The sequence below is a fragment of the Rhipicephalus sanguineus genome, chromosome 1, assembly GCF_013339695.2.
Source record: "Rhipicephalus sanguineus isolate Rsan-2018 chromosome 1, BIME_Rsan_1.4, whole genome shotgun sequence".
Lineage (NCBI taxonomy): Eukaryota > Metazoa > Arthropoda > Arachnida > Ixodida > Ixodidae > Rhipicephalus > Rhipicephalus sanguineus.
Genome location: NC_051176.1, coordinates 288,141,254 through 288,284,433, shown reverse-complemented (window position 1 = coordinate 288,284,433; position 143,180 = coordinate 288,141,254). Strand labels below are relative to the sequence as shown.

At 46.7% G+C, this 143,180-nt stretch overlaps 2 protein-coding genes across 5 annotated transcripts; both read right to left on the bottom strand.

Moving 5' to 3' along the window:
• Positions 1-22,243: 22,243 nt before the first annotated feature.
• LOC119379215 (uncharacterized) lies at positions 22,244-104,972 on the bottom strand. The gene is made up of 3 exons (XM_037648446.2): positions 104,849-104,972; positions 31,584-31,724; positions 22,244-28,762 (listed from the first exon to the last, which is right to left on the bottom strand). The coding sequence occupies exons 1-3, from the start codon at positions 104,970-104,972 to the stop codon at positions 28,524-28,526; spliced, it is 504 nt and encodes a 167-aa protein (XP_037504374.2). The 3' UTR covers positions 22,244-28,523.
• A 10,318-nt stretch (positions 104,973-115,290) lies between these two features.
• Positions 115,291-125,368, bottom strand: LOC119379214 (uncharacterized). 4 transcript variants are annotated; one of them, XM_049411909.1, is made up of 7 exons: positions 125,232-125,368; positions 119,863-119,910; positions 119,717-119,745; positions 118,416-118,577; positions 116,976-118,020; positions 116,688-116,915; positions 115,291-116,285 (listed from the first exon to the last, which is right to left on the bottom strand). In XM_049411909.1, the coding sequence occupies exons 2-7, from the start codon at positions 119,894-119,896 to the stop codon at positions 116,032-116,034; spliced, it is 1,752 nt and encodes a 583-aa protein (XP_049267866.1). In that variant the 5' UTR covers positions 119,897-119,910; positions 125,232-125,368; the 3' UTR covers positions 115,291-116,031. The 4 variants fall into 4 exon arrangements, with proteins under 4 accessions (XP_049267866.1, XP_049267865.1, XP_037504371.1 ...); XM_049411908.1 differs by having other exon boundaries at positions 115,291-116,915; positions 116,976-117,155; positions 117,210-118,020; positions 125,232-125,364; XM_037648443.2 differs by having other exon boundaries at positions 115,291-116,915; positions 117,156-118,020.
• Positions 125,369-143,180: the final 17,812 nt, after the last annotated feature.

The following is a 143,180-nucleotide window of genomic DNA, read 5'->3' as shown; positions in this document are numbered from 1 at the left end:
AGCGGAACTACCGTTTGCCGCAACCGCTGCGCAGAAAACCGCGGTCGCTATCGTCGCGATCATCGATAGCGAATACGCTCAAGTATGCAGCTAACACACCGGAAGAAAGATTAAAGGCAATAAACGTCGTAAAACGGCGCGAAGCGTTTCGGCTTTCCTTTCGCTCGCTTACGACTGTCGTAGTGCGGAGCTTCGGCACTTCGTTTTCAGTTAGCCTCTAGCGAACTTTGGCACGCTCCTTCGTGGCGCTACGCGCTCGGCACGCTTCGGAGGTAGCCTGCGTATCGTATTTGCTCGTGTATAACGCTCGTGTACAACTCGCGTAGTGACACAAAGCCGCCTTCCTTGCATTACCGTGAAGCCAACTTGCACACTGAAATTCGCGTATAACCCGCACCCCGAGTTTAGCGCTAAACTTTCTGTATATTTCGTGCTTGTTATACGCGAGAAAATACATTCACTCGGTGTGCGGCCAAGTACGTCCGAGTTAGCGAGTTAAATGCAAAGGACAATGCATACGCTTGCCGGGGCCAAAGGACGAGTTATGATCATCAGATCTTCCTAACTTTTGTGGTCTATAGATGAAATTTCGCTGCAACGAAATTCCGCGACAACGAACTTTATCGCGCGTCCCGTCAATTTCGTTGTAGCGGGATTTGACTGTATTCGCACAGCTCTAGTAAAGATTTATCCTGTCATCGCTGCAATCAACAACTCAAGTCACACAAGCATACAGGGAGAAAATCTGTGCAGAGCAGCCCAAAATGCACCCGAAGAAGCACACATCGGTGAAACCTACCAGGAACCAAGCACACTGTGCCAAATCTATCAAGCACTGGATCACATATTAGGGAGACATTTTGATCGGCAAAAAGGTTGGAAAAAAAAAAAAAAAAAAAAGGTAGGGAATGGCTTCATGGAGCAATGGCTTACAGAGGCTGACTGCATTGTGTAATGCACCCTCCCTCCCATCATCATTGCTGCAACTGTTGGTTGTGGTCACTTGGTTGTGGTTGTGTTGGTTGTGGGACTGAAGTCGTAGTTAAGCCAAAAGCCCTGCCCTATAATGTCTGAAGGATGTGCGGTGTCATGAGTCTCGATAAGCGTGTGTTGACCAAGTTGATTATTGAGCGTGCTCGTGAGTGCGTGTTTCCTCCAGCTTGCTCTACCAGTGCATGGCTCTGTCCATATGAAAACAATGTGGCCGCACCTTGAAGGTAATTGGCAGAGGGTGCAAAATCCAAGGGTCAGTTCAGATGGCTGGTCGCTTCATGTGTGCTCTGTGTGCACTTGGCTTACATTGACCTGGTTGGTGAGACTGTCGGACTGGAATTCATGTTTCACATACGTGTTTTGAATAACCACAAGAAGGGCTGAGCAACTTGTCATTGCTACAGGAGTCGGTGCATCTGCAGATTTAATGCATTAATATTTAAAATGGCTGCAAGAAGCACTAGACTATGTGACCCTCGCAAATGCTCCACACTTACAAATTCTTGAACAAGTTAAATGACTGACATTCAGCAACCAAAAGGAACACAGCATGCTTTCTGGTTTCTAAAAAATATATATTAAGAGGAGGAGCAAATTAAAACTACGTTATGTTATCACTAGGCTTGTGCGAATAGTAAATTTTAGGTTCAAAGCTAATTCGAAATGTATAGCGATTTGGTTGAATAATTTGAATTTGAATAGTATATATCACATATTATAAAAGAAAAATGAGCATACTTGTCATGATTAGAGACCGGATCTTAGGCAAATGCCTATTTTGTTCCTTGCACTCCTATTGCGTCATTTTGATGTATAAGCATGAATTAGAGGTAAAGAAGGGCTTTTACAGTGTTTTTATAGTGCCTATAAATGCCTATTTTCAAAATTGGCACTTATATGAACACTATTTAGCCTCAAGTTTTGCTCCCGGGTGCTGTTAAAGACCGTTACTCATGTTACTGCGTAACATTGACTGTTGGGAACTATGGGGTTCAACCTAGTCCTCTAGTTCAACCAACTCCCGGAAACAACCGCTAGCAGTAGTGAAGTCGGACACGCCGGCGAGCATATGCCGCCGCGCTGACATAGCGTGAGCGGTTGGCTAATGCAAAACTGCGGAAAGCCATTAGCAGAAAGGAAAGTGAAGAGCAGAAAAGGAAAGAAAAATGTGGTGTGCACGCATTGTTTTGTTTGTAATTTACTTTTTAAGGTGTTCACTGCAGTAGCGTAGCCAGAAATTTTTTGAGGGAGGGGGGGGGGGGCTTTCGTGCATGTGTTTGTACGTGTGCGTGTATATACACACATGCAAAACTGAAAAGTTTCAAGGAGGGAGAAGGGTTGAACCTCTGCAGCCCTAAACGCAGGCCCTTTATTAGCAATGAGGACGTTGCAGAAAGCAAGCAAAAAGTGCGCATGAACATTTGCTGAGTGTCTGCATGCTTTTCATCCTTAGTTTCTATGTGTGTGCAGGTGGGCTGCTAAGCTGCAACGAGCGCGGGTCACACGCTGGGGCAGCATGATTTCAACGCCCGATGCAATGCTTCAAGCCATGGTCAAGCGTGCCCTGACTGAGAGTGGCTGCCCCCAGCACATCCTGCAGGTGCTTATTGAGAACGCTCATGAACGCCGCTGGCCCCCAGGGCTGAGCACACTTGAGACACGCCAAATGAATAGACGCCATTACGAGGCCTATGTCTGCAAGCGGATCCCAGGCAAACAGGCTGTTGTAGTAGTAGCATGTGAGAATCAGCATATGAATGATGATATGGTGCTTGAGCCGGGGCTAGTCATGATCTTTGCTCATGGCATTGAGTGAAAATGTCTGGTTGTGAGGGTGTTGTCTCGTGTGTGGTTGGGTATGGCTGTAATAAATTTAGCAGCTGAGGTACTGGCCAATTTAGTAAGTGAAGCACCGATGCTGTTGTTGGTAACATTACCACGAAGGGTGTTCAGCCTCACAGCTGGCCACTTTCAGCTGCTGCCTTATTTTTTGTGGGATTCAACAAACAAAAGCAACGTGAGCTTCAGTACCTAAATGTATGGCAAGTACATATTCATCTTATTGGAACAAACAGAATCTTAAGAAGTGCTGGGGTGAGGCATTCAGCTCATGTAGCGGTTGTCACTCCATGAGAGTCCAGTCTGGCAAGAGATGCAAAGCTTATTATTGTTGAGTCTGGAATAGGGTATTCATGGCTTTGCCATCCTGTTATTGGCTGTGTAATGTTTCACCAGTTTAGGGGGAATAAGTTGTAGCAGCTCTTCAATGGGCCCTGCAACTTTTTTTTTTTATGTACACATATATGGTAAATGAAGCGTACCTTGTGCATGACTGTGCTACCATGAATAGCTGAGCCAAATACTTTATTTACTTGATTATAATGATAAAGATAAATTTCCAGTCATGGAAAATATAAACATGCTGAAACCATGAACATAAACCACATGAATGAAAAAAAAAATGGTATATTTATTTACGGAATCACAATTCGTAAACAAGTTTATTCGTCATTTCAGGAGGAGCTTTCTTTGGTGGCTGTCTTCAGGCGATAACTAGAGGAGACAATTTATCTTTCATGAAATGTTACTTGACTTGGCTGCGAACACATTCGTGGAAAAGTGTTTCTGGCACTGTGCCATCCCTTCGCACAGTGCCACGAGTGCTGTCATCCATGCGCTTGACAGATTCAATGCCAAAGCAGGTTTGTCTCATGATCGTGAAACTGCGTGAAAGTAATTGCCCCAGAATCAAATAATCTTCCATTCATTAGAGCTTGGCTGCAATTGAGCTCTTAAAAACTGCACAACCATTTCATGGGCCACAAGATGTAGAGAGCTCTTCTGAGCAGCCTCACGTCTAAAGAGGGTGGGCCTCCCACTGGCCTAACTATCCACAAATTGTTGACTCGTTGACGATGAGCCACCAAGCTTCAACAGGGTTTTTCAGCTCCTTGTTTCAAAGCAGGCGTCATGCATACCGAATGCACTGTCACTGTAATGTTGGAAATGAACAAAGTCTGAGGGTAAAAGGCCACAGGGTACCGCCAGAGGATATCTCTGCGTATTGGCGCTCTGTAATGGCGAAAGTCACATAGATTTAGATAGGAAACAAGTTTTGACTTTTTATGGTTGGCCTCTGTATGGATTGGATCAGAATGTAAATCCACAAGTTGGCAATTTAAGACTCACACCTGTGGGATTTAGAATATTTGCATTAAAGTGATAAATTTCACCATTTTTCTAATGTAACACAAGAGTTGACTTAAGGCAATGAAAATTGTGAAAAAAAAAAAACTAGTCTTACAATCGGGTATGGTTTTACACGCTTGCACACAGCAAGAACTCAACATTCAGATTCTGAAGTTTATTTCGGCTTCTTCAAGTCTCCACTAGTTTTCAATGCATGCACATAGGAGTGCAGCGGAGTCACTTCAACAGTTGGACATCTTGCTTTTTTCACAAACAATTTTTTTTAAAAAGTAAGACAGTCTGAAATATACCACCACCTTCTTAAAGTTTACCTTCTTAAAAGAACAAAATGCATTTCCTTATGGAATGCATTTCTATAAGGGATTGATTCCAAATTCCTGGCCTTTGGAAGCCATTACTGTAAGGAATCTATGCCATGCCTCTTGAACATGATTGTGTACATAGAATCAGACTATTTTTTAAAATTACATGTCAGCCTTCTTTTTTTTTTCGAGTGGTGTAACTTTCTTTTTTGACGCATGTGTAATCTTTTTTTTTTTAGTTTAGTAATTTAATGTACTTTGCCAGCTATGTTTTACTATGACATGTGGAGTTTCTTTGCCACGAGTTTTTAGCATACCGTATATACTCGCATAATGGTCACACTTTTTTTTTTTTTTTCAAAAATATTGACGCCAACTTCGGGCTGCTATCATTACGCGTGGTAAATTTTCCGCGAAATAATATTTCGAGCACCGAAAACGCAAACAAGTCGCGTATCAGAATTCTTATGATAGCTATCATGAACATAACCAAAAATAAAAGTAGAGTAAGGCTTACCTTTGTAATAAACGCACACATTATGCAGGAACTACACGCATTGCATATTGCCCTTTAATTTTTTCATTCACTGACCCCCTAACTTTCATTCAGAGTCTGTAGCGTCACTGGCGTCAGTGTTGGAACCGGCAGTGTCATCGCAGTCCCACAGAAGGTTATCTTCCGTTCCATCGAGCGCGTTAGATATGCCTGTATTCTGATCTCGTTGACGCCTAAATGCCTGTCGGCAACACGGTTGCTGTGCTCGAGCACGTAATCAACCGCCTTCAGCGTAAACGTGGCAGTGAAACTCGCGTATCGCCCCATCGTGAACCGGCACTCAAACAAGCAACCACATAGCACGCCACCACGTTACAGAACGGTGATATTGGACAGAGTTAGTTGAGCGTCCGCAACAACATACGGACGCAGCCTGCCATAGGAAATGGCTGGCAGGCTGCGTCCGTAGCGATGCGGCTTTTTCAGGAATTATGGGAATTCGTCGGCAGCTTGTTGCTGCGGGATGACAACAAGTCAACCAACAAGCGGCTGCCGCTGTAACACTGCGGGATATCAAAACCACTTGATTAAAACAAACATGGCGGCTGACGGAGCTAAGCGAACACGTTTTTTCTCGTTAGTCATGGAGGTCGTGAGTGCGTCACGCACGTCAAAACAGTTTCTTCCGTCAAAATAATGAATTCTTTCGTTTAAATTGGTAAATTTGCAGCAACAGCATAGCCATGTCCGCTTTTAGAGGACAGAAACAGAGATGGGTGCGTTCAGCTGCCACAGACGTAGAAGCACGTGGCGGGCATGTGGTGAAAACTACGGCATTTGTCTTTACTGCTATCCTAATACGGCACGTTTCCGCCAAGGGTGGGCAAAAATTAGGAATCTGTTTGGTGCATGCAGTTCACTTGGTGAGTCTTGAAGAGTGTTTAACGTAATGTTCGACAGATGGTAAACGTGAGGATCATCAGCTTGACTTGGCACACGACATATCGCTGCGGCAAGTTCGGGGTGCGATCATTACGCGGGGGGGGGGGGGGATTGAATTTTGACGACAAAATTTAGGGGTGCGATCATTACGCGAGTGTGATCATTATGCGAGTAAATACGGTACTTTGCTTTTGCAAATTACCAATATTCCTTCTGTACCCTTTATATGCTAGTGTTTCTTTTTAAATGTCCCAGAATTATAAGTGTACACGTTAACTTTTTGGCATGTGTTTTCTACCTCTGTGTGGTGCAAGAGCTCACATGCTTCACTTGGCTAGCTGGCATTATAGTACATTTCCAGTATGACTTCCTCACTTTGAAATTTTGGTGCATAGCACTACAAATGGAAACAACTTTAAGTACACTTGTGCAGATGTCATTTGTAAAGCCAAACAAGTATGTGGCATCTTCAGTAGTTTAACAGATCTGTTGCAAAAAATGTGTGACATTCAGTGAAGGCAGGCTGTTGTGATCTGTGCCCCACAAGGCTAGAGCTACGAGCAGGTATGCTGTCATCTTTGGTGCTAAACAGAAACTAAAGATAAAAATTACATAAGATGTATAAATGAGTTGCCCTATTTCATTATCAAAAAGGTGTTGCTGTCAGGCTGGGTTGAGAAGGTACAAAAACAGAGAAAAACATAAAAAGGATAGCAACAGTGCCTTTGAAGTTCCTGCACCAGCTCACTGTGATGTCTTGGATTATGATGGCCACTGATCAATTTACTCTTTATCCACAAAGATACATGACTTAATATTCTGAAGAACCAAACTCTGAATTAGGTAAGCAAATTTCAATAACTTCTGCTGAGCCACACTGGCCTAAATGTGAAACAGTGCTTTAAAATTTTGTATACCACACAGACATATCAGCATTCTGGTACTTAACCTATTACCTTAAAAGATATAAAAATGCAGTTTTTGAATAATATTTTATCAGTTTAAACTGATTTAGTGTGGTTTTGGGACATTAAGCCCCCCAAAAAATTATTAAACTGATTTAGTGTTTCTCTTCAGTGTCCCTTTAACAGTGCCTTTCATTGTGTGTATGGTTTACAAAGCAGATTTGAATATTACACTTCATGTCTGATAATTTGGACTTCCCCACTACACAAGCACCTCCTTCATAAACTTATAACTGCGTTGAAATTTTAGAAGCTACTGTTGTTGTTGGCAAAGTGTCTTCTTGGCCTTCCACATGCTGTTCAGCCTCAGTGATCTTTGGCAACTCTTAACCAAACCAATACTGGTTAAGTCTAGTGGTCCAATGTGGGGTCCTGATGGAAATTTATCAGCTGTTATGGTGGCAAGTGAAAAAGTATTGGGCCACTGTATGTGTATCACTAATTATATGGCGGCTGTTGAGGAAATTTGGGTGTGCAGGTGGCTGGCTGGCAACTGGTGCAAACACCTAAGAAGTTTGTGTCCGAGTTCGCTGGAGGGGATGTTGGAAAGTTGGCATGTAGGCAGGAAGCACTAAACTGAAATTTCGCAGCATGAACATTGATTAAAAAATGCCAGTCTCATGGATCTAATGAAACAAAATTTCAAGTAGATATTTCACTGAAACAAAGCAAGGAACTTCTGTAGTCGGATGCTTTATTTGCTAGTTCTAGTCTTCTGGGAAATAGGTCACCGCTTCATTTCTTGGCAGCAGTAGCTAGCCTTGTGGAGGGCAAAGCATGCAAATTTGCCTCTGTTCTGCATTTGCATCTCTTGCCATTCGGATTTTTCTGGTTGACTGATTGTCTCCCATTGAATGGGGTGTGTGCGACAGTGTCAGTGCTTTCTGCTTTTAGATATTTATTGTAAAGCTGATTTTGTTCCAAGGGGAAGTGTTCATGGTGATATTGGGCTGTTTTTCACTGTCACTGGGCGTATGTTGTACTTCTCAGCTGCATTTTCATTCTCGGGTTCCAAGTGACTTCTGAGCTATCAACTGAAATGGTTCAAATTGCTCATCTGGGTGTGGCTTCTGAACTTGCACTTCATTCCCCATTCTATTCTTTAGGTTATGCCCTATATGTTTTGAGAAGCATTTCCTGTATTCAGTTGTAGAGGGACAGTTTCATATGGAATGTGTGATGACTGTATGTGAGACTGTGCCCTTATAGAGAGCGTAGCTAAGCAGCTGCTGGTTTACAGTCGGAATCTGTTTTGTGTGAAGAGCAAGCTAGCTCATTTGTGTGCAGTTTGCTCTGAAAAAGCTGTGATAGAAACCAGTAGAGTTGCATTTTTGAGGGTCAAGATATTACAATTGTATAGAGAATGGCTGAGCAACCAGCATAGTTGGGTGCTCTATTCTGGTCTCCTGGACTGCTGGTTCATATGTGCCCTCATTGCTCCTGCAGCTCCCAAGGTTGTTCTCAAGTGTTTTCAGAGGTCTGTATGAGATCATTGTAGTTTCTATGCAAATTTGTTGCCTGAGAGGCCCGCTATTTATTTTGCCCTGTTGGTCTGTGAGAGAGGAGTGTGATCATTATGAACTGTAGATATAGTACACTTCTGTCATCGTCTCTCTTTTTTTCTTCTTTAATGTGTTCTTTCATGTTTAAGCCGTAATGTACAGCCTCCACTGTTGGTGTTGCTACTTTTATGAGTGCAGTGATCCTCTTGTCTGTCTTCTATTGTTCTTATTATTGGGCAGCCTAAATCCTACCATGTTTCTTGCAGCCCGGCATTATCAGTTTGCACCAGGCTCAACATTCCATATGCCTTCTCTTGAAGATGAATCTCGGGCTGGAGTGCTGCATTTTCCTCCCTCGTGTGTGGGCGGTCTCCACTGAACATGGTGTTTGGACATACGGTCTAATCTCGTTACAACGGATCTGTTTACAACAGACATTCGGATACTACAGTCCAATTTGTGGCGTTATGCCAACCTTCCCAGCTGTTCTATTGATTGAGCTTCGTTTACAACGGATTCTGTTACAACGCACATTCGGATATAATTTACTAAAATGTGAGGCCAGCAAGGTTGTCAGGACCCATTTACAACGGACTTTTCTACCCCAGACATTCCAAATGCAATAACTTCCGACTCCAAACATCGCTTGACATACTTTCGGGACGAGAACAGCGCACCGAATATTGACGTACCGATTAAAAAACAAAGGCCGCCGATATCCGGTCTGTCAATGGTTAGTTATGCCTAGCCGCGGCGACAAAAAATCAGTGCGCATCGTGAAAAATCAGTGCGCATCGTGCTTGGTCTTGCGTTTTGAGGCGCCGACGCGCGAAATTGCTACCCGTGGTCGCTGCACGGTGAGCTTGGCCGGGGGGTACACTGCCGAAGTGTTGCCGAGGAGCCAGCGGTCGATGTAATTCGTTGCTTGCGACAGAACACATTGCGGCTTCTTCGCTTTCGCATGTCCCGTAGCGTGATGTTCTTGCCTGCAAAGTTCGGATTAGTCTCGTATGTGGGTGCCGTAAGCGTACTTAGGCCTAGCCACGACTTCGAGCAGAAAGCTTGGCTGCGATGTGCGTGGCCGCGGTCTCCGATGTTTCAAAGTACGCCATGCTCGATCGCGAGTACAAAGAGTTGTTCCCGGATGATCTTCGTCACGAGGTCCGAAGTGCTGATGAGCAGAACCCCTAACTACGGGTCCGACGAGTCAACGCTATTACAGTCGGTCCGAGACGCGCGTCTTGCAATGTTCGTGACGACTGCGGCGCGATATCGTAATCTGATTATTGAGCTTCCGCTTGAAGCTGCCAAAGTAAAGCGTAATTATATCCTAAATGATCGTCGACCCGTGAACACAGGTCCCCTATCAAGAAAAAGTCCGTTCTTTGACCGCGTTTGTGACTCGTAATTCTCTCCGGTTATAACAGACCCATTCAGCGTTTACATAAAAGTCTGTTGTAACAGTACTTGGATTTAACATACTCCCTTTACAGCAGACCAAAATCCTCTTCACTATAAAGGTCCGTTGTAATGAGGTTATACTTATTAGTGCACTTTCTCTCTGCCGATGCTCCTTGTCTGTTAATTCTGTTCAGATGCTCTCTCGGCTGCTGATGTCCGGTTATGTCAGACTATTTATTCTGGAAGTATATTTAGGCTATTTTGTTCATGTATTAAAATTTTTTTGTTGTCTTGTAATAAATGCTTTCAGAGAAGATGCTCTTGTTAGTGACATTATTTCCCACCTAGCCTGCACATTTTCAGCACTGTAGTATATAACTGTAGAAATGCTGTTTGAGGCGTGTCCAGAAATGAAGCTCTTCCTTATATCTGTCTTTTCTTCGAAAACAAAAAAAAGCATGAAACATATACTAAGAGACCAAGGCAAGCATGCTCATTTGCCTCAGTTGTTTTTTGCTGTGGACAAAGGCGTTCAACTGCCAACTCGCCATTCTGATCCACCTATTTCCTCCATGTATAGTATTACAATGCACATAACAAGAAACATGGTGCAGAGAGGTATAACTTAAACTTCCAGTTTGGAATGAACCAAAATCTGGGGAGAAGGTGTTCCATGTTGTTAGTGAGTATGGGACCAATGCCATTGCTATGAATCACTTTAGGATTCTTACTGCTAGTAGAAGCAACTAAATATATTGGTGCTTAGATGATGCATAGTGTTAAGTAATCTTTTTTTTTTTGTCTGATATGCATTTTATTGTGAAAGCATTTATGAGCTTCGAGATCTTTTAGTAGCACCCTCTCACATATAATGGTGCCTTTCAAATCACTGTGAAATAGCAATTTGAAAAAGTGAGAAGTTATATTGTTCTGTACAAGCTTGAGCACAAGAAATGCTCTACACCTGTTGGCATTGTCAGGCATGTGGAGCAGCTTTTCACATCGTGTGACAACTGGTTATTTTACGCTTCTACCACTCTAAATTGCATCTGTTAATGCGAGTCCTTGCCCGGCATGATGCCTGTATAGAGTCTTTTTGCGAAGGAGTTTCAAGCACTGGCATGGCTCTTTGGTAGAATACTTGACTGCCACGCTGAGGGCCTGCAAATGCCACTCGATCGATATTCTTTTAAATGCGTACCATTTTAGGGGCCCAGCTTGTTGTCCATCCACTGTCTCATGTCGTGTGGTCACGCAGTGTTCAGTACAGGCCTAAAACAAGGCTAGCAATGCTCAAAAGCAGTGCAAAATAAATTAACAAGGTCAAAAATAAAGTAAATTACAGAAATAATCAAGAATTAATTGCAACAATTTATCTGAAATCGTGAAAAACTCTTCTGGAACATCCGGCTAGTACCTGCGTCTCGCTAGAGAGAGAGAGAGAGGCAATGGCTCGGCAGGCGTGCGAATGCCAAGGAAATTGCTGGGTTGGCCGTGCTACGCATCTCAGGTTCCACGGTAGTGGAGTCGCATTAAGAGCAGGACTTAGGAATACACCCAGACCTACGCAAGAACGACATCGGCGCTACATCAACCGCAGAATTAGCGCTGGCTTAGTGCAGAATTGGCGCTACATTAAGCGCTGGATTTACATTTTTTTTTCTAATTTCGCTCGATACTGGTTACGGACACCGGCTGCGGCGGACAACTGGGCCACCAAAATTGGCTGTTGTGATCTCATAACAGCTGTCGCTATAAAAAGTGCAAAGAGAATTATAAAAAATCTGTTTAACCACTGCTAGGATGTTGTACTCAGTAATCGTTTGTTGAATTTCGATGGAGACGAAAATGTTTTGAGGCCCATGTACATAGATTTAGGTGCACGTTAAAGAACCCCAGGGAGTCGAAATTTCCGGGGCCCTCCACTACGGCGTCTCTCATAATCATATCGTGGTTTTGGGACGTTAAACCCCAGATATTATTAATCATTTGTTGAAGCAGTGGTCATCTCACTGTGTGTATTAATGAATTAAATTTGGTTAACGTTTTATTGCTGGTGTTAAGGTCGAGGTTCAAATGGGAGCATTGCAGCAGAGCACTCCAGTGAGCTAAAATAGTTACATTATTATAACCCTTTGTGGTGACAGTTTTAATTGTTCTGAAATGCAACAAAATCAATTCCTACGCAACACATTAGCAAGCTTTAAAGGGACCCTGAAACGGTTTTTTGAAGTTTTGTCATCGTTTCGGTAAGCGCATCGTCAAATCATTCGCACCACAAATTAAGCGACGCACCGTGTACCGAGGCCGCTACGGACAATTATGTTCATACCCTCCTTCACACCACTGCCTTGCCTCCTCAACTCGTGAGACACACTGTCGATCGCAGCGCTCTCTTGAGCGCACTCGACGGTTTGAGCTTCGCCCAGTCATGACCTCCGATATTGCGCGCTGACAAGTTGCGTGCAATATCGGAGGCCATGGTTCTGTGCTCCCGGCAGCACGCCGTCTGCCAACAGAAACGAAGCGCGCGGAGTGGTTGATATCCGCTCCGACAGGTGCCGCCACACTACTAGCCGATCTTATTTTACAACCTGCAAAGGCATGCGGACAAAAATAATTCCAGCACGATCACCGATAAGCGTAAACTCGGGCAATGTGGTTGTGTCTTCAGGGGTGAAGTTACAGCCGCAGACACGTGGATCGTGGCGTTGACCGGACATCGACGAACTGAAGCGATTCCGCTCGCCAGATGTCTCACAAGCATTACGCGATGTCGCAGCTCTAAAAGTCACAGATTGCTAGTACACTGCCAGAGCAATTCATTGTGTCCGAGAAAAGAAACCGCGAAATAAACACTGGTCGCTCAGCTCGCGTCAACACCGTCAACACGGAGCACGTTGTAAAACAGGCAGACGACGCTAGCTGCCCACAGGAGGTTCCGTGACGTGGACTGGACATATCCAATCAGATCAGCCACCTGCGTGGCGTCGCGCTTCCAAGACGACGTGTACTGGAAGTGGGCGGTTGAAAATGCGTTTGAATGAGCCGCTGTGATCGGTGGTGATTCGCAGCTTTAAAGCATTGTAATAAATTACACCGTTAACGCAGAGAGCTTAAATCGGCTTGCAAATGATCCGTTTTAGGACTTGCTCTACCGGCCAAATGTGTTCGTACAAAATCGTTGACGGTGTGTAATGAATTTAAAAAATCAAACAAAAATTAGGACATTATTCCTTGAAGACAGCTACTGACAGCCTCCAAGTCAGAGTTCGTAAAGGCTTTTCAATTTCTACATCGTTCTAAAAACGTGGCGGATTTTTCTGGTCGATCTGCCATGACAGAACAGAAGGACGGCTGGATAATCGTCGTCGCATCATCTGTTGTACATAGACAAAACCAAGCGTAAACTTCGGTTAATTGGACTTATGACTGGATAGCACAAGCAGTCTCGGATGATTCACATCCACAAATTATTCTGGCATGGCAAGGAGTGTGCATCGGTGGCGATTGGGCACGGTCATTTGAAGGGTTAATAGCAGAACTGTATTCATAGCGGCATTTTTATCTTTATTCATGTATTTGTATGTGTGCGTGTGTGTATACACATGCAAAATTTCAGTCTACTATTCCCCTGTCAATCCACTGTTTGAATCACCTGCCTTACGTAAGCTTCATAACATGGCCTCCTTTCAGTCTACTCTTTGAATTGCCCGCCTTACTTAAGCTTCATCACGGAACCCCCTTTCAGTCCACTGTTTAAATCGCCCGCCTTACGTAAGCTTCACCACGGGACGGCCTTTCAATCCACTGTTTGAACCGCCCGCCTTACGAGCTTACGTCACGGGACCCCCTTTCAGTCCACTCTTTCAACTGCCCGCCTTACGTAAGCTTCATCACGGCACCACCTTTCAATCCACTGTTTGAATCGCCCGCCTTGCGACCTTACGAAAGCTTCATCACGGGACCCCCTTTCAGTCCACTCTTTCAATCGCCCGCCGTACGTAAGCTTCATCAAGTGACCCACTTTCCCTCTCGTCTTCCCATCAGATCCCCTCCTCCCATAAAGTGACCAGAGGTCCCGATTTAGGCGGGACATGTCCCGGTATTGGAGCTCGGGCCCCCCTGTCCCGCCAACCTGCTTGCGGGACTGTGTTTTGTCCCGCTTTCGGCCGAAAGCCGTCTCACAGTCGCGGTCAGCTAGCCCGGCCACCACGCCCCCTGCTTTTTTTCTTCTTCTTTCTATCTCTTGCTTTCTCTCTGTCTGTTTTTCTTTCTATCTTTCATTCTTTCTTTCTCATTCTCTCGCCCATAGCAACGCAATCGTATGGTTCCCATGTATGCTTGTTCAGCCACCGCGATTGGATAGCTGAGTGGTTACAACACTCGCCTTCGGACCGTGGCGGGTTCGAATCCCGCCTCGAGATTTTATTGTTTTTATTTCATTCTCCTCCTCCTGCTCCTTTCCTTCATCCTGTCCACTTCGCCGAGCAGAGTTTTCGCTTCTCGCCTCCTTCCTCCTTCCCGGCTCCTTGACTCAGCGCTCCTCGTTTCACTGCGCTTTACTCTCTCCCGTACCCCAGTCTCCAACCTCCTTCCCCACCGCTATCCATCACTCTCCTTTGCTCTGCTCTCTCCCGCTAATGTCTTCGCTTTCCCTCGTACCCGCTGTACTCGGTAGTGGGGCCCGACCTTTTGCGTACACTACGCGGGAGTACTCCAAACCTAAAACGGCTCCGCTGTTAAAGGAAGAATTTTCTGTTTGAACCAAATGACATGTTCTTCCGTCATTCCGCAACCCCCTCCCCCGTCCCGTCCCGCTTTGGAGTCTGCAGAATATGGTCATTTTATCCTCCCCACCCTGGTCATCCGCATAAACAGCTTCGCTGTAAAATTACACCATCTCCCGCTAAATGGGACCATGGGGCGATGCGAAGCCGGAACATTATCGATGATTTTTGCGCAAACTTTACAAAAAGTGACTGGGAACAGAGTAAGAGCACACAAACGGTACATATCAGGGGCATAGCCAAGGGGGGGGGGGGGGTTGGGGGTTCAAACCCCCCCCCCGAATTTTTTTCACTTTTGCTTGCGTATATCTACGCGCGCACATACAAACGCACGCACGAACATACATAAAGTATGGTTGAACCCGCCCCCCCCTCGAAAAAAATTTCTGGCTACGCCCCTCGTACATATGTGTGCTCTTACTCTGTTCCCAGTCACTTTTTGTAAAGTTTGCGCAAAAATCATCGATAATGTTTAACCAACTAGCCCGCTGCCAAGTTTTTCTTAAGCCGGAACAATTGCACGATCGCGTTCCGTCGGCGTTCGTTGGTCATGCTACCGAGCTCGCGTCGTGGAACGCGAAGAGGAACACTACGCGCGTCGTGTCTTCCCTCTAGCCTGGCCGTTAATTCTCACAAGGCGATCGGGGAACGCGGTCGACAGGCGTGCGAGAGGGGGACAGCGTAGGAAAGGAGAGAGAGCGGGAGGGGATGCGCATGCGCTGGCGCTCAGAGGAGTGGAGAGGGGGAAAGTGTAGTGGAGAGGGGGTGTGTGGAGAGGGTTTGCGCATGCGCAGTAAGGGTGGTCACGCCGCACACCACCACCACCCGTTTGAACTCCGCTATAAGATGCTTCGCATCTAAAAAACGAGAGAGAGCAGGTAGGACGCTCGCATCCACTTGATTTTATCACGCGAAAGGTACAATAAACATAGGTTCACCGATCATTAGTTAACAGACGGTGGAACATGAAGCTGGCTGCGTGATTGCTGCTCATGCATAAAGCCGTCACGGACGCTTGGCAGAAAAGGGTAATCGCTTTCGTTCAGCGTCAATGCAATATACTTAATGCTAACACATTTATCGTTTTCATTGCGCGCGCGCATGTGTGTGTGTGAGAGAGATAGTGTGTGTGTGGGGGGGGGGCACTCCTAAAAAATCAAACGGTGTTTCTCGTCCTTGTACCTGCACAGAACACGGGCGCTATTCAACACGTGTGCATGTCCATTCATCGCTCGTTTTTGCACCCAGTTTTCAGACTACTGGTGAACTGTTGGCATATCAGAGGGCATGTCAAATCCACTCCACCTCAATGAGGATGTTCGGTAGTAAAGTGCGCAATGCTAAGTTGGAAGGCAAAGGTGATTGCTATAGAGAGCCCCAGGGCGAGTTGGTGGCTGGGAGGGGTGTGTCTTTGTCCGGTACATTTTTTAGGATCGCAGATGCCTCAGTTGCCTTACGCGGTCATATAGGAAGACATGCATCTGCGTATTCTCTCGTCCCAGTTGGATTATGGCTGACGTTTAGAAGTATAGCTTCGGATGCCTGTACTTGTGTCTGAAACAAAGTTGAAAGCTCCCTTGACGTTAGGATGGTCCTCTTGCTGTTTGCACTTGCCTGTTACTAGCTTCCTCCTTGATCTGCAGGAAAATACCTTGTTTTGACAGGTGCGACTAAAAGCCAGACATCGTAAATTGGATGTGCCCGTTGCCTTCCGCGAATGGAGAAAACCTATTGGGTACAATATGTATTGAGCAGAATCGACTGTCGGCGTAATATGGTATTTTACTGTCTATACTACGCCAACAGTCGATTCTACGAGCCTGTCTCCCCTGTTTTCGCCGTGATTTTTATTTATTTATTTTCTCCCTCCCTCACGGCATGTTTGCACTTGCTTCAAGCCACCTTCGCTCTGAGTTTTCCTGTTTATGATTTTCTTTCTCTCTCTTGTTTGTCCTGGACGCACGGCGCCTTGTGTTTCTCTTTCTGCCTTGCGGGGACGGGTCCTTTCCTTGCCAGCTAGCTGCTCGGGTTCCCGCGCACCGACGGAAACCGTCGAGCCTATCTCTGCGCTTCCCTTTTTCGCGTGCTGTCTCTCTCTTTGTCCATGCCCCGCTCAGGCGCAGTAGAGCTTCGCGTGTTTGTCACGATATTTACCCGTATTCCATTTCTGTCAGCTTGATAAAGTCCGGGTTCCGGTCCGCCGCAATAAAAGTTTGTTTTGGTTTTGCAGCGTAGCCCTACAATTATATATATAAGGGTGTCCCAGCTATCACGCAGCACGATTTAAAAAAAGAGAAACGGCGTTACACGAATCAAACCTACAGCATATTGTTCCTAGTACACTAGAGTAGCCACTGCTATTTTTTTCGTTAATGAGGTTTAATTAATTAGTCATAATTATATTTCTAACTCGACAAGTACTCGTCTAATAGTCAAAATGTCAATGAGGCGTATGTAGGCATGTTAAAGTGGCATCTAACTGCGCCACTTTCAACAACGTGCTAATTGCGCGCTCATTTTCTCCGCTTGATCAAGAAAGCCCGCGAAATATGAAAAGTGACTCGTGACTAGAGTGTTGCGCGCGTTGGGAACCAGCGCCCTCAAACAGGCTCCCTATGAGGCAGACAGTATTAAGGAAAAAAATGCAGAAAGAAAAAAAGAACGCATCGCCCTATCTGCCACTCCCCGGCCTAGAAACGCACCGCTTGGCTTTACAGAGTCAGGCCGTAATCAGAACACCTGCCGCGTTATCAATGAGAACAGTCGGCCGTGAGATATGGATGATTGCAGCGTACTATCGAACGGATTGAATCCCAGCGAAATTGCACGCATATTGCTGGCGCCCGACCTGTACCCTTGCCAAAATTCGGAACGCTGTCCTTCGCAACAGGCAACAGGCAAAGCGGTTGTTTGCAGTAAGCTTATTTGAGGGCGCTGGTGTCCTTGCGGGTGGGAGCGTAGTCACGTGTTATTTTTCATATTTAGAGGGCTTTCTTTATCAGCCGGGAAAAATGAGGAGCGCAATTAGCACGTTGTTGAAAGTAGCGCAGTTAGATGCCATTTGAACATGCCTACATACACCTCATTGACATTTTGACAATTAGGCGAGTACTTCTCGAGTTAGAAATATAATTATGACTAATTAATTAAACCTCAATAACGAAACAAATAGCAGTGGCTACTCTAGTGTACTAGGAACAATATGCTGTAGGTTTGCTTCGCGTAACGCCGTTCCTCTTTTTTTAAATCGTGCTGCGTGATAGCTGGGACACCATATATATATATATATATATATATATATATATATATATATATATATATATATATATATATATATATATATATATATATATATATATATATATATATATATATATATGTGTGTGTGTGTGTGTGTGTGTGTGTGTGTGTGTGTGTGTGTGTGTGTGTGTGTGTGTGTGTGTGTCATTCCATGCCAAGTGTCCCAGACGTGGCGCTCGCACATCGGAGATTTTGCTGATAAAATTTGTGCCTTTTTCCTGTGCCACATGGAGCATTGTGGCAGAAAATTTTTGCTCGAAAAAAATTTTGACGATCGTGACGACCCATCGAAGTTCGCTTGTATTTGTTAAACTGTGCCTAATAGAAAAATGTGTATAGAATCAATTTTTGTGTGTTGTGCTTTGAAACCGCGCTTGCGCTATTACGGAGGTTCTGTTTAGTTGTTCTATTTATTAATTCCGAAATTTGTGTGTTTCACTACCAGCTACGTATTTTCAAAGACTACAAAAATCTTCGAAGTTCGTGATTTTTTCTTGAGCTGTCTCGAACTCTCCCTAACCAATCTTAATAATAGTATAACTTTCAGGAAAGTGTATTTTAGTACAAAAATGTTTAGGGGTAAACTAGACTCCAAATTTTCCCGAAAAAAGTTGTGAAATTAGAGAAAATATGCAATTTGTCGCATGTATGACCGTATTTTTCATACTGACGCGGTCCAAATAAAAATCCTCGTCATGCGGCGTTTTATAGAAGACTTCGTCATTAAGTAATGAAGAAAGTCTAATCAAATCATTTTTTTTTTGTTTTAAGAAAGGAAATGATTTTTGAATTTGGCCCTCCTAACGCGCCCTGCATTTCTTTTTGTTGCCACTTCGCCGCAAAACACGTGGTCGCCCTTGCAGCTGACGCTCGTCACGGACGGCAGCAAGATGCGAGATGTATGTCAGTGGCTCGTGAGTGCTCCAAAGTCTTGTCGCGTTGATGTCAGGGCGACGAGTAATGAATTCGCGTTACAATGTGAGCTTGCTTGGCGGGGCCAATGGGAAGTGTGGACGCCTGAGAGCAGCTTATGGTATCGTTGACACATTGTGCTACAGGGCCGTCTGCATCACTAGCACATGCATACTGAAAGAAATATTGCACATTGTATACATTTTTTTTCTGGGTATACATGTCGTGCAGTCGGCCCTGTAGCAGAATGTGCCAACGCACATTCTCGCATATTGTAAGTCTGGCGTTGTCATGTACTGCCTGGAATATACCCACGAGAAGTCCTGTATACGCACACGATGCAGGCCACATTTGATAAGACAGTCCCTGGCTCGTTGTTTGAAGCCTTCGTATAGGGACTATGAAAGGTACTATAGCAGTGCCGTAAGGTTGATAGAGGTCACAAGAGCCGTAACGCTTGCATGGATCACGTTTACTCACACATACGATTAAAAAAAAAAAGTGGCAGCTTTCATGTAGTGCACCTATTGCTATATAAGACCTGCTTATAAGCTGGCTTAGCTCTGCTCTCGAACCACTTGGAGTAAAAAAAACTCGGAGGACGCTTTAGACTCTGAGCGCGAAACACTGGCCGTTTCAAAGTATCCTAGAATGCCTACTGCGAGTACAATTGCTAAGTGCCCACTACACCATAATTATTCATTTTGTGAATCAGCGAGGGGCCCACTATATATACACGTCCGTAAGACAACACGAGAACCTCCGCAGCTGTTCACTTTGTTGATGCGTTTGCTAACGGTGATGATTATATATGTATGAGCGCTTTGTAATGGGTACGTGGGCCTTTAAAACACCCACTCGTTGCGCAATTCACGTGTTTTGACGCCTGGCGCGATTCTACGCTTCTGCCATGCAATATTGCATGCATTACGGAGACCGCTTCCTCTACATGCCATTCATATAGCGTTTTTTTTTTATTTTTTTTTTCAGACCAGTTTCAACAAATAGCGTTGCTCTGGGGTAGAACGCCTGCTTGCCACGCTGACGGCCTTGGTTCGATTCTCACTTTTCCTCGATTTTCGGTCGCGGTCAAGATGATGATTTTTCGCTCACAACCAACGACGTCGTCACCGACGCCGACACCGACACCAAAATTCCTGCGGAACGGGCTCTTTAACGCTATCGCGTTAAAAGCGGCCAGCAAGGCTTCGGAGGGTGGAAGAGGTGGTTCGTAGCACGAGTACATGTGCCACCGGAAATACGTGGTGTATAAATGCTCTTTAGACTCTAGGTTCTACATCGAACATACCGGGCGCTGTAAAACTGAACAAGCCATGCAGGGCACGCGAACTAAATCACATAAAAAAACAGCGTGACGAGTTTTCTTGCTTATTATTCTTATTACTAGGGCTCCTTGTTTTCGGATAAATCCAAAATACTCCAATAAGCACTCACTCGTAATTGTTTGGCAATTCGGATTTATCCATATAAACTCCGATGTTAACGGCCAACGTGACCCTGTTCTGTACTTTATCAAAAGAGCATGTTCTAAGCTGTCATTGATACATCGGCCGGTTTGGCCGATAAACTTTTACCTCACTTAAACAGTATCTCATAGACCGCACCAATCGCACTTTTAACAAAGGGCTTGTCGCGCACGGAGTGAGAGGTGTCAGTGTACGTATACGGACCCCGGGAGCGCGAGACGACGTCTTGTGTCCCCTGGCGGCACTGGGGCGCGCCCAGACAACATCGAATATATGGATCTCGTAAAGTATGCTTGCGTAGGTGTTTGTATTCAAGTATTTGTGCTTGTGTGTATGTGTGTTTGTATGTTCAGTATTGAGAATAATGCAAAATTAAACTCCGAATTTCGGAGAAACGGAGATTTACGAAAATAAGCTCCCATAAACGCCGAATTACCATGCACACACAAAAAAAGCAAGCAAGCTCCGAAAACACCCTCCGAAATTCAAGAAAAATAAGCTCCGAAAACACGGAGCTCTACTTATTACGAAGCCACGTGCTTGTGTAAACCAGGTTTTGATAAGACAAAGATTCCCGCAGAAGTAAAAGTGACGCCGCGCGGGACCTAATAGAAAGGTGTTGCATATTATCAAAAAGAAATGAAAGAAATCACAGCCCTTCCAATATAATAATATCTGGGGTTTTACGTCTCACAACCATGATATGATTATGAGAGGACGCCGTAGTGGAGGGCTCCGGAAATTTCGACCATCTGGTGTTCTTTAACGTGCACCTAAATCTAAGTACACGGGCCTCTACCATTTCGCCTCCATCGAAATGCGACCGCCGCGGCCGGGATCGAACCCGCGACCTTCGGGTTAGCAGCCGAGCACCGTAACCGCTATACCACTGCGGCGGACATCACAGCCCTTCCACTACTGTGAAGATCGAAGTCAGCGGCCGCGGCTGGACGTTCTGCGGCAGCGGCTTCATGTCGTTTTCGTGTCCATTCGCACTTCTGTGTGTGTTGGCACTCCTTCAATTCTCGCTCTTCGTCGTCCGAGCGAACGACACGCGTCCGTCCCATCGCGAGTCCAAACGTCAACTGTTAACAGCGCTAGCGCGATCTCTACGTCACGAGACAAAGGGGCACAGCGATTGGTGGGGAGTGGCGGCGCCGAGTATCACGACACTTGTGAAAGAGGCATCGGCGGTGGCGAGTGGCGCCGGAAATTGTTCTGCGCGTGTTTTGTCTTCGGACGCGATCCGCCAGAACCTAGCCAAATGTAGCTTCGCTGCAAAAAAATCCTTGCTGTATAGGTGGCACTAACCTGAGACGAGATTGGTCGCTGGTTGCCTCGAGTGTTAGGTATACGATTAGCTTGCGCATGCGCGTGTTCGTGGGTTTGACACTGCAGCCCTATAAATGAATGAGCTGATAGTGCCGCCCGTGTTGTCGTCAACGGGCTTATCCTTTTGTGATTCATCTTTGCGATAAGTATGCCTCGTGTAGTTGCTCTTGAGGTGAGGGACCGAGTGCAAAACTTGCTTCTTGGACTATAGATTGCACCCACAAGGAGAATGGCTGTTTAGGAGATAGATGTTTCGGCTCCTTCTGCCGGAGTTAAAATGAGGAGCCGTGCTGGCGGTTAGCTATAGAATGAGGAGGGACTAATCGCGTACAGATTGTCTTCGCCATTGTTCTTTCCTGTATGTATTAGATGTATTAGGACAGAGCCTGGCACACTTGATAAACACTCCAAGAATCCTTCGCGTTCAGGAAAGGCGTAATATTCCCGTTACGAGTGAAGCACTGAAGCAGCCGTGACAAACATAGTCCTCAGCCTGCATTCATTCTGCTGCATCGCACCTATCGAGCACTAACTGTTCGGGCATCGACCCTTCTGCCTTCTCGCTCGCTAGTTTGTCCGTCCAATAAAGTACACACAATAGACACGAAAAGTTTGGGAAAAAAACTTTATTAAACACAGCAGGCCAGTATCAGTTGTAGCTACATGGTAGTACAAAGCTCGGAATAAATCGAGCCTTATATAGTTTAAGAACGCCGCGCTTTTCCTTTACTTCGCATGCGCAGCACATGGGCATGGGTGCAGACAGTGAACGATCAGACTCCTCTCATGGCGTTCACTTGCGATGGATGTCGCCGTGCTTTGTGTGCCAACGCGATGAGCTTATCTTTTAATACACAATGGCTGAAGAACGTATGGAACGTATAGAATAATGTACAAGCTTTTGTCTAGCATCACCAGGTTACATCGCGTTCTTGGTATAATTACCTACCTATAGCGAAATAGCGGTCTATATCCACATACACACAAATCATTTGCAGCTTCGAGCTTAGCGCGCGCACGCCACAGGTAATAGGGCGTGCGCGTAAAGTGCGTCTCAGCGCTCTTCGCATGTGATCGTAGCTTCCGTTGAGTACGCAAACCCTGAATGCACTACAATATTAGCCGCCTTGGTATTGGTTCTAACAACTCAAACTCTGTTCGGCGCCCGCAACGGCCATTACGTAATTTCACGTCAGTCAAATGATCTGAATTTTGAAAGCGCAGCCTAGTTCCACAAACATGACAGAAATCATGCACTTGTTCACGCTTGAATTTCAAGAAAACACGTTGAAGATTCTCAATACAGAGTCGTTTTGTTTCAAGAAGTGTACTGCTGCGTTCGCTTAACAGGCTCATTGAAAGAGAGCGCAGAACGAACTGTTCATTGGAGCAGCTTGCAAGAGAGAGATAATGTTCTGAGTTTTTACGGCGCTTGCGCAGCTGCAGTATGCGTTTTCGCTGTGAAACGTCGAGTGCGGAACAACAAACCTAAACAAACAAGGCCTTGAGGATCGCGTTACTGAAATAACGAGATCAGTATTTGTGTCAAAGGTCATCATGACATATTCCAAGTGCGCTCGGCTCGGCTTTTCCAGCGTGTCCACACTGACTTCACTAAACTAGCCCAGATCGCATGGCGCTAAGTGAAAACTGGCCCGATTGCGAGACCAGTGTTCGCAGAGCTTCAACATAACGACTGCACCCTAAACGAGAGGGCAAAGGCAAAGACGTTGCTTTAACACTTGTGAGGCAGCGTCAACCGATGTTCAAGAATGGAATAAGTAGAATTATGTGAAATATATGGCGTTAAGCATGAATCATATGTCGTCGTCGAATGCTCATACAGATAGATTTTGTTTCCGCCGCTGATGCACGGAAGGAATCGGACGCAAATTCGACTCCACAAAAAGCGAGTACTTGGACAGATCGGCAAGAGGGGACATGGAAACATTTTGAGGATCTGAGTGAAGCCCGTGTTTGTGCTCTCAGAAGGAATACTAGAAGGAAAGCACCTTGTATCACGGTTCATTAAACACCCAACTTTTTGCAATATCTAAAGAAAACAGTTCATTGAATCATTTATCTGACGACGGCTATTCGTCCGCGGTCTCGTCGTTTTACACAAGCTCACAAGTTTGCACGCCTGTATGAAAGAATTAGACCTTACAGCTGTCGGCATTCCTTTCATTCACCGATCTCACCCATGCGCTTGAGCTGTAGCATGCACTGTTAGAGTATGCGAAGATATGACGAAAGAGCTGAGAAAAGTGAAGGGCAATAGGAACGGGAACGCCCAAAAATTGGAGACCCGAGATCAGCTCTAAATATGAACATTAATGTTGTTGCGGGCGCGCTGCCTTCTCGTGTCGCGTTCAGCGCAGCGACGCCTGTTTCGCCCTTGTTCTTTCCAAGCCAGACGTTAGCCGACAGGCGTCTTTTACGTGAGAAAAGGATCTGACGGACGCCATATATCCCACACTGCCTTGCCAATGGGCGAAACAGGGCTCATAAACCGAGAGTGGCACATGTGGCCACTGGTATTCTGCGTAAGCCCAGAACTTTCATATAAGAAGAAAACGCTTTCAAACAAGCGCGCTCAAGCAGTTTTTCTTTCTTTCTTTTTCGCTTTCTTTAGAGCTGAACGGGCGCTATATTTTCAAGCGTCTGTGGGGAACAACAGACATTATATACGCACCACGAAATGCCGGGAGAACAACAGGCGTATAGTACACACGGAGGTCCGAACTCGAAGCCACACGTGCATATTCACATTTCTTTGTGCTTGCAGAGTAGTAGTTGGCCATGCCAAAAAGGAGAGAGAGATTGTGAAAGATACATACGCACGAACTGCACCGGAAGTTTACGAGACTGGACAGCTACGACGCGACATACAGGCGATTATTCGATAGCTGCACCAGCGCATACATACAGAGCTCCCACAGCGTACAGAAAAGAAATAACACAAGAACGAAGGGGCTATTTACAGCGAACATTGTACAGATGAGATCTCTCTTAGGTGTGAACTAACAGTGGACATTGTTCAGTCGACGCCATTACACAGCGTTGTGAACACGAGAAACACAATGAAGTCGTGTACAGAATTTTTTAGTGGTAATGAGAACGGTAGACGGCGGAAAGTAACTTGTGGCTGTTTAGTCTGAACTGAAGCCGTCTGCGGCTACCGGTCTCATACAGTGACTCGATTTACACCGTCTCAACATAGAAAAAGAAACATTAAAAACTAGATTGAACTTTAGCCTCTAGACTGCTCGTTCTTTGCCACAAACCCGTTTTACACGGACACCAAGCTGCACCTGAACAATCGGTAGACAATGCGCTGCAGTTTTGGCGCCCCTCTGCGCAGCTCAGCACATCAATATGCAGCGGCGCAGTAAAAGAGACAAACAAACAACTGGAACTCAATTAATGCAGAGAAGCAGTAACATGAAGCAGTTTGGTCTCTTGCCATCGAATAGAGTGAATTTCATTGATATACGTCCTATGTCAGTGGTGGAAAAAAAAAAGTTATTTTGCCAGTAGAACAAGAGAACAAACGCAATGAATTATAGAATAACACTTACGCTTGACCGCCAAGTGGTGAGTATCAATAATGAGCAAAGTTACTACTTCACTTTGTGATGCAAGCGCTTTAAAGCTTGATGTCTGTACACAGTTAATGTATACTTGGGAATTGATGACTGGTTGCACGAACAAGACCTGGACATTGCCATCGAATACGCATTTCTGCGTTAACACAAGTGTGAGCATGTAATGGATGTGGCTTGCGAGTCCGATGCAAAAGAATATCTCAAATTGCGAAGCTTTGCCATTTTGTTGCTTCGAAACCCGACTAGGAGAGCCCTTATTTAAAGAAAAAAAAAACAGCAGTTCATTGATTATTACAGTCATTATCAATTAGTTACCCGCCCCCATGTAGACGAGTATCAATTTGTCAATCGGTCAGCATTTTCTCCGAACGAAAACTTGCCTAGTTTTCTCCCATGTTTTCGAAATAGTGAACCAGCCTGTAGCTTTAGTGGGCTATGCTCAATGACGGGTATCCGTCACGCTTTACTGTTGTGGCTTCCCCAGTGGATGGCAACACTCGATGTGTGCTGTTCGTGCAAGCAGACGCTGAGGCAGGCACCCGCAGGAAAGTATGCCTCGCGCGCGCAGGACCTTGTGAGGGCTGAAGAGGGAACCCGGCAATGCGGCGCTCTCGACCCTTGGCTGGCCGGGATTCCAACCGTACCGGACGAGCGCCGCTGTGCACGTTCGCTGGATAGCGAGGCGGGAGTTCTAAGGGAAGCCGGCTTGGTAATGGGGAGTAGGCGGCATGCCAGACGGTGTTGCAGCACAACCGTTGAATGGTGAGAGGGGCCCATGCGCGCTCCTTCGCACAACACGTGATCGCCGGCGAGCACCGAAGGACTTAGCAGCGGCGGGGTAGAGACGCTCACTAGACAACACCGAAACGGCTGCGAAATCATCATAAAAAGCTCCTGCTATAAAGCGAGGCGCGCGGCCACGAATGCGTGTAGCGAAGCTCGTCGTCTGCTTCTCGTGTTTGAGTGATCACAGACGCAGAGGAACAGACGGCACGGATGTTACTGTTGGCCTATATATTATGCACGAGGAAAAGAGGATCCGTTATGCAGGGACTAGCAGAGTGGCGGCCACTCTTATGCCGTAAAGGCAATGCATCTTCTTTTGCCCAGTGGAAAGAGAACAAAGTTGCGCTATTGATGCGCTCGAAATTACTCGATGCCGGCTGCAACGTATAGCTAATGCTGACCCCAGGTGACCACCCCGGTAGACCTCGGTTAAGTATACACTACAGGCCGTGCATATTTTCGGAGGACGCCCGAAGCGCATTACGCCTGCGCTCGACGAGTAACGCGTTGTGTAAGATATTTGTATATATGTTCGCACATGTATAAATTCTATACGTCAGGCGGAATATGAACACCGTGCACATCGAACATGTTGACGTTTTCAAGCAAACGCGAAGACTCACGTTGCCATTCGCCGCAACGACGTGAGAAATAAATAGCTGGTTGCTGGGCGCAGGGGACAAGTCGCGCTTTTTCTGCTAGCACTGTGACAGCTGGCGAGTCACCAACATAGATGCTGGTTAAGTGCAAAAGCCACAACGACAGTTTGCAAGTAGCGTAACTGTTCTTTTTTCTTTTTTAGAGGTGACGAGCAAAAGAGGCGCGATGAGAAATGCGATAGTAGCCGTTAAAGGGGAAAGATTTGCTATCGATGCTATCTTATAGGAGGCTTCCGTGCGCGTGACACAAAGTTATATCCGTGCGCTTAGAAGAAAGTATCGGTTCCTCAAAAGAAAAAAGAAAGAGGGGGGGGGGGGGGCTCGTTGAAGAAAAAGCATGCTAATAGAACCTGCTAACTGTTCCACTTTGCGTAGCGTATTTCAAGTGTAGTACATACCTTTAGAGACAGCGCGGTTTGCGTCGTTGAAATTTTTTCACATGCGTCACGCGTGGTGTCCCTTCCGAACTGATGTCCTTCGATCTTTCTGTAGATGGGCGCGCATGCGACTTATTATCAGGTCCGTTTATTCCGTGAAGTGATTCTTGGCTTATAAGAGAGAATCCGAGAAGCCCAAATTTTACCGTCGTATTGGTTGTGTGGCTCGTACCGAAGTGAAATGTCCTGAAATATTGATTAGATCTCACAGAAGCCTTGTTCGGGTGACGAATGGAATTTTTCTGGCTCTTATTTTTTGTTAATTATCCTCGCAATGTTGTTTTGGTTCATTTATATGCTATTGACACGAAATGATATAATATGTAACCCCCATCTGCAATGCACTATTGGCGCTGAGGGTACTGTGATAAACAAACAAACAAATAAATAAATAAATAAATAAATAAATAAATAAATAAATAAATAAATAAATAAATAAATAAATAAATAAATAAATAAATAAATTTGGTGACTTGGAAATAATTGCGCGCCAGCATTCACGTTAGAGAGAAAAAAAAAAGATAAGCAGCAAGGATCCTTAAGGACCCATTTCACAATGTCAGCGACTCACGAAATCAGAGGTCCCCGTACAATTTTGAGGGGTCGGGCACATCTTTTCGGGTAAACCTATTGTTAAATCAACGTACAAGCGCGCTCGAATACTCGGCATTCTACTATTTCAGCTTTAGCTGGAATGGAGACCACGGAAACCACAGCCTCGGCCACAGTGTAGCGCGACGTGGAAAGGAGACACGTTGGCCGAAGAGACAACTCGAGAGGTTGTGCTTCCCCGAGTACTTTCGAAAGCCGAGAAAAGCTTGGTCGTCCTTTCATGTCGGGGTGCGACATACAGCATCGGCATCCAAGCGTAACCTACTAAGGACGCGTCTGAACCAGCAAGAACCATCTGAGCCGGAGAGCGAACTAATGAAATCAGCCTTTGTTTTCGTTCATCCTTTGCGGTCGCACTACGCTGCGCCACGTTTCATCGAGGCCACGTCGTGGGTATTTGACGTCAGCCAAGTAGGTAAAAGTCAAGCGCGGGGGGAAGTCTTTTGTTTGTGTCGGTGGTGCGCGTGTGTGTGCGCGTGTGTACGTGTAAAAGCCGTCGGGTGTGATCACGGCACGGATGTTCACGGAAGATGCCTGTGGCTGCAGGCCGCGGCCCCATCCGCCGGCCTCGCGCCCTGGGATTCTCGTGGTTTTGCGGTGTTGGGTTGCGGAGGAGGCGAGGGGAGAGCTCCCGGCGTGATTTGTACCGTTCAGGACGTCGCGCGGCGGTGCGCAGAAGGCCCGTCGCCCGCCCATCGGCCTTCTTCGGCGGCCAAGGCAGTGGCAGACGCGAGCGGTGGGGTAGGCGCGGGAGAGGCCGGGGCGAGGCTGGGCAGTGGCGCTGCGAGCTCACGCCCTCCGGCCGGCCAGCACAGCGGTCAGCAGCAGCAGTGGCGGCATCGAGAGCAGCGGCGATCGGCGACGGGCAGCATTTGTGTTGCAGCCGTCGCCTTTGCAGCACTCAAAACAGCTGTACGAGTCCTTGGAGCGGTCGCAAGTGTCCAGGCCCAAGCCCTGGCTCTGCTTCTCGTCGCGCAGGTTGCATGGGCCCAGGGCGCATTTCTTCTCGATGAAAAAACCCTGCTGGGCTGCAAGGGAACGAACGAGTGTCACGCCACCGTGTCCGGGCTCGCCATATGGCAACTCAGTTTCGCGCATCCCTCATAATCATATCGTCGTTTTAGGACGTTAAACCCCAACAATTATTATTATTAGTTTCGTGGAAGCTGACAATGCATCGGAAACGTTATCAGTTTGAAGAATTGTCGCCCTGGACCAGGACTGCGAAGCTTTCTTGCCGAGAAAGCCGTATGGGTTTTCTCTGCAGCCTCGTGTACTTTATATCCTAATTACTAGAAATAACACCCCCTATACTTTCCTTGGCATTATTGTCTGTTAGTTCTCATTAATATTGTGTCTAACAAAGAAAAACGAGCCCTTAAAAGTCACCTTCTTTTCTTCATTCATAGCGAGGGTCTCGTTCTGGCAGACTTGATGCCTTCAGGTATTGTGCGAGGGATTATTGGTCAGCTGCCGGCTCGTAAAAGAGATCACGTGCTACGTGACGCCAACAGGCAGAAAAAGTGTTCCACACTGACCGTCATGGCTGCGATCGGCGTTGACTAACACTCCTAGGTTTAAATTTACATATATGCCCCATGAAGTGAACGGGGGGATGACCGCCGCCGAAGCTCAGTGGTAGATCATCGGACGCGTTATTCGAAGATCGCAGGTTCGGTCCCTGCCGGCGGCAAGTTATCTTTTCGTCCACTTTACTTTCTTCACATTTATATCCTAATTACTAGAAATAACAACCCCTATACTTTCCTTGGCATTATTGTCTGTTAGTTCTCAGCAAACAATTTCTGTCTTTCATGAAGACGCGCTCACGCAAGTGTTAGTAACCATGATACCTGCTTGGACGTTACGCGCCAGAACAACGATATGATTATGAGGCACGCCATAGTAGAGGGTTCCGGATTCATTTCGACCACCGGCGGTTCTTCAAATTGCACCTAAATCTAAGTACACGGGCATATAGTAATTCCGCCTCCATCACACAAGTATGGGCATGCACAAGTCACAAGACGCCGCTCGCCTTCCTCGCAGGTGGCGAGGTAGGAAACTGTACTGCTATATTAAGTATCTAGCTCGACATACAAGCATACAAGCTCAAAGAGGGACGCGACGTGTAATCGACAGAGGACTACCGAAGGCATCAACGTCCATCCCATCTGTTTTGTAGCCTATGTCATAATTACGTCATATGAGCGTGCACCCATGCTCTTCACGACTCGTGTGCGGCATGCCCTTTGCAACTCTGGCTGCTTTCTGGCTGTCACTTTCTTTTCTGCCTTTTTCTCTTTTTTTCGGGTGCGCGCGTTATGTAATCTGCGATAGGATGCGCGCAATGCGATATGGTATTTAAAGGAATATAACCTGACAACAGTGCGACTGTAAAAGTCTCGGAAAGCCCCGTGTAGCCGAAGAGGCATGTCACCGCATATCATTGTTTTAGGACACAAAAGAGTGGTAAGCTGCGCTATAGTTGTTATGGATCCGTAGTTGTCATGGAAGCGTAGTAGTTTCGCACTGTTCATTACTACGCTTTGAGACACGTCCTTTTTCGTCAAGTTTTCTTGTTCATGCATTAAGTTTCATCTTGTTTCATTCGTTGTTCCGCGTATACCTTGAGTAGACGAAAAGCGGCGTATGTTGTCACAGCCAGTTGCGATGGCTTGATTTGCTCTCCGTCTAGTTTACGACTGAAAGTATATGGTGTTTCACGAGTGAAATCGAACTTGGTGAACAGTCAGTTAATAGTAAACAGCCAGCGCTAGGCTGAGAATTGTGATTTCTCCGAATGAAATTTAGGAAGCGCCCGCTCTCAAATCTTCATGGTTTTGCATAGCGGAGACGTAGCAGATACGTGTACACCGAGGTATACCGCGGATCACATACGTACATACTTGAAAGCTTCGCGCTGGCGGCAACTTCTTGCGATGCGATCAACCGTAGCGGACCAGAAGCACGTAGCTGTGACGCTTCGAAAAAGAAAGCGTGTAAAAATATTTTTACACGACATCACTACTGATACGCTTACCCCAAGAGACAGTTGCAGTACAAAGTCGGCTATTATTAGAACCTTTTCATAATTGTAAAGCTAGCTTTCCTGCGATGCAGTTAGCCCAACTGATGACAGCTAGTCACTTCTGCACACAGCGTGTTCAAGCGCAGTTTGCTTGCTCTGTGACGCGGGAAATATAGACTCAGCTCTGTTGATATAAACACGCATAATAGGCGAGCCCCAGCACGTGCAACTAGGACCACCTCTGCGCGCGTCTGCAGGATTTTGTCGTGGGGGGCGCAAACCCCTTATGCATCGCGGCTGGGGTAGGGCGGCAGCGCTGGTGTATCTTGGGTGCGGGGCACATGCTGGTGTGGCTTGAGGGGAGCAAGTGCCTTTTTTGCGCCCCCCTGCCGACGCCCATGCTCCTGTCCACTTGAAGCAAACAGATGCCGCCATTTGTTAGGCGAATGTGCAGCGCAGGGAAGCGCACTTGCGGATTATGAAAAGGGTCTTATCATATGTCAACTCGCGTCTATACACCTACAGGTATCTCGTCAATTTTCCATGCTAGTACACCTCTGATACATGCTAAGTCTATTTTTATGCAGACACAACGCATGAATGGTCACCTGAGAGTCACGCAGCGCACACAAGGGCTGCAAAATGAGCAGCGTTGATATATGTGAGGCAAGCTTATTGCACATCTGCGTATTGGAGCCAAGCGGTGGTATACCGATATACTTTCGCGAACCGTGTGCGTGCATCCATGTGTCAAACTGCACGCAGCAGGTACCGACCCGCAATGTGGTGTGCCTCCGTGTTGCGCTAAAGATTCTCACCGTTCTTGACGACCATGGTCATGCAGACATCGTATGCCTGGTCCGTGGGGCAAGTCTTGAGGTAGCCATCGTGGCAGTCCTCGTTGTTGGCCACTCGGCACTGGTAGCAGCGAAAGGATGGCGTCCCCGATGCTCGCGACCCTGAAACAATAAAAATGCGCAATGGTTCATGTGGTTTAACCTCTCAGAGTAACTCTGGCTATGACAGACGCCGTAGTGGAAGCCACCTGGTGTTCTTTAACGTGCACTGACATCGCACAGTGCACGGGCCTTTAGCATTTCGCCTCCATCGAAATGCGACCGCCGTGACACTACAGTAGTAGCAGGAAGCATTGAAGACTTAAAAACACTCATTATGAAGATAAAAGAAGCAAGTCAGAAATCTTGTCTTTGTCTAAACATACAAAGACTGAAGCTACCACAACAGGTGAAGTGCAGAGCATTCAGATAAGTAACGGCGTGATAGACGTTCTACAACACTGCGTTTTTAAAGGATGCAGAATAGATGTAGGAGGCAGCTACAGAAGAGAAATACAGCGAATAATAGTATTAGGACAAAGATCAATGGGTGAACTTTCAAATATTAAAAAGACAAAGATGTCAGCCTCAAAGCCAAACTTTCTGCGGTGAACACCCTGGTCTTTTTCGTTATATGTTCTACCATTATTATTATTATTATTATTATTATTATTATTATTATTATTATTATTATTATTATTATTATTATTATTATTATTATTATTATTATTATTGTTGTGTTGTTGTTGTTGTTGATGTTGTTGCTGGTTGACTTCACTGACTTTTGAGACAGTCTTTCAAAGCACATTCTAATCATACGCGAGGATACAGCACAGAAATACTCGAAACACAATCGTTATGAGGCATTGATTGATACTTTGGTACGGACATATCGATAATTACAGCCAAGTCACCAAAGCTTGGTCACACTTCACGCTGCGCTAGTCCAAGTTCGCTATAGCGAGCTGGGTCCGTGTTTTCCTAAGTTCTAAATTTCAGTAAAGGCGACTTCGGCCTACCATACTGCCTTTCTGATTGATGACTATACACTGGCTTCTGAGCAGTGCTGTCCTCATCACTGTGGCCTCCGGCTACAACCAGTTATGCGTGGCATGACGTGTATTGGACCATGCACGCAGACAGCAGGAAACAAAACATACTGTCACCTATCGCATTCGCTTCATGCGAGGCCTGTGCGAGAAGCTGGCCACAGCGTATATATCGCCCGCTGCCCCGTCCACTTTTGCGAGCACGAAAATTGACTCTGTTATCGCGGGTGCAGCTGAAAAAAAAGGAAACAAAACGTTCGGCCAGCCTTTCATAACCATCGATACCTCAATTTGGTCGAGTGCTGCTCCGAACACGTTGCATAAATGTGAGCAGTCGGCGCGCGCGTGGCAGAGCACCCGGAAACGATAAAGTCTGCGCGCTATACATCGCATAAACAGGAATTTCGCGGAACGCCAGTTTCGGTCTCCTTCTTCGGTAACTGGAGGAGCAAAGCTCGCGAAAGGTAGCGGACAATATGCGGACGTATCGGGCATCTGGTGCGAGCTCTTGAGAGAGAGATAGAGAGAAACGTAATTCGGAAAGGCAGGGAGGTTAACCAGAAAACAAATATTGCTTATATAAAAGCGAAAACGCAGCAACGTAGAGAGCAGGTTAAAAAACGAACAAAAATAGGTCGACCCTATGAGCGAAAGCCTTGAAAAACTGCGTTGGATCGAAATGATACAGCTGTGTTTTTTGCCGTGACTAAACTCCCTACCTGGTTCAGGGAAATACCCAAATACCTGCTACTCATTGAATAACACATATTTATTGACATGATTATGTTCACCTTGCTCGCCCGTGGGATGAAGAAGCTTTGAGACTGGGATATATCAGAAGACAATAAAATGCCGGGGCCCCCTGACGCAGTTTCTAAATTAAGTGGCGTAAGCAGTATCCGGGCGAGTTTTCGCATCGTGGTCGCCGAATTACTACACTACAGTAAAAAAGACTACAAATTCTATACCATCCTTGGCTTCATTGCCTCTTGGTTTCATTACGCGGTGTCTCACAAAGAAACGAGCCCTTGATCTGTTCCTCTTCTTTCGTGAAAGGTGCGAGAGGTCATCCCTGTTTAAGCCCCCGTTGTATCTCTATCGGCACAGATACCTGTTTTCCCATTTTGTTACATTTATGGATACCTTTCAAAACATTTGTTATTCCATCTTCCACATCGAGTGTGTCCAGTATGTCCCACAAGTCTTCTTGTATGACACTGTCGTACGCTCTCCTGGTATCCAGAAATGTCAGCCATATGGGCCTGTGTTCCTTTTCTGCTATTTCGAATCACTGCGTCAATGGGAAGATATTATCCTCCAACCTCCTTTGTTTGCGGAACTTATAATTTGCATCACCAACATGTAAACCACTGACGTCACTTTTTTGGGACGGTAGTTGTTTATGTCAGCTTTGTCCCCCTTTCCCATATATGTCATGCTCATCCTGCTTAGTCAACAGCCATCGGGGGCTTTACCATCCATTATTGTTTGGCTCACTACCTTCCTTCGTGTTTGCTTAGATTTCGGACCCAATTTCCTCATTAACATATGGGATGCCATCAGGACCTGTCAATGTGCTACTAAGAACCCTCTTCTCTGCCCTTTCCCACACTCGTTGTTCAAAGTGGAGCCACTGCGCTAATCGGTCAATCCTCGTCTGTTTTAAATGACATGGGTCTGTTTCCTTGTTCTTAAGTTTTTTCTGTCATCATTGTTCTTATGTGTTCCATTGCCTCACCCCGTTCTAGCCTTACACCCTGAGCTCTAGCTATGAAACTCTTTTCTAGGTTTGTCCTATTAATCAGCGAGTTGAGATGTTTCCACAATTCTGTAGCTGCTTTTCTATCTTCTTCGTTTACTTCTGCCAACCATCGGGTTCCCTTTCTTCTAATCTTCTCATTGATCAAATGGGATGCTTCTCTTCTACAGTTTAAGAAGTTATCTCACTTTCTAACGACCTCAGCTTACGGTTAACCCCTCTGCTTAGAATATCTGTGCTTCCCGAGGGCTTCCTGACGTTTTACTATGGCCGTCTTGACCAGCTCTTCAGTTTGTGTATTCTTTTTATTTAGGGCCTGACACGTACCATATCAAGCTCTAGCTCGAACAGTCTTGCTAGATTTGCGCAAGTCCACTCTCTTTTAGTGTCCGCGGAGATTACCTTGTCAATATGTTTGATTGCTATTTCCAGTCGCTTTTCTAATTAAAAATTTCCAATGGGGCTGTTCATCTTGCCTCCTTCTTTCTTTCGCTCCTCTTCTAAAACTGAGCCTGAACGTTTGTTATCACTCTACATAGACTTCCGGAGCCATATTAATTATCCCTAGCCTATCATACATCCTATGTGACATCAGTGCGTAATATATCGTCGACTGCAGACTTGCTACCTCCCATGTTATGTGCCCTTCAGATTTCTCAGTACCGTTAAAAATGACTAAGTCATGTCTTTCACACGTATCCAGCAGCGTGTTGCCTGTTGAGTCTGTGTACCCATCTGTGTTGAGGTGCCCGGAAGGCAGGGCCGTCCGGTGGCATCGGAAGAAGCGAAAACGCCACGCCATGGGACTGCGTTCTGAACTCTGACTGGCGGACGCATCCGCGACACGAGGCGGCCCTCCTGCACCCTTTCATCTTTCGCTGTGCTCAAACAATCGGTTACAACGAGGCACGCCGACGCTACGCAGGAATCGGGCGCCTAAGAGCTGCGCTCTAAAATATATTTTTTGAATCAGAGTGGGTTGTGGCTGGTGGGTTTGTGTGGTTTAACGCCCCAAAGCGACTCAGGCTATGAGAGACGCCGTAGTGGAGGGCTGCGGATAATTTCTACCACCTGGTGTTATCAAGCATGCACTGAACTCGCACAGTACGCGGGCCTCTAGCCTTTCGCCTCCATCGAAATGCGAGCGCGCCGCGGCCTGATTGAACTCGCGACTTTCGGGCCAGCAGCCAAGTAGCGTAACAACTGCGCTACCGTGGCAGTCAGAGTGAGCTCTGTTTAATCTGCCGACCTAAAGGAAAACCGCTATAATGTTGCGGCGACGGCCGAAATGCGATGTCGTGCCCCGCGCTCATGGCACGAGTGCATACAGAAAGACCTGAAGGCGGAAGTGCGCGGGCTTCGGTTGTCGTCCGATTCCGTGGCCGCCTTTGCAACCCTCACTCTCTACCCACTCGAGCAAGTGGGACCGCTTTTTACAAGCGTCCTTATCACAGCACCAATGACAACGCAAGTTGACTACGCCATGACAAGGCAGCCGCGCGGAACCTCGTTGAACACCCCCTCGTCTCTGCTTCTCTGTCCGCGCCTGCGCAGCACGTTCGAGGCTGGTTTGGAAGAAAAGTGTGAAACGCCTACCAGCAGTGCGAAACATCTGGGCAAATGTCGGTAGTGCCCGCTGTCCTTTCACCACTTGCGGTCAGAAAATGCCGGAATCTACGGCGCGAGGGCAGTGACGTTGTAACAAGCGGGGTAGATCGACGCTGGCGATAACGCCGTCGAAGTTCCTCGATTTGGGTGGATCTAAGCAATTGGCTCAGTTTCTGTTCTTGCTGTTCGCTCGACCACAGTCATGTATTGTGTGGGTGCTCTTTGCTTTCGTGCGGTAGCGTTGCAAGCGCTCATTTTTCGCTACCGACATCATGCTGGTTCACTCGTGCTTGCGCGTCAGCGCGCGCTTGTGGCAATTTGTATGAGTGGTACTCATGTTGCATCTGCGAAATGGGCGGACGTTCCGAATGTTCCGTGTCCAGCACCACCTTTGCCTCAACGCCATGGTGAGCATAAGCCGAAGTCTCCCCAGCGCTCTGCGAATCTTAGTTCGATTGAAAGCTTTCAAATGGACACTTTGGTGTCTTGGAGAGCGGCAAAGAAAACTAGCAACGAAGCATGATGCCAAGCAGCTAGCTTAGGCCAGCCAGCCTCCCCTGACGCTTCCCCGTAATAGGCACTAACGTGCAAGAGGGAATATGCCCTCCACAGTTGCCACACCTTTTTAAGATACTGTTTGGTATAGCTCTCAGTGACCGCTTCGCAACAACCCCTCTCACCGCCCTTGCCACGTGCTGCCTAAAGGCTTCCTCTTTCGCGCACACTACGCGCGCATAACGCTTGCCAATAACGGGATGAGGGCCTGTTTTCCGGAAGCATTTTTTCTTTATTCACAACTTTTGCGAGTACGGCTGCAAGTAAAACACGACAGTCATTGAGTTCAGGTCCGTCCACTGTTAGAGGGAACACGCGAGCGCGTGGCTCACCCACCGCCATGTAGTACTACGCGTGAAGCGGCGAAAACCAAGCACAGGCGTTGAAATGCGCAGGGGAGGTGCATTTCGAGCGTCGCCTCCTTGCGACCCACCCCATCGCCTTGCTCGCGCGTGACCGCGTTGCAGCGGCCTACCTCTCAGACCTACTTCAGTAATCCGTCGCTTCACAATCGTTTTCGACGCTTGAAATGTAAGGTTGCACGGATTTCTTGGACAGAGGCGCTTGACTTATCGGCGATAAAAGCAACCATTTAGCAGTCTTGCAGCTCTGTTGTCAGATGCGACGCAGGCTTGCGAGTAGCGTCCTTGATCCTTCGCTCTTCTGTAGCTCTGTACGATCGTGTTGGCCGTCTTGAGCGGTGAATTCTTCATCGTTGAAATGGAACGCTGGGCACATAGCCCTGAAGGAAAATTTCAGCGACCTGCCTTAAATAGTGGACGAACACCCTAGCAATAGCTTAATCTTCGAAATCCCACGATCAAAAAGCCCGCTCATGAACACACGCTCTCGTACTGGCATTTCGGAAGAAATGAGTGATACCTTGGAATGCTTTATTTATACCTATAGATTCGTTTTGCTTGCGCATGCCGCGCGCACGCAAAGCGGAGGGGCGGTTCGCAAGCAGACGACGCTCGTCATGCACCGCCCCTGCACACTTTCGCGCATGCGCTTGGTTTTCGCTGCTTTACGTATACATGGCGCTGCGCGGAGCGTGAGCCACACGCGCGCGTGTTTCCTCTAACAGTGGACCTACCTGTACATACTCTAGCGACGCTGACGGTACATGTGCACAGTCGCCGCAGAAAGAGATTAGCACAATTCATTTGTGGCCGTAGCGGCGATATCGCGACACGAAGCGCGTTGTTCCTGAGCGCACAGATAGCGAGAGAGTGCCAAGCACAGTGCACATGTGCACTTTCCCAAGCGGACGTGACCGGCAGGAAGCGATCCGTGTTAACTAACGCCTGCCTGTTAGATGATATGCGTTACTTTGCGGCCGAATCGTGCACTACTGCAACTGCAGACATAAACCTGTTTTTACTTTTGAGCTGGCGTTGCTAGCGACTGTCTTTTTATATCAGTATCGTTTCGACCAATGATTTGCTCAGTGAGCTTTCGAAAAGCGGGCTTTACGATGAGGTGCTTCCTGCCGGCCACCTCCGCTTAGGAAAATGGACTGTGCTTGGCACTCTCGCTATCGGCGCGCTCGGGAACATCCGCGCCGCGTGCGGCGATTGCGCCGCTACGGCCCAAATTACTTGTGCTAATCCTTTTCTGCGGCGACTGTACGTTAAAAAAAAAAGAACTGAGATTTTTTTTGCCATTGTTCTTCGCAGCTCAATGCTTCTGCATAGGCAAGAAAGCGATAGTTTTTTTCCGAATTAAATAAATTTTGGGTACGCGAATGCACCGACAAAATCACTTAATTGCATAAAATTGTGAGTATTCCAAGTTTGCTGTCGCGACGCTAGCGCGAAATGATTGACGGGAACTTGTTATAACGCATTAGCAGGTCACGCACACAGGCGTCAGTTATACAGTTATGGAAGGGGGGGGGGTACGTTCAACTCCCTCCCCCATTTGTCCACATGGGGGCTTTGTGGACAAAGAGCCTTAGTGAGTTAGGGCTTTTAGGACAAAGGGACCTGCCTGAATTTCATTGTGGTGAGTGAGTCCAAATAAGTCAGGCTGAGTAGAATTTTCGATAAATCTGAGTTGGAGTGAGAAGATTGAGCAGCATGTTGGTGAGTGTGAGTGATACTCTGAGTGGACCTTTCGTGAGCCCTTAAGTAAAAAAAAATAATTTACGAGGGAGTCTGAGTGGGCTCCGTTCATTTAACCGACCTCTGTTCTTATGAAGTGTGTAAGAGCGCCAGCTGCGTCGATAAAGGCGAGATGCCCGTCCGTGTGAATTGGCATTAAGCGTCGCGCAACGACTTTATTAGGGAGAAAGCCTTAGACGCCTCATCAAACGCGAAAATTGACCGTCGGTGCCATCAACACGAGTGCTGAAAAAAATAATGTGATGACGTCACAATATGACGTCGTGACATCAAAAATATCCAATACTTGTGACGTCATCACATAGCATTGCCGATTGGTCAAAGGTGGGCCGATCATGGAGGCAGTGAAAAACCATGTGAGGTGCAGAAAGCTTGCAATGCCTCCGAGCCTTAAGGCAGTACAAAACCACGTTAGGTGCATAAAGCTTTCGGATGGGGCGGGGGCGGATCAATACATCGACTGGGAAGAAACAGAAGACGGCTTTCACCTTCGAGCCGCCTTAGGCGAATGCATCAGGGACCCTGTTAGTTTTTCGTCCCGGTAATTTAGTGTTTCAGTGCCTGCCCGGCATAGTTTTACAGTGTATATAGTATTCACGTTATCGCTGTTATAAACATTCTTGCTACGCCAAATGAAAAAAAAAGTAAGAAAAAAAGAGGTGGAGGAGAGCTCACAGCCGTATGCTCTGAATATGCATGCGCCATCACTGTCTCCCACTTTGAGCCATACTTGAAAAAAATTTAAAGGCTCCTTTTTATTTCACTGATGCGCTTGCGTAAACTATTCACAAAATCCCTCCGTTTACGTCGCGCACTTTCAGTGGTGAAATTCTATGCTCATACCGGTGAAAATATGCAAACGAGGGATTATACAAAAGACGGAAACGCAGGAAAGATAAGAACGAATGCGTTTCAGGATTCCATTTACAGCTAACCGAGCGCCGCGTTTTCGAGCACGAAAAATGCCGTGAAGCCTGCTTTCATCTATAAATTGTGAAAGCTACTCTTCCACGAGACAAGACGTCAACAGTGACACTATGCATGGCCCGCGCTTGCGCAGCACGTTGTCGCAATACATCTGCAGAGCACCACGGTTTGCACGGGAATTCGAAAATGTATCGGCGTGAAAGCTGCCTGAAACATTCTGTCCGACACAAAACGAGTCCATACATCTCGTGTGATGGAGGGAAGCCAGAAACTCTTGAAACATATTTCGCAACAAGATTGCGAGTTGGGCTAGTTAGTAGACGTTCATGTTTAGATGTTTGTTTGGCGCGCGCTTACAGTAAGCGCTGTCCTGTCCGCGTCTTCGACGCGCTTCAAACTAATTTTTTAAACATGAAGCATATTTGCGCGTGCTGTCCTTTCGGTGTCCCAGTCTTCAGCGCTGTGCTCGTTCTGCATTGAAAAAAAGACTGCTCCACCTACCACCGCAAGCACAGAGACAAACACCCAATCCCAGGACGCATCCGGGCTTAGCTACACGCCGACCCCATCCCCAAAAACATGCACCCTGAATACAACAACGAACGGCGGAAGGCACGGGCCGCATCCCTCATCAAAGCTTACGGCGACACCACAGGCGTCACCTTCGTCGACGCAGAAGAATATCAAGACGGGCACCGCTTCGCAGCGGCTACCACTCAAGGCGGCTCGCTCAGACACGCTGCCAGCATCGTAACCCAGAATGCTGAGACGGCCGAAGAGGTGGCCATCGCCCTGGCCGCCCTCGACCCAGACTGCGACACCATCGTGACCGACTTTCGCACGGCAGTCAACAACTATATCTCACAGCAAGCGTTACGCATCCTACACCGAGCCCCTCACTCGGCAGATAGCCAAATCACGCTCGTCTGGAACATGTCGGCGACGTTCATCCGCACCTCACCAACCTCAACGAGGTCGCACACTCCGTAGCACGAGGCCTGGTCAACCGTGCCGGAGATAGCGCAGGTGTACCCGCGAAACGTGATCGCCTCACCAGCTACAACGACATCACCAAAGCATTTTACCTCGAAAGAAGAACCTTCCCCACTCCTCATCACAAGCTAAACAGAGCACAGGCGACCACCCTCCGCCTGTTACAGACAAACACCTACCCGTCACTGCATCGATACCACAAAATATACCCAGACATTTATCTTGACCACACTTGTAAGACCTACAAGACCCAGGTCGCCTCGCTCCCGAATATGCTGTAGGAATGTAAACACCAATACCAGTCCATTAACGCCGAGACCCTCTCGTAGAGATGGCACGCCGCCCTGCGCAGCTCCCACCTCGACGACCAGCTTTGGGCGACCCAGACGGCCCGCGAGGTGGCGGAGACGCAAGACCTCCTCAACGTGCCCACGTGGGAGCCAACCAAACTGCTGGTTTTAATAAATGTTTATCCCCCCCCCCCCTGTTCTCGCGTTGTTGTTTAATCCTGGCAATTCCTAATCTTTACCTTTTAGAAAAAAGTACGAAGCGAGCTGACCTGGGCAGGCATTTCCAGTATACATGTCGCTTCGGATCTTGCTTGCCTGAATACACAAATACACTGTCTGCACAGGGATATTGGAGGTAGAGTTCGCACCCTTTTCTTTCAACGACTGCGTATCGCGCGGTTAAAGCGAACTCAGCGTCCGTGCTAAACAAAGCGAAAGTCTACCCCATTTCGGGCTGAGAAATGACACATTGGAATCACTGTCCAAAGCAAAATGGGTTTAAATGGGACCGCTGCTTCACTTCCCAAGTCCAAAGGATTTCTAGCCTGGCCCCTAGGCGAGAACTTGAGCATTTTTTTTTTTACAAAACTCACGCATGACGGAGCTTCCTCATACGAAGTTGTGAATATGAGTTAGCTAATAGCGATTTATTTATATCACTGCCCGTTCTTCTTTATGCTGGAAGAAGGTGAAACGAGAAGTAAAGAAAGATATAAAGCAGGGATGAAGAGTCTACGTTTCAAAGCAACGCGGTAAAGACCGACATAGCGCAGGCCAAGGCACCGTCTTTTTCACTGTTTGTGAGCAAAAGTTCCACATTGGCCGCAGTAAGTCGCCCGACCATAGACTCGGTCGTGCGCGGTGACTTCGCAGCTTGTGGTGAAGGCTTATACATTTATCCCGCCTATGTTGCGGCAATGGCTTTTGAGTCATATATATTTATGTTTCCGGGAAGCGGCGGGACTCCGACGGATAAAGTTGGGCAAGCCATGTGCCGCAACCAACAGGGTAAAAGAAAACTACGAGTATCAAGAAGATGAGGACCAGGTGAATAAAAGCATAAGAACGTCTTTAAAAACAGCGAAAAATAAAGTTCCGTACGCATGGAAAGAAAAGCAACATCACGGCTATATATATTTTTTAGTCACCTCAACATCTCCACGTGGAATTATGCAGGCGTATACATTTAATAGAGACGCCGGTTTATCGCTCTGGACAGCGACAGGACGAGCGGCAAGCTTTCTGCCTCTGTTAAGAGTATGAGGGATGGCATTGCCACCAGAACGACCGTACGTACATGAGAGAACAAAAGCTGGGACAGTGACATACTGGTGCCTCCTTCATCACTTCACACTCTCTCTCTCCAACTGACAACTGACTTGCGGACTTTGCAGGCGCTTACACGAAGACGAAGTCGTCCGTTTGTGTGTTCGATCACCGTCTTTATCGGGGAACAGATTGAACTTCCTGAAACGAGCTGCCAGTCGGAAACGAAGCACAACTGTTGGAGCTCTACCGAAGATTCTCTTTTATCAACGGCATTTAAAAAAAAGAAAAGATGTGAAATATGACCACCCTAAGTCTAAGAAGGCTAACGGCACCGGGATCTGCGGTCTCTTTTGCCTTTGTTTACTTCGACACCATTCGCGATTGATGTGAATTAACGAGGTTCCGAGGTATATACGCTCTATTCGTTATCAGCTTTGGAACTGTGAAGGCGGGCTCTTTGTCTTGTCACGTGATGAAACAGCGCAAAGGACGAACCCGAAGCAAGAAAGTGCCACTGCTGTCGACTAAAGCTTATTAGATGATAACGACGACGACGATGATGATCGTTATTTGTGTTCCCTTTGAATATGGCGGCGACCGATAGTCACCCAGCCTGTTTCCTTACAATAAGGCGCTGTTTCATGTATTGCGCTCTATGGCATGCAATATCTTCACTGTTTATGTATTTTTTTTCTTTCTTTGATATAAGCCTCTATTTTTCTGATGTACTATTATCGACTCCTGTTGTATCAGTAGCTGTCCGGCCTTTTTTTTTTTCATTCAATATTTTCAACGTCTTATATCAACCACTCACCAATTAATACATTCATCCTTTTCGAAAGCCACAGCCTCTGAAAGATTCATGCCATCCACGGGTATTGCATAAAAATCCATTACAAATAAAACAAATCTGAGGTAAAAGGAACAATTTCGCATACTCATATATGCTGTCAAGACTGGAGGCCACCAATGAATGTAAAATAATATATACGATTTCCAATTTCGTTAGTACAGTGGATGGTTGACTAAGTCAGCCGTATATTTTGTCATCTGTCATTTTGACCAACGTAGTACATTTATCTACAAGATAACGGAAGCTGGTATATAACAAGTACCTGCTTATGCTTTGTACAATCCGCATACGCCACTATACGTAGCTCGCTAAGGTGTCAGAAGGAGGATATATCCTCCTTCTGACAAAGTTCTAAACTGTAAGCAACTTAGCCGGCGAAAGAAGGACTCTTCATAACTACGTCTCTTAGCAATATATTTTGTATTATGCGAAAGCTTGCGTCGCGAGCGGAAGCATGCACATTGCCCCGCCTTAGTTTTTCCGCTCGTATCACATAATGGTACACGAAGACGCTGTACGACACGCAATCATTCCTGCGGCAATCATTCCGGCATACGTTGTCCGGTAATCCGCTACATCATTGCTTATAGAGGAATAAGGGATACGCTTAAAGAAACTTTATTGTATGAATTGTACCATTTTCGATAAAATGTCGAAACCTAAACCTCCTTTATAGCCGGATGGCTGGAAAACCGTTTCCTTTAATGTTTCCTTCGTTTCCTTTAATGCGTGGTGTCTACGCAACTTTTCTTTTTCTTATTTGATCGCTACTTTCGACTTCGCCCGTTAGCCTGGGTAGCAGGCGAAGTCGAAACAACCTTACTGTAACGCATGCGGTTGTTTGTCACATTCACTCTCATTTATTCCTTCTCAGAATGGTCAGCAATGTCGTGTGCCATTATCAGAGATGAGACGAACCTATGCAGAGCATATACCACTGTTCATCCTTCGACACTCGACATACTCTGGGTACTATATATAGTCTCACCGCCGCAATTGGTCCCGGATTACTTTTCCACTTGTTGATGTTCTTTTACATGCCGCTAAATATACGCGATGGTATTCGCGTATAGGAAAGCATGCACGAACGTTCTTGCATTTCTTGCCCGTCTAAATGCGGCCGTCATGGCCGGTATCGAAGGCGTGGTCTCAACAGGGCAGCGCTCTAGCAAGTGGGATCGCGGCGGGTCCACTTCTTATCAATCACCGTCTCCCAACTCGAGTACGACATTAGAGGGTTCCGGCAGTGGCTAGTTATTGTACACGCAAACGCCGTCTCCCATGCAGTACGATAAATTTCTGTAGCCCGTGAAATTCAAATGGTGCAAGCGGTGGATCACTGAGTTACCCTACAGCATGGCACACTGGTACGGCATCGGTAAACTCCATATACAGCCCCTCCCTTATAAAATAAGTTCGCACATTGCAACATTCGTGTGGCCTCATTTTTAATTTCAATTTCTATATTCATAAGAATGGTGGAAGGCCTGGACAAAAAGAGGTGATTTCATCTTGACGAAGATTCGGGCCAGGAGCAAGGAGACAAACTATGCACACAAGCGCACGTACCACATTCAATCTCACCGGAAACACAGAAAATAAGGCATCTGCATGGGGTAGTTCAACAATACCAGTGTGAACGCTACACACACCCGCAAAAAAAGCAGACATACAACTTTGAAACAAAAGAAACAATTCGTGAATGTATACGTCATAGCAATTATTGTTACCTAGTAGTGTCACATCAGTTTGTAATTAAGCATCTGATACCGTTATTTAATTACAAACCAATTACGTAGATCCTTCTTTGTGAGGTTAGTAATGTCAATTCCTTGTTGAAATAACATATTCAACAATACATGAAGCACATCGCAAGCATCATTAACGAAACTAATCGCACATTAGGATACTTTCGAAAGCACTTGCGCCTTGCTCCCCAATCCGTGAAACTGTTAGCTTATCAAACATGCGTCCGGTCCAAGTTAGAATATGGATGCTCTACTTGGGACCCACATCAAACTAACCTTACTAAAGTGCTTGAAGCAATACAAAACCACGCAGCTCGCTACATCTATTCAAATTATTCTTTCCACAGTAGTGTGACAAAACTAAAATCCGAAGCACATCTTGATAACTTGGAGCTAAGACGCCTTAGATCTAGGTTGTGCCTTTTTCACAAGTTTTACCGTTCCTCTCCTAGCACTTCATTAATCTTGCCTGCTCATCGTCCGTCCTGCCGCACGAATCGCACCAAAGTGGTTCACCCACCACAGGCACAGACCGCTGCGCACCTACGCTCCTTCTTTGTAAGCACAGCAAGAGACTGGAACGCACTACCCAGAGGTGCTGTGCTCCAATCCAACCCTCAAGCCTTCAAGTGGTTCATCGAATCATTATCACTAGATAACAGCCCATCCCTCATGTAAAACCCCAAGCTGGAGTATTTGAGGTATTATTAAATAAAAATAAATAAATATATCGAACGCTTTGCTCCATACATTTCTTTCTTGAAAGAGGCACTTGCCACCATTAATTGCTGCACGTGGGATACAGATTAATGCATTACTTCCGCGCTAACATCAAACCGTGAAGAATGTGCACGTATACCGGAAGCACGGTAAGCGGTGAATATTATCCTTTATGCATTGCAGGTTGAACGCTTAGGCATGCATGCGCCATTTTTTTTTTTTTTTGCGCCGTGCCAATACCGCACGTATTACGTGCACTCGTTTGACGTGTGTCTCAAACCCTTTCCACCAGTTTCCTTTCACTGATATTCCTACACTGATAAAAATCGAAGCAGCACCACGGGTGATATTTCACTACACTTCGCTTTAGCAGACACCTGATCCACATTTAGCGTGGTCATCGCAAAAGCTGAATGCCTTTCTGTGAACGTATAGTGGTTCTGCATTTTCACCGGAACCTTTCTTTCTTTCTTTTCTTGTCCACACTGAACAGAGGTTGTGATCCTAAACGACCTTCCGATCTGACGAGCTTTTATATAGGGCCGGAAATTAAACGTAACACAGGGAGGAAAAGGAAGGTGTTCGGAAGGGGGAGGCAAGGTACATGAGCTAGAAATCGCTGATATCAAATTACTGGCAGTTCGCTTGCGTGCTCTATAAGCGACCGCGGCTGCCAGTAATGGCACACAGCAGGGCTGTTAGCAAAGTGAATAGCGCTCGTCGACAACGAATGAGGTTCATAGAGCCGACCCAGCGAGTAGCGCGAGCATTGGGCTTTCATGAAGAGTGCGCACTTGTGTAGCAATTAAAGTTCGAGGCAAGGGTGGGATTCTATCGTGCGATTCATCCGTGCGCCACAGTTTTTGAGTGCGCACCGCGCTCGCACAAAGGTTGCCATTCTTCTCTTGAATACCAGATCGCAGGATTGGTTCCATCACGCGTTTGACCAAGAGTTAGATATCATCTACTCTGAAGTTACTGCTAAGAGAGAAATAATGCGTTGCATTAAAAAGAGAACAAAAAATTTGGCAGATCCCACGTACCGTGGGAATCGATGTTATGCGAAGCATGCGCGGTGTGGTGACTGCGGCGTAATTTTTCACATTGAGCGAAACGTTACGGAATGACGCTAGAGAAATATGGAAGTGGTATACGCACACTCATATGTTGAAGAGTCGCATATCTATTATATAACCAGTTGTTTACAGTTGCGTAACGATGGCAACAGCAACGTGGGTGTTACCAACACCAGAAGCGGTAAGCTGATATGTAGCGATTATATTGTTCAATACTAGATAGCGCCAATCCGAACAGGACAAAGAAGGAACACAGATGCACAGGACAGGCGTTACTCGCAACTAAGCTTCATTCAGGAATGTTTCCCTAGATGTATACACAGCCGAGTGGCACGCGCAGGCGCACTGCACGTACGTTACAGTCACAATTACAGTTGCTATGCATATACTTGTCCGTTATGAAGGAGAACGCGCGTACGTTTCACGTACCCGTGTGTATGTGTAGCAAGAGTTCTTGACAGTTCTTGAACAAGGTCATCATCACCGTGATCAGTGAGCACCAGCAGCTGGACCGGACTTGTTAATTGGATCCGTTCGTGATCGCGGCTATGAGGAGTCTAAGTGTAGTGAAGTGCGATGTATAGTGGAGCTGGTGGAAATCCTGGATGCCTCTTACGATGAAATGATCTATGATGCCTCCTGTCGTGGACGTGGCAGCGAGGTCTTTTGATGCCCTCTCCACATTTAATCCGTCTTTCACGCAGTATAAGGACCGAGCATTGTTGGGTCAAAACCAATGTTGAAGTCACCAGTAATGATGAGAGGCCTGGTTCTCTCAGCAGATTTATTGTAGGAAGCATTGACGCCGGTTTTTGCGTAATCCACGTGGTCCACGTTGCGCACCACGTGGATGAGCGGATGGTAGTTGAGCGTCTTCTATGGGCGTTCGGTCTTTAGTTTCCTCACTTTTCTTGCGTCCGCCGCAGTGGTGTAGCGGCTAAGGCGCTCGGCTGCTGACCCGAAGGTCGCGGGTTCGATCCCGGCCGCGGCGGTCGCAATTCGATGGAAGCAAAATGCTAGATGCCCGTGTTCTGCGCGATCTCGGTACACGTGGAAGAATACCCGATGGTTTTCGGACATAAAACCCCTACGATTATTATTATGATCGCTTTCCTTGCGTGTCAATGTGTGTGTTCGCGGTTACTGTGTTGGTTGAGACTCAGTATCACCTGTGGCACATAAGCGCATAACACTAACTCTGGTTTACGGGTATGTGCCAAACGTGACTGAGAGAAAGGGTTTCATGACGTACGCGACATGTATTTTGCGTTATTCATGTCATGACCAGTGAATCGTGTTCGTCATACTCTGGTGCCCTGCTATGCCGATCTTGGTATATCGCAAGTTATGGAGACGACCAGGAGAGTGCCCAGACGTAGGCGGCTAGATAGATAGATACGTAGACAGAAACGGCCAAAGTGCCTGAGGTTCGCTAAGAAATGCTTCGCATTAAAAAAAAAAAAAGAGCTCAGCTTGCACATAGTCGCGCAAGGCTGGATCGCAGCAGCGCTGGTGGACTGGTGGTGGACAAATAGGCGCACGTGTTCTGGGAGCGAAGAAGACGAGGAAGAAGAGGACGGAGATGAAACGTGGCAGATCGAGCTATAGTTGGTGCTGCATGATCTATAGCGTAATAGCGCGGAAACGGAACAAAGGGCAAAAAGAGGCATGGACAAGCGCTAACTTTCAACTGAGCATTATTGTGAAACGAAGCAAGATATATGCAAGCAGTGTTTACAGTGATGAATAGAAAAAGCAGGCACATGTCCAAACAAGCGAAAGCGGAATAAACAAGCACGTGTTGAACATGGCAAATGCAAAGACAGGAGTGGTCAGCGCATGCGTGGACCCGTACCTTCCAAAAACGCAAACTCTTTATCACACAGTGAAATGGACGGCTTGCTCACGCAGGAGCATCGCTCCCGCTTCATCTGAGCCACTTCTGCAATTATGCGAGTACAAAACTGATGTGTTATCGAACTCGGGACGACAGTCACATTGATACAATGAAGTGCCAGAAAACCATATTTTATGTTTAGGGCGTTATTTGCATGCTCACGAAGCCGGTCGTTGAGGCACCTGCCAGACTGACCGACGTAGCAGACACTGCACGGCAGAGGGATTCTGTAAACAACCCCGCACACACAATCCACGGACCGGTTACTATGCTTAACCATACATTCAACATCTCGTCGGATTGTGTGTGCGGGGTTTTCAGAATTGTGTATGCCTGGTACAGTATTTTCAGCAAAGACGTACGAACCCATTTATTGTCTGGATCGGCAGTGGGCGCGCATCGGCATGGCGTGTTCTTTCTAGCGTTCGTCAGCCTTTTGAGCGGCCCCTTCATAGGTGGATTGTTGACCACCGAAACGCATGTTTGGCATCAAGTTTTCGCGAAGCCTGAATTTTCCTGACGCGTACGATTCTCCATGACGGCTTTACATCTTGTCCCGCAGAGGGAGCTTTCATGCCGCTACAACGGAAGTCGACGAAGCCTTCGTAGAGAGTGTTCTCTTTTTACACTTGTTTTGCCCCGAGCGTACAACGCATTCATATGGTTCAGATATATTCACTTTCTGCAAGCATGGATGTGTAGCCCAGTGGTCGAGACATTGACCTTCAGAGTGTGGCGGACGGGTTCAAGTCCAGTCCCGCCAGGAAATTTGTTTCGGCTCATTCATTTTTTTTGGGAGTTTTGCTGCGTATGATTCAGCTGTATTCTTGAATAGCTCAGATAAGCTTCTCTAAAGCTGTTCATACATCTTTTGCTCGATTATGTTCCGCCGGTTGACGCTGCAGTGAACGTTGTCTGTTAATTATCCTGACGCAATTGTTGATTGCGGACTAGATTCAGGCTTATGTTTGTGCCTCAGAATGGTTCGCTAAGGTAGTTGCTCTTATGTTATTGTCACGAACAGCACAAAACAATCAAAACACGAATAAGGAAGAAAGTAAGCAGCGCGTTTGTCTTCCTTCTTCGACTAGCAGATTGTTTTGCGCCGTCTGACAAAAAAAAATATTTAGGTGCTTTTGTCCGAGTCCTTTTAAGTGTGCGTTCTTTTCATTGGCATGTTTATTCGTTCTTGGTTTATAAATAGTGACATTTTCCATTATTACGCAGATGTACTTATTATAGATTAACAATTAGCACAGCCAACGGTAATGCACCCTTCTTTCCAAACTGTATGGTATAAAACGATAACTGGAATACACATGCATGCATGTACTACAATTAAAGACGCTGTGCAGTATAGAGATATATACGTAAGTTGATCTTGACAGCCATGGGGTGATTTAAAGAGACAAACAATAATAACCTATAGTACGCAGCAGGGAAAGAAACAGTGTCAGGGTCCCAGGCGCCCAAGAGCTGAAGGCGTGTACGAGCGCCGTCCCACGAACCTTTACCAAGCACTGAAGATGGTGCGGTTGCTGCGAAGTCAAGCTTCCGCTGCTGCTTCTATTGTTCCCGCAAACATTTTTTTTTCTTCTTCTTCCGTATCTCCAACAGCCAGCCGGAGGAAGATCGTTCGCGTGACCTTGTTCGGACCGTCGGAAGAAGCTTATCGACCCAAACTCTGGCAGCGAGAACAATAAAAACAAACGGGCCCGAGAAAGGCAGTTGTTCAGAATGATGCGTGCTGAGCGGCAGCGTACTTTGAGTGGAAACGCACTTCCATCTCGGGACATGTCTGGTATATGCAGCGCCCCAGTGGTCCGACGGAGAAACATTTCGTTCCATTTACCTCATCACGGCACCGAAACGAGTGCTGGCAGCGAAGGCGCCATATCAATGTATACAGCAGGCCGACCGCAGTACCAGTGAAGAAGAAATGGGGGTTTGGCCGGCTTCTTAGGGGGCGACGTGCATTCGACGCTGCGGGCTCCAATTCCAGCTGAGCTTCCGCAAGAACGAGACACCCGGGGTTGAGTGTGTCTGTGCAGGAAAGAGGGGGGTACGAGAGAGGAGGACACAGTGGACGCGTTCGCACTGGGCCGTTTTTCTGAGGCACGGCTTGAGGAGGCGTCGCCATAGCAACCGTGGACACTGGTCCGGAGTCAGCACTGCCATCAAGGCAACGACGCCCGAGGAAAAAGCCGATGGAGCGAATCAACGGTGCCCGGCGTCGTCAGCCGTTCCGCTCCGCCGGGAAAGCTCTCCCAGATGGCCCAACTCCGCTGAGAAAGAAAATACATCCCGCTTAATTCTTGCTCTCTCTTCTTACGTTTTTTTTCCGTTTCCCCACAGATTCCCCCCCCCCCTTTTTTTTTCTTACGCGGTTCTCCCGCTACTTTTTGGCGCAACCGCACGGCTGCTCTGGAGCTAATTCGTGGATCGGGAAAAGACGGCGCTCCCTCGCCGCTGCGTGTTAATAGCTGTGCTGCGCAGTACGGATGCCGCGCTGAGGTCCGCCCTTCCTCGCTCGGGAGGCTGTCTCCCAGGAAGCCCCCCCGAACGCGCCTCTTTCTCCTTATACGAGACTTCGACGGTTGTTAATTTTTTAACCCCCGCGTGCATTCTGCACTCCCGAGTTTTGCATATCTGAGGAACGTGTGGCGGCCGCCCTTCAGCTGGTGCTCGAATGAATAAGCAAGCACGCAAATGACAACGCCTGTTTTTGGAGATACGCGCGTGATGCGAACTGCGTGTATCCCCCATCAGGAATGCGTCTTTTTTTTTGGTGCAGCTATCCTCGCTGGGGACTAGATGGTAACGATCATTTCCGATATACGACTCTGTTCTTCCACGCGTCTTCATTAAAGACGGCCCAAGAAAGCTTGGAGAAGAAGCACGCGAGTGCTCACAGGAGCCGTGCCTCGTATTATTGTTAGTGAACCACTTTGTACTCGCAAAACTAATATTTCCCACTTTCAAGTTCTTCTTCTCAATTACTTTGTTAATTTATATTCTAATTAAAAATGCAAGCAATGGACTACATGCAAAGATAGCGTTTTCCGCACTCTGTCAGTTGATCGAGCTTACGCAGGTGTCGTACAATATCAACATAAGTAACGAACGGGTGGCTTACTGCGCAAGCACGAAGGAAGGAGGCAGAAAAAGAGACTGGAAAGAGCGCAGACTTCCAAATGTTTATTTCTCAAAACAACAAGCCGATATATATGCATACACAACACATGCGCCGCCCGTGTGGCAAATTCCCTAACCTCTGTGGACGCTGTTGCGCATGTGTCACAAGGACCTCCTTCCTTTGTGCTTGCGCAGTAAGTCATTCGTTCGATAGCCTGCAAGGAGGTCTTATTTCAACGTAAGTGTTTGGTAACTATAGTATTTAAATATGGCTTCAAGTGAGTGCAGTACCAGTCGCCGAAAGCTATTTGCTTGCCAAAAAACGTTTAGTCGTATACACTACTTTTTTTAAGCTTGTCTAGTCTGTGTTCCCGCTTTTTAATGTCGTTGATATGACGCGTGCACGACATGTGTAATGAAAAGAGAGGCCTGTGTACAAAGGGCGCCTGCTCTCGCGCAGCTGAGTTGCAGGGCGCATTAATCGCCCAACGCCAGCTACAGCTATTCGAGACGAGCTTTGTGCCCTCAAGAAATCTGAAGGTTAAGATGCTGTGGACGGTGCTCGGGCTGTGTCGCTTTTCTTCTGCGCGTTGGCTTGTGGGACGGCAACGAAACAGTCGTTGCGAAGTCCGCAGTGCGCTGCTTCTTCTCTGCAAGCCCATCACAGCTTTTCTTACTGTCGCTGCATGTAGCACGATTTGAAAGCAAATGACAGAGGTATCTGGCCTATGTACAATAAACGAACGGAGAAGAAAGCACGGGTGTGCGACCGTCATCATTCTGCTATTGACGCGTTTATTATGTACTGTTGTCATGATGTTACACCGTTATCGTCGCTCCACCTCTGTCACGATGCCATAGCGTTTATAGAAAAAAAAACAACAACAATACTTTGTGAAGTCATCATCAAATCCTTTTATCGGCGTCACCAGCATATTTATGAAGTATTACCAGTGTTTGCATTTAACTTCCGTTGCCCGCACATGAACTGTTCGCTTACTTTGGCAATCAACTGCGATATTTTCCGCAACAATTTTTTGTGTTTTGCCATTCTACGTTTTTTAAAACACATTCAAGGTATGATTATTAAAATGATGATATCGATAAAAAAAAGCTACGTGGTTGAGGCAATGGCGGGTTTAATTTTTAATGCACTCCAGAGCAAAATACCTTATCATGATGCGCTTTAATTCTGCGGTCAATATCGAGTATAAGACGTCAACTTATGGCATGAGCTGCACACAAGTCGCATCGGTGCAAACCTGGGCAACCTCTCGGAATCCTTTGCGGTGACGTACGTACAAATAGCCCATCGCGTAACTGTGGAGTATAGCAGCATAACTGAGGAGATGCGAAAGGAAGTAGAAATGTTTGGACGTCCCTCGCACGCGTCACACTGAAATCGAGTTCACAAATAGGGACCATGAGGGCTGGTGCTTGTGGAAGGCTAAACCTTGAAAAAAGCCATGAAATTTCCAGCTACCGAATTTCCCCAGCACTCTTCCATTAGCCCTCGTTCATTCCCTCGTCACAAAGCGCCTTTGCGACCATAGGAGGAAGGAAAATGGCTCACGAACGGCGGAATACCTTCAGCTCGCCTGCGGATATTGAACCGAATAGACTGCGCCCGGGCTAATCAGCTATACCGTGCTATACGAAAACAGTCCTTAAGAGGATCAAGTCGAGGAAGCTGGCTCCACTGGTGCTTCAATAAGACGCCATCTCGCATTAAGGTGGAAGAACGGAGAGTTTGGACCCGTTGGACGATTTTTCCTTAAGCTCCTCGCCGACGCCCGAAGTAAATCCCGACTCCGAGCACTTTGAGAGATGTTTTATTAATTGCATAATTTTGAAGTTATTTGCATAAATTTGCATAACATTTTTAGATACGAGTGAGAACAATGTCGTCTATGGCTATCGATGAACGTCATTCTTCTAATGCTCGTTTTGATATTCAAGGCGCATCCCTAATTTTAATGTCCACAGTCGGCTAAGTATCGTTTAACCATCTAAACTACAAATGAAGGCTCAACAGCAAGAGTCCAATAGAAGGATCGAGAAAAACGCTAATGCGCAAAAACGAAAGAAGACCAGGGCAGTATAACGAATCGAATTGAAAAGTTGCGCGGGCTTTGTGAACTTGACTCCGCCGCATACCCCTCCCCGCCTTCGGTATCTGAATTTTCTTGCAAAAAAAAAAAAAACTTTCCCCGATGTATGTTCTGCACCTGCAATGTTGCCTTTGTGTATGTTGCTGTCTCATGAAACCTGCAAGAACAGTAACCAAAATGAAGGGAATGCGGATAACAATTGTTTATCAGACATCGCGCAATCGACAACTACGAACTCTAGCCCAAGCGCTATGTGAAAAGCATAAAGAGTCCACGCGTACGCAAAGCGTAGAGGTTCAGTGCGCGCAAACAAAAGAAAGTTCTTATTATTTATTTATTTTTTTTTTTTTGTATCAGGCGCAAGCTCCTCGTCCTGTGTCAGAGCAAGCATTGTTGCTCGGTTTCACTCCGCCTGACATACCAACCAGAAATCACGAACCGACGGGCGAGCCACTGGTCGATAAAAAAAAAATAGTGAAAGAAAGGAAGTAGCAAAAACTGTGGGCGTTCTTTCTCCGCCTTCATCTGTTGTTGTTTCAAAGCTGCGTTATGGAAACAACAATAATGCTCGCGGCGAGTTTCTTTTCATCGCGCCGGAGAGCGCCACCGTTCAAGCAGCCACTCCTGCCCAGTGCAGCCTGCAACGTTGCCATTCCTGCGTCCTTTTCAGCTTCCCAAGCTCCGAAAGTAAAGCGCCCACCGGCGGCACCGAAATTTCGCGGGCAGCAGCGCGTCGCGGTTTTTTCCCGCTTTCCGGGAGTTGGTGCGAGTGCAAGGCGCGCTCCCCAGAGTTCGGAAGAGCGTGTTGGCTCGCCTTCGGGTTGTTTAACTTCGTTGTTTACAATAATATACGTCGCTTCTCCGCTCGACATCGCGACTCGGGAACGACAAATGACAGAGGAAAGAACGGCGCACAGGGAAGCGAAATAGATGGGAAAGGATTCTCCGTTCGCGGTGGAGCCAAACCGAGCGTGCGCGAAAAGCAACGGGAAAGCAGAGTAGCGCTGGCTTTATTTGTTTTTCCCGATATTGTGTCGCCCTTCATTCTTTCGTAAACACCAAGATTATTCGACGGTGCCGCTTGTTTTTGGTATCGAGGGCGCAGGGGGCTGGGGAAAATGGCAGGGTGAACAGGGCGGGCGGAAACTGCTCTGCGCGCATATGTATACTACGACGGCGCAGTGCAGCGCGCCGCGTTCTCCTGAGTTGCATTTTGTACCGACAGCGCAAGAAAAGAGAGTAAATATTAACCCGAGCTGTAGGACAACGAGGAGCAGGGTTCAACAGCATCTGGAGTACTATACGTCTGGTAGCGCGGTGCAAGGTGGTGGGCCTATCAAAAATGCAGGTACATACAAGAAAAGAAAGTTCGTTATTCTCGGGAAGAGGCAGCAGGAATTTGAATTATTGCGATAGAAATTATATGGACACTCTCGGTGGATTTTTGCCTTCGCCGTCATGTCCCGGATATATATATATATATATATATATATATATATATATATATATATATATATATATATTAAAAATGTACAAACAAAAAATAAAGCAGAAGAAAAAAATTCCGAAGCACCTGACCGGTGATTCGAACCAGCGACCCCCTGCTCCCCAGCGCGCTGCGTTAGACAACTTAACCACACGCCGTGCATGCGCCGGCGAAATAACGGCGAGCTATTTATATGCACCATTTACCGCTTGTGGTACGCCGATCTCGGAGGAGCTTGGGCGTGCTTTCTATTAGAGCTGTACACGGGCCGTATTTCCGAGCCCGAGCCCGGCCCGGGCCCGCTGACTTTGTCGAAGGCCCGCCCGAGCCCGACGGCAAAGGGCTGCGAGCCCGCCCGGCCCGGCCCGACGTACGAAAACACAATCCCGGCCCCGGCCCGGCCCGGCCCGGCTTTTTGAAGGTTCGCTGTCAAAGCATCGTTTTCCGGTAATTTGGCATTTTATTGAGCATATAAAATATGATCAAACGACACACGACGAACAGTCTCTATTGCACAGATTACAAATTGTCGTGCAAAAACAGCAAGCAGTCCACCGATTCCGGCTTCAACGATGTGCGGCGCTTTTGCATTATGTAGCCCGCCGAACTGAAGTTACGTGCGCTGTTTGCAGTCGTCGCCGGAATTGCTAATATCTTTTTTGACAGTCTGGCAAGCTTAATTTGGCATATCTCTGCTGCTTGTTTTTTCCAGAAGACTAAAACTTCAGATGGACTGGAGGGCGATTCCATAGAGAGATAATCGGAGAGCTCATTTTTTGTAACTGCTACATTCTCACCACTGTCGCTCCACTCGCCGAACAACTACAATGGAAAGGAAAAGCGGAAAAGGCGCTGTATGCGTGCTGGAAAACAATTCCCGCTCATTCTCTGTGTTTCGGGCTTGAGTCGGGCTTTGCGCCGGGCCCGAGCCCGGCCCGATAAAACTCCAAGTAGCCCGAGCTCGGCCCGCGGGCCGGGTCGGGCTCGGGCTTTCGGGCTACCCGGAGCCCGTGCACACCTCTGCTTTCTATCACTCAACGCTCCTACATTTTCTTTCAATTTGAAAACTGCCCTTGATACGCGCACGACAAAGTGGCCCCTTCTGTACCCACTCGTGATGTGGAACGGGAACGAAAAAAAAAAAAAACACCGGGCACACCTTGCGTCAAGAGCCCCCGTGTGGCAGGAGACGCAGAAGGTCACTCCACGCGCCGCAATTTAGAAGAAAAAGAAATATCTAAGAGCGTCTGATTCTCCAGTGTCGACACTTGCAGCGCGTTGCTCAAGCACAAAGACGTAACAACTGTGACAGTTGTTAGTTCACGCTTGCCCTGTGTATACCTGTGCGTTCTTTTCGGGCGTCCTTCCTTGTGCTTCAGCGGCGCACTGCGAGTATCGAGCTGCTTGTCTTTCCTCGTGTGACATTCCACTTTCTTGCTATCGCATTTGTTGCTTCTCCCTTGGGGCGAAACTGTGATATTTTTGATAGGAGGCGTCTCTACTACGTGGCAGTTGATGGGTCGTGGTGGCCGTGCTTTGTACCCCCCCCCCCTTTTTTTTTCTTTTTTGATCGGCGTGCAGCTTATGAAGTGTGAATACTTAACAGGCATGTCCGATACCACGATAGCTGGAAGAAGAGCTTCCAGCTATTGAAAGCGTTATTCAAGTGGCACATGGCTTTTGGCATCTAATGACTACTGCTGGTGGCCAAAACTGACTGTCTGCGCTCTCTACCACGACTCAGTGGTTCCTCACCGGAAAAGCAGCGGGGCAGGCTCGACAACACGGGCTGAGGAACAAGATACCGATTTGCGATAAATGAGCGCTCGTTGGGCCATCGCAGTGCCGCTACGACAATGTAGCCATACCAGCAATTGCATCTTTGGTATTAGCACGGGAAATATATAAAGTAATTGTGGATAAAAAAATAAACCCGCATGCGTTGTCTACGTCATCAAATGTAACGACGTCACAGGGCATCAAATGTAGCGACGTCGCGCAGGAACGTCACATAAACTGCCTCTGTCAGAGTTTCGAGCCGTGCTGCCGCGCAACGTTGGCGCGCATTGTGTTGCATAGAATGACATTGCGAACAATAGGTATGTACTGCCGAGTGCCCTTGGTCCATGTCGTTTTCCGCGCCTCACTGTCGACGTCAGGAAAGTAAGCATGTTTTCTAAAAGAAACGCTTTTTGTGGAGTATGCTCGTAAAATTATCAAGAGCGGACTGTTCAGAAAGCTCTAATGCGCAAAGAAACGACGTAAAAACGCATTCTTTCACGCGGAAAAATGTGACTCGAGAAGGAGGGGCCACAGAAGGAAAGCTTCGCTCTCGAAGCGCTCTTTAGGCCTTTTCTTTCTTTGGTAAATATCAGCCACCCCCCTCCCTTTCCCGCTGTATTCCCTAATGTTGCCACAACGTTGAAACAACTTTCTCAATGTGGCGGCAACGTTCTGTCAACGTTTGGTGCTACTAGGGTTATTTCTTCAAAAATGTATTCGAATTGCAATCGAAAAAGGAGTTATGCTCGCTAGCGGGACTTTACAGCATCCCATCGTTTGCTGCAGACTCATGCAGTTTCGGGAGAGGGACGTTGTAATCAGAATTTCTTGCATCACGATTGGACATGGAAAGAGTGGGAGATAACAAAGCGGCTCTTAGTAAGTATGAAAAGATCGGAAAGCTTGATTTTGTAGGGATTTTCGCTCAGCCGCTGTTCGATAATCTCAAGAGCTTGTTCGGGATTGTCTCTTGCTGACTCTCCATGCATCCTCACGCAGCTTGCAGACAAAGAGAAGTATTACGTTCGCTAGAATTACGCAAAACTGTATGCGCCACATTTTATATATGAGTGAAAACTGTACCAAGAGCGGGCTAAGGTAGGAAGGAGCCTCAAGCGGGAATGATATATAAGAAAGGAACATCACAGACGCCATAAAAGGAAACTACTGGTGATTGAAGATATGGCCTCTCGATGTCCGCTACTCCAACGCGCCGTTCCACACCACGTGTAATCTAAGCGAAAGGCGCGACGGACGTGTGGCAAAGCACGTTACGTAAGATGTCCAGGTTTCAGGAGGGCCAAAAAAAAAAGAGAAAAACCTCCATTAGAATTGCAAGTGCCAGCCACGTGATGTTTGCCGGACTGCTACTGCGCGAACGTTCCCTTTTCCCATTTTGTTTATCTTTCAGCGCCCAGCAATGCGCAGAATATAGGCGCTCTCGCAAGCCCATATTTCTTTCACACTGACAGCAGATATATGAAAGCCTGCCCTCTGCGACGACATGGCGCCAGGAAAAAAAAAAGGATTGAATAGGTGTCAACAGATAAATCATCGATCTGTTCACGGGTCGCACTGTCGCTGCCATTTCGCGAATGTTTTCAAAAGGGGAGACCTGGCAAAGAGGCGGGAACGGCCAGTATCCTTCCTCCTGCTACATCTCCTCCTTCTGTTTGGAACAACGAAAATCCAAGAACCGTGATGAAATTTCAGGCAGAAGCACGACTTCGTTTTCACGCATCGGTCCTTCGTAATAGCATCATAAAAAGGAGTGTGCGAAGCACTGTGTCGCGAAGAAGCCGGATAACTTGCAGTGCGGAGAAACCTTATTACAGGCGCGCAGAGGCTAAATTACAAGAGTTCCACATACGAGTGTATTAAAAATTGTCGTGTGTGTGTGTGTGTGTGTGTGTGTGTGTGTGTGTGTGTGTGTGTGTGTGTGTGTGTGTGTGTGTGTGTGTGTGTGTGTGTGTGTGTGTGTGTAATTAGTTTTGCCCCTCAGCTGTGGTAGAGGCAGCAGATGCCCATACACCCCCACAGATGATGCGGAGAAGATTTGGTGCCAGGAGCATGCGATCAAGCCTTCTTGAGATTTAACTTCTGCGGTAGTGGCATGTCATGACGGAAGAATGGACGGCAAGAGCGTTGGTTTTTCACTTGCCGTCGTCCTCGTTCAATTATAGTATATCCCTTTCATCTGACGTCACAGATCTGAGCAACTATGAACACTATAGGCTTTGCGGAGTCCTTGCGTTTCAACACACTCTTCAAAAAAGCTAATCTGTTTTACCCTTTAGGATATGTTCGAGCGGACAACGCAAAAGTGCTAATACCTGCCCAGACCATTAAAAAAAGAATACGCACATAGAAAAGAAAAAGGTTCGAGTCTCGCGCGGAGCTCACCGAAGCTATGCCATCTATTCGTTCGCACTTTCAGATTCTCGAAGTGGTCGGTGCCACTCGCTGACACGCAGAAATATAAAAAGAAAAGGAACATGGCAACAACATACACAGATCCTGCGAGGGAAAGTACACTAGGAAAGACGAGATCTCGACGCTCTTTTGCCCTCAGTCGGATGTCCATGGCGCTTCTTGGGCCACTTGCTTTCTTTGCTTCTTCTCTCCATTGTCTCGTCCCTTTGCGACTGTTATTGGCCGGCGAGGTGAAGCGCGCACTCAGCCGGAAAGAGTCATCGCGGGATTCCAGTCGAGCCATCTGGCCTCTCGGGAAGACGCTGGCGGCCTCAACCGTGGAAGCGACGGGTCCCGCGTTATTTGGCGGCGCCGAGACTCTACTCCGAGGAGTGGACTCAAGAAAAGCGCCTCGCTCGGGCTGAAAATGGACCGGCTTCATTAAGGCCTACAAGAAAACCTCGTTAGGGGGCGCTTTTCGACCTAGAGGCCTCCATCCACTGCGCGAAGGAAGACGTCACGGGCTTTTTCTAAACGTACAGGAATGCCTGACTTCGCGCCAAGAAAACTTTGTCGCCCTTTCGCACAATTTTTCCTCCGCTCTTGCTCTTCTTTGCCACTTATCAAGGAAAGTGCTGACCGTATCTTCTTTTATGCCGCCCCCCAGTCTACTTCCCCTTCGTACTACACTGCAGTATCGTTATTCGCGGAGCTACTTGTTCCGGATAAAACGGACATCTCTTCAATGCGATCCCTGCGATGCTTTTTTGTCCACGGTGCATGTTAATTAACAGAACGTTAACTGCAACAGCGTTAATGGAAACGTTTGATAATACGTCGACTGGGATAAGCGATTCATAGTCTCCACAAGTGGTCTTTTGTAATTTGTGGTAGTCTATGTAAGACGCGCTTTTGGACGGTGGCTTTACTCCGGTGGTTTTACGTGCTTAAGATTGCGTTAAATGCTTCCGGTGCCTTGCACACAAGAGGTGAGAAAAGTGTCTTGAGTCTGGGGCTAGTTTCCCAGCAACCGGAAGGTGGGCAGTGTGATGCCCTTGTTTAAATCACGTTATAGTTATAGACCTATATCACTAAACCGTTTCTCCTGTATGCTATTAAAAAACGTCCTTTACTCAAACCTATTGAATTTTTTTGATGTCAACCCGCCTTTCACGCCGGGTACCATAATTTCAAAAAATCTCTCGCTTTCCAAACGCAGTTATTTTGTCTTACTAAGGATGTTGTCTGGGCTGTTGACTCGACACTTCATCCACTGCATATTCCGTGACTTTTACAAAGCGTTCGACTCTGCCGCCAACTACTTCGTTTCAACCATGTCAGTTAAACGTCGACCCTGACATTCGAGCGTGGATTGGGCTATGCGTGTGTGTGTGTGTGTGTGTGTGTGTGCTAGGGGGGGGGGGGGCAATCTTAAACTGATTGTGTGCAGAACCGTAGTGTGCACTTTATTTTGTCCAACCATTTTCGGCTTTCAAGTCCGTCGTTTATGAAAGCATCCTTACACCTTCCTAACCTTCTCTAAGGAAAAAAATCTCTTGTTTATTGTTACTTTATGAAATCTTTTCCATAATTCTGGGCAGAGACAAGAACTTCTTAGTGAGACACTCGTATGCTTCGTCACAATAAACCACAGCGAGACAGGTTTAGATGCTCGTATTTAGAGCATGTGATACGGTATAAAGACTTTCGTGCGTTTCCTGTCTCCGCGCAGGACAGAGTGTACAGCGACTCATTGTGCCATACCATAGTCACCTATCATCATACATCCCTCTTTCTTTCCCCTTTCCCCTTACCGCGTGAGGAGTAGCAGGCTAGAAACCCTCTTTCCAGGCCGACCTCTCCTCCTTCTTTTCATTAAACATCTTCTTCTTCTTCTTAACTTGCTTTTTATTCGTTTATCCCGAAGGCTGCGATCGTTTACCCACCTCCGTTGTCAACGTAATTAATATTTATGTATTTAATTGGCCCATCAGGGAGTACTGTATGCCCCAACTAGTTTATCATATAATTGTGTACTTTTAGGGGCGAAGCTCCTTAAGGCGGCACCCGTTCGTCCCTCGTAGTCGTAGTCGTAGTCGTAGTCGTAGTAGTCGTAGTGCGTAACCAGTCTTACGCTTTGACCTCCAAGGTGGTGCCGGTGGGAGATTTTTCCGGTGCGTTGTTGAACAATAAGAAATTCGCAGCGTGCGCGTTAACTAAAAGCCGAATTCTTCTGTCTCTCATTCCCCATTAGCAGCCATTGGCATGTTCCAGTAGGAAACGTTAGTAGAAGTAGAAGTGTAAGTGTTAGCTAAAAGCCGACTTCTTCTGTCTCTCATTCCCATTAGCAGCCATTGTTTACCTCCAAGGTAGTGCCTGGTGAGATTTCTCCTGTGCGCGATTAAACAATAAAAATTTTGTTCAAAACGCCGTTGATTGATGAAATAAACCAACGAAAGACGCCAGATGTTTTGTAAAAGCAAAACGAAAGAACGCCAGATGTTTCTAAAGCAAAACGAAAAGACGCCAGCTGCTTAACGAAAGACGCCAGATGTTTTCTAAAGCAATGGTTTTCTAAACAATGAAAATCCACAGCGTACATGTAAAATTAAATTGAGCTGCAAGTCGTCATAACTCATCGAACCTTTAGTATAAACGCGCCCGATCTCACGTCGGTGATGATGTACTGGGCAGAATTCACGGAAGATTCACGGTTTACCGATGAACCTCCGCAGCTTCGCCCACTCATCATCATTCACTCCGTGGATATGCTGTGATTTTTTTATCTTTAATCACCACTACCTATCGTAAGGCCCATTTGGCGTGAAGGTATTCCAATAAATAATCTCAATTATCAGCCCACGCTTTCTAGTATAATGCTATCGCGTTAAAACTGTGAAACTGCACATTGCGTAGCGTCGTGATTACTCGGTCCATAATAGTATGAGAAGGGCCGGCATGTTCCTATAAATTGGGTGTAGCCCGCGTTTAATGCTATCGCATGAAGATGAGAAACGACATACGACGCGTAAAGTAGGTAATCAGTATAAGAGCGCGAAGCGCTAGATTATTATCGCGTGCAAGCTCTTACACACGACAATACAAGTCACAGATTCTGACACACGAAGCCGCCTGAGAAGGGGCATTCGTGTCCAACTAGACGGGAAAGAAAAGTTGAACCTGAGTTGAATGACAGCGTAACAAAGCAGCCTATGTTCACAAAAGCGTTTGTTTGCGAGAACAGTTCGTTCGAACGGGCAGCTGCCAGAGCAAACGCGATGATAGCGAAGACACCGGCCAGTGACTAACAGCGAAAACATTGTGAATCCGGTCCCAAGAGCGCCGTGCCTTATCACGTCCAAGGAAGCACCGGAGTACGGAGCCAGGACCTCCCCGCGCTGCTGATCCCACGCTGCCCGGCGCCCACAGCAGCAACCTGCAAAAGAGCGCGCGCCGGGACGGATCCGCCACGCCTTGCTATCTCCGCGAGGCAACCGCGTCTGCATGCATGCGATGCTGCCGTCAGAGAACCAAGAGCGCAGGATCAAGAAAAGGCCGAGGAAGAAGGTTGGGCGCGCGCTTTCGTACCTCCAGCATCGGTGGCGGAAGAAACAGACGGGAAAAACAAAAAAGAAGTACGCGAACAGGAACCGCGCGCTGAGGAATCGGAGAGCCATGGTTCGGGCGCGCGGCTCCCAATTATACGCCAGAGCGCACGGTAAAAGGGTGAGGCTGTAGCGGGTCCTGCGACTGGAGATGAGGCTGGTGTACCCACCTCTGCGTTCTCTTTCAAAACGTGCATTCGTAGCGTGAACAGCACGGGTATAAGAGCATGCGCAGAAGTTCGAGGCAAAAAGCAGTTACGCAGCGGAACTAACCTTTACCCCTCCTTCTCTCTTGAAAAAAGAAAGGAAGAAAGGAAACTAAATCAGTGTTCCTGGAGGGTGAGTATAGGGTGGCCTGCGCACGGCCACTGCTTCTGCTGCTGCCGCCGCTACCGGCAAGCCGGCGCGGCTGTTGATGCTGATGCCGACTGCATGCCATACGTTGCTGCGGCAAGGTGCACTGCACACACAGGGCATACTTTGTTTCTGGTATTTGCAGAACTTATTCCGTGCTGTGCTGCGCTGTTTCTTCAAAACAGTGTTATTTGTCAATTTGTGTTTCCTATTGTAATTATATATTAGTAAACGGAGTACCTGTACGTTTTTTTTTTGTTGTCGGTGGAACGTTAAACTAAGTTCTTTTATTTTTCAGTGAACGCTTTTTATTATTGTAATTGTCATTGTCTTTATCATTGGTTCGAATCTTTCGTTACGGCACGAGTTCCAAAGACAAATAGAATCGCCCAACGACTTAGGGTCGTTCTTTCTCGGTTCTATTATTATTATTATTATTATTATTATTATTATTATTATTATTATTATTATTATTATTATTATTATTATTATTATTATTATTATTATTATTATTTCTCATTATCGTCATTTAAAGAACAAATGCAGCGTATTGTTAAATTTTCTCGCTTTTATTCCCTACAGCAGCACCATAGTATTGCCAATTCCTGTGGTAACGTCTTAGATCTGTGTATTTCTAATAATCAACCTATCGAAGTATCATTCTCTCACATCTCTCTTGTTCGTCCTGACAAACTTCACCCACCACTTAAACTAACATTCTGTATTTCACCAGAAAAACCAAGCTTTCCCAGAAAAATCGACAAAACGCCCAGATTTGCCTTCAAGCGAGGTGACTACGTTGGCTTGTACTATGACTTGTTCACCACAGATTGGTCACTGGTAACTGACAAACCCAATGTTGATGATGAAGTCGATTAGTTTACGGAACATATCTTGACCAGCATGCGCAAGTTCATTCCCCAGTATACACCTAATCATTGTAAATATCCCTCCTGGTTCTCATCAGAACTTATAAGTGCACTGAAACAAAGATCGTGCACACAGGAAGTATAAATGTTCTCCATCAACTCATTTGAAGGAAGAATTCTGTCGTTTTCGTACTCTTTGTAAACGCCTTTATAAACGGGATCACAGTCTATATATTTCATTTTTAGAAAAAAGCGCGTCTGACAGGCCGGCTGAGTTTTGGAAGTATGTGCGCAAACGGTCGAGCAAAAGGGGCGAGTCCTTCAGGATACTGGACCCGAACGGAGTAGAAGTTGAAGCCGTTGCTGACTGTTTTGCCATGCATTTCTCATCTGCTTATAAGCCTCCAGCCTCTGTAGCTAGTAACGGTCGACAGGGTAAGGCAGTTGGCACAGCTGATGCTGTGTCGCTAGATGAAGATTCCATTTCAGAATGCATTAAGCGCTTGAAACCATCCTTTTCAGCTGGCCCAGATGGCATCCCCTCTGCCATACTAAAAACCTATGGCAGTATACTTGTACCAGTATTGACTACCATATTTAATAAGTGTCTGCGTGCTTCAACTTTTCCTAGCATGTGGAAAACTGCTCGTGTTTTCCCAGTATTTAAGTCTGGCTGTAAAAGTGACGTCTCGAACTACCGCCCTATTTCCCTTCTTTGTGCCGCATCCAAAATCTTTGAAGCTTGCTCTTCACAAAATATTGTCTTTTGATGTAAAAAATTCATTGATTGTGAATCAGCATGGGTTTCTCGCTGGCCGCTCAACTGGCAATAATCTTGCCAGTTTCATGATGCAAGTCTCCACGCCTATTTCGCAGAGAGGACAAATTGACGCTATTTACTGTGACCTTAGCAAAGCTTTCGATGTTGTCAGTCATTCGCTGCTTGTGGATAAACTTGCACACTTTGATGTTGATTCTTCAATTGTGAATCTCCTCCATAGCTATCTTCTTGATAGATCATGTTATGTTGCCGTTATGGCCAAACGTCCTCTTTGTACAAAGCTACTAGTGGGGTTCCTCAAGGGTCGGTACTGGGCCCACTCCTCTCTTTAATTTATGTTAATGATGTTTCTTCTGTCATTCGGAATTCTTCTTTCCTTTTGTATGCCGATGACTTAAAGATATTTAAGGAAATTCATTCAGTCATCGATTGTCGTTTGCTGCAATCTGATTTGTGTTCTTTTTCTGAATGGTGCAGGAGCATAACCTCTCCCTAAATATTTCAAAAACCAAGGTAATGAGTTTCACTCGAAAAACATCTAGTGTGCCATTTTTATATTCTGTCAATTCTGTGTCGTTGTGTAAGGTATGTGAGATCAATGATCTAGGTGTTCTTTTTAATAGCACCTTACACTTTTCTGCTCACGCTAAGCGTGTTGCTTTGCGGGGTCTTCGCACCCTTGGCTGTGTTTGCAGAATGTCTAGAGAATTCCGTTCTCCTATGCCCTTCCGAAAATTGTACACCGCGCTATGTCTTCCTCAACTTGAGTATGCATCTGCGATCTGAAATGGCATTCCTAATTCCAGCAGCAACGCCATTGAGCGAGTCCAGAAAAAATTCCTAAGCATTAGCAACCATCGTTTCGCTAGAAATGGCTCTGGATCTCGTTCTAACGCTGCTGGATTATTATCATTGCCATCACGTCGCTGCCGACGAAATCGCGCTGATCTGTTATTTCTTTACAAGCTTGTGAATGGTATCACATCCTGCCCTGTACTGCTCAACTGTCTTAATTTCCGAATTCCACGTAAGCTGACCAGAGAGAATAGACCTTTTCATGTAACCGCCTGCCTCTGTGAACATTCGACCATTGGCAGGATACAACGTCTTTACAATGCTTACTTTTTGGAGCTCGATGTTTTTCACAGCTCCCAGTCGTTGGTCGTTGTTCTGCTCCGAGCTTTGCACTGTACTTACATAGCCTCGTACACTGTTGGCATTTCTTTTTTTTTCTGCCTGCGGATAGTTGTATATGTGCAATTTTATAACGTTTTTTATCCCTGATATTTTATTATGAATGTTGGCCTTAGTTTTTTTTTTTTTCCGTGCGCCAGTACAAAGACCTTACGGTTGTTCCTGGGCACGTTAAATAAACGTTTGATTGATTGATTTATTGATTGATTGATTATTATTATTATTAAGCGCGACACCAAGCTACCAAGGCGGGTTAATGGCACCGATTTCAAGGTTACTTTATCATCCGAATATTTTACCTCGAGAGTGTTCCATTCCACACCAAGCAAGCTAATCGACGGATACGCATGAGCACGCACACAGATCCAAATCTAGTATTACCTGAAACATTATGCTGGATGTGCCTGCGTGCATTAGATAATAATAATAATAATAATAATAATAATAATAATAATAATAATAATAATAATAATAATAATAATAATAATAATAATAATAATCAATCAATCAATCAATGATTTATTTAACGTGCCCAGGAACAACCGTAAGGTCTTTGTGCTGGCGCACGCAAAAAAAAAAACAATAAAAATAAAGAATACAATACAGACAGTTTTCAGAAATAAAAAGAGCAAGAACACGTAGACAAAGAGAAATGAACACAAAAGGGGAGGAGTAAAATAAGACAACACGAGAAATATTGAAGGGGTATAAAAAATTAGATTGCATATATACAACTATGTGGAAAGACTGAGAAGGGAAGACTTTGTACATTGTGCCACACTATGTCACAACAGTGCAAAGCTCGGATAAAAACAATGATTGTGGGCTATGAAAAACGTCAAGGTCAAGAAAATTAACATTATAGAGACTTTGTATTCTGTGAACGGTAGAGTGTTGGAAGAAGCAGGCGGGTACATGAAATGGTCTGTTCTCTCAGGTTAACTTACGCGGAATTCGAAAATTTACACAATTGAGAAGTACAGGGCAGGATATGATACCGTGGACTAGCTTGTAAAGAAATAAGAGATCAGAGCGATTTCGTCGGCAGTGAAGTGATGGCAGTGATAATAATTCAGCAGTATTTGAACGAGATCCAGAGTCATTTTTAGCAAAGCGATGGTTATATATGCTGAGGAATTTTTTCTGGACTCGTTCAATGGTGTTACCGCTGGATTGAGCAATGCCATTCCATATCACGGACGCATACTCAAGTTTCGGAAGACATATTGCCGTGTACAATTTGTGTAGGGCCATGGGATACCTGAATTCTCGAGATATTCTACAAACACATCCGAGAGAACGAAGGCCGCGCATAGCAGCACGCTTAACGTGAGAAGAAAAGTTTAACGCGCTGTCAACAACAACACCAAGATCACTGATTTCATAAACCTTGCATAACGGCACAGAATTGACAGAGCATTGAAATGACACGCTAGTGTACGAGGCTATGTAAGTTTTTTTCACAGCTCCCAGTCGTTGTTCTGCTCCGAGCTTTGCACTGTACTTACATAGCCTCGTACACTGTTGACATTTTTTTTTTCTGCCTGCGCATAGTTGTATATGTGCAATTTTATGTTTTTTATCCCTGATATTTTATTATGAAAGTTTGCCTGTGTTTTTTTTTCCGTGCGCCAGTACAAAGACCTCACGGTTGTTCCTGGGCACATTAAATAAACGCTTGATTGATTGATTATTATTATTATTATTATTATTATTATTATTATTATTATTATTATTATTATTATTATTATTATTATTATTATTATTATTATTATCTAATGCACGCAGGCACATCCAGCATAATGTTTCAGGTAATACTAGATTTGGATCTGTGTGCGTGCTCATGCGTATCCGTCGATTAGCTTGCTTGGTGTGGAATGGAACACTCTCGAGGTAAAATATTCGGATGATAAAGTAACCTTGAAATCGGTGCCATTAACCCGCCTTGGTAGCTTGGTGTCGCGCTGATGAGCTTGAGGGCGCGGGTTCGGTACCGGGCAACGGCGGCCGCATTTGGACGATGCCGAAATTCAAAGAACACCCGTGTGCCTAGGTTAGGTGCACGTCAAAGAACCCCGGACGGTCGAAATAAATACGGAGTACCCCACTACAGCGTGTATCATAATCATAGCGTAGTCTTGGCACGTAAGCTCCAGCAATTATGATTAAATTGTTGTTGATATCGTGGTTATGAAGAGGTCCGTGTGCGTCATTTCTTTTAATCTCACCACTTATATTTAGCACGGAGTACGCCCGAAACTTCTCGTGCGCTGTTTAACGTTCGAGCGCGTCAATGGTACGCAGCTCCAATATTACCAGAAGTGTTTTTTGAGGGCAGTAAGGCTGAAAACGCTGACTGGCTAACAGGTTACGCTCCTCTCTGGTCTCTGTTTCCTCGTGCACGAGTATGGCCGGCGCAGAATTCCCTGTCCACGCTAGGGAACATTTAGCTGTCCCCATGCGCTGGTGAACGACCTCATTCGATCGCCGGAGCAGGGAACACGGCGTCGCTAGGTGTGGGCGATGCGCCTTCGACGTCTTCGTCCACGACAGCCTGTCGAGCTCAGTTCGCTTTGTGAGCTCCGCACAAAACTAGGCGGTCCCTCGGCGATGCCACCTTCTGTGGCAGCCAGACGAAATTTCTATGGGAATCTCGCATGCGTTGGTGAAGGTACGCATCTGACGGTCACATCGTAGTGGAGCGTTAGACCTATAACGTTCTTTTGGCATCCACTCAAGGCCCCCATACTAAAACTGTAGCGGGACGTTGGCTTTTGTGATTTTGCTTTGAATATGGCTGCTGTGAGGCTAAGTATATTCTGAGTTCACGGCCGCTCAAAAAGCCCACCTGCTGAATAGAAGGCTCACTGCGTAATGTGCTCCGCGGGGATTCTAGATAACAATACCGAAAAACAGAGGCTTACGTTACTAACATTATACCGGTCGTTCAAAGCTAAGCTTTATGGTTTTGTTGAAATTCAGCACCGGGAAGAACGTGAGCACCACCTTTGCAGATAAGTTAGGTATCCAGGGGGACGCAAAGTGAGACAATAATTATCGCTGTCAGACGCCCGATTTACTAAGATTGAATAATGAACTTTTAATGAGTACAGCAAGCGGGCATGTTTCTGTTGAAAAGTTGGAAGCAATCGCGTTTCTACACAGTCCCACTTGGAAGGATTTTTCTAGCATGTCTGTGCCCCGAGACATCCCGCTGCAAAGTTTAATTGCGGTTTGCATGACGGTGAGGATCGGCGCAGTGTTTCTCCCTGATGTGACGAGCACTCATTGCTTGCTGTCGCCAGCCGGTAGGAAAATGGTAACCGTTGTCATCTTTGCCTATGCCTTCGACCCATTGTCAGATGAAACGCCGCACGCAACTGCCGCGGCACATCGGGGAGGAGCTTTGCGCCAGTGCTCACTGTCTTGCATGCGTAATCTGCCCGAAAGCGAATGTTACTTTAGCGTAAAATGCAGAAGGTTAAGCTACAATTCTTTTTCTCTTGGGAAAAATATTTGACTCGAGTAGGCAAGGCATTAAGCCAAATTAAAAATATATATATATCTTGGCAACTGATATGAAGTGTCGCAAGTGGTATGATTGATGAATTGTGGTTTCAACAGACGCAAGGTCGCGTAAGAGCCACGGTGCCGCTGTGGGAAAGGCAGAAGCACAGACGGCGATACGGGTATTCTGGGGACCATAGTATGGGTGTTTTGAGGGCGGTGTAAACATGCGCTGTCGCACGCACTCAAGGGCTATGCGCCCTTTGCGGCAACGTTTCCTGAGGTTCTGCCGCATTTTAACTGAATTACCATCTTTCCGAGACTCGCTCCAAGTTTTGGCGACGTCCCTCTGGCTTATCATCGCTACTTTCGTGCTATTTTTGGCTTCCCCATCATCAACAAGAATGAAAGCGACGGTACCATGGCCTCTACAAGTCCGCGCACGCGCGTTTGTGTGTGTGTGTGTGTGTGTGTGTGTGTGTGTGTGTGTGTGTGTGTGTGTGTGTGTGTGTGTGTGTGTGTGTGTGTGTGTGTGTGTGTGTGTGTGTGCACGTGTGATTGACTCTGTACATATAGAAAAAAAATCATATGAATATACATACCTCACAAACTCATGTCTATAAAGTTCGTGCCTACACATCGCCTGCACGCTAACCGCATTCAATTTCATGGCCATTGTAATATGGGTTGTGCCGCGTTTGTTGCTTTTTACTTTTATGACTCCAGCGAGAGCAACCCACACGTTATTGTTGCTGTGGCGCTCGCCAAACAATGTGCGAATAGATGATATCTCGCCCCAGGCACGCCAACACTGTCCACCCATTAAGAATGCACATACTCCCACGCACTCATACCTCCATTACTCCGTTACACAAATAGTAGCATACGAACGAACCACGTAAAAAGGACTTCCCCCCTCAAGGAGCATTAGTGCAGAGAAACCAGCTTTGAAGGCTGCCAAGAGCTGATCGCGTATATGCATGGAGCTTTGCGTGCATGCGAGGAGAGCTTTGAAGTACGTCGTCCTTTATACACACTGACACTTATGTCTTCGTAAGATCAGCGTGCCCTTAGAAGATATTAGCGAGCCGCCACACACCCTTGCAAACTTACGAAGAAACATTCCCCGCGCACTGTTCCTATGCGTGAGCAAGGATGGTGCTCCCGGCGAGTGTCTGCTGTCTTCCCGTAAGCCGGTTCACAAACTTTGATACTCGTCGCACTCGGTAAGACTTTCACATTTCGTATTTCCTTACTTACTTGCTGAGACTACCGCGCGGGCTTTTGAATGAGACAAGAACAAAAAAAATCGTAGTGTCGTCGTTTCGTTAAGAAAGCAAAGGCGAGAAGCAACGAGCACCGCGGAGCGGCGGAAATGGCTTTCTTTCGCGCACGTGCCACGTGTGCCTGCGCATGCACGTCGCCCGAAGAAGTCGAGCGAGCCGGCGCTCCTTTTCCGTATCATTTCTCGCCTAAATGGACCTGTCGGCTGCGCGTCGTTGGCGATGGCTTCTCCGCGCGCTCCTTCTCCTTGGATCGCGCGGTACGTGCCTTCACACACGTACACGCTTGGCTGCCGCCGTTTGCTCTCGGCCTACTGGTGCGAGACAATACAACGCTGTAGACAGCCCGACCTTTTCACCATTGCACGACTAAATGCAGTGGCCCTAAATCGAGCTAATAACGAAATCTTTTTCGGGCTCTCCCATCCGAGAGCTATGGCGCCAATCCCGCTGCTCCATATAGCCCCGTGTGCCACAGATGAGGCCTTTAGCGAAAGAAAGCTTATTGAGACGCGGCGGGGAAAGCGTTCGCCATAATGAGTGAGCGCCAACCGAAGAGCAGAAGAACGACCGACTCCCCCGCAGACTCCTTTTGGCGCCTGCGGGCGCTCGCGCACATTGCCCGCTCAGCCCTTCACCGGTGACCATGCGACAGCGCTCGGCTGCATGTCAGCGCGCCGGGCATCGATCGGCGCAGCGTGGGTTCGCACTACGCTGAGCGCGCGGTCGCCTGGCGTTCTTGTACATGTGCAGCGAGGCGTTCTTCGGTTGTTCCACGCACTCCGCTTCGTTCCTCCAGCGGAACGGCAGAGAGTGTGAGGACCAAATTGAGCAGCCAGTTTCTTTTCCTTTCTTTTAAGGACGCTCGAGAGCTCGGCACTGTTTGCGGTCTCCAAAAATGCCGTACGATGGGGCAGAGGGACAACACGATGTGGGCTGTTCGTCTCTTCCGTCAATATTTAACGAAGGCGATGGTAGCCACTCCGGCCTGCACCAATAATAGCACGCGCCTTTCAGCTGCGTAGAGTGTCGGGAAAGGAGGGGTTGAAGCCAGTCTCACAGCGGTCGAACTCACCAGCTGCAGGGTCGATCGGAGAGAAGGCGTCATAAACGCGGCATCACCATAACGGTGTTTTCAAGAAACGCCCTCCAGACACACCACTTGAACGGTATAATTCATGTACTCGGTGTATGTGCTCGACTATTCTTGCCACAGAACGCCCTACAGATTCGTAAGTTACCCACAAGAACCAATCTCTAGAAAAATTGAGCATCAAAGAATTAAACTTCTTTTTACTTTTTTCAGTTTTCTTCTTCGCATAAGATACCTAAAGGACAGTAATTTACATTCTTCTGTGCCATTGGAGAAAGTGAAATATTATGGCATATTCGCACCTGTAGCTGCATGCTTTTCAGCACTTTCTGATCGTTCGTTCGCACATTTGCGCATATCTGCATGCATTTTTCGGAAAAGATGACCACCATCATTATCGGCCTATTTTATCTCCACTGCAGGATGAACGCCTGTCCCAATGAACTACAACTGAACCTGTTTTGCGCAAGCTGAGTCCATTTTATGCCTGCAAGCTTCCTAATTTCGTCACACTACCTCACTTTCGGCCGTCCTCGGCTGTGCTTCCTATCCCTTGGTACTCTGGCATGCCACCGATTATCCAGCCTACACGTTGCGTCGTTTGTCCAGCTTCATGTTGTGCCTCTCAGTGTTAACTAGAATACCGGCTACCCCCTTTTTCATTTTGACCCACTCTGCTGTCTTCCTGCCTCTTAATGTTACGCTCATCGCTTTCAGTTCCTTCGCTCGCTCCGGAGTCTAACTTCCTCTCAAGTTTTTGTTATCCTCCAAGCTTGTGCTCCCTATGTTTGTACCTGTAGATTGAAATGGTTATACATTTTTTGCTCCAAGAACAGCGGTAAGCCGCCGGTCATGATTTGAAACTGTCTTCTGTATACTCTCCAGCCCATCCTTATTCCGTGTTGTCTGAGTAAGATCGCAACAACGCCCACTCATGCAGCTTTAAGAGATTTTCCTTACGACAGTCCACAGCTCTTTCTTTTGTGCCATGTCACCCAATGTTTTATTTCCCTGCATAATGTAGTCTGTTTTACAGATGGACCGTGTTCCGAAGGCCCTCGCCTTGTTTTCCGAGCGCATTATATTCAAGAAGACGAGCACTGTTTCCCACGTAATAGCTGACTCCGTCCAGAAACACGGCAGCAGTCATTCCCTCCGCTTACACTCCTGTCCTCAGTGAGCGCTGCGGAAACTGTTGTCGTGCGTGTTTTCGAGTGATCTTCTGTCTCTCAACTCGAGGCACCCGCTTCGTGACCGAAAACAACACAAGTCTCGTGCGAGGATATCTTGATTGCCATTTTCCGCACTGAGCCACACTTGCGCTACTCGATCACCATAACTGAGCGCAAGCTGGACCTACGTATACACATCGCTTTCGCTGGAGGCTCCACTTGCAGACGGTATAGGTTTGAGTGATCTAGATGCAACCTTGAGCGCACTGTAACCGCATTCGAAACCTGTAACCGCAGCGCCCGGCGGGGGAACGCAGCATCTTATAGCTTTCTAGCGACCTTCAGCGGCTCATTGAATAGCACGTGGTAACGTCAAGCTGGCGACGTGCGAAAGACTTATGGTAGGATCGAAGAAAGGGTCAGTGTGGGAATACTGTTTGTGTATCGCACGCTGTGGGTTACAATTTGCTTTTGTACCTCCATTACCGCGATTTTCCAAGAACCGCGTTTATTTGCGCACACTGAAGGAATTTGCCGGTAGTGTCCGCGTACCCCTCTGCCGCAAGCGGGCATCTGAGCGCGACAGTTTCGGACCGAACTTTCGAAAATATGGAGAAGGATCTTCGAAAGTTCAGCGAGGGCAGCGTGCTCGCAAACATATACGGTGGTACCAGCGGCACACCATGGTGCACGCAAGACTAATGGCCCGGCAAAGTTCCCCAAGAAATCTCCCAATTACCCGCTAAAATAATTAGCGCGCAGATGGTAATCAGCTCATGCGACGCAAAGTGCCGCCGGGGCTTTCTTGAACTAATTAGTGGCCAACCTTGCGCGATATACACGAGAGACAAATACGACGTCGAGCTATAAGGCTTACGCTTGCTCGAGGAACGGAGCACACTTGAATCTACTTCCGAAGCAAACGCCCGCATTTCACATAAAAAAGGAGAACTGGGAAAGGATATGCGAGATAGTGCATTACTTTCAGGTGTCTTGCGTTTTTTTTTCTTTTGGTTTTGTTGCGGCTATCCACTGCATACCTGCAGGCACGGTGGTGCGCAGACTCCATCTGCAACTATCGGGCCCTGAGGCTGAACACGGCGCTCGCCCTGTCTCTGCATCTTCCCTGTATGTACAATAAATGAAGTGTGCGTGTTCAGCAAAGTTCGGCTCGGAATAATGCGTTCTAGTTAGAATTGGAACACTTGTGGTTGTCTGTCTGTATTGGCTGTTGCATGCGGGCCTCTCTAGTGGGCAACGCGTAATTAGGCTCCGCTGCAGAACGCAAGGAATGGAACTTGCGCTAAATTATCTTTCACTTCTATCTTGTCCTTCCTCCATTTGCACCGCCCGAGCAGGGAAACAACGAGCCTGCCAGGGCGAGTAGGCGGAGCAAGTAAATTGGGAGCAGTAGTTTCTTGCTTCAATTGTCTAGGAGTTGAAATTGCGACAAGCCGTATACGGTCAAAATAGCGCATGTTTGTGGAGGCGCCCTCGCTGTGTACGCACGCGCGCAATGCTTTGCAAGGGGTACAGCCACTTACAGGTATACTAGTTCACTGTAGGTATACCTACCCTATAGCTAAACGGAGGAAATTGAGGGGGAATTGTTACACAGCGTAAAGGGGGGGGGGGGAGCAGCAAGCATCTTGCGGCAAAGTGGGCACGAATTTTCCATTGCGTCGCTGTTCGTGTGCTACAAGAATTAAGGGCCGCGCTGTGCCGTTGTGTTGCAAGTGTATTGGATGCGATAAAAGATTCGTTTTAGTGCCAGCTACGCCGACTTGGTTCGTATCGGTCCGGCCGAGGCTGCAGTCAGACGATTCGCGTAGTACTAAATCGAAATTAATCTTGTTTGGTGGCTGCGCGCAGAAGTGCACACCATTATTCTCACAGCCACATAGGACAAGGAAAAGAAAGTATAATCTCGCATCATATTAGTGCACACACGCGTCTCCGAAACCCTTTCCGCAGTAGCTGCGACCCACTGATCTTAACTGGGGCATAAAGAGATCGAGCAAGTGTGCCGAACTCTGTGCACGAATGCACAATAGCACTGAACCGCTGTGCTCTATACGTCGAACAGAACGGACATTGAACGAGAGGCCCACCACACCAGATGCTGCGAATCCTAGCTGCGTGTCGCCTCGCCCGTCGGTCACGACCGCTCGAAGGACGAAGCCAAGGCGCTGTCTTCATTCTGCATTTCGCCGCATTCAGTACCCCGCTGCACATGCGGTTTGTCGGGCGCATAGCGCGCAAGCGGTTCTGCTGCCTCAAACTCTGACCTTTGTGAAAGAAGCTGCGGGATATCGGGTGTTATGGAGATGCGTATGTGCGGTGTGTGTGGGGGAGGGGTGAGCGCTTTCGCCCGTTCCTATTCTGGCTCCTCCCAGCCGCAGAGTTCATTTAAATCCAACAGCGTTCATATAATGGAGAGCCGAACTTCATGCATAGTGGTGCTGGCCGGGATGGGTAGACTGCGCTGTGTACACCTACATATAAAGAGAAAAAATGCGGCTGTCGACCGCTCTGGGCCTTCCTCCCGAAATGCTGCCGGTTGACTCGCATTCCTTTTTTAAACCCCGTTTGGGGAACTGGCGCGTGCGGAAGAAGAAAGCGGAAAATAAAAGGGAAAAGGGGAGGAAACGAGACTCACATAAGAAGGACGATATAATTATACATATTTGCTGCGAAGCATTCGCTAGGCCCGAGTGCTGCACTCTTTCTATAGGAACGTGCCGGACATTTCTGCCTGTGAGTGCTTTTCCACTGCATGCGAACGTGGCTCGTTTTATATGGGCTGCCTATGCCAGCCGCCGTGGAAGAACTGCGTCGTCGTTGATTGTGTAAGCTTTAATTCCACATTTCGAGAACGTATTCCGACGCTTTTTTTTTTTTTCAGGGAAATATTTTCAGCGTGGAGTTTTTTCGGGTCTGTCCTTTTGCGTGGAGGCATTTTCCTTTGTAGGCAAAGCCTCCAGCAGCACATCCTTGGACTTGTGGGGTAAAGTTCCAAACACGGGTACAAGAGACCAGAAGTCCCTGGCGGCCGTACAAATTCAATTTTTCATCTGGCTCTATCTCTGCATATATTGCCCTCAATCAACGCAGTTCATTTTTATATAAGCTTTTTATGTCTTTTCTTGTAGGAATGCAAGATACCAGAAACCTCTCCTAACGTTGCCACGTTATCTCACTCACTCACTCACTCACTCACTCACTCACTCACTCACTCACTCACTCACTCACTCACTCACTCACTCACTCACTCACTCACTCACTCACTCACTCACTCACTCACTCACGCTCGCTCGCTCGCTCGCTCACTCACTCACTCACTCACTCACTCACTCACTCACTCACTCACTCACTCACTCACTCACTCACTCACTCACTCGCTCACTCGCTCACTCGCTCACTCGCTCACTCACTCACTCACTCACTCACTCACTCACTCACTCACTCACTCACTCACTCACTCACTCGATAAAGTCTGATTATTAAACTATAGATAAACTATTACGGCACCCAATATGCATAAAGAAGGGTCCCAAAGTACAAGGCTGCAACGGGACCCTCAAGCAAGCTTTACTGCAATGTCAATTATACAGACACTCGAGGCAATCTCACACCACCGCCATGCTGTCCTACAGGGCGATGAAGCGTGAGGGATCTGCGCGACCGGCTCCTCCGAGTTATCTCTATATGCTTTCTCATCAGAGCGCGTGCCAATGCGAGTGCCAGCCGAGTAGGCTGGTAGCTTGATGCGCGCTGTCTTCCCGCGCAGTCAGTGTTAGAGATCACGTGATCCGCTCTCTCCTGCTGGTACGGAATAACTGAAATAATGAAGGGGACGGTGGACGTTCTCTTTGGGACAAGCGTGCGCTCTCCTTGCTGCTGGCGCCTCCTCATCACGGCAGCGTGGTGACCGCGAGTGACATCGAGGAAGCTATGTTCGCAAGCGCCTGTAGTCGTGTGACACCGCGTTTGTTTAGTGAGTAAGCGTGCTGTTTGCTGCAATTTATAGCGCCCGTAACACTTCGCCCGCTCTTTGCTTTTAGTTAGGCTCGCATAATAGCACTTTGCTATCGCCCTCGCTGCTTCACTTTTCGGGCGAAACATTCAGCGATGTCGTGTTGTCCAGTGAATATTTTTGCCAACTTATACGTCATACAAGCTTTTACATTAAACTTAAGAAAACGTTTTCCTACACGGCAGGCGCAGGTCATATCCATTGCTATGTAATCTTAAGCTCTAAAGTCGCTGTGCGGGCTCCAATGAGTTCGAGCGAATTGGAGAGAAAGGAAAACTAGTCATCTTTGCCTCACACAGCAGGTCTCGGAGGGGTTAAGAGAACGAAATAACAATGCCGCTCCTCTCGGAGGCGCACATCGACAACGCACACAGTTGGCCACTGAGGTCTGTGGACTTACAGGAAGTACAGCAGTTTTCATCTTCCTTTCTTAACACTACATAATGATTCTTTTCATGGGGCTGCGAAAAAGCTGAATTATCGCTTCACCCAAGCCTCTGATTCAATGTTTAGGCATGTAATACTTCTTGCGCCTTCACGGTCGTACATCAAGTTAGAAACTCGCATTTGCGATGGCACCCATGCTTTTGGGACTTTTGTCCGCGGTAGTACATATATGCAAGGATAAAATGTCTCTTGCATTCCACTGGTGCATCGATGAATTTTTGCATTTTGTCCGAAACGATGACAGCGGGAAAACTATGAACCCTCCTGAAGGCTCGAAAAGTGCAGGGCATCAGTACTCGTTAGCGGCTTCAAGCTGACAATGTCTGCCAACTTATATAAAAGGTACCTGCTAAGAGCATCACTGCTGCCGGTCTTGCTCTGGCTATTGCTCGGGAACAAAACCTCCACAAAACAAGGAAGGAGCCCAGTAAATTGATTCAGGAAAAGTCAGGCATTTTGTACTGTTGCTCACACATTACCACACCTTATCATCGCCCAGGAGCAGCATATATCATTCTTTAAAAGGCCGTTGAAGCGCCTTTGGGGGTATAATTTTGGGGTTAAGTATACAACAACGGCTATCCGTGTCGCACTGCACTCAATTTTCTGTCCTTCATACATGTTAGGGCACTTGGACCTCTCAGTTCGTGGAATAGTTTGCGAGTTCAGTCTTACTAAGCTCACGAGCTGCCCAGTGTGGGGAGAAGGTCACATGACACAGGAAGCAAGATTTCTTTCTCAGTTTTATTTCATGAAAGCGCAGAAAATTTTACTAGCCTAAGAATCTCGTCTTATTCTCACACGACACGCGCTGAAATGCGCGTTGTGTTTTCTAATTGTATGCAGAATTTTCGCTGTTTAAGGTGAACCCTGGCTACCGGGAGTGTTATGCCAGGGCGGGCACTAAGCGCTGCTTCGCTGCCCTGCGTGGCATGAACGCCCATTCGACTCTTTCTAACATACAGAAAGGGGAAAGAAGAGAATTTAGAATCAAAATTGCCTCTTCATAAGGTGCCTAAAGTTCAGCCAAGTCTGTCATTCGCGAAAACTCGACGAAGAAACGTACCAGCAGTACCTGTTAGACAGTGAATGAATTAAAGTTGCAGATGATCAGATCGGCTTGAGAGTGTGGAAGTGGGCACGAAAGAGCACGGCTTTGACCTCAATCTTTAATCTCGGTGAGCCGGTACTGAGCGCTCACGGATACACGAACACCACTGCATCCCGCCCGGCCACGCACCATTTAGTGCGGACGCCGAAAACGAGAACAGAACGCGTGTGACAACGTAGAATCTAGCGGGAACACAAATCCGCTCTGCGGTGTCTGATGAAGGACTCCATCGAGATCGTGGTGCGCTGACTTCACTCTCGACTCGTCGCGCCAGCTTACGGCGTCAGCGGCGCGGCGTATTTGCACTTCCATAGGTTACTGGCTGATAAATAAGTTGTCGCCAAAGAGAAGGCCCTTACACCATCATGCGCTACACTTTTAAATCCTGGCTAATGCACGCCCTGTAGGCGGGATGCTTCAAAATTCAGATGAACTCACGGCTATAGTAGGTCTTGCGAAAGGAGTTAGCCGTGACAAGCGTATATAAAAAACGTGCACCCTTCCCCGCCACCATATAGACCGCCTGCAGTATACAGTGGCGGCCTGCACTTGCTGAGGCGGCTATAAAATTCATTTGAATTTACGAATGCATTGTTGTGCCACAGATATTTGCCCCTTTCTTCTAGCTCGCGAAAGTTCGTTCTCGCGAATTATTCCGAAGACGCGAAGATTTGAGCTCGAAAATACTGAGTCGACTTCAGTTTGGCGTAGCGGGACGGAGGCAGGTATACCTTCATCACGCGTTCTTCGTGTTTACTATTTCACGGCAATGCGTGCATTATTAGTGATGTGTGGAACCTGAGTACTGCTTGCTGCAGTGGCCTAGCCAAGGGGGCGGGGGGTTTGGGGGGTTCAACTTACCCCTCCCCCTTCCCGAAATTTTTCAAGTTTACATGTGTATATATATTGTGGGGTCTGAATATGAGCCGCTCTCAGCGCACACGGAGACAGTCACGCGGGCGTGCAACAAACACACGTGTACATTTATTAACCTCTTTTACATACGACGAGTTCGCCTGCCGAATCTGATACACAACCATTAACACGCTGAGTAACCTTATACAATGCTAATACAATACCCGGAAAACATAACACCCACCCAAGACAACATAAGACGTACAATGCACCGCGAATGCGGCGTCGCCGATGTTCGACTCAACACGAGGGGCCCGCGGGAAACGAGCGGCGGTATCGTCCCCCACGAACCCACCGCGGGAGACGTCCATCCACCACGCCGCCAAACCCAAAGAGGCTCGCTGCTGTTTTCTGTCCGCCGGCCTAGCTTTTCCCGCGAACACAGCGCCACTCCTCGCTCGGCGGCCGTTTAACCCAACTGCGGCCTATCCGCGAGACGCGCGTGTGCCATGAGGCGCAAACGGCTTTACAGGGGGTAATAGCACCCCCACAATATATATACACAAACACGTACAAACGCACGCAAGAACATACATAAAGTATGGTTGAACCCCCCAATCCCCTTCCCGAAAAAAATTTCTTGCTACGCTACTGGCTTGGTGGTTATTCGCGGCCAGTCGAGCAGCGACAAGTCCTCAGACTCTGTGCCCTGTCTGAAACAAATTATATAGGGCGTAGACAGAGATGTTTTTCTGGGGGTGTTATACGCCGCAGGTTAAAAATAATGTAAAACGTTTCGATGGATCCTGCGTCCAAATAATATCTTAGAGATTTTTCTGCTTTTATAAATCCGAAGGGTTAGTTCTTTCGTTCACTGTAATATCTACATAAAAATGTGAGCGCACACAGGACTCTGAGGACGTGGTTTGATTTGTAAATAACATTTATTTTCTAAAAAAAAGAGAGAAAGACAGTCGTACGTGAAAGAGCGAAATTGTACCAGAACATTCCCGAATAATTACTAAAGCACAAAAATAAGGGTAACTGTTTGAAATTCAACGCGGTGCTGCGGGGTGATGAAAAAGAGCGCTATTAAAATATGATCACGGCAATACATGCGACTTCCGTAAGGGCCTCTACATGCTGAACATTATGTAAAAGCGTCCGTTCACCTCCGCATCCTGATGTACAAAATGTAGAAAAAGAGCCTTTCTGCTCCCATTCAGTCTAGACATTCAGCCGAAGCCGCTGGCGGTCGACAGAAGGATCCGAAAGGACAGTGTGTGGACTGAAAACGATGTCCCTGTGAATGTTAGGAAGAGCACGCTCGAGGAACCGCTCTTGCGTCGTTGTAGCTTTGAGATAAGAATTGAACCTTTGGAGCATTGAAAATCAACGTTCCGCTTCTGCGGTGTTGACGGGCAAAGTGGCCAAAATCTGCTGCAAACGGTGGATGTTTGGAAGCATAGCCTTCGGGCAAAGGGAATTAAGCCGCCTGTAAACCGCGGAAGCGGGCGGAAAGGAGAGGGGAGTATGCGGCGCTCAGAAAATTTCTTTGGGTGTTGTGGCACCGAAACACGCCCTCCCTCCTGGCTAGCGCTCATCACCCCACGGTGACTGATGGTGGGCAATGCGTTATATGAGGCAAGGTCGACGTCCCTTGCAGAGCAGGGATCAATGACAACCAGGTGCGTAGCCGGAGGGGGGGGGGGGTGTTTGGGGTTTGAACACCCCCCCCCCCCGAGATTTTTCGATTCTGCATGTGCATATATACACGCACACATACAAACGCACGCACAAACATACAAAAAGGATGGTTGAACCCCACCCCCCGAAAAAAATTTCTGGCTACGCTTGATGACAACGGCTGCTATCGCAAAGATCTCGACGCAACTGCAACGAACAGAAGTACACGACAAAGACAACAAGTAAGCGACTTGTACTTTCGCTTCCAGAACGAGTTCAGAAATCTGCAGAAACGCGTCCTTCAAAGGAAGGCAGAGTGCGCTGATCTCGTAAGCCAATGCAGGTCTCACGAATCATGCATGACTTGTGCATGATGTGATATGCGCCACGTGAAATAAGCGCCCCAGCTTCTAAATGCCCAGAGGGTACGCACGCGCATAGCCTCCCAAAGCCAAGAAACCCCAACTCGGGTGCGACAGCGCAAACAGTGCAGGCTACTGCAGGTGTAGTTTATATGTATACCCTTGAATGGCCAGAGGGCGCTACGTAGTGCCTGTTCATTACACCAGTCACGACTACATAGGCCGCCAGGGGGACGAAGAAAATTAGTTGACAATAAAAGCGACACGCACACGTACTTCGTAATTTATTATTCGTAACGTGCACCGCATGCGCACTTGGACAAGTTCAGATTACGGACACTTGTGTTGTAATGAAAATTTTGACACGTAATGGTCAATTGATTATCACGTTACTCCAATTTCGCTTCTTTAGCTCGCTGAACTGTATGTTCTGGTGCTTCTGTCGCATGTGGATAGCTCCAGAGCTAGGTGCTGCAGCTGGGAAAATAAGCTTAGCTTAAATGTTGCACGTCACCAATTGCCCTGTAATTTACTACTGTAGATACGAGCGTCTGAGCTTGCTGCGGCATCAAGAAAGGCTGCTTCATTTTGTCGAATAGAGTAGTATGCGATAAAGCAAAACACGCGATTTCAACACCCTCGCACACGACACGCGAGTCAAAAGTCGTATCAACGACTGAGAGCGGTCGTGACGACACCAGCAATGTCATCATGATATTACAAACAAACGGTGCGTTATTCCCCAACAGCGACGAGTATAATAAATGTGGTGAGATAACGAGCAGATATCTCGAAGCGGACGCCGTGGGAGTATAATTAAAGTCGATGCTTAAATAAAGTCATAGTTGAAAGTCGTAACCAAAAAAAAAGGGGGGGGGGAGACATAGCTTCGTCTGTGCCTCACCGGGCTCGTAGGACAACAGTCGAAACTCTGAGCGCTCAACTTCGAATGCATCAGGTGCAACAACCGCTGGTGAGCCTTCAAACTCACATACAAAGGCCAAGTTGCTAAAAGCAAACGCAGTCAGTGTTCGATTGACAGAGTCCCCGTGCTGTCGGCGGCCGCACGACCTCAAGTGCTGAAGTTTGTGACTTGAAACGACTAAGATCAGGACCTTTTTGAATAAATGGGCAAGAATTATGGCGAAAAAAAAAGCACATTGTGCAGAAGGGTGAGAAAAACGAAGTGAAGGGAACGGCGTCAAGATTGAATAAATCGGGGACACCGGGCGACGTTTCCGTTACAATTTATACGTATGCAAAGCCGATCGCGCTTCGTCTGCGGTGTAGTGCTCGCACTGGCTGCATCCCTCCCTATGGCCCCGTCGGTGGCGGCTGCGTCCCCAAGCAGCGAGAAAAAAGGAACAGAACGCGCATCCGATTGGTCCGATCGATTTTGTTCGCGGCGACGGCCGTGTGCAAGCACCCCCTCCCTCGGAGATGAGAGCCGCCGTCGGTGCCACTCGCACCAGGTCCCTGTGGGAGAACCTAGAGCCGTGGCTCAGAGGCCTAGCAGTAAGGCGTGCCGGGGAGGAAAACAAAAGTGGGCGCCTCTCTTCCTATACGCGACCTTTCTGCTCTTTCTGTAGAAAGAAACAGACAAAAGCCACTGCGCTGCTCTAACAAAGAATCGGCCTATCTCGCGCCCATGAAAACAAAACGCTTTTTTTTTCTTGCCTCTAGCTTCACGAAGGACGAACGCAACAGAAGCAAAGCAATAAAAAAGAAGCGCTTAGTTCGAAGAAAAAGACATAGAGATGACATGCGGGTCCTAGCTGCGTTGAGGCCAATGCGATCTCGCTCGCCGTGTTACAGGTGTCAAGTGTACAAATCAACAACAACAATAATAATATCTGGGATTTAACGTCCCAAAACCACGATATGATTATGAGGGACGCCGTAGTTGAGGGCTCTGGAAATTTCGACCACCTGGGGTTATTTAACGCGCACCTAAATCTAAGTACACGGGCCTCAAACATTTTCGCCTCCATCGAAAATGCAGCCGCCGCGGTGTACAAAACAACAACAAGCTCACGTGTTGAAGGCTGCGTGCTAATTGCATAATCTCTAATCGCGTGCTGCCCAACACATAAGGAGTATGCTAGAGTGTATAGTTGGCCACATGTTGCCTGCGGATAACTGCATAGGGCAGAAAGAGAGCGTTAAATAATATATAAGTGGCGGATGAACGAAGCGCAGTACGGAGGCGACTGCTCCTTGCTGCGAAGTTTCAGACATTACGTTGCCCGGTCTGCGTTATGATGCCTCTAGTGCTGTGGTGGCATTCTACTTCTTCGCTTCTTTTGTGGTGAGATGACGATAGTAAACTTGTGACAAATAAAACAATCCATAATTTCAAGGTGGGAGACAAGCCCATGGCGCTATCGCTGTAAAACCACCTGTAGTCTGTATGTACAACAATGATATAACGAGATAAAACTAGACGAATATCGCAGCGCCCGTAAAATCTTTATAATATGCATCCCCTCAAGACAAGCGACTTCGTGGGTTTAAATGGCGGTTTCTTTAGTTGAACCCATTGGTGATTCCAGCAAGAGCATCTCAGAGTGTACAGCATCTTTTAAAGAACTTCTTAATCGATTGGCTGCTTTTCTTTAATAGCCGTCGTGGCAGCTTAGTGTATGCACGTGTGGCGATACACTGCTGCGCTCAAAGTTGCGGGTCATGGCGGTCGCATCTATAGACGGGACACAACTGAAAAAGAAAAGAAAAAAGAAACACTCGTATGCATAGCTAACAAAAAATTAAAAAATTCTGGTGTTTTACGAGCCAAAAACCACCATACATACATGAATATGAGGCACGCCGTATAGGGGGGGATTCCGGATTAAATTTGACCATCTGAGTTTCTTTGACGCGCACAGTGGGTGTGTACTTAGGTGTGGCTGCACGTAAAAGGAAACCCAGGTGGTCAACAATACTCCGCGGTCCACCTCGACGGCTTGCCTCATAACCAGATCGTAATTTTATTACGTAAAACACGAGAATTTATATGGTTTTTATGATAACATGGCTGACGCACGCAACGTGGGCCCTCTTCCACTATGGCATTAACCTGTGGCGGCTTCCGAAATTTCGTGCGGTCCCCGGTAGCTTCAGAAGGCAAAACCACCTTTGGTTCGCAGGTTACCACAGACATCTGCTCTGGCAGGGAACTTGAAAACAGGGACACCAGCGAATACACAGAACGCGTATACAAAAGGAAGGCGTTAAGACACGCACGAACGCTTGACTTTCGAATGTGTTCTATTTGAAATTACAGTGCCGCACAACACTTCCCACGCAAGGAGTTTACTCACTAAGCACCCAGACACCAGCGACACCTGCCGTAGTGATGTCACACAGCTGGCGCACTGGAACGCTGGAACATAACGCTATGAGCCCGTGGCTGCGGGTGGGCTCATCGCGTGCCTCGGTCAGTCGACGCGTGTGCAGCGTCGACTGACCGAGTGCGTCCACTGGATGGATGGATGGATGCTATGAGCGTCCCCGTTATAACGGGGCTGTGCCACCAGGCTCGACAAAAAAAAACCTTTACTCTTCTTTTTCTTAGTGTTGGCCTAGCGTCTTTACTTCAATTAAAACTATCTTACTCCAGAAAAAAAAAAAAAAAAACAAGTTTTCAGCTCCGTTCTCTGCGCTTTACGGCAGAATGTCGTTATTTTTTTTCCAATATTTATTTTTGTCCTTTCTCTCTAGTTTTCTGCCACCAATACTCTAACCCTCTCTTACTTATTTCAATCGCGGGTGTGTTCAGCTTTCCATTGTCTCTAAAACCCAAGGCGTCATGTAGGCTCGTGCCCAAACGTACACCTGGGTGGATGTCTCCACATTCAATGAGAACACGCTCCGCCGTTTCCTTATCTTCCCCGCAGCCCGTGCATTGTTCTTCTTCTTTACTAAATCTCGCCTTATAACTACCCGTTCTAAGGCAACCCGATCTCGCTTCAAACAGTAAAGCGCTGCTCCTTGAATTATCGTAAAATGCCTCCCTCCTTATTTCATTTTTTGAAATAAGGAGGGCGATCGCGTTCCACTGCTGCCACTGCATGAACGCGCAAACTGCGCTACGGGTGATAGCGTCCCTCTCCGTCGGGCAAGGTCTGTGACGTCACGGAGGGAGTGCGCAGGCCTTCTCTTGTAGGTGGGGGTGACCGGGCACGAGACGGCAGCGTGTTACTACACTGACCACCGAGCCGTCTTTGTGGCAATAGAGAAATAGCGTTGAGCAAAAAATAAATATACATGTCACATAATGCGTACACCATGTGTGTGTCATTGAAGCAGCAGTAAGCATGATAATCAAGCTAATCCTAGACAAGGAGAGCTAAGAATAATGAGCTGAACCTTAGCTCACGCTACGTATATCCTGGCATAGACGAGCTAAGCCACTATAATTTTTTCTACAATTGCACCGCTACTACCCTACTGCCACCCTCCGAAAGCTGTATGCACCTTATGTGGTTTTGCATTGCCTCCAGGAGGGAGGCACCTCACCTGGTTTTGCACTGCCTCCGTGATGGGCCCACGGTTGACCAAGCTAAGATACGTATGATATCATCATCATGTGACGTCACTATGACGTCATAATGACGTCACCAATTATGGCGATCTGTGACGTCATGATGGCATATGATGACATCATCACGCGATGGCGATTTTTTTCATCACTTGTGTGGACGCCGACGGGAGACGCCGTCGCGGCACGCCGGTCAATTTTTACCTTTGATGAGGCACCTAAGGCTTTCGCCTTGAAAAGTGGTTGTAGCTTACTTTCACAACGGAATAAATTTTGGATAAATTGGGGTAATGTGTCTCAGGCACATTTCCTCTGTTTGTACACATTTTACGCACTGATCGCATACATGGCCGCATCAGAGTTCGCTACTCAAGCTGCTTTGCTGACTGCATTTTACCACCGCAGCTATATAACCTCCATCTTGAAGCCGGCTAAACACAACGTGAGAAAGAAGAACCACGAATTACTGGCAGACAATAAGAGAATTTGTATAGAATGAGTTTTCCATTTGTGTGAGGTGTACTCATGTTAACATTTATTTCGTTATTGCGTTTCAGAGCGAAAATCCGGGGCTTAGATGCACATTGCGTCGCTCATCGATACCGAGCATGCCGCCGCATGCCGGGACCGGGCTGCACAAATATTACACCATCTACCGCTAAATGGGACCATAAGGCGATGCGAAGCCGGAGCACTTGCACGATCGCGTTCCATTGGCTTTCGTTGGGCATGCTACCGACCTCGCGTCGTGGAACGCGAAGAGGAACGCTGCGCGCGTCGTGTCTTTCCTCTAGCCTTGCCGTTAATTCTCACAGGGCGAGCGGGGAACGCGGTCGTCAGGCGCGCGAGGGGGGGAGCCTAAGAGATGAGAGAGAGGGGGACGGGACGTGCATGCGCTGGCGCTCATCACGGCGTTGCGAGAGAGGCGATGCGAAGCAGCGTTTCGGCATGTCGAGACCGCTTTTCAGAGTGGGAGTGTATTGGGGTAGAGGGAGAGGGGAAGTTGAGAGGTGGAAAGGGGAGAGAGGAAGTAGAGAGGCGGAGGGAAGAGGGGAAGCGGAGAGGGGGGAGGGGGAGGAGGTGTGTGGAGAGGACGTATATTGAGAGGGTTTGCGCATGCGCAGTAAGGGTGGTCACGCCGCACACCACCACCGGTTTGAGCTCCGCTAAAAGATGCTTCGCATCTAAAAAACGACTGCGAAACTCCCATTAACAGCTTGTCTGCAAAACATTTCTAACGCGCTCTGGCTGAGGAAAGCGCAACAAGATGGAGCTATACCAGCGTTGCTCTGCCGTGAACGTCTCCGGTGTTTCGGTGTTCCAAAAACTCAAACACGTTGCTCCGATCATTTGTGCGCCTCGCAATTTCTTTCTTGCTAAAAAAGAAAAGGAAACGAACCGTCAAGTGGACATATTAGCGGAATTCGTGAAGAGGAATGGTAAAAAGAGCAAGTATCCAGCAGCAGGTGCAATTGCGGTGCGAATTTTCGACATTTATGCTTACGCACACTTTTATAGTGTTCTGATTCCGCGTTTCTTCAACTAAGTGAGCGTTCTTATACTTGTCGTGTCGTGCTTAAAGGGACAGTAAAGAGCAAAACGATTTTTCTCATATTAGTAAAGTACTCTTTCACGATACCAAAAACATCACGCTTGCTGCGAGAAGACGCTTAGTAAGCGAGAAAACACGCAAAAACAAAATGTGGGTGGCGACGCCACCTTGAAGTTACCGCACCATTCGCCGTGACGTCACATGTTTTGACAACGCCTACTACGGACTACTTGGTTCCTAATCGGTAAAAATGAAGTACATTGTCCTCTGAGGGGGCCATAGACTTAACATACCAAGTTTGGGGTAATTTTGTTGAGCCAATGGCACCAAGATACGATAAATACACTTTGAAATCCGTGACGTCACGCGGGGAGATTTCGGCGCGAAATTTAAAAATGAAACTTTGAACTTGATTTTCTCCTCTATTAATAAACCTATGATGGCGAAATTAACGACATTAGAGTTCTCAGAGCACAATTTATCGATCTAGGGCGATTCATCGTTTCTCTTTAGTGTCAGTTTAAAAAGTATGTGCGTACTTCGCTGTTGGCGCCAGAAAGCTGTAATGACGTGCACGGTGCCCGAATCCCTTTATTAGGCCACTAATGTTTAATTACATACAATGAGACGTAACCTGATAACTTTATTCCACGCAACTGAAATGGAAAAAATGGGGACGACGCTGAGTCTGATTTTACGTTCAAAGCTATTGGTTCAAGTTTTCACATTTGGCTGCCCGCCCTCGCAACTTAATCACCATTTACCGTCATGTGAAGCCGTGTTCACAAAAGGATCTTGCGCTAGAATTTGTTGTAAAAGAAAGTTTTCACTAATCATTATATGAAGATATGTGGCTGGTGAATGAGGAAGGTTACGTACATCGAAACATCATGTGAATCCGGCTTCTGGTTTTTCGAACGGTTATAGCGTGCCTTTTATTTTTCGCTATGATTATTTTGCGAATATGGGCCCTGAAACACACAATACCCCTTCAAACTCTGGGGCCTACGGTCACAAGATGAACAACGGCCCTTTTCTTATCTACGTGTCCTTCACAGTTCCTCCTCGCGCTAAAAATAGTACAACGAGCAAGCTTCAATTTTTGGAGCCGCTCGGGTCCCATAATATCGAAAGTTTCCTCTGTCAGCTTCGGAACGAAACGTCAGGGCGAGAACTTTGTGTGCATATACGCACTGACCGGAGAGCGCTGCATACACAGCAAACCCAGAAAAGCAGCGGTGAACGCGATCTTACGAAGCCGGGAAAAAAGAAAAGAGCCGTTATGGTACCGAGACTTAAATCATATTATTCCGGCTGCAGTCTGGAACTGGACCCCGTAATTTATTAAGTGGAGAAAAAAAAATGATGTACGACCACCATGCAGGGAAATGGAGGAGCATGTAAATTAAAGACGACACAACCCGCCGTTCTCTACCATTACTTCGATGTTCTTGCTTCATTCGAACGAGACCGTAACGCATTTCCCTTTCCTCCCTTTTTTATTCCCCCATTTTCCCGCACCCTTTTAATGAAGCGAACTTGAGAGAATAAAAAAAAAGAAGCACGTAAGAAAAGCGTAAGCAGGGATATCCTGGCGCCGCTCTCCGAAGAAGGCGTGTGTATACGTGCCTGCCGCTGTCGGTGCAGACGAGGCACGTCGGCGAGCCGTGAATAATAAATGCAATAGAAAGTCGAGTGTCGAAACCGATTGCGATAGCGAACCCAATTAAATCAGTGCGCCTGTCGCGCAGCTTATAAAAGGCGCAAGGAAATTTGACGAGGAGCCATGCGTCTGCGGCACCGAGTCGATAAAGGGAACGTCGCGGCTGAAGGAGATGCATACGGCCGAGAGCGTTTTGCATTGGAACACTCGGTATGCGCGCTGAAGGCGCATCGGGCGACTTCGTGCACTGCCCTCTGTCTTTGTTCCACTTTGATTAATGCACGGGGACATGCGAACGGAGAGCACGGCGACGTGATGGTTTCAGTTCGGACGGAAAACGAGGACTGCCTTTAGACGGCAACGCCGTGCTGCTCTCCTGCCGAGTGCTCCTCGAGGAAAGTAGCGATTCGGGCGAGTTTGTAGAGCTTCATCATGGCGCGCTTGTGTCGTCGGTTTCCTTCTTTTTCGTATTCGTGTGCGCGCGCTACTTTACGAACATGCTACTTCTTATGAAGGCAAAAGCCTGAGATGCCTCATCAAATGCGAAACTTGACCGTCGGCGTCAACACGAGGGATCCAAAAGATCATCATCATGTGATGACTTCGCCATATGACGTCACATAATGTGACTTTGCATAATGACGTCATCACACGATATTCTCGCTTGGTCAAAGGTGGGCCGATCATGGAGGCAGTGCAAAACCATGTTAGGTGCAGAAAGCTTTTGTAGGGGGACCGGGGAGGCTCAATACATCAGCTGAAAAGAAAAAGGAAGAGATGATGGTTTTCGCCTTCGAGTCGTCTTAGGCGAATGTATGAAGGAGCCTTGGAGGTTTCCTTTCTTTTTCTTTTTTGCGAATGACGTCGTCTCCAAGTCGCCATTCGTTTTATACCCTGTTCATGCTTCGTGCCGAAAGCGAGGGATAAAGGTTAAGCGAAAGGCGGGGAGGTAAACCAGCAGATGAATATGCGAAAATACTTCACAGTAGTTGTTTTATGTACTCGTAGGAGAGTTAAGTGCCGGGCCTGTTCTGCCCGAGTACGGAGTTGTCAATTCAACCGCAACGCACCAGTTTACGATGTACAGGGCGAGCTCAATGGGCTTGGTGGCAGCCGCCTGCGTGAAGGGCCATTGTTCTTCTATAGACTCGGCTTTCTATTTCTAGAAAATCCGATCCTAGAGAAAGGGGCGGGGGAAGGGTTGTTCAAAAGAGCTTGATGCTCTTGTGCTTTCAGTGTTGGTAGTCAGGCCCCACGCATTATAAAGAGCGGCCATGGTCGCAAACGTGCCGATCCCCCGCGGTAAAGCACCGAGGTTCGTGGTTTCGGGAAAGTCGCCCAGTTTTCTATACCTCGCTTAATAAGCTTACCTCCGATAAGCTCCCACGGCGCACGATAACACAGAGAAAGCCCCAATCTCTCGGCGACGGCCGAGCTGCGTGCGGCCCACAAGCAAGTCCGCCGCATCGCAGTTGCCCGTGGTTTGAGCGAGGCTGCCGCATTCTAATGTTCTACGCTGTGTATGCTGCATACGCAAGGAATGGTCATGCAAACTTCTTCCATGGCCTGAACGCGACTAATTATATCGCATCAATGACGATATTCAATACGTGTCCTCCGTATTTCAGTTACAATCATGGCAGTCTCAATTCGACGGCAGTGAAATAAGAAGTTTCTGTTGCTACTTTAAACTTTATTGAGACATTTTACTGCGGGGTATGCAATAAGTATATGTTTCTTTGTGAATATTACATCCGGGGCCGCATTAATTTATTTACCTTGGAATGACTAGAGAGGCTGAAATCTGAGCCGCAAAGCTCATTCTTGTATATTCGAGTTTTCGTAACGTTTAGTATAGTTTTCACAAGTTGTTATTACATGTTTTCTTTCAGCATCCCTAGTTAAAATGCTCGTTTGTACACGCTGAAATGCCTTTATTAGACAGCCACCGAATGACCTTATGAGACTTGTCGGATTTATGGTAGAAAAATCCTAAGACTACGAACTAAAGGACCGTAATATTTTAGAATAACTTGAGCAGTAAATTTAATAAAAACGCCCGGGTGTGTCCAGATAAGATCGAACACGAGGTCCCGGTCACCATTCCCGATTGTGATGAAATTTACTGTAGGTCTAGGCATTACACCCAGAACAATGGTTTCGCAGTTAGTTTTGCGAAAAAAAAATTTCGTTCGCCTGAAAAAAAATATACAAATTTTGGCCGCAAAAAAACGCTTTTCCGCCAATTTCGCGATTTCTGAATTTTGAGCGCACCTAGGGGAAAAACGGTGCACTTCTTCGTCACAATATTTATTCCCCTTAAAGAACAAGTGAGATACAATCTAATGAGTTTATTATTTCTCTTGCTTGTCGAAGTACTTTTAAAGAAAAAAAAATCACAACTTGGCAAATCGCACAAAATACCTGTATTTCAGGAATTTATTGCTGCAAGCAAGGTAAAGTGAGGATAATAGAAATCGGTACATATTAACTTTAATACTTTCGCTCTCTTTTGAAATAATTTGCGTGGTTTTATCGCGCTCCGTTTTACTTGATAATTGGGCTGAAGCGTAAGTGATTTACCAAAAACGCCGAAATTCGAAAAAAATTTTCTCAAAAAGGCCATTAAATTTTTTTTTAAATCCCTCTGATTGAAGTGAAGGACGTCATCTACCATTGTGCAGAAAAAAACGTTGCATTATTTTGGTTGCTAACAAGTTATAGTGCGTCAAATGTGACCATGCCAGCCGAGCGGCCGCGTCGTTCGTTATGGGCTGAAACTCGGATATAATTTGCTAAAAATACTTGTACGCGACATAATCACAAATCAGCAGCATCACACCAACAAATGCGCAGCCCGGTGTCATGGTTCAGCAAGCTTTGTCTTGCGATCAGCCGCTTGACAAACCCGCAGCAGCGGCCGCTCGATGCTGCGGCACTCACCGTTACATGAGCGCCGCTTCGACGGCGGATGAGCTCCGTTTGCGCGTGAAAACTACGCTAAGAGGACGAGTGAGATAAGGAATGCATCACTGTGAAAGTTAAAGGGCGTTATGTGCCAACAAATGTCATAGTATGCAACGAAAACACTTAGCGTAGTTTTCACGCGCAAGCGGGGCTCATCCGCCGTCGAAGCGGCACTCATGTAGCGGTGAGTGCCCGCAGCATCGAGCGGCCGCTGCTGCGGGTTTGTCAAGCGGCTGATCGCAAGACAAGCTTGCTGAACCATGACACCGGGCTGCGCATTTGTTGGTGTGGAGCTGCTGATTTGTGATTATGTCGCGTACAAGTATTTTTAGCAAATTATATCCGAGTTTCAGCCCATAACGAACGACGCGGCCGCTAGGCTGGCTTGGTCACATTTGACGCACTGTAACTTGTTAGCAACCAAAATAATGCAACGTTTTCTTTTTCTGCACAATGGTAGATGACGTCCTTGACTTCAATCTGAGGGATTAAAAAAAAAAATTTTAAATGGCCTTTTTGAGAAAATATTTTCAAAGTTCCGCGTTTTTGGTAAATCACTTACGTTTTCAGCCCAATTATCAAGTAAAACGGAGCGCGATAAAACCACGCAAATTATTTAAAAGAGAGCAAAAGTATCAAAGTTAATACGTACCGATTTGTATTATCCTCACTTGTACTTGCTTGCAGTAATAAATTCCTGAAATACAGGCATTTTGTGCGATTTTTTTCTTTAAAAGTGCTTCGACAAGCAAAGGAAACAATAGACTCATAAGATTGCATTTTACTTGTTATTTAAGGGGAATAAATATTGTGACGAAGAAGTGCACCGTTTTTCCCTAGGTGCGCTCGAAATTCAGAAATCGCGAAATTGGCGGAAAAGCGTTTTTTGCGGCCAAAATTTGTATATTTTTTTTTTCAGGCGAACAAATTTTTTTTCGCAAAACCAACTGCGAAACCATTGTGCTGGGTGTAATGCCTAGACCTACAGTAAATTTCATCACAATCGGGAATGGTGACCGGGACCTCGTGTTCGATCTTATCTGGACACCCCCCCCCCCCCCCCTGACACACGGCCGAGTTATAAAGCCCTTTGATGTCACACTATGCGCCTTCACACTGCACTAACGGATCCCTTACAAAAATAAGTTTTGCCGGTGACACATGTACTCACATAATCTCCGTCAGGCCCGTAACTAGGGGGGGGGTTGAGGGGGTTCTGACCCCCCCCCCCCCCGAAATTTTTTTGATGCTTTAACTTTTCGGGTGATACTAAAATATTTACACGCCTTCACAGCGACCACCAGCTGCCAAAGTTACACTGCAACTTTCCTGGCATTGCTTCCCTCTTCTTGCTTTCTTCAAACCTACCCTTTTACCAGAACACCTCAGCGCTCCCTCCCCCGCATGCGCACCTGCCCTATTTGTACAGCTTTGCGCTTCGCCCTCGCGTTCCTTCGTCTTTCACCCCGTAGCAGCTCCTTTATTGATTCCAGATGCTTTCCTTGTGCATTGCCGCTGGAGAAGTTATCCGTCTGTGCGGACCGCACGTGTCGGCTTTTGGTTCCTACGAAAAGCGCGTCTCCTTCTGTGAAGGTAAACAGTTCGACAGCAACGGCAACACCAACACGACGTGCGCAAATTTACCAGGGAATGAAACCCCTAAGCGGAAAAACTCAGCGGCGCATTCCGAGGACGCAGGCTGCAGGGTAAACTTTTCTCAAACTGTAGTCCTCGCCACCGAAACGAATCATCGAAGATGACACCTACTGAAAGACTGGCATATCCTAGCAACTTCGAACAACCTTAACCACACGCAAGGAAATCTACCTCTTCTGTACACAGAAGGTATATGCGCCTCCCTACAAAGCGCACAAAGCGAGGATACAGCCGGCACACAATCCGGCACCAGCGGTCAACTTTCACAGGAGAGAAAAAACGCCGCCAAGCTGGGCTGCGCGCGGGAGTACAGAGGCTGACGTCACAGCCTACAAAGTGCATTTTTGGGGGGTCACGGCTATTTAATTAGCGCAGCCCAGAGAGAATTATGCAGGCGCCCAGGGAGCCGTCTGTGAAAAGGTGACTTTTTCACAGGAACGGAGCAACACCTCCTTTCTGGACTGTACCACGGGAGTGCAAATGTCTCGGCAGTGCATTCTTGGGGGTTCACGTATATTAAGGGGAGTATGCAGTGCCCATGGAGTCTTCTGTGAAAAGGTCTTTAAGTAGCGTTAATCCAGTTTGCTGCAGCTGGAGTACAATAATGGGCCTGCATGCACACCAGCTGTAGCGGCGTTCAGAAAACACATGCGCCACGCGGGAGCCGGCGCGTTCATCACACTTCTACATTCTAGCCACTGTAAAGTGGATAAGAGAGGAAGAAAACATCGCCCGCCGTTCACGCCAGGCAGTCGAAGCAGTCGCAAACGTCTTTTTGGAGCCACTGGCCACTTCTGTGTGCGTGCACAGGATTGCGGCAGCAAAATGAAAAGACACTCTGCAGCAACGAAGCAAAGGAGTCTTGCGTATATATTTCCTGCGCGGCATTGATTCTTGTTCATTTCTCACGTGCGTATGTACCACAGTGCTTGAGGTTATTATCATCATTGTAATTGTCACATACAAACGGCTGTCATTGCGAGGTTACCTTAATTTCAGAAAATGGCCACGGAAATTATCAAAGAGCAGCGACCCGTACCCCAGCTACAATGGCAAGCGCGCCGTGCTCTTACTATAGCGTTTCTTAAGGACAACTGGAACTGACCGCGCGTCGCTGCTGCTGTCTCAGTATTTATGTGAACTGAATTGAGCCTTTATTTTTCTTGCGTACCATTGCTGTGACTTGCGTACCGTTGAAGTGACTAATACCAGCCTTTTGTTAGCGCAATGCGCCGAAAAGATTTTCCATCCTTGCCTCTACATACTTGACGTGCCCATCTTTGGCCCCAGTCCACGAACAAGCTCGTAGGCCGCAATGTTAGCAGATCCCGTGTCCGAGCACGTCCTTGCCTGTCATGTAGGGCGTGCGTGCCGTGTGCTTTCGCCAGAGGCTGGACACGCGTGCGTCAAAGTAATCCTCGGTAGGTGGCTCGGGAAGTGACACCAATAGATAACAGAATGCCTGCGCGCTATGATTGTGGCGTCACGCGAAGGCCGACGCTCTCACTGGAAACCTTCTATGCAGAAAGAACGAAAAACCACGTTCCCGGAGAAAAAAAGAGAGAATGATCGGTCTTGCCAGGTTTACACCGCTTAAATGCCTGCCTCCGCGCTTATTGCCCAGCTCGAAGCGCTCCCAGAGCTAGTCCTCTTAATTGTTCCGCGAGCCACTCGTATAGATAGGGTACTTCGCATGGGTTTTCGTACCAAATATGGAGCTACATATGATGTCCTAATGCGGCGTATCTGCAGAGAAACGCATGTAGCGCTCAAAGCAGCTGCGGCTGCTGCCTCTGCACGGTCGGATAAGGCTTGTTTACACTCCGATGTTCGATGCGCTTGGCGCCGGCGTCCAAGGGTGTGTCCCAATACTCAACGTAGACGGCTAAATAGACAGCTAAGCGGACAGCGGCCACCTTAAGTTCCATTGCACTTTTCACTGTAGCCGGCAAAATAGAAAGCTTGGCCCAGACAGCATCGGAGACGAATACGATGCAGGATACTTTGCGGTCCAAACAAGATGGCGGTCGGACAGAAGGCTATAAAGTCTCCGAATGTGTGGCCAGCTAAAAGAAAGACATCTTCAGGGTTTGCTAAACGCTTAATTTGAGCTAGGCTGAAGTTTTTACACATTTGAACACGAAAGAAGTTAATAGCACAGTGATTTCATTAGATATTCTTAGCTTTCGCTTGTCGACGCGAGGTGGCCTCACGTCGCGCAGACGCCATGCAGACGCGTTCCATTCCTCGGGTGACTCGGACTCGATGCTGTCTTCTAAGCTGTCAACGTAGACTGTCTACGATGCTGTCCAGAAAATGGGACAAAGCCAAGAATAGATTTCTACCAAATGCTTACGACCATTTGACAGCAACTTCACGCCCGCTTTAGATACCGAGTTTGAGCCCACCTTCTTTGGCATTATGCGCGAGCTCAGCTGGCTCATGAATGCGCAAGCCCTCCCCACCCACTACCCCACCAGTAATTCCAGTATTACACAATCTCGAGGACCGGCCTACTATTGCGACTACGTCTGAGCCGTTCTGAAACCGAATAAAGGTCTATCCATATCTACTGTCCGTATTCTTTCTTTGTTGCGCTGTTAAGTAAGATGTCTATCCATATACCCGGGCTGGGGTTTGTTTTAAAATCGTTCTTTCTCTCTCCATATATATGACCACACATCGCCTGATGTTTTCTAGCATCAGGCGATGTGTGGGAGTGCCAGGACTTTCACCACTAAACGATCTTGCCTCGGGCGCGTGCGTCCCGCCAGCTGGACACGCGTCGCTGTCTGGTGATACACTGATTCGCGCAATGCTTCGCACCACCATAATTCCCCCGAATTTTGGCCACATCTTTATACATAGAGTGTTTCAGCTAAGAAGCATCGAGTATTAAAAAATTAAACGTAGGTGCTACGCGTCTCCAATTAGCGTGGCATTGTTCTGAGTCATATAGAGCACGTCGGAATATTTTTTCCATGCCGCCCAGCTCGGCAATTAACAAAGATTGCTTAATGAACTTTTTAAATAGTAACTCTAGAGAAGAATCTTCAATACAAAAGTTGTAGCGCTTGTCCAGAAACATCGAATTTTTAAATTTATGCTAAGATAACTCCTCTGCATAACTTTTTTCCGGCCTTTTTCTAAAGCGTGCGAATTAAAAAAAAAATACCACGTGACTTCCGCCTAACGCGCGGCGCTTTTAGTGCCCTCAAATGTAAGTTGAACGAATTATCAAAGGTTGCTTCGCGCACGAAGGTCGATTGAGCAGGCTACCGGTGACTACGATGGACGGTAAATTATAGGGGCGTACCGTCTAAATAAAAAAAAATCACAGCATATCCACGGAGTGAATGATGATGAGTGGGCGAAGCTGCGGAGGTTCATCGGTAAACCGTGAATCTTCCGTGAATTCTGCCCAGTACATCATCACCGACGTGAGATCGGGCGCGTTTATACTAAAGGTTCGATGAGTTATGACGACTTGCAGCTCACTTTAATTTTACATGTACGCTGTGAATTTTCATTGTTTAGAAAACCATTGCTTTAGAAAAATCTGGCGTCTTTCGTTAAGCAGCTGGCGTCTTTTCGTTTTGCTTTAGAAACATCTGGCGTTCTTTCGTTTTGCTTTTACAAAACATCTGGCGTCTTTCGTTGGTTTATTTCATCAATCAACGGCGTTTTGAACAAAATTTTTATTGTTTAATCACGCACAGGAGAAATCTCACCAGGCACTACCTTGGAGGTAAACAATGGCTGCTAATGGGAATGAGAGACAGAAGAAGTCGGCTTTTAGCTAACACTTACACTTCTACTAACGTTTCCTACTGGAACATGCCAATAGCTGCTAATGGGGAATGAGAGACAGAAGAATTCGGCTTTTAGTTAACGCGCACGCTGCGAATTTTTTATTGTTCAACAACGCACATGAAAAATCTCCCACCGGCACCACCTTGGAGGTCAAAGCGTAAGACTTGTTACGGACTACGACTACTACTACTACTACGACGACGACGACTACGAGGGACGAACGGGTGCCGCCTTAAGGAGCTTCGCCCCTAAAAAAACTACGAAAGCTCGGCCACCACGTGCGAGTGAATCTTTTATCTCGGTCCTTCATCCCGCTGTTACCCTCACCTCTTCCAATGTGTTTCTTCATTGGTGCGAAAAGGAAAAATGCCTATGCAGCATCAAATGCTACCTACGGTCTCATGTAGCATCTGCTCCGTGGCTGCCGCTTTTTCGTTGAAGAAATTTGTTGCTGTTGTTGTTGTTGTCGAAACGGTATGCTTATTTTGTCGCTTAACCTCCATCGCAGTCACCGATAACCTGTTCCCTCGATCTGCGTCAGCGAAGCAGCCTTTGATAATTCGTTCAACTTGCCTTTGAGAACCCCCCGTGGGTAGCTTAGCAGATAAGGTGTTGCTCTGGCAAGGCCGAGAGCGCGGCTTCGATTCCCAGCCACCGCGGTCGCCTTTAGACGGGGGCCGAAATGCAAAAACACCCCTCTACTTGAGTCCCACACTACGATGGGCCACATAAACATATCGTTTCTCTGGCATATGTAACGCCCCTCAATTTAACTGCGTGAAAAACTCGTAAACTCTTTATTTTGTGTCAGTATTTTGAGCGAATGTGTGCCGGTATGAGCTTGTGCGTGTGTTCAAAAATGAAGCTTACAGACAGCGAGAGAGAATGGAGAGAGAGGTAGGAGTTTAATCAGAGCTACACTCTAAACGTGGTAACCGATAAATGTGATTTTGTGCACCTATATAGTAAGGGTTACATTAGCTTTGAGTGCATACATTCTGAACTTGGTAACCCTTACAATCGGTGCACAAAATAACATTTATCGGTTACCACGTTTAGAGTGTCATGTGCTTTCTGCTACCACGCTATACCCGCAAACTTCTTAATCTCATCGACCCACCTAACTTTCTGACTCCCCCTGGCGCGTTTGCCTTCTTTTGGAATCCAGTCAGTTATTGACCAACAGTTATTTTGCCTACTCACTACATGCCCTGCCCATGTCCAATTCATCTTCTTGATTTCGACTAAGATGTCCTTAACACCCGTTCCCTGACCCATTCTGCTCTATTCTTGTCCCTTAAGGTTACACCTATCATTTCCCTTTCCATTGCTCGCTGCGCCGTCCTCAGCTTAAGCTGAACCCTCTTTTTAAGCCTCCAGGTTTCTGCTCCGTAGGTGAGTGCCGGTAAGATGTAGCTGCTATATACCTTCCTCTTCAGGGATAGTGGTAAACAACCCTTCAATGATTTGAGAATGCTTGCCGAATGAGCCCCATCCCATCCTTATTCTCCTAGTTACTTCACTCTCATGGTTCGGCTCCTGCGGTTACTACCTGTCCTAAGTAGACGTATTACTCTACAAATTCCAGTTCCTCGCTATCGGTCGCAAAGCGCTGTTCTCTTCCGAGACCGTTGCGCATTACCTAGGGTAGACTGGCGGAACGTGGGAGAGGCTTTTGCCCTGCAGTGGGCGTAGTCAGGCTGACGATGATGACGACGTTTAGAGTGTAGTTGCGGTTGGCTACCCTTGCACAAAGGCAGGACGTGCGAAGATAAAAAGAGGAGAGGGAAGGTGAGGAGAGAAAGAGACAAGCACATGCAGACAAGTCCTTTTTTTTATTTGAACGTACTGCAGGCTCAAACGGCCCTTGAAGGAGTGGTTACAGAGGTAACAAAAAGGCGATAATTAATAGAAATGAATGGTTTGCACTTTAGTAACAAAGGATTCTACAGTATTACAATTCACAATACTATTAGGTAAGTCGTTCCAGTGAGAGATTGCTGAGGGAAAGAGTGAATATTTGTGCGTGTTGACGCGGCTTGAAGCTTGCCTAATTGTTTTACTGTGGCTAGTCCTTGATGAGTGTAGGAAATGATGAAGTAAATAACGTGACTTTTGAATTTTGAAATGACCATAGTACATAAAATAAATGAATTTTAGCTTTGAAACTATTCTTCGCTGTGAAAGTAGTTCTAGGTTTGCTTTCGCTAATAGTTCAGAGACACTGAATTGTCTAGAATAAACAGGGTATACGAATCTAGCCGCTAGTTCTTGCATGCGCTCAACTTTATGTTTTTGGTAGAGGCTCCAAATTAAATCAGCATATTCTAATGATGGTCTAACAAGTGTTTTATAGGCATTTAATTTCACATGCTGCGAAGTATTGCGTAACTTCCTCGCAAAGAAAGAGTAGTTTACGTTCGGCGGTCTTACAAATGGAGGAGATGTGAGGTTCCCAGTTAAGATTCGACGTGAGGATAAGGCCCAAGCATTTTACTTGGTGGCATTTTTCGAGTGCAGTGTTACGAAGAGTATAACTGAAATCGAGAGGACTTTTCTTGACGGTAAACGTGATACACTTGGTTTTTGACGCACTAAGTCTCGTGCCTCATGTGTCACACCACGAATAGATAGATTGTAGTGAATTATTCAGTTGGATTTGTTCACTTAGATTACGGTATGCTGTTTATACTACACAGTCATCGGCAAAAGCCGCATTTGGACCGTTCCATCAACATTGAACTGGATATCAATGACGTATACAGGCTGTTCCACACTTAGGGGAAAACTCGCATCTTATTGTAATGCACTCCGAGTTTTCCCCTAAGCCTGAAACAGCCTGTAAATGAGATAAAAGGGATATCGATCATCTGCATATCCGAGTGTCCCCTTTTAAAGGCCACAGCAAAATGGGAAATGGTCTTTCAGTACGAATGTGGTGAAAGAAAAAAAAAGTTGAAAATTAAGGCTGTATGTTGCTGCACAGCCTTTACGTGACCCCCCCCCCCCCCCCCCCCCCGACCGATTCAGCATTGCGTACTCTCTGTCGCTCAACGCCAGATGCTTTAAACTGGACAAGAGTCTTGGAGTGCTCGACTCCGTGTTCCGTGTTTCCTTTCGGCTCAAAAGCGGCGCAGAAAGTGGCACCAACCCTTTCCAACCACCGCTTCTGCCCGCATGCATGTCCTCCAGCACGTATACTGGCCGGACACGTGCGTGAACGTGTATACTTTGCAAACCTTCCGAATGCGGCGCCATAGCTCGTAAGCCGGATTTTCCGAAGCAATTCCGCTCCGGCATCTGCATATCCGCGGTTTTCGTCCTCTCTACTTTCTACTTCTTTAGCTTATTTCTCGTCGCGGTATAATCGATGAGGGAAGCGAAAGCGAGGGTGGGAGCGAGTGCTGCGCAGTGGTTTTATGCGTTTACGTTCTGCGATGATTGATGGGCAGAGCGCGAGAGAGCAAGTGCCCACTTGCTGTTCAGAGACGAACTCATTTTTCTGCCGAACGCTTTCTTCCTTTTTCCACCCTCTCGTGCCCCATTTCTTTCTAAGACGTACAAATGCTCATGTTTCGTCGCTACTTCTGAGAAGCTCAGCGCGTACTTCGCGGGCTCAGCGGCGCGATATGTAATAAACGCTGTGAGGTGCGACCTCCGGCTCATAAAACTTTCAGTGTCCTAATCTCGGGACACGTGCGGGTCCACGCAGGGCGTTCGTATATCGCACACGCACTGTATGTCGCCCCTCCAGGAGCCCATGTTCTGCCGCGAGATGAAGAATCGCCAAATAGAAAATAATGTACAGACGGGTACACTGTTAAAGGGGACACTTGCGTGCAGGACATGTTTGAATTTTGCTCTCTTGCAAAAACATAGTTGCTTAGATTTGCATAATACTACTGATGGTTGACAGTTCTGCCTCTTTTTGACAGACTCATGGAGTGCACGAACAATGTTTCCCTGTCAACTTGCTGTCAGACTGTCAGCAAAATGAAAGGTGCTCATTGGAGCGTTCCCTTTAACAGTGGACCATACTGTACATATATGTGAAAGGTTTTAACCAGGATATTATTAGAAAATAGCGGCAAGCCTGTGAAACATCTCCGTGAAACGAAATGAACAGAGACGCAGACCCAATTTGCAAGTTCACACTACTGGCTGTTCCATGTATTTCAATGCGTGAAATCTATGATTAACCCCGTGTCTTTCAGGAACTGTGCATCTGTGATCTGTGTCCTTTAAAAAGAACAACACGGGACAATAGTTTCGCTGCGGCAAATGCTGCCATTAGGGAATAATGAAGAGCTGTTGCTGTAGAGTGGGAACACGCTCTGTGAATGTTGAGCCCGTAGATGACATTAGACAGTGTTTTTACTCAGCGGCGGAGGCTTGCGTGCGTGCTCGATGGTGAACTAGTCTAGAAGAGCAATCTTTCGAGTTTCATTGGTAGGCGAAAACAGATTGATCTGACTTGCATAATCCAAAAGGTGGAATGTTGGAGCATATTCAACCTGCGTTTTACCCGCCCCGCGATCTCGTTCTTTCATTTCCAGCATCGTTCCCCGCTGGCTAGACTAGTCACATAAATTTGACATCAGGAGATTGGAATAAAATCGCAATAGAATAGCGTTACACTATAGCATTCCAAGATGGTCATGTATGCTCCTATAGTTGGCGCAGAGTAGACAATATGTATATGAATGGCAAAACATTTATGTACAAACTCGAAATTATCCGCATACATGAACAGCAACAATGCCAGTCGCACTGATAGTTGGGCGAGTTGGTAAGGGTTCATATGACACGGCGCAACGAAAAACACGAAACACGACGATGAGGAAGACACGACGACAAGCGCTGGCGCTTGTCTTCGTGTCTTCTTCATCGTCGTGTTTCGTGTTGTTTGTTGCGCCGTTTCATAAATATGAATGTTAGTCAGTTGCTTGGTTTGGACTGAAATAACGTGAGCACGGAGGCACGCACGCACACACATGTTGCAGGCATATTGAAAGATTTCATCCTAATCGACATCGTATCCTCAGCTTTGTAACTATGGTTAATACAACTTAGGATTAAATATTGCGACGAGCGCAGAGAAATCAAGTTGCGCGCATTGCTCCGTATTCTGATGCTGCGATACGGCAAGGACACGCCCACCTCTTAAACTATGTGCAATCGCCCACTAACTTACGCTGCGCGCTTCTGCAGAATTCAGGCGCTAATAAGACAAATAGTGGAGCGCGTTTTTCCCTAGCCTTTCGTAAGCGGCGCCCCAGTGTCGACAGGCGACCTCGCTCGAGAGGCAGCGGTTGCACACACCGGACCACGGTGGCTTTGTGCTGACCGGCCGCCTGCGCACGTTTCGAGGAGAAAAAATATGAGCAAAGAGAAAATGGACCGTGTTCTCTCTTACTTTGGAAATAGCGTAGCGGCGTTGGGAGCAAATGGTCGTGTTCGAAAGCAAACAGTGGGCACTTTGTTCGCACTCGTGCGGAGAAAAACAATGATGTGTGCGTTGAAGCAGGATGGTCTAACAAGTAGAAGTACAATGTAACGGAAGCGACAAAAACAAAGAACAGCCAGAACCTGTTGGAGTACGGAACTGCTCGACGTATAAAATGGATTGAAAACACTCTCTACACTTTGTAAACATGTACGATCCGTGAACAAGAGTGTTCTGAAAGCGCGGATATTGTAGCATTTAGGTGCGGGTACGGGATAAACCGTCAATAGGACAACAGTTGTCGCATCCTCACAGAGAGTACACATGAAGGCGCAGCAGAATTGCGTAGACACCAGATTCTTCTTGTTGGATTACAGTTGGTGTGCTCGATAAAAACAGCGCAGTGTTAGGACATCTTCAATGTTAGCAACATTTAGCCGGTTTTAGTGTCTTCGAGATGGCATGGGAGCAACAAAAGCTGCGTATGTCGGCGCCTTAACCAAAGACTGCAGGCAAGGGGTGATGTACGCCGATGTTGGTGAAGTAACACAAAAGAAAGAAAAAAAAAAACTTGCGTTTTTGTTTAGGTTTTTTTAAGAACAGAAAGGATACCTCATCGCTCAGAACAAATACCCGAAAACAATTCACTTTTGCCGACACGCGGCCTCGTGTCTACAAAAGGCGTTCATGCTACATTCCATAAAAGTAAAATATAATTAAGGCCTGTTTTTGCTCTGCTCTAATTAATGTTCTCATTCGGTGCAAGTACCTATTGTGAATTTTACGTGATAAATTATTGACATTATTTGTCGCTGTCCCCAACGAGGCTTAGCTGCATGCCATGCGAGGGACAAGGCGACAGCGAATCTATAAGTTCTCGCATTCAACCATGTTTCCTCTGAGCTCCAGCCAGCAGCATGGTTGGCGCCTGTTGTTGCTGCATGCGAGTTGGCAGACAGTGACAGCTTTCAAGGAACGCTGGAGAAACAGACAGCATTGCAGGCAGCTTCAGCTGGTACGCAACACGTGCCCGAACTGACAACGCAACGCTACAACCTGTCGACGCGATGCTTCCTCGTGGAAACTGCGCGTGCTCGATGGGCCTTCGAGTGGCAGCGGCGCATTTCGCAAACCTTCGTCATTTCTTCGTTGCTTACTTGCTGCGACTTTAGAATCGGAAATAGCGTGCCGCCTTGACGTGAAGAGTCGCGAGGAAGCGACGGCACTAATTTTCGACAAGGCAGTCGGCACGCTGCAGCTTAGTCGAACCAGAGCTGCAAGTGCGGTATTTTCGCCGCGTGTTACTCGGCTACGGGCCATAGACGGGCAAAGCGGGCCGGCGCGCGACGGCCTGGCCGTTCTGGCGCCCCCGGCGCGCGCCGGCGTCGCTCGTAGGCGGCGACGGGAGCACCGAGAGGAGCGCATCCTCGCTCGCCGGGCGGCGCATCGGCGCGCTCACCTGGGATCAGGGCGGCAAGCAGCATCAGCAGCGGCGGCAGAAGCAGCCCGGTCATAGTGGAGCCTGGCCCGCTAGGCGCTCTGCAGCATGAATGGGACCGAACGCGCCGGCAGCCCCGGGTCATCTCTCGCGCAGGCGCGCAGCCGACGCCAACAGGGTTGTGACGTCACGCGGCGCGGGAGGATGGAGTTCGGGGAGGAAGAGTACTTCCGGGCCCCGGGTTCCGCCGCCGCCGGGCGTCAATGTGCGCGACGCCAGCGACGCCGTCGCTCTGGTGGCCGGCCCAGCCAGGCTTCCCTGAATTGTTCTGGCGAATGAGGCAGCGTCACCGGTGCACAACAAGCTCATTCCATCTTGTTTTAATGCGAATTAGATGTTTAAACACGAACCAAGCGGTTTACTCACGTTATCTTCCTTCCTTTGTTTCTATTTTTAAAATATATTCGTATTACAGGACGTGCAACAGCTTCAGGCTTTGCTCATCGGACTTGGCAACCCAGCCGGTTGCCGTGCGACTACTGCCTGCGTCAGCCAAATCTATGCAGGCTGTAGCTGCATGCAAGTGGGAAGAGCTTCCCTTTTGCCTGTGTTGCGAGGCGCACATTAATATAACTAAGCAATTAAATGGTAAAAGGAAACCGCTAGAGAATTACCTGTGATTAGCTGCGTGATTGTGACGAGTATGTTAGCTCAGTGCACGCCTAGACAAGCAGCTGTGGAGGATTTTCTACGCACGAGAACAAAGGGAGCGTTACAAAACTTTGCTGAGCGGAACGTAATGTTGCCAGCAGTCATCATCATCATCATCATCAGCCTGTCTACGCCCACTGCAGGGCAAAGGCCTCTCCAATGTTCCGCCAATCAACCCGGTCCTGTGCTTTCCGCTGCCACGTTATACCCGCAAACTTCTTAATCTCATCTACCCACCTAATTTTCTGTCTCCCCCTCGCGCGTTTGCCATCTCTTGGAATCCAGTCAGTTACCCTTAATGACCACCGGTTATCCTGCCGACGTGCTACGTGCCCGGCCCATATCCATTTCTTCTTCTTGATTTCAACTATGATGTCCTTTACGCCCGTTTGTTCCCTGACCCACTCTGCTCTCTTCCTGTCTCTTAAGGCTACACCTATCATTTTCCTTTCCATCGCTCGATGCGTCGTCCTCAATTTAAGTTGAACCCTCTTTGTAAGACTCCAGGTTTCTGCTCCGTAGGTAAGTACCGGTAAGATGCAGCTGTTATATACCTTCCTCTTCAGGGATAGTGGTAGATTGCCATTCATGATTTGATAATGGTTGCCGAATGAGCCCCAACCCATCCTTATTCTTCTAGTTATTTCACTCTCATGGTTCGGCTCCGCGGTTACTACCTGTCCTAAGTAGACGTACTCCTTTACAACTTCCAGTGTCTCGCCACCTATCGCAAAGCGCTGTTCTCTGCCAAGATTGTTCCACATTACTTTAGTTTTATGCATATTAATTTTCAGACCTACTCTTCTACTTTCCGTATCCAGTTCAGTAATCATGAGCTGTAATTCGTCTCCCGCGTTACTCATCAATGCAATGTCATCAGCGAATCGCAGGTTACTGAGATACTCTCCATTAACTCTTATCCCTAACTCTTCCCAATCTAGGGCCCTGAAAACCTCCTGTAAACACGCGGTGAATAACATTGGAGTGATCGTGTCTCCCTGCCGTACGCCCTTCTTTATTGGGATTCTGTCGCTTTCTTTATGGAGGACTATGGTGGCTGTGGATCCGCTGTAGATTTCTTCCATTATGTTTATATAGGCTTCGTCGATGCCTTGATTCCGCAGTGCCTGCATGACTGCTGATGTCTCCACCGAATCAAATGCCTTCTCGTAATCTATGAAGGCTATGTATAGGGGTTGGTTGTATTCCGCGCATTTCTCTATCACCCGATTGATAGTATGAATATGGTCTATTGTTGAGAATCCTGTACGAAATCCTGCCTGGTCCCTTGGTTGATTGAACTCTAATGTCGTATTAATTCTGTTAATACAGCAGTCATGGCTGTATTAAGACGGAAGAGTTCGAATAGCTTCAATGCGTATTTCCGGCCACGTCAGCATGGTGTTGCAGAATATATTTCAATGTTGGCAGTGTATACGCCCAACCCGCTCACGAGCAGTTATAGTACTAGATGTATAGAGCTCCGTCAGGGCGATTTGTTTCTGATGTAGACCTACTATAATACAACTTCTCTCTTTCGTCATATATTTTTTACTTGAAGTGCATCACGAAGGGCGCAAATAATTCAATAACATTATCGATAGCTCGCCTGTTTAACGGAGCACGTAATGTTTTATTAAAATATTACAGGATGTGTTAATTATTATGTTTGTTTTGTCGTCTTTATGTGTCTACATTAACAAAACTGAAAGCACAGGGTGATTCTTTTAAATCTGACCTATTTCATTGGGCCGTACTTTTGTTGCAAGGTATCCGATTTTAATGTGGTTTTCGGCAGAATATTCAGGAAGGATGAAAATTTTATGGCTTCTCCCGTTTTTTGATGTGCAGTGCCGAAAAAAAAATGAATAAATAGGAAATAAAGAAAACTGCGAAATGCTATACAAGGAGGGATGGCCAGTCCGACGCAGTAAGCCAGCGGCGGCGGAAGTTGGCGACGCCAGGTTCATCACGGTACGTTGACGCAAAAAACGAGCACTCCATATTCCTACACGCGCGCAGCGTCGCCGCCTACACGCATGCGCGCGCCCGCCGTGCCTTGTGTATGGAATTTCGCGCAGTGTCGGGGTATTCGTTATCTTTTATTTATTCTGTGTTATCGGCTTGCACGTCAAAAATGAGATAGGCCTAAAATCTTCATCTTTTATATTACTAACGAACACGCACGAGGACTTCAAAGAAAGACACAGGACAACACAGGACACGGGGACTCTGTAGTCCTCGCGCGTGTTCGCTAAAATATGGAAGCATTCACTCAGTACCAACTACCCCAGCTGAATGCATTAACCTTAACCTTTTCCGCAAACCGCATTAAAATCGGATAATTTGTAACAAAATTACAGCCCAATGAAATAGGTCAGTTCTGAAAGAATCACCCTTATATTACTTATGTAATACGAATCACGCACTGCGCAAGGATTATGGTGTAGACCCAGCGTGATAACCTAGTGCTTCTCATCTCTAAGTGATATAACATTCTTGTACAGTTATTCATCAATTTGGCACTACTGGCTTTTTAACATAACTTCTTTAAAGATAACGTAAATAATTATTATTTCACATTATTGCTTTTTGTATTCGAGCATGGACTGTTGAACGCCATTACGTGTTATAAAAGATCACGCCAGCCCGAAAATAGTTGATTTTCCGCTCCAGCTGATACGCGGGCATAGCAGCTTACGTGCACTACACTAATGCGCAAAACAAAGCCTACAATTCAGGCGAAGGAAAGGTTGGAGAGGATCGGTGTTGCTGCCCTCCTCCTCCTCCTCCCTCCTTCTCCTCACGCAAACACGCGAAAGAGAATATGCAGTATCTTCATAATAGAGCATGTGCACGGAAAACTCTCAGAGGCCGATTCAGCGATTAAACGGCGCCAAAACTGACGGCCAATGTTCTTCAAATAAGCTCATCGTCTTTTTCATTCGCGTCATGTACGGAAGCCCTCACGTCGCTCACACTGAAAGGAAGCTGATTGGTATTGTACAGGCTTTGAAGGTTTTCCGCTGGGACATAACGGGAATTATCAGTGACTTGTGCGGTCAAGTGGTGCAAAGCACTCCTTTTAAATGCGAAGCATTTTTTAGCAAACCCAAGGCACTTTGAGCGTTTCTATCTATCTATCTATCTATCTATCTATCTATCTATCTATCTATCTATCTATCTATCTATCTATCTATCTATCTATCTATCTATCTATCTATCTATCTATCTATCTATCTATCTATCTATCTATCTATCTATCTATCTATCTATCTATCTATCTATCTATCTATCTATCTATCTATCTATCTATCTATCTATCTATCTATCTATCTATCTATCTATCTATCTATCTATCTATCTATCTATCTATCTATCTATCTATCTATCTATCTATCTATCTATCTATCTATCTATCTATCTATCTATCTATCTATCTATCTATCTATCTATCTATCTATCTATCTATCTATCTATCTATCTATCTATCTATCTATCTATCTATCTATCTATCTATCTATCTATCTATCTATCTATCTATCTATCTATCTATCTATCTATCTGCCTACGTCTGGGGGCTCTCGTGATCGCCTCCTTAACTTAGTGTAGACCAAAATTAACATGGATGGTAAGAGGGTTTGACGAATGTGACTGTCTGGTCAGGGCACGAATAATGTGAAAATCCTGTCGCGTACATCGTCAACCTTTTCCTCCAAACACGTGTGGCACATAACCGTTTACTATGGGCCGTGGTATAGGGCTATGCGCCACAGGTGGTTGACAGTTTATATCTACGCAGGAACGGAAGAGAGCAAACATTGGTAATTTAAATGCGAGAACGCTAAGAAAAAACGGACACTGGCAGCGTGACCCGACGAATGCAAATAATAAAATTTAAGATCCCAGCAGGAATCGAACCCTATCATTTTGCGCGGAAGTCACGTATCTACCTCAAAGTCACGCCAGGTCTAGAAACTGCTTTGGAAAAACACCCTATGCAGGCGTAATGTCGGTGCAACTACTGGCTAGCTAATTTTATAACAAGCAATAAACACTACATATGTACTCCTATGATACAGGCGTCATGTCGGGTTAACGTAAATTGTGATCCCAGTGTAGCCGGTGCCTTTACGCGTATAGCAGTCTAATAAACATTACATTTGTATTCCTATGATTCAGAAAACTACATTCAAGCGTTGCTCGACCCACGAGGAATACGCTAACGGAAGTTACGTATGATATTCACATCATCGCACCGTAGCGTGCACTTTGTTTCGATAACACAGACGTATGTGCTCTAACGTGAGTACTGATACGACGTCAGACTATAAGTTACCATCTAAACGTCAGTGTAGTTGGCGCGCCTGGTAAGCCCTCGATGTGTACACAACTCCTCCATTTACAAAAACACGTCTATCCACCTCGTAACTCTTGGCTCAAAGCCAAAAAATGCAGCATAAAACTACTGGCTGCCTGCTTCGCATGAAACCGATTCTCACAAGGCGTAGGATCGCTAAATTTTTTAAATTTCTCCGCTAAATTCTCACGGTGTGGCCGCACACATGCTTGGATTATCTGCGGGAAGTACAAAGCGTAAAAAGTTTCGAGCACACCGGGTTTTCCCCAGCCTTCCCTCCTGTACTTCTACAGTCACAACAATCGGCAATAAAGAAGGCGATCCGGTGTCTACACTCATATACACTGAAGTGCTCACGTTAATCTCGCGTCTAATTTCACCAGCCAGCCCCACTGCCCCCTCACAGTATGTACCAAAATCGCGAATACTGAATTACATTATGCTTCACGCTTTCTACTGTTTATTTGCCCCGCACGGTGTCTAGTGGTTATGGCGCTTGACTGCTGACCTGAAGGTCGCGGGATCGAATCCCGGCTGCATTTTCGATGGAGGCGATTTGAGTCCCGTGTACTTAGATTTTGGTGCACGTTAAAGAACCCCAGAAATTTCCGGAGCCCTCTACTACGGCGTCTCTCATAATCTTATCGTGGTTTTGGGACGTTAAACCCCAGATAATAATATTATTATTAGTAGTATTCTGCTGGTTGTTTGTGGTTGTGTCGACCGAAGCAACACAACCGCAAACTCTGATGTTCCTTACATTCAAGATAAGGCCGACTTGCCGCCGGCCGCTCTAAAACAAGTCGCTTCACATCAGTTATCTCAGACATACTCTGAATGCATGTATGTCTATGTGCATTCTTATGTTACACTAGCAAATCCATCTGGCCCTCAATTTCAATCTCGGCGTTTCTGTGCCTGCCGGAAGGTTGCAGCGCCATTGTAATCAAAGTACCGACGAAGCAGCGCTCTGCGCCCACCAGCAAGTCCAGCGTGTACCTCTGCCTTTGTCAAGTCCATTTCGTTTACATGCACGGCGTCTGACCCTTCATTGCCGCGAAACTGATAGTTACGCGAGTTGGCTGGTATTCGTGGTGAAATTTGTAGCGTGCACAGTTGACCGGGTCACAAAGAAGAGAGACAGTTGTGAGCTAGTGCTCGTTTGTCTCTCTTCTTTGTGTCCGCGTCAACTGTGCGCGCTGCTGCTACTATAGCGCAAACTTCAGAGACGAGGGACGAAAGAACACCACACGCACACACCTTGTCTCTCAAGTTCGCGCTATGGTAGCAGCAATGGATTACGAACTAGCCCAAACATGCACTTTGCTAAGTTGTGCGCGCTACAAAATTCACCATGAATACCTTCATTGCAGCTTCGACTGCCGACGTACTATATATCCATGCGACGCAACTTACCGTGTCCTTTGTGAACGAATGTCGCTTATGCAAATGCCAACTTTTTTCGTATGACACAACCGACAGTGCCTCGTGCATCATTTGGGTTTACGTCGAGACCACAGTACATTTTATCTAAAACCTGATAAGACCTTAGATAAGATGTACTTTGCATAGTGCTCTAAGTCGGCTGGACGAGAGAGCCTTCGCTGAAGTCAAGATACTGTGACCGTGGATTTGGCCGCCAATCGCACCGGCAGGCTCCAAATCACTGCTGGTTTACTTCAAGACGGTGTGCTCTGCGACTTCCTTTAATCACGTGATGAAAATACGTGCTTCAGTGCATCACGTCTTATCTTTTTCTCTCTTTTCCTCTCGCCCTGCATCCTCCTCTCCAAATCTCAAGATAGCAAACCGGGAACAACATAGCTAACATAAATTGCATTTCTTTTTCATTCTCTCTGTAGCTGTGGAGTAACAGAAAAAAACTAATAAAACAGAAAACACAGAAAGGTAAGTGTAGACCTACAGTATGTGTGTTATTGTTATTAGATTGCACTAACTTGAAATTTTACTATGTTCAGACATTGCACCATGCAGGTTCAGTGGCATCCTTATTACTTCGTTTCATAAGTTAACTTGGATAGAACAGCACGTGTATGAACGAATCCCTGGAGCAGCCGCTAAATGCCGATCCTCTTTCGATATCCTTCTTGTTTCTGTACAGGAAATAAAGTGTGCTATAGTTTTAGTTTCTCTCCACGGCTCAGTCGTGATACACTTATGTATACATATATATATATATATATATATATATATATATATATATATATATGTTTAATCAACATATATACCCCAGAAAGTGGACGGGAGGATGACCGCCGCCGTAGCTCAGTGGTAGAGCATCGGACGCGTTATTCGAAGGTCGCAGGTTCGGTCCCTGCCGGCGGCAAGTCATCTTTTCGTCCACTTTACTTTCTTCACATTTACATTCTAAATACTACAGATAACACCCCCTGTACTTTCCTTGGCGTTATTGTCTGTTAGTTCTCATTAATATTGTGTCTAACAAAGATAAACGAGCCCTTGAAAAATCATAGCTTTCCTTCATTCATAGCGAGGGTCTCGTCCTGGCAGACTTAATGCCTTCAGGTAGTATGCGAGGGATTATTGGTCAGCTGCCAACTCGTAAAAAAAAAAAAAAAAGATCACGTGCTACGTGACGCCAAGAGGCAAAAAAAGAGTGTTCCACACTCGCCGCCATGGCTGCGATTGGCGCTGACTAACACTCCTAGGTTTAATCAACATATATACCCCAGAAAGTGGACGGGAGGATGACCGCCGCCGTAGCTCAGTGGTAGAGCATCGGACGCGTTATTCGAAGGTCGCAGGTTCGGTCCCTGCCGGCGGCAAGTCATCTTTTCGTCCACTTTACTTTCTTCACATTTACATTCTAAATACTACAGATAACACCCCCTGTACTTTCCTTGGCGTTATTGTCTGTTAGTTCTCATTAATATTGTGTCTAACAAAGATAAACGAGCCCTTGAAAAATCATAGCTTTCCTTCATTCATAGCGAGGGTCTCGTCCTGGCAGACTTAATGCCTTCAGGTAGTATGCGAGGGATTATTGGTCAGCTGCCAACTCGTAAAAAAAAAAAAAAAAGATCACGTGCTACGTGACGCCAAGAGGCAAAAAAAGAGTGTTCCACACTCGCCGCCATGGCTGCGATTGGCGCTGACTAACACTCCTAGGTTTAATCAACATATATACCCCAGAAAGTGGACGGGAGGATGACCGCCGCCGTAGCTCAGTGGTAGAGCATCGGACGCGTTATTCGAAGGTCGCAGGTTCGGTCCCTGCCGGCGGCAAGTCATCTTTTCGTCCACTTTACTTTCCTCACATTTACATTCTAAATACTACAGATAACACCCCCTGTACTTTCCTTGGCGTTATTGTCTGTTAGTTCTCATTAATATTGTGTCTAACAAAGATAAACGAGCCCTTGAAAAATCATAGCTTTCCTTCATTCATAGCGAGGGTCTCGTCCTGGCAGACTTAATGCCTTCAGGTAGTATGCGAGGGATTATTGGTCAGCTGCCAACTCGTAAAAAAAAAAAAAAAAAAAGATCACGTGCTACGTGACGCCAAGAGGCAAAAAAAGAGTGTTCCACACTCGCCGCCATGGCTGCGATTGGCGCTGACTAACACTCCTAGGTTTAATCAACATATATACCCCAGAAAGTGGACGGGAGGATGACCGCCGCCGTAGCTCAGTGGTAGAGCATCGGACGCGTTATTCGAAGGTCGCAGGTTCGGGCCCTGCCGGCGGCAAGTCATCTTTTCGTCCACTTTACTTTCTTCACATTTACATTCTAAATACTACAGATAACACCCCCTGTACTTTCCTTGGCGTTATTGTCTGTTAGTTCTCATTAATATTGTGTCTAACAAAGATAAACGAGCCCTTGAAAAATCATAGCTTTCCTTCATTCATAGCGAGGGTCTCGTCCTGGCAGACTTAATGCCTTCAGGTAGTATGCGAGGGATTATTGGTCAGCTGCCAACTCGTAAAAAAAAAAAAAAAAGATCACGTGCTACGTGACGCCAAGAGGCAAAAAAAGAGTGTTCCACACTCGCCGCCATGGCTGCGATTGGCGCTGACTAACACTCCTAGGTTTAATCAACATATATACCCCAGAAAGTGGACGGGAGGATGACCGCCGCCGTAGCTCAGTGGTAGAGCATCGGACGCGTTATTCGAAGGTCGCAGGTTCGGTCCCTGCCGGCGGCAAGTCATCTTTTCGTCCACTTTACTTTCTTCACATTTACATTCTAAATACTACAGATAACACCCCCTGTACTTTCCTTGGCGTTATTGTCTGTTAGTTCTCATTAATATTGTGTCTAACAAAGATAAACGAGCCCTTGAAAAATCATAGCTTTCCTTCATTCATAGCGAGGGTCTCGTCCTGGCAGACTTAATGCCTTCAGGTAGTATGCGAGGGATTATTGGTCAGCTGCCAACTCGTAAAAAAAAAAAAAAAAGATCACGTGCTACGTGACGCCAAGAGGCAAAAAAAGAGTGTTCCACACTCGCCGCCATGGCTGCGATTGGCGCTGACTAACACTCCTAGGTTTAATCAACATATATACCCCAGAAAGTGGACGGGAGGATGACCGCCGCCGTAGCTCAGTGGTAGAGCATCGGACGCGTTATTCGAAGGTCGCAGGTTCGGTCCCTGCCGGCGGCAAGTCATCTTTTCGTCCACTTTACTTTCTTCACATTTACATTCTAAATACTACAGATAACACCCCCTGTACTTTCCTTGGCGTTATTGTCTGTTAGTTCTCATTAATATTGTGTCTAACAAAGATAAACGAGCCCTTGAAAAATCATAGCTTTCCTTCATTCATAGCGAGGGTCTCGTCCTGGCAGACTTAATGCCTTCAGGTAGTATGCGAGGGATTATTGGTCAGCTGCCAACTCGTAAAAAAAAAAAAAAAAGATCACGTGCTACGTGACGCCAAGAGGCAAAAAAAGAGTGTTCCACACTCGCCGCCATGGCTGCGATTGGCGCTGACTAACACTCCTAGGTTTAATCAACATATATACCCCAGAAAGTGGACGGGAGGATGACCGCCGCCGTAGCTCAGTGGTAGAGCATCGGACGCGTTATTCGAAGGTCGCAGGTTCGGTCCCTGCCGGCGGCAAGTCATCTTTTCGTCCACTTTACTTTCTTCACATTTACATTCTAAATACTACAGATAACACCCCCTGTACTTTCCTTGGCGTTATTGTCTGTTAGTTCTCATTAATATTGTGTCTAACAAAGATAAACGAGCCCTTGAAAAATCATAGCTTTCCTTTATATATATATATATATATATATATATATATATATATGTGTGTGTGTGTGCAGTAAGTGCTAGCTTCTTAAGTGTTTATATTCAATATAGTTAAGTCCGACTATTTAAAATGACGGAAGACAGCAGTATATTTGTGTTGTTTTATTATTTTCAAATTCAACAATCAGTGCTATCTGTTTCTTTCGCTTCGTGAAAGAAAGGGACATTACTGGAATTTTGCTGAGTTGCCCTTCGACGGAGTGTTGACAGTGTCGCAGGAAAACTCATTTCTGTTGATGCTTCTGTAAGGAACACATAGGAATTCTAAGCAAGAGCAAAAAAGCTACCGCCCTCGGCAGCATGCTTCGTTCCTTCAGCGTGAGGCGTCTTTGCTAAAGTCGATCAATGAGAGAGAAAATGGTATATATGGTAACCACAATGAACAAGTGTCGTGAAGAAAACATGTTAACAAAAAAAATTAACAACAATTTCATATCGACTGCAAGAACGAGAACACTTTGTATCGATATGCGACTGTCTTTATACGACGCCGAAGCTGGAGTGGAAGGCGCGTTAGTCTTTCCTTCTAATGGACTTAGTATATCGAAAGAAAACAACAAACACGGCTGTGCTGCGCATAAAACTGTTTTCAGTGGCTTAAGCCTAATTCGTAAAAGCCTAGTTCATAAATGTAACTTAGCAGAGCATTATATCGCTTCTGTTTAGACATTTCGAGTTGCATGACAGCAAAAAATACTGTTTCACGTCGTGTTTTCATTCTATGTCGCAGGCGTAACGACAGAGTGTTCGGTGGTATCGGTGTCTAGGAAGTACTTTCGCAACAGCGGCCGCCAAAGTGAACACTGTCATTTGTCCATGCTGACGGCCTCAGTCACCGCCGGCACCACCCATCATCATCGGTGACCCATAACCGCCCTGTGGCCTTCGACCCCGACCTCCTCCGCGAGGCCTTTGAGGAGTGCCACCTGGCAACTGGCCGGACGCGTCCTGTCCGGGGTATCCGGAACCGTCCGAGTACGCCCCGCTGTCGGATGTGTAGTAGCCGCCGCCTCCAGCGCCGCCAGCAGTGGGGCTTGGGTACTCAGGCCCCTGCCATGCTCCACCTCCTCCGGGTTGTGCACCTTGAATTGGCGACAAAGGCGCCGTGTCATATCCATTGGACCACGAAAAAGATTTCGAACCGCCATAATAACCGCCACCACCAAACCCACCACCACCAATTGTTCGCCGGGCACCGGCACCCGGTTTGGAAAAGCCGGCCGAGCCGGGACCAGGCGAATGAGGCGACTCGATCTCGAGAGGGCTCTTTTTGTGGAAAGCAGAGCCACCTGCCGACTTGGTGTAACCGCCGTAGACGCTACCGCCTGATCCCGGAGACACGGCGCCTGCTGTTCCAGCTATGGGAAACAAACCCGCGCCGAGAGAGTCAGGATAGCCACCACCACTGCCCGAATCGGTATAGCTGTTGAAAGAGCTTGAGGAGGAGTACGAAGAGCGTGCACTGTAGGCGGAGGAATAGCTACCAGCTCCTGATGCACCGGGACCAGCGCCTGCACCCGGATAAGCATCGGCCCCTGATGAACCTGGATACGTCGCAGGCGCCGGGCGAGGCCCAGTTGGAACGACACCATATCCACCAGCAGAAGGCCGTGAACCGCCTTGGGGAGCCGCGGCACCAGCACCTGGATAAGACCCCGAACCAGGACCACTACCCGCCAGGTATGGGCCAGGGCCACCAGGTGCAGCTCCAGCTCCTCCTCCGGATCCTCCATAGCCTCCATAACCGCCGGGGCCTCCAGGACCACCAGCACCCCCGGGTCCTCCAAGCCCACCTGGTCCCTTGGGACCACTTGGTCCTTTCGGACCACCAGGACCTCCGGGGCCACTGGGACCGCCGTACCCGCCAGGACCTCCAGGACCACTCGGGCCACCGTAACCACCAGGACCTCTGGGACCACCGGCACCAGTCGGACCACCGTAACCACCGGAACCTCCGGGTCCTCCAGGACCACCAGGACCACTCGGCCCACCATAACCGCCTGAACCCCCGGGGCCACCGGGACCACTGGGACCACCGTAACCACCAGATCCTCCAGGGCCTCCAGGACCACTGGGGCCACTGGGACCACCGTAACCACCAGGACCTCCAGGACCCCCGGGGCCTCCCGGCCCACCAGGGCCGCCGTAACCGCCTGATCCAGAAGGACCACGAAGTCCGCCAGCCGGCTTTCCGCCTTGTCCACCAGAGCCTGGTCTTGGCCCAGAGCCGTATCCTCCTCCAGCAGGGTAGCCACCGGCACCAGGCCTACCGCTTCCAGATCCAGGGTAACTGCCAGCGCCAGGTCCTCCAGCTCCAGAGCCTGGGTAACCCCCAGCACCGGGTCGGCCGGAACCTCCTCCTGGGTAACCACCGGTACCACCGGGGTAGCCTCCAGCACCAGGAGCTCCTCCAGAACCAGGTCCACGAGGGCCACCGGGGTAACCGCCTGATCCTGGAGAGCCGGAACCTCCTGGGTAACCACCCGCGCCTCCCGAGCCAGGATAGCGACCCGCGCCGGGGGCGCCTCCTCCTCCTCCTGCTGCCCCGCCCGTTCCACCGGGAAGGTAAGCTGGCCCAGGGCGACCTCCACCGCCTGCACCACCTCCACCGCCAGCAGCGCCTCCGCCACTTCCGGGCAGAGGCTGCAGCGGCTGTGGGCTCTCAACATTCACTTCGGCGTTCAGGTAGTACCAATTGGGCGCTTCGTCACACTCGAAGCTGTACCAGTAGTCACAGGCACGGATCTGCTGGTTGAAGATTGTTCCTGGTCCACACAGGAAGCTCTCCTTTCGGCCGTTGTGGCACACGTGGTAAACCTGAAAAGTTGCAGGTGTGCTATTCAGCATTTGTTTGAAGAGCATAGTCTCGAACCACGCGCGATGTATTCTTGACAGTCACAGGAAATGTTTTACTATCAATACGCGGATTGAACTTCACAGTGTCTGCAAGAGCTGTTTTGACTGAGGACATGGTTCTCCGTTTTCGATAATTGTTGCTATTTAGTAATTAAAAGGTCTGACTGTAACTTCTGATTATTGAAAGGTGATGCAACCTCTTGGTCGATTGATAACAACGTCGAAGAAGTTACTATATAAAGAATAAAAACAGAAACCAAGATTTTCGTATAAACCGCCAGTCACTGCATCATATGATCCTGAAATGGCCGATCGAATAAATTTATGTTAGGTAAATGGCTTTGGAAGGGCCTTACCTGACACTGTGCCTCCAAGTCAGCATACATGCCTTCGTACGGCTGCTGACTGCAGCGAAAACTTGTGCGGGGAATTTCCTTGTAATCGGGGTAGTCGACGCCAGCTGTACCTCGAACCCAGCCTCCCTGATTTTGTCCCTTGCTTTCATCCCATCGTTTTGTCTGCGGCATAGAAGCAGTGAGACACAAATAGGAATGCGGCCCGCTACATACTTATTGAAATGAAGCAGGTTTACTGTTCGCTCGGGCAGCGTGCTGTATACGAAAGAATAATGAGATATCTTGAACGGACTGTAACAGAGTGGAGCAATTACACGCCAACCAGGCAAGGCAATGTTATTTTATGAGACGCCGTGTACGTTCCTCAAGCCGTGGCGTGTTTTCGTTGTTTGCCCTTAGGAGAAATGCTTGATCGACATATTTATCCGGCTGTTTCCTAGTTGCATAGCGAGCACCAGAAGACATGGTCTGAGTGAGGTACCGTGCTCACAGATTGAAACGCGACCTCAAAACTTTCAGTATAACTGTAAGCGTATACAACTGTGTTAGTTAGTTTTGGTTATAGCTATGTAACGTGATACTGGCGAACAGGACACGGTTGTCTCTCCACTTGTCCATGTCCTGTTCGCCAGTATGATGTTTCAGTATAACGACTGATATGCGCAAATGCTCGAGATAACCGCTTCATTTCGCTGCGAAACTGGCCGCTATTGGTAAGGATAGTTCCGATGAATATGTTCAAGTCGAAATTACGCCGAAGTGAAGACGGTAGAAACAAAAGTACGTGCATTAATGAGCCCTAAATTGTCGCATTTCCATCCGTGAAGACTGTACAGAAATGCGCATACAACATCGCTATTGGCTTAGCCAGTGGGACGGTTATATATATATAATATATATATATATATATATATATATATATATATATATATATATATATATATATACACGCACGAGCATACGTACAGAAGGCTCTTATCCCCCCTCCGAAATAATTTTCTGATTACACCCCTGGGCATCGTGCACACAGAAAATTTCATGGAACTCGCTATGGTGGGTCAATCGCTACATTATGCATGTAGTACATGCCAAAACCGGCTCCTCTCACGATGTTCGCCGCTTTTGAAAGCAATTACAGCAACGTTTTTGACCAGGCGTGCAAAGCGTGAACAAATGTCGATTTCCTCTTGCAAAATTTTCATACATGCTTTCTATTTCCCAGGCACCATATGCGCATATAACGGTTACAAGGCCTAAGAAATAGCCGAGCGCTTTGCAGGCGCCTCAGGCTTGGCACTTACCCGCTTGCAGTGATGAGGTGCTGCGAGGGCTGCGGGGAGAAAGGAGGAAGGAAAGATGTGCTTTACTTGTGTGTCCGAGAGCCAAGGCTTGTGGAGAAAAGTGGTGGCTGCAGAGCCCGTGCTTACCGCGTTTCATAAGCACTTACCCAGAAGGAGCACGAGCCCCGCTGTAATCTTCATTTTTGATGGCCAATCTGAAACAAAAGGTACGAGTAGATAAGTGATCCGCCAACGCCATGTGGTGCGCGGTCAGAGCGACGCCGCACGCACAGAAATAAAGGGGTAAAAAAGGTTCCTCGCGGACGCTGCGCCTGTCATTCGATTCGCGCAGCCAACCTTGTACGTTATGCGAGGCTTTACATAAGGGTTTCCTTGAGGCTTTACGACGTGTTTTGACGGTCTCGGCAAGGAACAAAACGCGTGCATTCGTATAGTCGCTTCCGCCGTGCAAGGACCAGCACAGTTTTTTTCCGCTAACTGTTGCTGCGACGCCCCTTGGCGTCCTCGCGCGCAAATCGAAGCGTGTTTTGATGATCACAAAATCGTACTGCTGTGCGGCTTGCGCAAGGAGGCAGCAGAACGTTTCCGTCGCCGCGAGCTCCTATCTGTCGATAGCCCCTGCATGAATGAAGCTGGGCGGGCCGTCAGCTCCTCCCCTCCGCAAGTATGCACCGACTATTAGTTCCTGATCTGGCTGCTTGGCGTGTGTCACCAAGGTCTCCTGCGCATCTTCCTCGATCAAGTAGGCAGCGAGCCCCTCTTGCGACAGAAATAGCGTCTTGACGATTGCGCAACGCTTCTAAAGAAGCATCACGCGATTAATGACATGGTTAGCTGAAGTAAGGCCGTTTGCCGCAGAACGTGTACATTTGCAAGTTGGGAGACGCCACGCTAAAAGCTCTCAAGCGCACTCTTCTAGAAGGAGCATGCCGATGCAACCTTGAAGCCTTCAAAATGCGTACAACCTTACGCACGCGTGCAAAAATGTGCTAGATAATCGGGACGAGTTCTTGTAATCCTCAAAAGCGCTCGCTTTTGCGGTTCCTGCCAAGACTAAAAAAAGAGAACGGCCAGGAGAAAGCTTTTATCCAACTTAGAGCTACCAAGATCCAGCCTGTATAGCCAGCTTTGATCCCACTCCGAGGAGGCTTTCTTCTGGACGATTCGCAGCCCCTCACAATTGCGCTGTAGGAGGACTTACATGCGCTGGCTCAGGCCTCGGCAGGAACGCCCGACGAGAGTACTTTTAAAACAGTCCAGAATGATCCTGTTCAGTGAGCGAACGCCTCCCCAAGTGCAGCTGAAGCTGTGTTATTATATTTCGTAAGAAAACCTTTATAGTTGAGGCCATAAAGCACAACCAGCGAATTAGAACTGGTGGAGACAGAGTGAAGAGGCAATCGAGTGGAAAGCTTTGGACGGTGATCAAAGATGCGAAACATGCCGGACACCAACTTTTCACGCCCCCTGTCCGAAAAGCTTGACACTCGCATGTTGATCATAACTTCGAATTCGACTACTACGGTGCCTAGAAAGTAACAAGCGGATAAGTCGCGGCACACCTAGACAGTGGCGTCTGCTGTCTATATGGTGCCCTCAAGCACCATATAGACAGAGAGGAAAACTGCGCCCGAGAGGAAGATCTCTCGGGCGCAGTCTCCTAGAACTAGCGGAAAGAATTATTTATTTATTTATTTACAGGATACCTGCGTTGCCTCAAAGGCGTTATCGCAGGGGAGACATCTGTATGATCATATGCTTCATGTTTTACAGTGAAAATAAGCAACAAAAATATATGAAACAAGGTTAACATCAAGATAAACAAGTGAAAGGACAATAGGTTAGCATGTTCAAAGGTAACATAAAGTTGGAACAAAAACTAGCACAATTATACATTATTGTAAACACAATCGGGAATAAAAATTATGATTATCAGGTACAGAAACGTAGTCTTCCGGTAACAGGTTCCAATCTCGAGCAGTTTGTGGAAAAAAAGACCTGGAAAAATGATTTGTGTTGCAGCTGTATACGCGCACTTTCTTGGAGTGGTCGTGCCTAGTCGAGACGTAGGATGGTTCCGACAAATAGGTGCGGCTGTTAATGCCTGTTTGATTATAAAAAATACGGTGGAAAAATTTGAGTCTTAAGTTTTTTCTTCTAGCTGTTAGTTTCCCAGCCCAGTAATGCTTTTAATTCAGTGACACTTTGAAAAGGGCAGTAATTACTGGAGACGAATCGTGCAGCCTGATTTTGAAGCTTTTCTATTGCTTTTATCAAATAGTCCTGATGAGGGTCCCAGATCATAGAGGCGTAATCTAGGATAGATCTAACATGTAAAAAGTATAGTGTTTCTTTGACATCTTTGGACGCTGATTTGAAATTTCTGCGAATAAAAAACAACATTTTACTTGCTTTAGATATTGTGTGTTGGATATGTTCGTTCCATTTTAGTTTCGGCGTAAAGTATACCCCGAGGTATTTGCACTCTGGGACTGTGTTTATCGTTGTGCCTTCAATTGTGTATTTTGTTTGACGTTCCAATTTCTTGTTTGAAAGCGGATGTGATTACATTTACTAATATTCAAGCTCATCTGCCACCGCTGACACCAATTTACTATTTTATCAAGGTCGGTCTGCAGGATTGTTATATCTGATATAGAATTAATTTCTCTATAGACGACGCAGTCATCTGCAAAAAGTTTAATGGGGGACTGTATGTCATCTACAATATCATTAATGTATATGAGGAACAACAGTGGCCCCAGAACACTGCCCTGGGGCACTCCCGATGATACTGTTATGTATGATGAGCTACAACCATTAAGGACTACACACTGTTTACGACCGTTTAGATAGTTACAAATCCAGTTTTCGGTTTTATTGTGTATGTTTAAACCCTTTAACTTAGTATTTAGCAGGCGGTGACATACTGTGTCGAACGCCTGCCTGAAATCGAGGAATAGTGCGTCGACGTGTTTATTATTGTCAAGGAATTTACCTATATAGTGTTGAAATTCAACTAATTGAGTATTGCATGAGTGACCGTTACGAAATCCGTGCTGTGACGCAGTAAAAAAGCTCATTGATTCAAGGTATTTAAATAATTGACTGTATATTATGTGCTCAAAAATCTTGCAAGATACCGACGTTAAGGAAATGGGTCTGTAGTTTTCCACCAGTCTTCTGTCTCCTGATTTAAAGATAGGATTAACAGCCGCGATTTTCCAGTCCTGTGGAACCAACCCGGTCTTATAAGACATTTGAAATACAATACATAGATACTGTGCGATAATACCATGACATTTCTTTAGCATATATGATGGAATTCTATCAGGACCGATAGCTTTTGAGGTGTCCAGCTCCCGCAAGAGACAGTCAATACCGTTTACATCTATGGTTATTTCAGGCATCCCGTCGGCGGGGCTAACATTGGAAAAAAGGGATGCAGCTGTACCGGTGATTATACCGTCAGAAAACACCGATTTAAAGTAATGATTAAACATTTCAACCTTTTCAGCGTCTGTCGTTGTAGTAGTTCCAATATTCTAAACATGCGATTAGTTCTAGCGCATGTTGTAGCTTACGCGAATGTTTTTAACAACTTAATCACGCCAACGAAGTCAATACAGGGTAGACCAGCTTCGCAGTATTGCGCCGACTTGTAGCCAGCGGCAACGTATCGTTTTCTTGCTTTTGAATCACTTTACGCCTTAGTACAAACACCGGCTACGAATATCATGACAAGCACGTATTTAAAAAATTGTCCACGTGGCGCTTATTAGTAATTTCAGTTAGCCATATAATAAATTACTGTAAAAAGCTATTCGTTAGCCTAACCTAACTGACAGCAGCGATGAGCAAAGCTACTTTCATCAAGTTTCGACTCTCATATAATTAGAGCCGTGTACTAAGCGTTCTAATCAATTTTTCCGCCCTCCCTCTCGACCAGCGGCAGCTCGTTTGCGACAGTAATCCGGCTCACCAGCGTATAACTTACTACTCCCCTCCCTGTTGCGGTATTGAACTAAACCCGGAAGTGCGTGTCTACGTAAGGATGTGCCTTCACTGCAGACTGTAACTTTCGTCGTTCGCATCATGAGCAGGCAATGGTTCTAAACTTCCCGTTGTAAACTACTGGAGCTTTGTGCTTTCGAATAGGGCACGCGCAGAGGTTGCTTAGCAACGCGCTATGACCCCGCTTACAATGTCATGAGTTTGATTCCCCGCCATAGCGATCGCATTTCGACCAAACGCCCACGTGCCTATGGGCGCTCCTAAAGTACAGCAAGGAAGGAGCAGAAGTTAGACTGTATCTATTGTAGCCAGAACTATTAGGGCGTAAAAAGTGGTATTCTTAGCATATTTGTGTGCGCACTGTTTTAGCGCAGGATGTGTAGACCCAAAAATTGAGTTTGTGGGCACAGAAATGTGTAGACACAAGCGAATGTTTTGTGTCCACATACTCCGTGCTCCACATGGCGAAGAAATATGTCCTACACACAGTACCGAAACTGAATGCTTGCTCATCCCTATTCCGCACTGCATTCATTGAAGCTTTAAATAAACATTAAACATTGTCAATCTTTACAAGCAACGCACTGTACACTACGTATTTTAGGCAAATTAGCTGGTTTTATTTAAGGAACTACTCGTATCCATATAACAACTCTCCGATTCAATTTTGTTTCAATATAACTCCTATGCTTTGGGTGCAGCCAGTAATCGTTAATGTAGTATGTGAGAAGCTGAATGCCAAACGTAAGCATTAGTTGCCATCCGTATCGATATAAAGTCACCCGAGGGTTCGAATTATAAATAGGCAACAGTTAAGTTTTGCTCTTACTTGAAGCCATTCAGCAATGCAAGTTGAAAGCACCCATTGCGGCATAGTATGCGTTTCTCCTTATTCAACAGGGGGAAGGTTACTCGGCTGAGATTATAGAAATATTGACATTGAACGGGCCTGTAGTGCGCAAGCAGCGAGCAAGTGATGTGCAGACGCTCGCTCACAGCTCGGCCACTTTGGCACCACGTCGTTCATAGGCAACATACTGCGAATGCATTGATAAAATGGGATTCTCAGGCAGGTAACGTCACTTGTTACTCTCTCAAAGGTTGCGTAAAACTATGTGATTGAACCTTTAGTGAACATAAGCTTAATGAATAATTCGAACGGTATCAAAATTTATAACGTGGGTTAGAAGCTGCATGCAGAGGCATGTCCGCATTCCTATACCACGAAAGCTGCTGTCGATGTTGCCGAGAATCAAACACGCTACCTGTTGCCATCGTCAACACTTCGTGAAAGCTAAGGCACAGATTGGCGCCACCACTCGCCCGCGCACACATGGAACACCTTGTTCGCGACTACAGCGCTGGCCCAAACCTCTTGGGGACGGCTCACGAGGAAAAGATGAGCGGCAAGGTCCTATCAGTCGGTACTTGGCCACTGAGAAACAGTAGCGGCGAGTGGCAGAGGTTTAAAAAAAAAAGTGCCAGCGGTGGCCGAGCTCACCGGATCCGCGGATGTTGCTTGAACGGATGGAGGGGGCCGAAAAAAGTGAAGGCTCCGGCTCCGGGACGCGGGCGTTTTATAGGAGTAGGGATCGGCCGCATCTTCTTCCCCGCGGCAAACCGGTTGCTTTTGTTTTGACGTGGCCACAGCACTCTCCTCCTCGCGTCGCATGACGACGTCGACGACGACGTCGGGTTCCCGACGAACAGCGCCCACCGCGGCGCCGTCATAGCGGTTCAAGGCCGGGGTCGCGCGCAACGCCCTGTCCTGGCGCTGGCAGTCCCGGCGCGCAGGAACAATCGCTCCCACGCACGCCGCCTCGCGCTGTCCGCACCCTTGCTTCCGGAAACCGCGTCTCCCAAAGCCGCGTGTCCGCGTGCGTTGGCCACAATCAGGTCCGGGTATACGAGCTCCCGGAATGCGCAGAGAGAGTTCTTACTGCGGCTCGTAATGGAGTTTCTTTTTTAACCAGTGATGCCAGCGCGAGTTGCGGCAGCGCGGGGCAGCACGCGGATTCGTATTTTTCCTGTACGCGAATGCACGCAGGTAAGCATCGCTCGGGCCATTCTCTAATACGGTGCGCGGGACGGTCGTTTCAGAATGTTCCTGAGACCAAACCACGTCAATCACGACTCGCAGAACTGTTTGCGCAAGCTGGCTCTCTAAGAAAATACGACATCGGTATCCTAATGCACATGCAAGACTGAAACTTCTGCGCTATGCGTAACATCTGTATCTACATTCGGTGTATTGGTGAAGACAGCTGTCTTCACCACTTTGGCTTGTGAATGCTAGACGGAGATTCTGTTTCAGACCCCTCTTTCTGGTGCACAGCTGCCCACATGCCATCGCAGATGGGGGAAACAGAGAGGGAATAGACGGATAGTCTAAGTGGGATTCCGAGACAACGCCACGACGAGTTTTCCGCAAACGCGTGCGATGAGAGCCACCTTCGTTCGCTCGTTCTCAGAGAACAGTCCTAAATGTGGTCGGGGTTCCGTGGTAGTCCATAAGGGTGTGCTTGCTGGAAGAATAATAGAATCTGTCACTGCTCGAGCGCGAGATATAGACGAAATAATTGAATTAAGGCACCGCTTTACTCTCTCTGAAGGTAGTTATTCTGGCGAGCGCGTCCAATCCCGTCCTCTAGGTGTCGATATTCAAGTAGTTGGTCAGAAGTGCAGAAATGTCAGACCCAACTAAAGTATTCTGCAATATTAAATTCGACATTCTCGGTTTACTTACGTTTTCTCTTTTTGAGTGTCTCGAATTTTTTTTTTTTTTTTTTTGCATTTCGGGCTTGTCGTTATTTTGTTGAATCATCCAGGCTTCAGTCACTAAACTCGGTGTACCCTAGCCTGCCCAAGTCCGTATTGTTATACGACAGCGCGCGTTTGAGCGAAGACTAGCTTTCCAGGGAAAAAAAAAAGAGGGGGGGGGGGAATGTCTAAGCTACTCTAGTCCATGGCGCTTTATTCTTTTCTGAAACGGGAGTCACATCTCAAGGAAACACTCTGGTATCATCCACACCACTAGGTGTAAAGGAGTAAACACCCGTTAAAGATTAGTGCAGTAGTTATAAATGTTCTGTGTGTGCGTGACAAGATATACGCTCCGACTATCAAGAACTTGCGCGGTGGTCACATCTTGGATAGTTAGTTCCCTCTACTTTCTCCATGTAACCTGCACCTTTGATAGGGAGCGCGTAGAGTCTCTTTCAATAGATTTCACTGTAGCTGTTTCCGAAAAAATTCACGAAACGAATGTGTGTGCCACAAGTTCGTCCTCGTCTGCGACAGACCCCCTTAAAGAAACAAAAGGAACGAATTTTCAGTGGTCGCTCAGTGGCTCGTTATGCTGCTGAGCACGATGTCACGGGTTCGATTCCCAGACGCAGTGGGCGCCATCGCTTATGCCCCGCATTTATACTGCTCCGATATGTGAAATTAAGGCTGTTGGGCTATCCGTCCCTTTGTACGCGCGGTGATAAGTGCAACTCAATGGCAGCGCTCGAGGATGCGGTCTAAAAATAAACAAACAAAAACAAAAAAGCTTTCCTAAGCTTCTGCAGTCCCATTCTTCTTGAGCACTCAGTATGATAAATTACGCGCTTTATGTCTTCATATTGTTTTTTTTTTTCGATACGGGGACCACATCTCAAAAAAGCACTCTGATAACAGCCACGCGACTATAGCTATAAAGAATTGCGTGTTATTTATGCCTTTCGGTCTCATTTATTTAAGAAAACGGACAGGAAGCCTCATACTACAAATGACACACACATCTATTCCGAGCCGCGCCGGCAGGGCGGCTGTTTTCAGTTTTCCGGCGTGCAGTCATGTTGCTGCACTGGTAGGCAAATGACATATATTTTGTGTTTCATTATTATTTTTATTAATTTACTTATTTTTGCACTGAACATTGAAGTCGAGTGAATGGTCCTACTGAATGAGACGTTCGAAGTGCCACAAGCTCGGAGGAAAAACAATGCTGGTGCATTGTAAATAAGCGCCCCGTGCCTCGGGAAGTTTGGTATCGTTAGCACCGCGTAAGTAAAAATGAAACGACACGCGACTGTTCGCGCATGCGCAGAGTGATCCTCTGCAATGTGGGTCTAGGGCGTCTTTCCGAAAATAAGTTGGAACGCGGACCGCACGAATCTAATAAGTAGCGAGGATCGTATAGCCCTTAATGTTTATTGTGCTCTCGCGAGTTATGAATAAACGTGAATGGGCATTGGCTTTTCATTCTCTCCCTCTGCTTTCTTTTTTTTTCTCTCCTCGAAGTAGTTTTCAATTTAGGAGATAGTGAGATGGGAATGAACGCGGTACTCCGTAACACTGCGAACGTGCGCAGCTCAGGGCAGCCAAGAGTTATGGTCTCAATTCTCTCTTACTTCAAGGCTCGCTTCATTTTGCCTGAGACAGGAAGAGTGTTGTAAGGCTATCCGTGCCCGCACTCCTTGCTCTGCCGCCTAGATGGCCGGGCGACGCGATTGCCCCGAGAAGCCCATGTGTGCATTTTTAATGTTTATAAAACCGGAAGCGGAGGCAATATTCTCTCGAGTTTCGCAAGGGTGCTTCAACTCTTGCCTCCCATTCTTGTTTTCATCGGTTTCCTCGACCCTGCTAAAGTAAAGCAAGAATTCCTGTACGAAGGCGAGCATGAAAAAGCAAAAAAAAAAACAATTCATTGAATAAAAAAGAGAGGGCCGATCAGGTCTCTGGAAGCTGCGCAGTTCGTGCCGCGATTCGTGTAGAGGCTGAGTTTTGCACGAGGCAAGATATTGCTCTATTTACGGAAACGTAAAAGCCGTGCCCGTCCGACCTTTTAAACGGCGCTCCGGCAGTACTGATCGCGACATCCGTTGTTGTAGACAACCACGCGGAATTGTCTGTAGTGCCGCTTAACTCTCCTCGTGTTTTATAAATACTACGGACGAAAATCCAAAATTCAGTGCTCGTTATCTGCGCTTGCGTGTGATGGGAGTGCCGTCTCGGTCAGAGAGCAGGGACGGCGAATACATTTCGTAGACAACTCACGCAAATGCCCGCAGATGTTATGCCGTCAGTGATAGACCAGTAGTAGCTCTCGTCGCTGTTTTGGATGCGCATTTCCGGGGCGTGTGCGTTTTGTGTGCTCACCGTGAGTGGCTCCATTTTAATTTACACGAACTAAACTTCAAACAATGCAGAAGTTCAGGGGAAGGTGGAGGCTTCAAGCGATGAAAAATCATTGAACAGCGCATGTCGTCGGAGCCAGCGTTTCAATATGTGGACTGGTCTTCGTCAGGGCAACCTTGACGAAAATTCAGAAAAAGTTTAGGATACTACTGCTGCTTTACTGATTCATCAGACAGGCCTGTTCTCTGTCTAAGGACGACTCCTTAATAACGTCCATAAAATTATTATTATTATATTATTATTATTATTATTATTATTATTATTATTATTATTATTATTATTATTATTATTATTATTATTATTATTATTAATGCATTAACCGCTTAAAACCATCCTTATCATGTGGGCCAGACGGCATCCCCTCCGCCATACTAAAAGCTTATGGTAGTATATTTGTCCCAGTACTAACTACGATATTTAATAACTGCCTGGACACTTCCACATTTCCAAGCATGTGGAAAACTGCTCGTGTTTTTTCAGTATTTAAGTCGGGCTCTAAAACAGATGCTTCTAATTATCGCCCGATTTCTCTACTATGTGCCACATCAAAGATCTTCAAGCTGGCTCTTCACGACATATTATCTTTTAGTGTGAAAAACTCATTGATTCCTAATCAACATGGTTTTCTCGCTGGCCGCTCAACTACCACAAATCTTGCTAGTTTCATGACGCAGATCTCCACACCTATTTCTCAGAGAGGACAGGTTGACGTAATTACTGTGACCTGAGCAAGGCTTTTGACGTAGTCAGCCACACGCTGATTATGGTTAAACTGCGCACTTTGATGTTGACTTGTCAGTTGTGAATCTCCTGCAGAGCTATCTGCTCAATAGATCTTGTTATGTTGCCGTAAATGGCCAAACGTCTTCTTTGTATAAAGTGACTAGTGGGGTCCCTCAAGGGTCGGTATTAGGCCCACTCCTATTTTAATTTACGTTAATGATGTTTCTTTTGCCATTCGTAATTGTTCTTTCCTCTTGTATGCCGATGACATCAAGATTTTTAGGAAATTCATTCAGTTAACGACTGTCGCTTGCTGCAGTCAGACTTGCGCTCTTTTTCCGAGTGGTGCGACGGTAATAACCTTTCTCTGAATACCTCGAAGACAAAATTCATGTCTATCACTCGCAAAACATCTAGCGTGTCATTTCAATACTCTGTCAATTCTGTGCCGTTATGCAAGGTTTATGAAATCAGTGATCTTGGTGTTGTTGTTGACAGCGCGTTAAACTTTTCTTCTCACGTTAAGCGTGCTGCTATGCGGGGCCTTCGTTCTCTCGGATGTGTTTGTAGAATATCTCGAGAATTCAGGTCTCTCATGGCCCTACACAAATTGTACACGGCAATATGTCTTCCGCAACTTGAGTATGCGTCCGTGATATGGAATGGCATTGCTCAATCCAGCGGTAGCACCATTGAACGAGTCCAGAAAAAATTCCTCAGCATATATAACCATCGCTTTGCTAAAAATGACTCTGGATCTCGTTCAAGTACTGCTGAATTATTATCACTGCCATCACTTCACTGCCGACGAAATCGCTCTGATCTCTTATTTCTTTACAAGCTAGTCCACGGTATCATATCCTGCCCTGTACTTCTCAATTGTGTAAATTTTCGAATTCCGCGTAAGTTAACCAGAGAGAACAGACCGTTTCATGTACCTGCCTGCTTCTTCCAAAACTCTACCGTTCACAGAATACAAAGTCTCTATGATGTTAATTTTCTTGATCTTGACGTTTTTCATAGCCCACAATCATTGTTTTTATCCGAGCTTTGCACTGTTTTGGCATAGTGTGGCACAATGTACAAAGTCTTCCCTTCTCAGTCTTTCCACATAGTTGTATATATGCAATCTAATTTTTTATGCCCCGTCAATATTTCTCGTGTTGTCTTATTTTACTCCTCCCCTTTTGTGTCCATTTCTCTTTGTCTACGTGTTTTTGCTCTTTTTATTTCTGAAAACTGTCTGTATTGTATTGTTTATTTTTATTGTTTTTTTTTGCGTGCGCCAGCACAAAGGCCTTACGGTTGTTCCTGGGCACGTTAAATAAATCATTGATTGATTGATCGATTGATTGATTGATTGATTGATTGATTGATTGATTGATTGATTGATTGATTGATTATTCCTCTATGATGATGGCATAAAGATATTTAAGGAAATTCATTCTGTTAACGACTGTCGCATGCTGCAGTCAGATTTATTTTCTTTTTCTGAATGGCGCCAGAGGAATAACCTCTCCGTGAATACTGCTAAGACTAACTTCGTGAGTTTCCCTCGCACTACTTCGGATGTGTCATTTTCATGCTCTGTTAGTTCTCTATTGTTATGTAATGTTGGTGAGATAAATAATCTCAGTGTTTTCTTTTATAGCACCTTACGCTTTTCTGCTCACACTAAGCGCGTTGCTGTGCGGGACCTTCGTTCTCTCGGCTGTGTTTGCAGAATATCTAGAGAATTCAGTACTCCAATACGCTTCCGCAAATTGTACACCGCAGTATGTCTTCCCAAACTTGAACGTTGTCTGTGATCTGGAATGGCATTTCTAAATCCATCACTAACACCACTGAGAGAGTCCAGAAAAAAAATATCCTAAGCTTATATAACCATCGCTTCGCTAGAAATGACTCCGGATCTCGTTCAAGCAATTTTGGAGTATTGATACTGCCATTACTTCACTGTTGACAAAATCGCGTTGATATGCTATTTTTTAAACCTTGTTCACGGTACCGTATGCTGCCCTGAACGGCTCAGTTGTGTTAATATTCGAATTCCGCGTAATATAACCAGAGAGCTTTGACCGTTTCATGTACAAGCGTGCCTCTACCAACACTCATCTTTCTACTGGATACAAAGTCCTTATAATGCTTACTTTCGTGATCACGATGTTTTTAGTTGCCCGCAGTCATTGTTTTCCTCGGAGCTTTGTGCAGTTTTGACACACACACACACCACCACACACACACACACACACACGCACACGCACACGCACACACACACACACACACACACACACACACACACACACACACACACACACTATATATATATATATATATATATATATATATATATATATATATATATATATATATATATATATATATATATACAAGATTTTGCTCCCTGCACTCAGGCTAGGACTAAATTGCATTTTGTACGTGACGCATATACCTAATTGCCTCAGTCCTGAAGAAGGTGCTTTTCTGCATAGCAGGTTGCTGCCTTAACCTCGGCCTCTGCGATATCAGGAATAAACTCACCGAGACAAAGTTTTCGTTACGCTTTCTTTTTCTGCCTGTCTCGATCTCAAAAGATAGGTCAAGATAGAGAGGAGAGAGAGGAAAGACAGGGAGGTTAACCAGATGAAGTCTCCGGTTTGCTACCCTGTACGTGGGAAGGGGAAAGGGGACGTAAAAGAATGAAAGAGAAGAGGAAGAGTTTGTGACGACAGCACGCGAAACAAAACTAAAAAGACATGACCGTAGTCCAAGTACTACGCAGCAACATTTTCTGCCAAGAGTCGCAGTTTGTCATTGAGTCCGGTTGCTTGAAGAAATCGCAACAACGCCCTCAGAGCGGCTCGTGTTGAAGACCGTGTAGGCCAGGGCCCGATTTTGTTCTCCGTGAGAGGGCGGTTGTCCAGCTGGCCTAATGCGGCTGAGAGGGCCGCTCTTTCGGAGATGAAGCGGATGCACTCACGGAGAACTGTTTCGCTGCACCCGCAGACTTCACATGACGGGCTCTCAGCCATTCCAGTAATAAACGAATAGGCATTTGAGAAGGAATAAGAAGAAAGGCAGGGAGGTTAACAAGGGCTGAGCCTGGTAGGCTACCCTTCACTGGGGAAGGGAGAAGAAAAGTTAGAGAAAAGAGGAAAGAAAAAGTCACTGTCCGTCGACGTAACAGTTCCGCGTTTGACACCACAAACGGCGAATCAGTCCGGTATCCTTGAGAAAACGCAACAGCGCTTTCGTTGCCTTTCGGAACTGTGATGGGCAGCCCCATATAGTCCCAATATCTTCTGGACAGTGAAAGCGCTTCCGTCCAGTTGATTTAGTGCAGTGCGGAGGTGAAGCCTCTCGTTTGCGTATGTCGGGCAGTAACGCAGAAGGTGCTCAATAGTTTCATCAACGGCACAGTCGTTCCACTCGGCGTTGTTGGCCATCTCGATCTTAAATGAGTAGGCGTTGGTGAATGCTACACCCAGACGCAGACGGCACAGCACAGTATCTTCCTGCCGGGAAAGACCAGGTATAGCCGCAGTCGTAGAGATTGGTCGAGAGAATACAGTCGATGGTTTGTGAACTGTGATGTTTGCCACTTTTGCAGTGTCAGGCTCTGCGCCAGCTTACTTAAGTATTGAGCCGCGTCAATCCTGGATAACGGTGTGTGTATATATAGTATATATATAGACACGATGAAGCTGCTTTTCTGGCACCTTCATCGGCGAGTTCGTTGCCAGAGTTACCGCAATGACTTGGTATCCACTGAAACACGACGATGTGTCCTTTTTCAATCGCATTGTGCAGCAGTCCTCGTATCTCCCACACAAGTTGTTCGTGCGATCCGCGACGAAGTGCCGACGAAAGACATTGTAGAGCCGCCTTTCAGTCGCAGAACACTGCCCATCTATTAGCCGACACATCAACCTCACTTACAAACTTTGTCACGTGAGCACATCGACTTGTTCGGAGCTTGTTGGCCTGCGAGGTGCCGTCGATTATATCAAGCAAAAGATAGATCAAGGAGGAAAACACTACCGGTTACTGTAAAGAAAGCTCTATATTGGAAAAGAGAACTTCAATGCACGTCGCCGAGGCTGAATTTTTATTCCTGAAATGAAGTAAAAAGCGTCATCGTGTAGCCGCGTTTGTTGCCTTGTTTGGTCGCTTCTTTAAGCGGCGAATCCGAAGTGAAGTTAGTCCGAGAAATGTAGCTACGTTTTTTTCTTGCGAAACACGAAAGAGGCACGTGGAACTTGTGTCTATTAACTTGCTTATGAGTCCCGTCTTGGCAAGGTTCTCTCCGATCAGTCGTATCCATTGAATAACCCGAATGATCACCGTTTGAATGTTGCCTCGCTTATCCAGACGTATCGCTGCCGTCCCTAATTTCAGTTGTGAAACCGGGATGACCTTTGATGTAGAGGGAAACGTGTATCGGAAAACAGGGTTATCTTAAAAGCGGCCTTCCAGCAAAATATCAGCTCATCCGAGGGCACTCTTACGGCACGCGCTTAGGCGCCACTTGTGTCGCTGATCATTAAAGTATCGCGACCCGGCTGTGCGCAAAAGTCGGGCCCTCGGTGTTCAGAGTGTCGCCCGGCGCTGTAGCGCTCGATAAGCTCGCGGTCCGTTAGAAAGGCACGACCCTGCAGGCATAAAATTCTGTAAGCGCGCTGCCTCTCCCTTTCCAAATAGCGAAACGCCATCCCTCTTTCTGTAGGCCTTTCCTAAATAATGGGCTCCCCGCGGAGCCGAAGCCGGCTGCGGGCACCGCGGACGGCTGGCTCCTCGGACTAATTAGGATGCGTCGCACGGCAACCGGGTACGCTCTCCAGCGCGGCATTCTGTTTCCAAACAACGTAGCTTGGCGCAGCGTCGGCAGTTATGCAGAACGAGGCCTGTTGTCAGGCTCTGAGCACTGCGAGCAGAGGACATGCGATCCATGGCCGCGCCGAAAGGGTGCGTCGAGGGCCGCGTTCCGCACTTCACAGAGGAAGCTGATACCTTCTCTCGAGTGACTCAGTGAGCATCCGGTGTTACAACAGCGTATCGAACAGGTGGCCAGCCAGTCTACGTCGTCCCAATTTTGTGATTAAGGCGACTCTGATGTACTCGAACACCTTCGGAGCTGTGGTTGGAAGTGAAGCGCGTTGAACGACCCGGCCACTCCCTTTACACAGGGGGTTACTTCACACCGTGAAGCGCACTTTTGACAACGCATTGCCATGGCGCCTGCCGCGCGCATACGTTATCCCTCTGCTGCACCAATGATTGACTCCAGGGCAGCTGTGAAATCTTAGGCGAAATGTCCACAGTGCTATTTTTGGCTCTTTAATGCACCACTCATTTCCAGACACTTTTGCTGTTTTACCGCGCGACTAAATCTGCGAGGTCATGCGCGAACTGCGAAGGCAATGCATTTGTATGTGTGCGTTGGCAAGGAAAGGCAGGAAAAAATTGATGAGGAAGAAGGTGAAAGCTAAAGTAAACAGGAATAATATGTGCATTCACTTAAGACGACTCGAAGGCGAAAGCCATCTTCTTTTCCTTCTAAGTCGATGTATTGATCCTGCCCAGTGCTGGGCAGTATCGAAGATACATGTATCTTCGATACTATCTTAGATACTTTTTGGGTATCTTGTATCTGTATCGCGATACGTCTCGCAAAACAAGTATCTGTATCTGTATTTCCGATACATTGAAGAATGTATCGTGTATCTTAAGATACAAGATACTGCGATCGCACCACCACCGTGCGAAGCAATAAACTTTGGCTGAGCTCGAGCTTCTCAAGCTGATACTGCTGCCACTAAGTCACCGGAATAAAACTAAAGGCAGTGACATTATTTTATCTTTCCGCAAGAGTTTTCCAGCGAGGATAGGCGATAAGCTCTGAGCGTCCCTATATATTGGTTGAGCAGAGTTACGAGGTGGCGCTTGCGTCGTCTCGACAGACAAGCGCGCGAACGTCTGCGCCCAGCCGAACTTTTGTTTAATCGTTTTTTTTAGTTTTGTCAGTGCCATGACACTTAGCACTTAGCCACCCTCCTGTGCCGCGTGCGACGTCTTTCGCACACATGTTGATGCCGCTGTAAAGTCATTATCGAAGTTCCTCTTGTGTGATGTTTCGTGTACGAAGTCTGAAGAATGCAAGAATGGCGGGTTGCTTTGCCTCTCGTGGCTTTCACACTTCGTCGATTTGAAGGGTCTTGTGAATGTAAGTTCGCATTACATGGAATGAGATTCACTTATATGCAAATAAGATTCTAACAGCTATAACACCAACGGTACCGATGCTGGATTTATCAGAACAAGCATTCACCTAACAGATGCTATCTTGGCGTACGTCTGTTTTTCTTTTATTCAAAGAGTTTTTAAAATCATAATTTGATTGTTAGCAGGAGTTATTTTTTAGCTGCCCTTCTTTTCCATTCCGTAGATTACCTATGCCTCTATGTCTCTAACTCGAGAATACTGTAAAAGCATACAACACATGATACCAAATTTTGTAGCCCGTAAATTAATCACACACTTTGAGTACCGCTTATGGGTGAAAAATAATGAGCAAATATTGTTTTTTTTTCTGCCGGTCTGCTTACTGCAATATGCCTTTAACGTGCTGCCAATGTAAGCGCTCTGCTTTATTCCTAGTTTTAACTGTCTGCGTCCTTTCTGCTGCTGTTCTTCAAGTGGAATATAAGTTGAAAAACTTATATTCCACTTGAATTTACTAATGAGAACTAACAGACAATAACGCCAAGGAAAGTATAGGGGGTGGTATCTGTAGTATTTAGAATATAAATGTGAAGAAAGTAAAGTGGACGAAAAGATGACTTGCCGCCGGCAGGGACCGAACCTGCGACCAGGTTCGGTCGCAGGTTCGGTCCCTGCCGGCGGCAAGTCATCTTTTCGTCCACTTCAGGTTCGGTCGCAGGTTCGGTCCCTGCCGGCGGCAAGTCATCTTTTCGTCCACTTTACTTTCTTCACATTTATATTCTAAATACTACAGATACCACCCCCTATACTTTCCTTGGCGTTATTGTCTGTTAGTTCTCATTAATATTGTGTCTAACAAAGAAAAACGAGCCCTTGAGAGTCATCTTCTTTACTTGAATTTACTGTTATGTAAAGCTGATGTTGAGAACAAATATATAATAATCCGAGCACGCCTGGAGTCACAGTAACGATAATTCTGCTTACTGCTAAGTAAATTAGCAAATTTGAGTTTGCATTATAATAACGTAAAATATTAGGCGCCATCTTAAATACGTTGGCAAAGATATTCGAGAAACACTGTTATACCAAATGCTCCGTTTTTCTCATGAGTGTCCCAAAGAGTCGTTTTACGCCATTTTCCATAGGCACCGAATTTAACTGTGGCTATTAGGGGTTACCCGCCGCGGTGGTCCAGTGCTTATGGCGCTTGACTGCTGGCCCGAAGGTCGCGGTAGCCGGATTTCGATGGAGGGAAAATGGTAGAGGCCCGTGTGCATTTATGTTGGTCTTAGAACCCCAGGTGCTCAAAATTTCCGGAGCCCTGCATACAGCGTCTTTCATAATCATATCGTGGTTTTTCTACGTAAAACGCAACAATTATTAACTCTTGGGGGTGCCTCTTGTATCGTGTTTCTATACTTACTCGCTGTGTTTCGGAATCGCTTTTCTATTTTACTTAGATATATTTGTTTTCGTTGTTTACTCTTCCCTGAATCATTTTACTGTTGCGAATCACCAGGTAATCGGATCTATAAGTGTCAATAACGTGAATAGCGGCGGTGTCCTGCAGCGCTTTGCGCAACCGTACAATACGTCTGAAACGTTTCTGGGCTGCACATGTTCTTGGTGACGTACACCTGTCCGGTGATCCGTTATTGCGAAAACCGTAATATGTTTACCGGCAAGGTAGAACTCCACAGCGGTATTTGCACCATCGTGCGGAGGCTTCTTATAGAAGTTCATATGGTTACTTGACAACCCGCTTGCTGGTCAGCAATGAGAGCGGCGACTAGCTCCCATCAGTTAGAAAAGCTACAAGCAAGAACCGCTATCAGCGAAATATATAAAGAGCTGTTATGTTAAGCCGCTAAAACAACGCCAATAAGTTGTTTCGGAATGAAACGGATATACCTTGAACAAGAAGTACAAAACTTTTGAGATACTAACAGAGTTTTCATTCAAATGAAACACAATAGGTCGCAGTTCATAAATTTTCAAGCGAACATTTGTGTGCATAGGCGTTTAGTGCTGCATTATATAGCATATATATGCATATATATGAACAAATTTGAGAATGTATCGAAGTATCTTAAGATACAATTGGAATGTATCGTATCAGATACAATCAATGTTGCAATATCTTGTATCTGTATCTCAAATACTTCTTGCCTGAGTATCTTGTATCGTATCGCGATACAATTTCAAAGTATCTTTGCCCAGCCCTGATCCTGCCCCACCACCCTTCTTATGCTTTCTGCACCTAATTTGGTTTTGCACTGCCTCCAAGATCGGAGGCACCTCACCTGGTTTTGGATTGCCTCCGTGATGGGACCACTTTTGACCAAGCTACGACGTCATGGGATGACGTCATTATGTGACGTTACGTCCGGTAACGTCACGATGGCGTCATAAGGACGTACGTCAAACGTTTTAGAGATCTGTGACGTCATCGTGACGTCGTATGGTGACGTCATCACGTGATGATTACTTTGCACACCACTCGTTCCAGACGCCGCGGAACGCCGACGTGGGGCGCCGATGCCGGCGGTCAAATTTCGCGTTTGATGAGGCATCTAAGGCTTTCGCCTTAATAAGAACGGTGGGTGCAGTACTAAATGACTAAATGAGCTAGTGGGTGAACTCTTGCACTCGAGAGTACACGAAGGAAGTGCCTATGGTCTACTGAAATAACTTTTGCATCTATATGTAAGCGTACGGTACATCTGGAGCACTCCATGGTAATGTTAAAGTCTAATCTGTAGACCGAAGCACTTCGTGTCAAAGGCAAAAGCTTGTAGCCCCGCATTGTTAGGAAGGTGCGTTAAGCTGCTGAGATGCGCTGATGCGCTGTTTGTCTTGGATGAACACATTGGCCAGAGTAGAAATGGAAGGCACAAACACTGATTTGCTGTATATACGGATGCTGGTGCTATTGCAAAAATATACACTGCAATTCCCATATCCTCCTATCAGAGGTACATTTGAGAATGAGGATTTAATCAGCAATCGTTGAACAATTAATTTATCTGGTAGCAACGTTTCATTTTTCAATGTTTTAAAGGGGACAAATTACAAGGCTACTCCGACAAAAACAAACCCCTTGTAGCGCCGGCTCTAGAGACCCCCTTTAATTTCGTGAAACACTTTAACATTTTAATTAAACATTTTAATTTCGAGAAACACATTAATTTCGTGCAAAGTAGCAGAGAAAATTGCGAACATATCGGTACTTACGGTTCGTGTCATAGCATTTTTTATCATTGTCATTCTTGTTCTTTAGTTTTACGATGCACTTCGTAGCGTCTGAAATGTAAACTCGGTGGATCACTTAAGATCTTACAACACTGTGTGACAATCACACGGTTAAAGTTAATATTTGAGTGTGGGGGCTCGAAAATACAACCAAGTTAACGAACAGGCAGTTAAGCCAAGGAAAGCATGGGGGACATCATTTGTTGTTTTTAACGATAGTGTAATGATTATGACCTAAATTTAACGTAATTAAAGTGTTCGAAAAATCACACTCATGGGATCCGAGCCCCCAACCTTCGAATTACCCGTTCGATGTTCCACCAATTGAGCTACGACGGAGGGCGCTCCCTCGTTCATTTTGTTGGGTATTTATGTGGGTTCGGATCCCACCTATGGAAAGGGTGCTTTTTCGTCTACTTTAATTCTTTTGAATTTCGGTCATAATCATTACGCTACCGTTAAAAACAACAAATGATGCCCCCCCCCCCCATGCTTTTCTTGGCTTAATTGTCTGTCGGTTAATTAAATTGGTTGTGTTAATCAGAGAAATAAGCCCCTCGCACAAATCCCCTTCTTTCGGGGCTGGAAGATGTGTTACGAATTTGGTCGCATACCACTAAGGTGCTAACGAGATGTCACACTGCAGCGCCATGATTTTCCCGCTTACCGCATGACGAATTATATTTCTTATTTTGCAAATGGACAGCCGTAACCCCCGCATAACGTTCGTAAGAAAACTTCAACGGAGAAGCTGTTTAAGCATGCCGTAAGATCTTTGGTGTCCGCAGAAAACCACAGGTGGGTATGCGCCACAGGAATTGGGCAAGCCCCACTACCGAGTGCAGCAGGTGGTGGTGGTATCTTTATTTCTCTCAGAACAAAAAAAAAAAAAAGCGCAACCAGTCTTCGTACTGGTCCCGAGTAAAGTCCCTAGATTTTTCCCTGTGACAAATCTAGGGACTTTAGTCCCGAGTACAGCAGGTGTGAGCGTTAAGCGGAAACACTGCTCGGCGAAGGGGTGCACGCGAAACATGTGAAAGAGAGAGAGAAAGAAAAAGATAGAAAGAAAAAATAGAGAGGGAATGCGATGGAAAGAGAGCGAAAGAGAACGAAGGAAACAGATACGAAAAAGAGGGAGAAAACGCAGAGAGCAAGAAAGAGAAACATAGAAAGAGAGGGAAAACAGCAGAGAAAGAGATAGAAAGACAGAGAGAGAACGAGAGAGAAAGAAAGAGGCACGAAAAAGAGAGAGAAAAAACAGAGAGCAAGACATAAAGAGAGGAATAAACAGAAAGGCAGAGAAAGAAAGGGAAGAAAGAGAAATAAAGATAGAAAGAGCGAGAAGGAGAAATAAAGAGATAGAGAGAGAAAAAAAAAGAAATAGAAAGAAAGAAATAGAAAGCAACAGGTACAAGAAACAGAGAGAAAGAGAAGGAAAGAAAAGAAAGGAAGAAACAAATGGAGAAACGAGGAAGGCCACCCCAGCTCCGCTCTTCCTTCAGGCTCGGCACCACTAGTGAGGAGCTGCCTTAATTTTTTCTTCTTCTTATACCTGAGCATCGGCCACATCAGCAAAGTTACTAGTGTCCTTGCTTTCTTTTTGTATTATAGGTTCCCCCTCTGCAGATGCTGCACGAGGCTCGCGCAATAATGTCCGAGGTATTTGTAAGCAAAAGCAGGTCCGCTATTTCTAGCATGCATAAAAACAATATGTGTGCGAAACTAGCTTACTGCTCTGTTTTCGTCTTGAGCAGTTCCTCAGCAGGCTGTTCGCTTGTCCGTATAAATTACAGCGTTTGTGAAACTGGAACCGCACTGATGGCATTATGTTCTTGATGCAAATGCACCCCTGCGGGTAAGTAAGTGCGGTTACGTTGGCTTTAGCGAGACCTTCGACGAAGCCCTTACGATACCAGGTATTAACAAAGGTCGGTCTTGCGTCAGCGTAAGGTCACCACCAAACGCGTCTCACTGTTTGCACAAGACCCCGAAACTCATTTGCGAGACTTCACGAGCCAAGTCTAACTGCGTGTCACGTAGTGTGGCGGGATCGCGCGAACATTCCACGAGCTCGTAAAGCGTGTGGTTGGTCTGCACCTACGCGGGGAACGTTACCACGCGTTTAGACTTTCCCTGTTTACTGAGGCAACGTCACAAGGAAAGCACTGACGCGTAGCTGCAGAGCAAACGCTCTCGTCGCGTTCCTTTACATTGTGTTTGTTGACGACAAGCCGTTAAGCCCGAGGAAAGGAAAAGAAAAAGAGAAGGAACAGAATGAGGCGAAAGGCACTGTAGAATTGGCCAACATGTTGCAATCGCACTGGCGCCTTGATTGCTGTGCACGCGTATGGCAATTCGTTGACGGTAGTTCCTTCGTTCGGCGACGGAAAGAAAGGAAAAAGAAAATCCATCAATGAAGACATACGAGCAACAACAAGAAATAGCGCGCGAAAGAAAAGTGCGACTCCATGATGCACGGTAATGAGCAGTGTTTGGAAAGTGACTTTCGTGGAAGTCTAAGGGCTCCACAAACATAACCTAGCTACTGGCTTGAAATAAGACGGCTGCATGTTCAGTCGATTGAGGTGAACCTCACCTGAATTCCATCAATGCTTACGAAAGGAAAAGTTCATTTCACGATGGGTCACATGCAACGTTTCTAAGGGATAGTCGATCAACTGGCACGCCATAAAACTGAATTTTACCTTTCATATCGGCAAACGGCAAGATAAACACGCGGGGATACGAAAATAGATTCCTAGGACCATTATTTTACTTCTTTTTACTGAAATGCGTGTGCAAAAAAGAAACGGCCACACAAAACAAAATTTTGGGAGCGACAATTAATTATATTTCTTTGATAAGTTCGTGCTTTAGATGGTTCTTGGTTATTGAAGTGCTTCATATCGGTTTGACTAGTATTTTTGAGTTTTGGGTACATACGAGCATCACGTAAAGGTTTGGCTCCTGTGTGGAAATGCAATATCGCGAAGTGACTGCTTTCAACTCAGTATTGCACGTATTGCTTGAGAGAGGGGAGGAGAGAACGATAAAAAATGCATGGGGGTTAACTATACTTGATCCAGTTTGCTGCGCGATACGTGAGGGAAGAGAATGGGGTTTACAGGAGAGAGACGGAGAGAAAGCATGGGTCTAGACGCCTCGCAATTCACATGCATGGGGCCGCGTAGCTATACTTCTGGGATTTCTGACCACATGTTGCTTGACTTGAACCCATTCAAGCGTTGCGCCTCAAGGGCTATGGTGCTCTGCTGCTGAGAACAAGGCCGCGGTTCAATACATGCCGCGACGGACACACAATGATGGGGCTGAAATGAAATAACGCTGGCGCACTTACGATTAGCGGAATGCCAATGTACCACATATGGTAAGACGTAATAGGGAGCCGGGTTCCTATGGCATAACTGACAAGTCTCCTCCTTCGTTACAATGCTTTCGTTTTCCTGCCATATTTTTCGGCCGCATTCGACCTTCACAGCAATAAAACCAATTCTCTAGGTATCCCTAATTCTTTCGCTGGAAGGTACTCTTGATAAATGTTCCCAATCTTCAGCTGACACGGCGAGAATGGGCCGCGCTCTTCAAAATGCGATATAAGCTTAGTGCACGGATTCTTTTTTACTATTTGATATGTATAAATAAACGTACGATGATACAAAATAAATAGGGAAGAGGCAGGCTGACTACTGCCACCGAGAGGGGCATAACGCCTGCCTGCTCTTTCGGGGGCAGAGAATAAATTGAGGACGTGAAGATAGGACGAAAGAAAGGGGAAAGAAAGCAGAAAATAAACAAATCACCGGGACTCAGACAGGAATAAGTAGAAGCACGGAAAAATGCCTACAAACGGGAGGGCAAATCAGCTTTGTTCAAGAAAGTGAGCCGGGCTCGATGGGCCTGGTCACGTCGAGAAGCACACCCTCTTGGAAAGAGGTAACCGTCGATGGTCGCGCACTTGAGTCCAGTCTATATTCCTTAATTAGCAATGCACGCGGAGTAACGAATGCGCAACACTCTAGGATAAGGTGTTCAAGTCACTCACAGGAGG

Excerpts from the sequence above, each read along its gene's own strand:
- LOC119379215 (XM_037648446.2), bottom strand. The coding sequence starts at position 104,972 with ATGACCCGGGGCTGCCGGCGCGTTCGGTCCCATTCATGCTGCAGAGCG. Across the intron at positions 31,725-104,848 it reads GCTTGCCGCCCTGATCCCAG|GGTCGCGAGCATCGGGGACG; the intron begins GTGAGCGCGCCG and ends TTATTGTTTCAG. Across the intron at positions 28,763-31,583 it reads GACCATGGTCGTCAAGAACG|CCCAGCAGGGTTTTTTCATC; the intron begins GTGAGAATCTTT and ends GTTCCCTTGCAG.
- LOC119379214 (XM_049411907.1), bottom strand. The coding sequence starts at position 119,896 with ATGAAGATTACAGCGGGGCTCGTGCTCCTTCTGG. Across the intron at positions 119,746-119,862 it reads GGGGCTCGTGCTCCTTCTGG|CCCTCGCAGCACCTCATCAC; the intron begins GTAAGTGCTTAT and ends TTCTCCCCGCAG. Across the intron at positions 116,916-116,975 it reads TGGGCTTGGAGGACCCGGGG|CTGGAGCTGCACCTGGTGGC; the intron begins GTGCTGGTGGTC and ends CCGGAGGAGGAG.